At 34.8% G+C, this 144179-nt stretch overlaps 1 pseudogene; it reads left to right on the plus strand.

Moving 5' to 3' along the window:
• The first annotated feature begins 48170 nt into the window (after positions 1-48170).
• On the plus strand, positions 48171-113150 carry LOC149572426 (putative disease resistance protein At1g61190; annotated as a pseudogene).
• Positions 113151-144179: the final 31029 nt, after the last annotated feature.

The following is a 144179-nucleotide window of genomic DNA, read 5'->3' on the forward strand; positions in this document are numbered from 1 at the left end:
AAAGAAGTAAAGGAACATGGAAATTTATATAATAAATCCAAAAACAATAATCTAATATCATTAACATGTAATACCTAGATTTTTCACTTTGAGTAACTTGAAAGAACAATAATATGATATCATTAATCATGAATTTAGTAATCATAAGATGTTTCACTTTTCATCAAATCACAAGGCCACGAAAAGTGCACTCATATGAGACAAAAAGCTATGTAGGAACAATGTGGTGATCTCTTTTCAAACTAAGTATGTTAGCAAAATTTGTAAAACTGTAGCAAACACCAGAATTAAAAAGATCACACAACCAAAACAACGCAATAAAATAATTGTCTCAATTACACTTCATGAACATAAATCCACAAAATATAATGCACCTAGGCAAGAATCACTACACTCCAAGTGCGAGCACCAATAACATATATTATTGCATCAAAATAATGGTGGCACTTGAGGATCATCTTGAGCTTGTGTAGCTTCCACATTCTCTAGCCCTTGTACATTTTCTTATCCTTGTTGTTGAGGTGCTTGAGTCACTTCTTCTTTTGGCTCAGCCCATTGAGGAGAAGTTCTCTTCCTCTTTCCTTTTTTTTTTGAGCCTGGTAATACCCAACTGATCTATCAAGTTGGTGTACTATCTCCGACCTAACTAGTGACTGGGCTGTAAATATAGGCATTGTGACCTTAGCTACTCAACCTTTAGCTGGGTAGGCTTGAGCATGGAAAACCACTATTTGAGGAATTGGATCAAGTTTTAAAGGTCTCTTAATCCAATCCTTTGTCAATTCGATGATGTGTCTCACATGTGATTAATGTCTAAGTTTTCTTCTTTTTCAATCTCAACATTCATGATGGATCTATCACCAATCTTATCCCTATTGAATAATGGATCGAGAAGATCCTCCACATGTTATTGTACAATCTTCAATGGAATCTTTATCTTCAAGGCACTCTCTACTAGATATAGAGTCATTCTACAATAATCCCTTATATTGACATTTTATTTGTTTGTTGTGTTCATCTAGTGATCCTTAACTACATCCTCATGTTGAAATGTCTTGCCAGCTAGATGTTGCACTCTTCCAATGCTATCAAAATAGGGCAGAAGAGAATTATATTCTTCAAAGGGATATTGATCCCATTCACATTCAAAAGATGTCCAATGTCTTTTCTTTGCACCACACTAAAAGGTCTTAGAGTAACAGGCCATATCCAACCTATTTTGTGGTACTTCTTGACTTTGTCATATGTAGACGAGAGTTATTGAGTGACCTCTAGTAGAATGAGTCTATCACTGGGATACCTAGGGAGATTCCTAGGGTTGATAGTCATACCTGCTACCCTCAAATATGTAAATGTTTAGAATTGGATGTAGTAGGCTCCATCTTCTTATATCTTAGTAGCTGCCTCTTTTGACATCCTTTTCACATAATCCCCTTCAATGAATCAGATTATTATGAATATAAAAGCATCATTCATTAACAATCTTCTTTCTTGCTCTTCTTGTAAGTCACTTTATCCATATTTCTCATCTTCTCTAGGTGTTTCCTACTTAACTCTACTTCCTCTATCCAGTGTTTGGTCTCCTCTCTATATGACTCAGATCCTGTAGCCTGATGCTTAAAAGAGCTTTATTACTGATGGTCGGTAGTGTTAGTTTTTTAATGCTCTAAAATCTATTTCTCAAGTTGAGGTAGGGTACCAAGTTCTCTTTAATAGATGTGTATAAAGTTTATATAATCTCTAGGTTCCTTCTTACATTCTTCTTCACTCTTTTATGAAAATTCATCAACTCTAACATTTGCACAGTCCACAATTTGTTAGTCTTAGAATTCAAATACTTCTATGCCTTTCTTTTAGTAGAATATCCTAAGAATATACATTCATCACTCTTTGCATAAAGTTTTCCTTTCCTTTCACCTTTCAATATGTAACACTTGCTTCCAAATAATTTGAAATATTTGACATTGGGTACATAGTCATATGACAGTTCAAAAGGAGTTTTATTTGTTTCTTGATTTGAACACAGTTCAATGTATAGGCAATGGTACTTACACCTTCTCTCCAATACTTTTATGAAGCATTATTTTCATCATTAGTGTTCTTGCACAATCCATGATTGATCTATTTCTTCTTTTAACTATCCTATTTTGTAGTTGTATCCTTGGTACATATTTTTTTCTTCTAATTCCTTTGTCATTGGAGAATGTATTGAACTCCTCAGATATGAATTCTCCTCCTCTATCTAATGTCAATTTTTTGAGAATTTCACAAGTTTATTTTTAAAATCAAGTCAAATACATCTTAAACATTTGAAAAGAATCAGATTTTTCTTTAAGGAATATCACAATAATCATTCTAGCAAAATCATCAACAAAAAGAATAAAGTACTAGTCACCATAATAACTTTGCACACCAATAGGACCACATAAATCAATATGAACTAACTAAAAAATATTATCAAAAGAATAAGTCCTTCTTTTGGAACTAGACTTTTTCATATTTCTAATTCAACATTGTTTTTACATCACTTTGTTAGGTTTTCTGAATCTTGGCAATCCTCTTACTCTTTCCTTCTTACGAATTCTTACCAAATTATGAAATTTCACATGACATAGCCTCTTATGCCACAACCAAACATCTTATAATTGTGCAAATAGACATGTATCTTTAGATAGGTCTATATAGAGCACATTGCTTCTTATTTTCTCTCAACTTTTAATTAGTTCACTAGTAACATCATTGATTTTTGCCTTCTTGTTTTGGAATTCAACTTATAGCCTGAACTATTCAACTTTTTGATATTGAACATATTATATTTCAATACATCAACCCAATATATATTTTCACATATTCCTTATCATTCAATATAACTTATCCTTGAATTTTCACATAACATGGTGCATCATTTCAAACTTAACAAAAACTTCCATTATAATGTTCTATATTTTCAAACTTACTTGTATCACCAATCATATGATGTTAGCAACCACTAATAGTTATCCATCTATCATTCTTACTTATATGTGAAATAAGAGTTATTTTCTCAAATATTTCATCTTCATTAAATTCATGTTCCATTCCAACATAAAAAACTTCTTTGACATGTTCATCAAAATTCCTATCAAAACCATCTTCTTTAGAAATGTAAGAAGACTTCTTACCTTGGTTGGCTATGTTGTCTCTGTTGAAATCAGATTAGTTTTGATAATTGAGTGTCAACACACTTAAACAATTTACTTAGTTCATGCTGAACTACTAATACATGTCAAGCACAACATGTAAATATTAGACCATGCCGAGTTACAATGAGTGTCGAGTCACTCATGTGCTGAGTCACTCAAGTATCGAGTAGATAGACCATGCCGAGTGATTGAGGAAATGAGTAAACAATGGATTATGAGTAGCATATGTGTTGAGTTAGAAATAGAAATATAGTGCATGTCAAGCATAAATGACTTCATATGTTGAGTAACATAGTTTTTGACATTTTTTTTGTAATGGTACAAACAACTATATAAACCATTTTATGCCAACTTAAGAATAGATTACGATCTTTTGGAGATAAGGATGAATCTATATGAAGATTTCCTATGTAATTAAATGCAACCGATCAAAATGTGGGAAGGTTTAAGCATAAAAATGGATGAATCTCAACCATAGATTCATACCTAACTCTAAGCCACTAGAGTCTTCTTAAGAAGGACAAATTTCTAAATTAGTGTGAGCTAAGAAGAGAAGTCAAAGAGAAAATTGGAGAAGCAAACAAGATAGTTTGTAGAGGATTCAAAGTGAATTAGAAGTAAGTGTAAATTGTGTAATCAATTATAGAAGAACAGAGGATAGAGAAGGATACAACATTGATACATCAGATCACGAAGGATCAATTGGACATTGTGTAGAGGTGATTTATTATCAAGAAAGCAAGTGCTAATCATAGGATCTATACTAAGACATTATAACATGTGATTTCAGTTAAATCTCTTAAAAAAGTAGTCCTCATAGGTTGTATGATATCTTTTAACAAGGTGCTTACTTAATTTTAAGTTGAAGTCCTCTAACCAAGCACACTTCTAACAGAGTGTTGAAATCCTCTAACAAGGTGAGACCTAATAGCCTTTATAAGCCTTTAATAAGGTAGGCCTTTCCCAAGGAAGATCATAATTCATGGTCAAACAATTGTAACCTTAATTGGATACACTTTATTGCTGCAGTAGTGAACATTTGTGGGTGTCATTCCCCCCTAGTTTTACCTTCTCACTTGGAGGGTTTCTAGGTAATCATATCTAGTTTTATGTGTGTGAATGCTTACATGTTTTAGATGCATGTTATTTAAACTTACTTGTTAATGTATATGATGAATGAATGGTGAAATTTTTATAAGTTTGAAATATTGATTCACCCCCCCCTCCCCCCCAAGAAGTTCACCTTCCCTATTTGTAATTCCAACAATTGTTATCAGAGCTAATTTCTCAAAAGGAAAAGCTTTGAGGGTAAGAACTTGAAATGGAAGTCTACAAATTGGGAAAGATTATTGAGAATCAAGGAATTAAGATACATCTCATTCTACATCAACTGGATAAGGCCAGAGAGGAATTAAGGAAATCCTCAAATAGAAGGAAAGAAATTTCTATCGTAGAGAATGACAGACAATACAGATAGATTGACACTACCAAGCTATTTTCCAATGGTGACTCAAATGAATTTAATGCAAAAATTGTAGATCTGATGGAAAATAATAGAGTACAAACTTAGGAAATCAAAAATCTCAAGCTAGAGCAAGACTCTCAAGCCATGATGCTATGTGAAGTAACTAAACAAAAGAAGAAAGCTATGAAAGACAAGGACATGATTGAACAAGACAAAAGAATTCTGACCAATAGACTAGAAGAAAAGTCAATAGAGCTAACCAAAATCTCAAACATTCAATTGGATAATCTAAGCCAAATGATGAATGCTCATCATGAGTTGAATGTCAAGACATTGAGATAACTACATTGAAGTTGTAGAATGAACAATTGCAAGGTGACTTGAAAAGAGAAAAAGAAATTGTTAAAAGCTTCAACAAGACAAATGAAGCCATCAAGTACTTTGAGAAATTACTGAGATCCCCTAGATCCAACAATGATACATCAAGATTGGGCTACACAAACACTTAAGAAGGAGAATCATCAAAAGTTGGAGAAGAAAAGAACATCAAAGGTAAGAGCTCCAAACCTATTTGTCATAACTATGGTAAGAAAAGACATACTACTAATGTGTGCACGAGCAAGTTTACAAACCAAAATGCCAAACCTAAGAACATGACTCATTATCATAAGTGCAAGAAGCAAGGACATCAAACACATGAATGTAGAATGAGGACCATGCATAAAAAAGATTTGAAGGATATTGCTACAATTGTCAGAAGTATCAACATAGAGCTTTTGAATGTAGATCCAAAACTACGTGGTCATCAAACAAACCAAAGGTAAGAAACTATGGAAACTCCTACAATTGAGATTATAATACAAGATATAACTATCATTATTGCCAATAATATGAACATGTTCCTAAGAATTATATTAGGATACACTTTAGTGGTAACTACAAAAGGTTGTTGAGTCAAACTACATGTTTTAGCTATTTGAAGATTGGTCACATTAGTAGGCATTATCCAATAAAGTCAAAGGTACCAAATTGTGAAGTAGACAAAGGAAAAGGAAAAATGAATGTTAAACACATCAGAGATGAGATGAACAAGACATGGAAAAATAAAGATATTTGCAACACATCAAATGGAGTAGGGATCACTTCACCTAATAGGTCAAGTGATCACACCTCATCAAACTATGCAAATAAAAGGTCTATGGGACTAATATTCAAGTGTTATATCATGCATTAGTTCCAAAAGAAGATAGTACTAAAAGGATTTCATTAGCATGTTTAAAGATGCAAGATGTTGTTATAATGTAAAGAAAAATCTTCAAGTTTTTCATGTTGTTGCTGAGTATGAAATGTTTCTTGTATGTATCAAGTGGAAAACTAGTTGATGTCAAGTTGTCAAGACTATCTAATGGATGCTAAACTCATAGTAGCTACTGAGTGATGGAAATATCAATGTATGCCAAGTGATTCTAAAAATGGTTGATGCCAAGCTTATAGCTATGTAAGGACTAAGCATTAAATGCAAGGTTTTTGAAGGGTATATGATCGATATCTACTCATTATTCATCATTTCAAATTTGAGAAAGAGAGAGTAGAGAAAAAGGTGATTCAGAAACCTATTCAAATCATTTGCAAAGATTTTGATAGTGATATCACATCAGTTCTTTGGATTCCACAAGGTATTTATTGCAAGCCAAGCTATGCAGCTTTACTTTACATAAACCCTAGTTTGAAAAATGGTATCTAGTTCAAAAAATGTTGAAGGGAATGAAGTTTTGAACATATAGCTTGTCAGTAATGAAGTAAAGAAACACATATTTAAGGTCATTCTTGGAATAGCTGATAAACAAGATCCTTGTGGCACATTATCCATGATCCCACCAAATGTAATAATGATGCCAGATGTAAGGAGATGTTATAATTTTAAAAGTGGCAGCATTGGGGAATTATAAATTAGACAAGGATATGATACATTATGTGAAAATGGTGTTTTGAAGGAGGAACACAAAATCATTGAGAAAAAGGGTTTAACATGTGCCCTAGATTTTCCTAGTGTATTTAAAATTGAATGGATTATAATTGTTCTTAGCTGAATACATGATGGATCTTTATGGCTAGAGGGTGGACTTATTAAGATCACCAAGAGAATAATTCATAGAGTAATTAGTTATCCAACCCTTGATCAGCCAAAGACAGTTAGAAGTGACTCCAAGGAAGTGATAGAGAAGAACACTGGAGAAGTGTGGAATAAAAGAGGTATGACTATAGATACCATCACTGATCCACTACTTAAATTTGTTGTAAGGGTAATTTCTCATAAATTCTATCAATATAGTAGATTTAATAGTGTACCCCATACTAATGTGGATGTTGGCTATAAGATTGTGAAGAAAGATCATAATTATGATCTAGCAGAGCTATAGTTACAACAACTAATGGAAAATCTTGGAGCTACTAGAAAGACCAAAAGTGCACAATGAAAATTTGGTTCAATTATAGTTTACATATTATTTTATGTGTAGAATAGATTTACCTCTTTTGGTACTATAGGATGGAAGAAAAATAGGTCAATTGTAGTGCAAATAAATGTGGTTATTGAACAGATGGGAAAAAATGTTGAGACATTGATGACAAGCTATTTTAAATATTTTAAGAAATCAATGAAGGAAAGAAAGAGGATACTCACTTCCTTAGTTTAGAAACATTATAATGACATATGTTTCCTTGTCGATGCTAATTACAAATATGTGTAGGCTACCATACCAAGGGTAAGATGGTTAAGGCCACTTGGATATGAGATTAATGTTGATGAAGCTTTAACAACCATCACTGCACTTCTAGTAGAGGAAATTGATAAAACTGCTAAAATCTTTGGAAACTATAAAGTAATGAAATTGAAGATTACCATAGAGTTGAAAACTACCTTCACACTCGAGAAGAAGGATAAGTTTTTTAAGAAGCTTAAGGCTAAATTTGGCGAAGATGTAGATGAGGAAGAGGAAGAAGATGGAAAGGATGAAGAAAAAGAACAAGAACAAACTCAAGCACCTCTTGCATTAACCCAAGGCATTGGAGAAGACAAGGAAGAGGAGGAAACTAAAGGCATCAAGGTAGAAGAAGTCAAGGAAGAACCTAATCCTACTAAGCCAAAGAAGAGAAAGGGTAAGTCACAACTAGTGGCAAGGGCAAAGAAGACTATCAAGTCAAGCCAAGCCAAGCCAAGCGCACCTAACACTAGAGGCACCACACAAGAAACCACACAAAAGGCTAAGGAAAAGACAAACCAAATAGAACAAGGTGGACAATAGCCAAAAAGATAAAGAAGAAAATATGTGGCACAAATAGGTTTAGATTAAGAAACGACAAAATCAGATGAGAATAATCAATTCAAAGTGGTAAGTCACAATCCACTATCTTATCTTGAAATGTATGTAAAAATATTAAAAGTAATGTAGATTTATCTAGTTTGAAAAGTATTGATTTTAATAAACTTGGAAGACAAGAGAAAAATCAAGTGGAAGAGGCTTTATATGCCATGATGTCCAAATTTAAAAACACTCCACTAGAATTTTCCATCACAATACCAAAAAGTTTATATGATATTGTTGAGAAAAAATGACATTAATGTTTAAATTTTGAAAAAAAAATAAGGGAATCAACATTAGCCCAAGTGATGCCTAAATTAACAAAGGGACAAATTGCTAAGGCTGTGAAGAAGTATGTAGCCAAATTTAGACCAAAACATAAGCATTTAGCATTCTTTAGAACAATATTGAAGATGTGGTCAAGAAATCAACCCAAATATGGAAACTTATTTATGGGTTAACCACTATGAAAAAAGGAGAAGTTGACCCCCTAGAAGGTAAGGATGATGATAAGGATGAAGATGACAAAGAAGATGATACAAAGGAAGAAAACATAGTTGGGGAAAGGGATAGAAAAATAAGATGATGACATGAAAACAAATGAGCAACAGCAAGATGAATTGAGTGTGCAAAACACACAAGTGTTGAGTGTCAGTCCTCTCCATGACACAATCAAGTCTACTAAAACTATTCTTGTTAAGGATGTATCTAATCGTTCAGCTCAGAACATCAATCCCTTAACTACAGAAGACTTGAAAATGATATTGGACGAACCCACACTACAAGCTAAGCTATGTGATAATCCAATTTTTTTCAATATAGATGAACTCCAAAAGGTAGTAACTCGTGTTACAAGGGACAAGGTGAATCCAAAAGAACCATCTTTTGTCATCCGTTCAATTACTCAAGTGCAACCTTTGACTCAAAAAACATTATATACAACTACTAAGGTTGACACAAGTATCAAAATTGACACAGTTGAGTAGAAGTAGACTATAGAAGAAGAAACATGGATGACAACAAAGTAAATAGGATAGATAGATTCATTTTTACCTAAAGCACAAGGACAAGGTGCTAGTAATGTCATTGTGATAGACAAGATAAATCTAAAGAGAGTGAGGAAACACCAACAGTGAAGGAACAAGAGGCCATCCAAGCACTAGTAACCCTACCAACATTTGGCACTCCTACATAGACTCTTCAGAAGTTGAGCATAGAAGCTATACCATTGCAAATCTCAGTGCTAGGCTCTCAAGTACTCTTTAAAAGTTGCAAAGGTAATTCATTATGGAGATATCACTCTTGATGAAGAGATTTTTATACCAAAATTTGATTATGATACAATAAAAATAGACAAAATAGGCATATTATAGTAAGCCTTATAGAAGAAAAGGCACCAAGAAATGCTTAGGAGAGAACATAGGTAGAAACAAGCACTCCAAGACATAAAAGACATCTTTTTAGATGTATTCAGCCTGCCAACTCCTGAAGAGACCAAGCCACTACTAGAACAACTCTCAGATATAGTGCAAAAGATCAATAATGAATACATTGATACTAATGCTAAACTCTTAGAGTGGTCTGAAAAGAAGTTCCAAAGTAAGGTAAATGATAAAATATCTAGTGATATAGCACTCACTCAAGTTGCATTGGAAACAAAGGTTGAGGATGTGATGAAGGTACTTGAGAATATATTCTCATTGTACACCAAATTGTGTGACCCTACGCTCTTCACCCAAGAGATCAGACATCATATTTTGAGCCTAGAGAGAAACCTAAACCAATCAAGTACTCAGCTACCTTAGAACCTAGCTCAAAGTGAGAAGCATTTTAATACATTGCTTCAGTCACAAAGTTAATTAGCTATACTAATAGTAGAAGAGCCTAGCATAAGAGCCAAATTGACATGTATACAGGCATCGCTCACCCCCTATATGGAGATACTACATAAGGAGCTAGGTTATGCTGAGACTTTACTGGACAAAGACACCAATATTTCTACTTTAGATGGCCTAGTGCACCTTGTAGCCAAGTTTGCAATCCAAATCAAGTCATTAGATGTTGTATGTGACAATTGGGATACATCTCTCAAAATAATACTAGGAGTCCACAAATCATTTTGGACAAACACACTATACCTGTATAGCCCATTTGACATAAATGTCAAAAAAGGGGGATAATAAACAAAGAGAGAGAGAGAGAGAGAGAGAGAGAGAGAGAGAGAGAGAGAGAGAGAGAGAGAGAGAGAGAGAGAGAGAGAGAGAGAGAGAGAGAGAGAGAGAGATGAGTAAAAGGGGGAGAGATAAACAAAGGGGGAGAAATGAAAAGGGAAAAAAAAAGAAAAAAGAGAGTTATTGATACACCAGTAACTTAGCCAAAACGAAGCATATTAGATGAACGTGTATCAAATATGGTGCATTTGAAGTTAAAGAGTATTAGCAGAGACACACTTACTCAAAAAGGAGCATAGATTTTGGATACATAATAGATATATTAACTCAAGAGAAGTTATCAATTTTGAGGTATATAGGTTATTGCAAAATTTTGAAATTTTGAAGTTTTGTATATAAGCCAAGTCATGGATGTGTTATGCTCAAGAAGATTAAGAGTAATAATGATAGTCAAGTTTTTTCAACACTCATGTCAAATGGCAAAATTGTTTATCTTAGATTGGTTTTCACAATTGAGTGTCAACACACTTAAACCATTTACTTAGTTCATGTCAAACTAGTAATACATGTTGAGAACAACATGTAAATATTTGACCATGCCAAGTTAAAATGAGTGTTGAGTCACTCATGTGCAAATTCACTCAAGTGTTGAGTAGATAGACCATATTGAGTGATTTAGGAATCATGTAAATAATGAATGTCGAGTAGTGCTGGTGTTGAGTCAGAAATAGAAATATAGTGCATGTCGAGCACCAGTGACTTCATATGTCGAGTAACACAATTTTTGACATATTTGTTTGTAATGGCAAAAACAACTATGTAAACCATTTTATGTCAACTTAAGGATAGATTATGATCTTTTGGAGATAAGGAAAAATCTATATGCAAATTTCCTATGTAATTACATGCAGCCAAGTGGATGAATCTTAGCCATAGATTCATACCTAACCTTAAGCCACCAAATTATTCTTAAGGAGGATGAATTCCTAAATTAGAATGAGCTAAGAAGAGAATTTAGAGAGTGAAATGTAGATGTGAACAAGATAGTTTGTAGAGCATTCAAGGTGACTTAGAAGTAAGAGTGAATTGCAAAATGAGTTAGAGAAGAACAAAAGATAGAGAAGGATACAACATTGGTACATCAAATCATGAAGGATCAATTGGACATTGTGTAGAGGTGATCTATTATTAGGCAAACAAGTGCCAATTGTAGGATCTATGCTGAGACATTCTTACAAGTGATTTTAGTTAAATCTCTTAATAGAGTAGTCTTAAGAGGCTGTATGAAATCCTTTAATATGGTGCTTACTTAATTGTAAGTTGAAGTCCTCTAACCAAGCACACTTCTAATAGGGTGTTGAAATCCTCTAACAAGGTGAGATCTAATAGACTTTGTAAGCCTTTAATAGGACATACCTTTCATAGGGTAGACCATGATTCATGGTCAAACCACTATAACCTTAATTGGATACACTTTATCGCTGTAGTAGTGAAGATTTTTGGGTGTCATTCCTACCCCATTTGTACCTTCTCACTTGGAGGGTTTCTAGGTAATCATATCTAGTGTTACGTGTGTGAATGCTTACATATTTTAGATGCATGTTATTTTAGTTTACTTGTTAATTCATGTGATGAATGAATGGTGAAAGTTTCATAAGTTTGAACTATTGATTCACCCCTACCCTCTTAGAAGTTCACCTTTCCTATTTGTAAGTCCAATAGTCTATCCTTCCTTAGTACTTCTTGTCATTTTGTTCCTCCTTTTCATCTCTATCAAGACATCTTGCAATAATATAACCAACTTTGTTATATGTAAAACAAATTATGGAAGTTTACCTTTGTATTTACCTTTTCTTCTTGGTAGCCTTCTTCCCAACTAATGCTTCTAGATCATCAATCTCATCATCTGATTCACTATCAATATTCATAGGCTTACTTCTTGAACTTGTCTTTCTTTTGGATTGATCAAGCGTTAGTGGAGACTTGAAAGAAAATTCAACACTGGATGGCATGTCTACCAATCAAAATATACAAGATCAAGTCATTACAAGGTGCAAACCTTAGTTCAAATTCAGTGAGTCTACCAATTAGACTATCCAAGGTTAGATCATTACGAGGTGTACACCTCAATTATTGTATTAAAAACACTCTAATGGAATAGATAGAAATTGAAATTATTTAGACATTTCTTATCACAATCACTTCAGATATGTCTACTCCAACACCTCTAATTACATTAACAATCTCTTTGATTTAGCTTCAATACTATTGCACAATAATTTACCGCATCATTCTCATGTCATGAAACTTGCCTCTCAAACTCTTAGCTTTACCCCTTAACACATTTTTTACTCCTCCATGAATTTGTGCCAACTTATCCCACATTTTCTTTGTAGTAGTGCAATCCTTCACATCATCAAATTCAAAATAACTTAGGGAAGATTTCAGATCTATCACCATTTCATTGTGCTCCTACTTCTCTTTTATTTTGTTAGTTTTCATGTGTCTAGGAACTTCAATGTATCCATTTCTCAAGTAGTATAGTGTAGAATCCTCAAATTTAAATAGGTGTGATTTCATCAAATCTTGTCACACTAGAAAGTTAATTTTATTTAGCTTGGGTACCCCTCTCTTGTACATCTTGACCTTTAGCTTTAAGTACCTTCAAACTTTCCTTACAAACACCAAAGCTCTTATACCAATAATTGGAATTATTAGAATAATTATTGCGAGTATGGGGGTTGGAGGGGTGGGGATCTTCATGTCTAGATGTACCAATTCAACTTTCAACAACTTCAAACAACTTATTCAAACTAATAAATCCACTCAGCCAATATAACAATTCATTATTAATCAAACTTATTCGTCCAAAACTTAGCTTTATTTTTAGTATATATTGAATAATAAAAACATATAATACTAAATAGTATGAAACATGAAAGCAATGTTCAAACATTTATAACACCAAGATTTAACATGGAAACCCAATTTGGGAAAAACTATCAAGTAAGATGCTACCACTTTTCACTCTTCTTAAGTGAGCTTTGGTAAGAGCCGACCCTGTTAAATGTTACAAAACACATTGTTAGGAGTGACCCTATTAAATGATTTAATCACCTTGTAAAGAATGGACATGTTAAAGGACTTTAGAATATTCCATAAGAATCTCAACTCTATTAAAAGAATTATAATATGACTATTAGGTCAACCTTGATTAAAGGATTAAATTGCCATAATGGTTGGAGTAACAACTAGGTTTATGTGATAAAATACAACTCACTTTGTAAATTCAAATCTCCATTCAACTCATTCCTAGTTCATTGACTGGCCTTCATCACATTCTCTATCTCTGATCTTCTTCAAAACTCTTCAAACAATCACTCTACCATGAACCTCTCACTTTTCCTTAGTAATTTCTTTTCTTTTCTTATTCTCAAGAAATTCTCTAGTCCAAGCTTGAACCAACTCATAAAAAAATTCTCAAGCCTACTTAAATAGGTATTATTGATCCTCTACCAACCAAACATAACTATAGATCTTAGGATTTGATTAGATTTGTTGAATTTGTCTATCATTTTGTCCTTCTTCTTCTTTCTTGAAATCTTCATCATAGATTGCTTAAAAAACTCAATTCATGCACATTAAATATTCTAGCTCATAAATCCTTATATTTTACTCATTTTGATCAATTCAAAAATTCAACTCTATTAGCCTCAAATCTTAACTCTTTTACAAATTGTTAATTTGCTAACACTTAGTCATCGCTTTATTCTTTAGCTCGATCATCACTAGGTAGCTTGGTCTCTATTGATCATTCTCACTTGGCTTACACTAACTCACTTGGCTTTCTCTTAGCTTAGTTGCTACATTATTTTTCTTCTCACTTTTCTTAGCCATTACCCTCACTTGACTAATAATGTTATGCTAGGCCATAATTTAAGTTCCTTAATCTTCTGCTCCAATTATTTCAATATGCACTATAAGATCTATTTTCTTTGATATTTTCCTTCGAGTATGTTATTTCAAGAAAATGGAGATTTAGAGGGAGTTTGACACTTCTTAAAAGGAAATATTGGATGATTAGATGGGAAGATTGATATTTAGAGGGAGATTGAAAATCCATTTTGGTTGCTGCATGATTTTAATGAACCTAACCCTTGTGTACATGATGAAGGAGTGATGACTTTAAAGTTATTATCACTTGCATCTCTAGATGTTATTGGAAGGTGACAATCATCCAATAGCTTAATCTTCTATTGTGATAAACATCTTATGATGTCATAAATAGATCATATTAGAATATAAATTACATGGTGGATTAAGTTCCTTAAATAGACAATGACCTTCTATTGTTATAGACATTTTATGATGTCTAAAATATATCACAATAGATAATATATTCTATGGTAGATTAAGTTCCTTAAATAGAGCATGAGTATTCATATGATAAACATTATTGATAATGTGTGGCACATATCTTATGGAAATTTTGAGTACTTGGTGAATAACTTACAAATTGACACTCAGGAGGCCACTACTCCAAGAGTACTTGGTGAATATCATGTGACTTGAAATTCAAAAGGCCATTACTCTAGATATCATAAATGATATCAAAATGGTTAATATCTTATAATCTTGAAGATATTCTTATATTACATTGAGGTAATATTTAGGCATATGTTTATCCTCCCTAGCTAAGATGGAGTGTTCATGTTTGATATCTTTAGTGGGATAACCTATGAGACTAAACTATTGAAAAGTATGTGTGTGTGTGTGTGTGTGTGTGCGTGTGCGCGCACGCGTGTGTGCATGCATAGGTGTGCATTCATATAACTATTGTTGGAAATATAGAAGGAGTAATTAAGAGGGGGGGTGAATCAGTTACCACTAAAATAATTTCTAGATCCCTTAGGTGTCAACAATAAAAGTTAGACTGATTAAATTGATTATTGTTGTAGCTCAGTAAATCAACAAAAATTGTTGTAACTTGGTAAATGCAAAATGTGTGTTACTTTAGCAGATCTAATACTATCAATAATTATCTTGCAAACATGAGAAAAAAGAAATGAACACATGAGAAACTAGATTTTAACGTGGAAACCCAATATGGGAAAAACTACCAATCTAACTAGTTACTATTTTTCACTCTTCTGAAGTGAGCCCTATGAAGAGCCAACCTAGTTAAAGGTTACAAAACACATTGTTACATGTGACCTTGTTAGAGGATTTAATCACCCTATTAGGAGTGGCCTTGTGAGAGGTCTTAAAAAAAATTCAATGGAATTGCCACCTTAGAGGATTTACAACTAGTTATTAAACCAACTCTATTAAGAGATTTTAGATCACTACTATAATGGTTAGAGAGTAACAATGAAATAACCTGATTGTGATGCAACTAAATTTCTGAATCCAGATCTTTGTTCTACTTAAACTTGATTCTTCTTGATCAAATATTACTTTTTTGCTCCACAAGGATATCTACTTATCTTTCAAGTTTGCTTCCACTCTTTTCCTTTTCAATTCAATCAACACACTTGCGTACACACTTAAAAATCACAACTTCACCTTATATTTATATCATCTAGATTGTCAAATTAGCTTAAGACAAATTAGAATGACCAATAATCATTACCATAGTTGGCTAAAAACAATACTTAAAGTAGTTAATCTTCATATGTCAAAATAAAAAAATCCTTCATTGGCTGACCTAGGTTAGTAAACATTGGTTCTGAGATGATTTCTTATGTTAACCAATAGAGGCTTGGTTAACATTGTGAACTTGCTAAAATCCTTTTGTAACTGAGTGAACTTAGTTAACACTAACTTTATCCAACTTTCCTTCATTAACCAAGTGAACTCAGTTAACACTCTTTTCTGCCAACATTTCCTTCAATGCTTGAGTGAGCTTGATAGACACTATTTTTGTAAAATAAACTTCAGGAACACTCAATAGACAAGGAAAATTGACTTGCTAACCAAGTGAGCTTGGTAAGCACTAACTGTCAATTGATATTCCATTTTTGTAACATCAAAAACAACACATAATTAAATAGTTGTATCCAACAATCTCCCTCTTTGGCATTGATGGCAACACAACATGTCATAGCACAATGAAATTTGGGATTAAGACTTTTTCTAATAGAAAGTTTCTCCCACTTAGATTTTACACTAAAAAATTCTCCTTCATGTAGTAATCTCCCTCTATGAAGGAATTACATAACTTCTCCCTCTTGAAATGACAAAATAAATTTCAAAAAGGTATGACAATATACTTCTCCCTCTTTGAAAACACATGGCAAAGACAACACATACTAAACTAGTAGCAATGTACCTTGAATACTGATTCATATGCAATATTCCCTTGACTATGTTGCATCAACTGATTGATCTTCAACTTGCTTCTTATTGATGCATCACTAAAACTTCATTTAGTGAGCTTTAGATAGGGGAATGATCCCTAACTTACCTCGTAGATATAAGAATGGCTCCTTAGGTAAATATGTCTACAATTTTTTCTTTTGTATGGACATATTCCAATCTAATTTCTTTTTCCTGCACCAATTCTCTGACAAAGTGATATTTTATGGCAATGTGCTTTGTTTTGGAATGCATCACTAGGTTCTTTGATATGTTAATTGTGTTGGTGTTATCACAATACATGACAACTAGTTCTTTGATTTCAACCTTTATACCTTCTAGTAATTGTTTGAACCAAAAACATATTCTACTTCTGTTGTGGATTAGGATGTGCATTTTTGCTTCTTGCTTGTCCAAGATACCAATCTTTTACCAAGAAAGAAAGCTACACCACTAGTACCTTTTCTGTCATCAAGATTTCCTACCCAATCAACATTGGTAAACACTTTTAGATCAAGATTTCCTCCAAGTTTGTACCATAACCCATAGTCTTCAATACCTTTCAGATATCTTAGGATTCTTTTGATTGCCATCATGTGGTTTTCTTTAGGTTTTTCCAAGACTCTTGCCACTATTCCAACCGCTAAGGCAATATCATTTCTTGTATGAACAACATATTGTAATTTCCCAATCATTGATTTGTATAAGGTCTGATCTACCTCTTTGGAGTCATCATCTTTGGTGAGCTTTAGTCTAGTATAGATGGGGGTTCCTACTGGTTTTGAATCTTCCATTCCAAACTTCTTGAGTATCTCTTTGATATACTTAGATTGAGTAATATAGCTAATATTTTTGTTCTATTCTATTTGCAATCCAACAAAGAATTTCATCTCACAAAACATGGACATTTCAAACTCTTCTTTCATTTTTTCTAAAAATTCTTTGAATAGGTCATCATTCCCTATAAATAAAGTATCATCCACAAATATCTCTACCAACACAATCTTGTTATCTCATCCTTCCTTGATGTATAGACTATTGTTATCATTTGTTCTCTGAAAACCAATTTGTATTAGGTCATTATGTAACCTTTCATACCATGCTCTAGGATTTTTTTTGAGACCATACAAAGCTTTGTGTAATTTACAAACTACGTCCCTTTTCTCTAGATCAACAAAACCTTTTGGTTGTTCAATGTAGACTTCTTCATCAAGAATTCCATTTAGGAATGTAGATTTAACATCCATTTGATATACTTTGAATCCTTTGTGTGCTGCATATGCAAGTAAGGTACTAACACTTTTCAATCTTGCAATAGGGGAATTTTTTTTACCATAATCAATACCTTCTTCTTGAGAGTAGCCTTTACATACTAGTCTTGCTTTGTTTCTTGATACTTTACCATCTTTGTTTAACTTATTCTTGAATACCCATTTTGTTCCAATCACATTTTTATCTTTAGGCCTAGGTACAAAGGTCCAAGTTTTGTTCTTTTCTATTTTTTCTATTTCTTCATTCATAGCCTCAATCCAACTTTCATTTTCCAATGTATCTTTAACACTTATAGGTTCAAATTCAACAAGTAGACATGTACCTTTTAACTTAATTCTTGTATTGCCTTCTGATTTATCTCGAATAATCTGATTAGGTGTATGATGCCTTCTGACATACTTGGACAATACAGGTCCTTTTCCTTTTGAATGATTTACATTGTCTTCCTTTTGAATTTCAACTTGAGACTTGGGTGGTCCAGTCTATGGCTTGGGTCCTTTAGACTTGGTAGATGTTAACTTAGTAGCTTCAAAATGTAACTTGGGTCCCTGTGGCTCGGTTTGCACTTCTTGCAACTTGGTAAATGTAGTAGGCTCAGGAGATGAAGTCTCCTTATTATCACATATGCTTGGGAATGTATCATATTCAAAGTAGACAAATCTTCTATAGTCTTATAGTTCTTTCTTGCTTTTCTCTTTTGCCTTTTCTACAAACTCATCAATTCTCACGTGTGAACTTTCTATGATTTTGTGAGTAGACAAATTCAAACATTTATATGCTTTGCTTTTGCAGGTGCATCCTTGAAATATACCTTCATCACCTTTTACATCAAACTTTCCTTTTCTATATCCTTTCAAGATATAACATTTACTTCCAAATACTTTTAGGTAACTTACATTGGGTTTGTAACCATACTATAGCTCATAAGGAGTCTTGTTTGAATCCTTCTTCAACTAAACTCGGTTCAAAGTATGAACTACAATGCTAATAGCTTCCTTCTAGTATTTGATAGTAACATTCTTCTCAATCATTAGAGTCCTTGCACAATCCATGATGGATCTATTTCTCCTTTTAGCTATCCCATTTTTCTCAGGAGTACCAAGGGCTAATACTTGTCTTTTGATTCTTGTTTCAATGTAGAAATTATTGAATTCATTGGAGATGAATTCACCACCTCTGTCTAATCCTAAGAATTTCAATATTTTCTCTATCTCCTTCTCTACTATTTCTAGATACCACTTGAATTTCTCAAATTCTTCTAACTTTTCTCTTAGATACATAACAATAATCATTCTAGAGTAGTCATCAACAAAAAGAATAAAGAATTTTTCTCCACTATAATTTTGTATACCAATTGGTCCACATAGATTAGTATGCACAATCTCCAAGATATCTTCAAATTGATAGTTTTTTCTTTTAAAACTATTCTTCCCCATTTTGCCAATTCTACAGTTCTTGCATAAACCAACATCTGGTTTCTTCAAACTAGGAACACCTCTTACTTTTTTGAATTTCTTATTTTGACCATATTCTCAAAGTTCACATGACATAGCCTTCTATGCCATAACCAACTTTCTTCTACTTGAGCAATAAGACATGAGCAATCACCAAGATCAAGATAAAATAAGTTACCTTTTGTTTGTTTGCTTGATCCAATTAGATTCCCTTTGCTATCTAGCAGTCTTGCCTTGCCATGCATGAATTCTACCTTGAATCCAATGTTGATTAGCTATACCACACTCAACAGATTATGTTTTAGTCCTTCAACCCAATAAGCATTGTCACATACAAGTTCATTGGTTAATGAGATATGGCTTTTTCCTTTGATGCAACAAGGTTCATTGTTTCTAAATCTTACACTAACTCCATCATAATTGTTGGTGTAAATAAGTATTTACTTATTACACTTACTTAAGTTTACTTAGGTTAATGCATTATTTAATTATTTTTCATTATTTTATTATTTTTATTTGTGAGACACTTAGGAGTTTGCACACCTTTTGTGTTGTCATGTTGACAACACAGGAGTACCAAATCTATTTTAGCACATGGTGTCTACAATATTGTTTTTCATGTCACACTCTTGTAGGCTTATCCTCTCATCACCGCACTTACTTCCATGCTTAATGGAGGATAACCCATATCTAGTGGACATGTGCTTGGTTGTATGACACATCATGATGCTAACTTCTATGCATTCTAGAAGCTCGCCTGAGGCCTTTATATTCAGGCACTCCTACTGTACTCTAATAAACCAATTATTGAATACATTGTTATTCTTATCATACTCTCTCTCTTTGGTCTACTGTGTGCCTGTGTTTGAGTTCTTAGTTCCTAGGTGAATTTTTCCCTTAGAAAAATTCTTACATGGTATCAGAGCAACTTGGAGAGTTTCTCATCACAAGCCATTTGAGTACTCTTGCTTGCTTCATCACCTCAGCTTGAATCTAGAGTGCTGCAAAAATTGGGAGTCTCTAGCATCAGATTTGACCTTTCCATTGTGTTCGGAACACTGAACTGGTGAAAATTGACTATAAGCACGCTTACCTTGGCCCAAAGTCGACCGCAAGGCAATTTTTTTTGCAAATAAGAACCCAGAGGCCCCAATTTGCAGTATGGGTATGATCTTTTTTGCAGATCTAATTAATTAATTTTGGATCAAAAAATTTTCATATCTCTGCATTTATTTTCCCTTAGTTATTTGCAAAAATTCAAAGAAATTTGTTTTTAGGAGACTCGGGCTGTGACATCTCAGATTTACCAATTTGGAGAGTATATTGTGTTGCAAGATATTTTATTGTTTCATAGGGTATACATTTTATACTGCGGGCAACATCTTGAATAATCTACGAGCATCCTCAAAAAATCTCGCCACACTAAGTTAAGCCAAATTTCTGCCAAATTTGGCGACAACATTTCGCAACTGACATTGCCCAGCCCTGCCTCGACCCCAGCGGGCCCTCTCATTTTTAAAACACTACGACATATTTGTTTTAAAGAGCACAAAGCGCTAACCCACTGTCAATGTGGGATAATTTCCACTCTATTTTTGCATCGCAGGCAGTGCAGTCCTACAACGCCCAGTCCTTTCGGCACCTCCTCTTTTTTGGCATCATTTGTGAAGATTCTAGGCTATTGAAAATTTTTTTCAGCCACGTTGGAACTCCCACCCAACAAAAGAGAAACCCTCCACGCGGCCACGTTTGCACAGTGCAACGGACTAGTAATATCTTGACACATGTCCATAATAGACACGCAAGACTTTGCCATGTCCAATCTAAAATTGCCACATCCTGTGGATAGCCAAACTATTCTACCATGTCAGCAGCGTACAGAGTTGCCACGTATCTTCTGACCATATAGTACAAACATTTGTGTCATCCACTACGTCATCAAAGGGTAGAATTTTTTGCTGACATCACATTTTCACTAAGTGAAAATTGACGGCCATTTGACCGTCATTTCCAGGCAATTTAGAACTATGTTGATAGTCGTTTGACTGTCAAATTTAGACTTGCAGTTTCTCCTCCAGACCCCTCTCTAGATTACATTTCATTTCAGCAGCCTGACTTTGCGAGCCCATATCTTGCACATCCGAACTCTGATTCTAGTGCAATTTTTTTTGAAATTAGGTAAAATTTTCTAAATTTTCTAGTGGTTGTGTTGTTTTCTAGTTTTGGTGCACAAATTTCATAGAAATTGCATTTTTTAGCAACTGTACTTACATAATCCTGCATTTTACAAGTTCAGAAGCTCTGTATGGGCACATCTAGTCACTTTTTCAAGTTCTATTTTTTTTGGAAGTATGTATTTTTTGTCTACTTTTTAGATCTAGAGTCAAATTATGGGTTGTGTGGACCAATTTATCACTTTTAGAATTAGGCCTTCTTTGGCATTATAAACCTTTGATTCTTTTTATAAATGTTGTAAATCTAAGCTACAGTGCTTAAGTGATAGATTTCAGCTTCATAAGGCAGTTGTAAAATCAAAATTAGCAAGTCCACTTTGTTCATTTTGACAAGTGGCCATTGTAAACGCACTACTTATAAAGTGCCAAAAGCATCTTTTTTTGGGGGGGTCTTTTGATTGAGTGAAAAGGGAGGTGTGTATTGTGTTTCTTGTGTCTCTCTATTGTGCTCTTTTCATTTATGCATCATGGGTTTTAAATGTCCTCCTCTAACTTCACGCAACTATTCTACATGGAAAGATATTGCATGGAGTAGATTAATGGAAAAAGGATATAGTCTATATGTTGATGGTACAATTACCAAACCTACTAATGCTAAAGAACTCATTGATTGGCAAAGACAAGACCGACAATCTTTAGGTGTGATTAGGAGTAGTGTACATGGGGATCTTCTCTTTCACATTAAAAATTGTTCAGAATCTAAGGAATCTTGGGATAAACTTGAACAATTGTATGGTAAAGTGGATGAAGAAAATGGATTTCAGATTGAGGACAATCTACTTCTCTTGGATCCTAAGAATTATGACACAATTCAGGATTATATCATCAAATTCAATGAGTATAGGGCACTTCTCAAAGATTATGGAAATCCCATAAAAGATGACAGGTTGATTCATCACATCCTGAAGAGGCTACCTTCTGAGTACGCCAACTTTGTTTCAAGTTTTAATACTCACAAGTTAACCATGGGATCTGCTTACCAGAAGCCTTCTTTTGATGGATTTGCAGACATGTTGATTGTTGAACAATCTCACTTGGTGGATTTTGGACTTCTCAAGTCATCTAAGACCAAAGTCTTAGTGGCTAGTGATGATCACAAATCTAGACAAGGGGAAAAAAGCAATAGCAAGAAGAAGCAGTGGAAGCAGAAAACACAATCCTCCTCTCAACAAGGCAATTCTTCTTCAAACAATAAAGGAAGTAATGAAAAGAAGGACAAACTCTTTTGTGCATACTACAAAAAGCCAAATCATGATGAACATCATTGCAAGACAAAAAGAATCGATGAGTTAGAAAATCTACTCAAGAAGAACAAGATTCAAGTGCCAGGTACTTCTAAGGATTCAACTCCAACCTCTTTGAAGGGTAAAGGTCAAGCACTTATGGCAAACACAAGTTCTTCTTTGAAATGGATAATTAACTCCGATGCCTCTTACCACATGGGTTCTTCAAGGCAAGACTTTTCTTCATTGAAGCAATCAAAGGTACCACACATCTTTGTGAGAGATGATGCTAAGATGGAAGTTGAAGGGAAAGGACATGTAGAAATGGAAGATGGGGAATTCAAATATGTTCTCTACATTCCAATTCTAAGTTCCAATCTACTATTAGTTTACCAAATCACTCACCTTGGAAATGGTCATAAGGTTGAGTTCCTTCCCGATTCAGTGATGGTGCAAAGTCTCAAAGATGATTCATTGGTAGTAGTGGGGAAAGTCAATGATGACAAGAGGCTTTATTCTTTCTCCCACTTTGTGCCTAAGAGTCCTTCCCAAGCCTTGTTAACTCAGTCTACTTCAAACAACTTATGGCATGAGTGGTTTGGTCACCTTGACTTCCACTCTCTTCAACAACTTTGCTCAAAATGCATGGTCAAAGGTCTACCTAATATCAACTTTTCTAAGGGAGAGTGTTCATCTTGTTTAGTGGACATGAATCTCAAGGAGAAATATGATAAAGGGAAGTCTTCTCGAGCTCCAGTTATTCTTCAAATAGTTCACATGGTATTAGTAGGACCCTTTGCAGTGACTTCAATCAGCCAAGGCCGCTACATACTCACATTTGTTGATGACTTTTCAAGATTCACTTGGGTCTTCTTCCTTCATCATAATAATGAAGTAGTTCATAAGCTTCAATAATTCAAGGCTCATGTTGAACACAACTCAAGGAAAGCCATAAAAGTATTAAGGGTGGAAAATGAGAATAGACATGTTGATAGAAGACTTAAGAACTTTTGCAGAATTGAGGGAATTGATCTTCAGAACTCACCAACATTCAGTCCACACAAGATAGATGTTACAGCTATGGGGATTAGGACTCTCAATACCATGGCAAGTTGCATGATAAAGGCCAAGTCTCTTGATCCTACACTTGAAGTTGAAGCCAGTAGTAGTGCTACTGACATACTTAACAGGTCTCCTCATCCAGCCTTAGATGGCAAGACTCCTTTTGAGGCATGTTGCGGCAAAAAACCAGTTGTGAGTCACCTTAGAGTCTTTGGTTGTCTAGCATGGGCAAACCTTTCTTCCAAGAGTTGCAAGGCACCAACACTTAGGCCTTGTACCTTTATCGGTTATGAAGACAATGCAAAGGCTTATAGACTTATGGATCTAGAGACTCATGAGATTTTTGTGGAGAAGGATGTTCACTTTGAGGAAAGTTCACCAAGCTTATGCTCTACTCCTCTCCACACTTCATACACAGTGGAAACTGATAGTGACGCCAGCGATAGTGCTTCAACAAGTTCAAACATGTGGGGTTCTATCGATAGTTGCAGTGAGAGGTCACATCAATCCGGTCCACATGCTTACATTGCCATAGTGAAAGGTCCATCTCAGTATAGTACATCTCATCTTCTAGCTCCAGCTTCACTTGACTTGGGAAATAGACTTAAGGACTTACATCTTCTCATTGATGATGATTCTTCTATAGTTGTTGTGAGGGCTCACTCTGACCCTCATGTCCATTCTCTACATGATCAATCTTCACAAGTTGGCATGATTATGGATCCTTATGAACAACAATTAGTGGAGGTCTCTTTGTTAGTTGATGAGATAGATGGTTCAGTGGAACAGGTTCAACAGACATCCTTGCCAAATCTGCATTCATTCTTTTCAACATAGTTGGAAGGGGTGAACTTCAGCATCAGTCCAGGGATACTTGAGCAGGTTTCAAGGCCACCATACATCTTCAAGACTATACCTTTGTAATTGTTTCTTCCTAAGAGGAGGAACACCTTTGCACATTCTTGGACCATCTTCTTCATTGGAGTAGCTTTCACTTGTTGGCATTCTTCTTTTGGGGGGGAACCTATTCTGTCTCTCTTCCTTCTCTCATTCTCTTATGTATATACTAGATGTATGTCATAATGGGGGGGTCTTGATTACTCCATCCATCAATGCATCCTTATTTATCTCTCTTTTTGGGGGAGGGTTTTTCCCATGAGGTTTTCCCTCTTTCCCCGTTTTATGGGAGATTGCATTTTCACTATGTACATGGGTACCTAATATGGCCTAGTAGCTGAGACCCATTATGCATCTTCATCCTAGTTTGTAAGCTTAAGGGCATTCCCCTAAGTTGCACTTAAGGGGGGGTGTTGGTGTAAATAAGTATTTAGTTATTACACTTACTTAACTTTACCTAGGTTAATGCATTATTTTATTATTTTTATTTGTGAGACACTTAGGAGATTGCACACCTTTGTGTTGTCATGTTGACAACACAGGAGTATGCAACTCTATTTTAGCACATGGTGTCTACAACACTATTTTGCATGTCACACCCTTGTAGGCTTATCCTCTCATCATTGCACTTACTTTCATGCTTAATGGAGGATAACCCATATCTGGTGGACATGTACTTGGTTGTATGACACATCATAATGCTAACTTCTATGCATTCTAGAAGCTCTCCTGAGGCCTTTATATTCAAGCACTCCTAGTGTACTCTAATGAACCAGTTATTGAATACATTGTAATTCTAATCATACTCTCTTTCTTTGGTCTACTGTGTGCTTGTGTTTGAGTTCTTCATTCTTGGGTGAATTTTTCCCTTAGGAAAATTCTTACAATAATGTTCAAAATGTTCAAACTTTGTTTTGTCTCCAATCATATGATGTGAACATCTACTATCTATGATATATGTATCATTTTTACTAATATGAGAGATAAGTGCCATCTTATATCTTTCATCATTAGACTCATCTTTTATAGTAATGTACACTATTTCATCCTCACTGTTATTAGAATCCTTAGCCATAAAACAAGTTTTCTTACTTTTGTCTTTCTATGATTTGTGACTTTTGAAATTTGTTTTGCCTTTGTACTTGTGGCTCTTCTTCTCATCCTTACTATCTTTTTTTTGGCACTTGGCAGCAATATGACCAATTTCTTCACATGAAAAATAGATTAAGGAAACTTTAACTTTGTATTTTCCTCTGCTTCTAGAATATTTCTTTGGAAGTATAGCTTCAACAACTTCAAGATCACTATCTGAGATTTCCTCAATTTTTTCTTCATTGTCTAACTAATTGTCCTTTATCTTCTTTTCTTTTTCTTCGAGTGAAAGTTTGACCTCAAATGCAAACTCAATATTTTGAGAAGATGGAATATAATTTTCAAAGTTGTCTAGCTCAAAAGTTTTCAATCTTCCTACTAGGGCATCCAAACCTAACTTGCTATTTGAATCAAATCTCACTTCTTGAATAGCAGATACTCTGGTTGCATAGATGGGAAGCAAAGTTTTAAGAATTTTACTTACAATAGTTTCTTCCTTGATCTCTCCTCTAGATGCTCTAATTTCACTGACACTAGCTTTGATTATTTCCACATATTTGGCAGCATTTTCATCTTCTTTCATCCTCATCTAATCAAATTGTCCTCTAAGGCTTTCTGCTTTGGCTCTCCTTACATTGTGATCACCACCATAGATATCCTTGAGTTTTTTCCACATTTCAAAAGTATTTTTATAGTCTTTGACCTCATCAAATTATTCATAGCTGAGAGTAGATGCAATGTCAATCATCATGATGTTATGATTCTTTTTCTCAACAAGATCTTCATCAAATAATGTACCAATAGGAGTTTTGTATTCTGCGTTAAGGTATTTGCAACCTAAATCACTGATGGTAGATAGATTAAGCCTCATGAATCCTTTCCATGCTAAAAGTTATCTCTATTTAGCTTAGGGATTTCTCTCTTGTAAGACATCCTAATCTTTTGCTTAGGTCCTAGAAACCTTCCTACAAGCACCAAAAGCTCTGATACCAATTGTTGGAAATATAGGAGTAACTAAGAGGGGGGGGGGTGAATCAGTTACCACTAAAATAATTCTCAGATCCCTTAGATGTCAACAATAAAAGTTAGACTGATAAAACTAATTACTACTATAGCTCAGTAAACAAACATAAATTTTTGTAACTACGTAAATGTAAAATGTGTGTTACTTTAGCAAATCTAATACTATTAGTAATTATCTTGCAAATATGAGAGAAAAGAAATGAACACATGAGATGCTAGATTTTAACATGGAAACCCAATATGAGAAAAACCACCAATGTAACTAGTTACTAGTTTTCACTCTTCTGAAGTGAGCCCTGTTAAGAACCAACTTGGTTAAAGGTTACAAAACACACTATTAGGTGTGACCTTGTTAGAGGATTTAATCAGGATTTAATCACCCTATTAGGAGTGGCTTTGTGAGAGGTCTTAAAAATAATTCAATGGAATTGCCACCTTGTTAGAGGATTTACAACTAGTTGTTAAACCAACTTTATTAAGAGATTTTAGATCACTGCTACAATGGTTAGAGAGTAACAATGAAATGACCTGATTGTGATGCAACTAAATTTTTGAATCTAGATCTCTGTTCTACTTAAACCTGATCCTTCCTGATTGAATGTTACTTTTTTAGCTCCACAAGGATATCTGGTTATCCTTCAAGTTCACTTCCACTTTTCTCCTTTTCAATTCAATCAACACATTTGCATACACACTTGAAAATCACAACTTGACCTTATATTTATATCATCCAGATTGTTAACACTGGCTAAAATCCTTTGGTAACTGAGTGAACTCGGTTAGCACTAACTCTGCCCAACTTTCCTTTGTTAACCAAGTGAACTCAGATAACACTCTCTTCTACCAACATTTCCTTCGATGCCCAAGTGAGCTTGATAGACATTGTTTTTGTAAAGTAAACTTCGAGAATGCTCGGTAGACAAGGAAAACTGACTTGCTGACCAAGTGATCTTGGTAAGCACTAATTGTCAACTAATATGACAATTGTGTAACATCAAAGATAACATGTAATTAAACAATTTTATCCAAAAATGATGATTAAACTTTTTATTATATTAATGAATAGGTATGCCCTACTAGGACTCAACATTGAAGCCCTAATTTTAAGTATCATTCTAAAAGTTTAGTCTTATTAGCTCATTTAATACACATGTACCCAATTGTCCTTATGAGAACTAAGAGGTGTTTAATATTTATAACACTTTTCATTCAATATATCCATGTATCTTATGAAGATAAATTTCCATTTCCAGTCAATCTTTGAAGTTTTATTTTGAGCAATGTTCAATTCTACATTTTTGCTAAAGTGTCAAATAGTGATAGGAAGCCTAGTTTGCAATTGAATATCATGCACCCAATTATTTTTCATGGAATGTCACATTGGGAGTGTTTACTACATATATCAAAGAACCTATGTTTCAGATTTCAAGTCATTTCAACACGTTTTGACTACATTTTGGATCCCTTAAAGTCTTTTGTTTATTGTTGTCATGCTAATGTAAATTGTTTAGAATTCTAGGAGGTCTTGTTTGACTAGTTGTAACTTTGAATCAATTGATCAAAATGAGAAAATTAATTTTAAATTACATTATAGGGGTTAGAGACTTGTTATATTTTAGATTTGAGCTTACGATGAATCTATTTATTCAGTTTTCAAACACAATTCCAAATGCAATTTCTAAAGTTTTATTGGTGTCTTAAAGTACATATTGATTGGTACACCTATTAAAGATGTTATAATTTTGAATCCATTATAGTGAGATCTAATGGATTATACCATTATGTTCTACTCTAAAAATTCTTTAAGTGTGCCAGTTTGCATGTCTTCATGAATTTGTTTGCACACTTTCCCAGGTACATTCCATTTGCAAAAATTGATATTCTACTAGTATTCCCAGTCCTACAAATCTAAGTAACCCACTTTGACCACTTACCAAATGTGCCTAGTTATTCATCATGAGCCTAAATCACAGATTTATACACTCCTCATAACAATGAACTAGTGCCCCAATTTTTGTGGCTCCAAGTGTTAGTTTGGCCTACTTTCAAAGCCAAAACTAAATGTGATTTATGGTTTTCTAACATGTTTTCTTGCAAGCAGTTCCAAGAGGGCAACCTTGACGATCAATATATTTTGACCCAATTGTCATCATGGAACAAGATCTAATAGGATAATTAAATGAAGAACAAAGAACAAGTATGCAAGGTTTTAGAACTCAGTTAGGTGTTTTAGTCAATTTTTAAAGCTGGTTAGAGGATCTCTTGGCAAGAAAATCATGGTGTGCATGAGCATCTAGTAAATTGATTTTTAATTGATCAATTGACAATGAATTTTAATCCAATTCAAATCCAATCATTTCATAAGATTGGTTGATTAGTTAGAGGGATCAGATGTTTCAATTCAAGTTTTTTCTAGCTAGATTCATTTTGGGATCTTACTGAATTCAACAAACTGATAGGACATTGGGGATTTGAAATGTCCAAAAGATGCTATAAACTTTTCAAATTGTTAGAGTTCATGATCAAAAAATGAGAACAAATGGGTGTGTTAATGTGTCCATATGATGAACATTATAATGGGGTTTTGAATATATGTTTTCTTAGAAGATTTGTAATGAAAATGCATTGAAATTTGAGAGTCCAAACAAGAAATTTTAAAGATGGAACCTTTTCTCAAAGTATGGAATCTAGAGTCCAAGATGTTAAATATCTTGTAAAGTTTTTTTTAATGCTTGGTGAGTGAATATATATGAAAGATATGGAGACTTCAATGAGCCACACGTAGCTTTTGAAGTTGATTATTACACAAATTTTTGTAATCCTCAATACATTTGATGGATTTCATAAAGCTTAACAACCACAATAGTTATATAGAGTTTGAGATTTGAGGTATCGAGAGGGGTTGTGTCAATGCCATAGATATCTTGCACAAGCAAGAAGGCTGGTTCCAAGAGACAATAAGGGAGATAAATTTCATAAAGCCCATTGTGAAAGGATTCGTACTTCATAACTTGCGCATACAGTGACATTTAGATGTGATGAATGAGCCAAGGGTTAGTTGGAGGAATAAAGACATTTCAAAAAAAATGTTTAAATGCTTCTTTTGTCATCAAATTTCTCCCATCCATTAAAAATATATGAGTATGGTGGATGACTCATATTTCTACTAAGAGTTTCAAATGGAGAGTGGCAAGCAGGTTCATGTTTGGCATTTTTTACTAACCACACCCAAAAACTTCATCACGTGTTATGCAGTGGAGGCAAAGAGTTTCTTTTTTATGATGATGATATAATGCAATCTTCTTACCTTAATTTCATGGTGTCAGTTTTCTTTTGTGCTATATTATTATTCAACCTAAAATTGATGAAGATGGAATGTTGGTTGAAAAAGGAGTAGAGCACCAAGCATGATGATTGTTATAACAACCACAAAGAAAGAGAGTTAGTCAAAATGAAATGGTAGAGGAAGATGGAAGTCATGTTGGGCATATGGTGTAGGAAAATTTATGTTTTTAGTCCCACATTAGGAAATGGTATGTATTTCCTTTGTTTAAATATAATTCCACACTACTACATATTGTCTTAAATGACACCCATTTTAAAAGGCAAGACTTGGATGCATGATGGAACCCATTGACCAATCTAGGTTGGAGGGAAATTTTGAATGACAATGAAAACCAAGGGTGATCACATGGATCCAAGTGGCCTAGTTTGATAGTGACATGTGGCAGAGATTTTTGGGCTTGGTACGCAAAATGAAGTAGTGACATGGTGGTCCTAGAATTGACGCTCTAGATTGCACCATGTGGCATAATCCAACAACAGGTGTTTCCTTGCATTATGAAGATGCATGAAAGTTAGGTGTTTCCCTACATTATGAAGATACATGAAAGTTAAAGAATACAGGAAAGTGCCTTACTACCACGTGGCAGTGGGCTGAGTCAATGGTGACATGGCACAATGACCATGCATAGGAGAGCCAATAAAATAGTGATGCATGGCAATGTCTAGATAATAGGTGGTAAATTAGTAGGGGTGTCACATGGCACCTAGGTATCAAATGACACTACAAAACCCAACCAATGGTGAGGTGACACATGGCACAAAAAGTCAAATAGGGTTGACTCAGATAGATAATTGAAGAAAAAAATTTAAAATGTAGAAAACGTAATTTTAAAAAAAAATCTTTAAAATTCATGTATAGGGAATTTTTAAATTCAAAGAAGTTATAGCCTAAAGTTTTAACTTTAGTAACAATTGTTAAAGTTTTGAAAAAGCTAAAATGTAGACCTATGAGTTATACCAAGGACCTAATCTTCAAATAAAGATTCTCAACATCTCTGATCTACAAATATATGACTATCATATTTTGTTGGAATGGGAGAGAGTGAACATTCCATACTTGAGGTTTGTTTCTACATAGGAAGCCATGCATTCAAGTTATTCAAGGTTTTGTACCAGGTACTTATTTTTCAACCACATTCAATTAAGGTAATTCAAATCTGATTTTTGGCAAAATGATGAATGGGATGAAAGCCATAGGCAGTAAGGATGCAGTTAGGGATGATATTCACCTTCAAACTAGTTTAGTGAATGATTCATCAATATTTTAAATGCATATGTAATATTTTTATCAGAGCAAGGGTTTCTCATCATTAGGAAGGGATATTTCAAAGTTTATTACACACCATGATAAGATTCTTATTAGATTTTAGTTGTAGGGAGAAAATATAAGCTTTGCAAGAATAGGAAATGAAGATCCCAGTGGACATGTGTCACTTCTAGATCATATTTGATTTTTTCTTTCTTCCTATATCTTTCTCTTTCTCTCTTATTGTAAAGGTTCCAATTTATTGGATATTCTTCACTACTATGATACCAAGGGGATGGTTCCAATTTTAGAGAAATTTTCTCATTGTTTTGATACCAATTTGTTTGTGATACCACAAGGTTAGATCTAGAACTGTATTTCCACCATTCTTTAGCTTTCTCTCTTGTATGAACAGTAGTAATGCAACTAATATAGATAGTTCTGATCTATTTAGTTGTTCTATGGGTCATATTTGAATGTATAATTTCAAAGAAATGAATATAATAGGCAAAAAACTTCTTAGTTTTATTTTGATTCTTGTTTCCTATCTCTATAATTTGCAATGTTTTGTGGTTGAGGGAAAAAGAACCTAAACCCTTTTGCATCCCCTTAAGGTTGTATGTCTAGTATGTTTTGTTGTTGGAACAAAGAGCCTAGTAATTGCTTGATTTATTTGATAGGGTTGCTGATTATTTGGGAAGGATATTTCATGAGAATGAGGTCTTTATGAACATTAATGTCTGATTCACAAAGTGATAGAATAGATTTGATATCTTGATGTATAGAATATGTCACTAATATCATAGATGTATGTGTGTGATTTATGGAATTGCCCATTAGATAAGGCACTCATCAGATACAGGATCAACATGTTTCTTATTGTTGCATATTTGGGATCTATTGAAGTCAAATTTATAATTATCCATTTCCCTTTCTATTTAAGAGCTGAAAGGATGCCCTTAATCAGCTCATGGATTCCATAGAATTGCAATTTTGTACTACACATCATTATTATTGCATAAGTTTAGGAGAAATAAGGGTTTTACCTACTTTGTTTAGATTTAGTTATATGCTTTTAATATTGGTACCATTTGAATAATCTATAGGTCCACCTACCTAGGTTTTGTAGAGCCTAAAGTAGAAGAAGGCTCTAGTCTTATAGTTGGCTCAGTGTCTAAAAGGATATAGTGTAGATGAGAAGTATTCTATTCTCATTGGGATAATTTGAAATGTGACATTTTGGAACACCAACATGCCCCATGAAGGGAAATATCAATTCTTTGTTTATTTTCAATATAAATGGAAGAGATCACTCCCTTTGGAACACACATACTGAACATGTAGCACTAATACATATGTAGCAATTATCATGATCTAACAAAATTAACCATAATTAAGATTTAACTATACTTTCCCACCACATTTAAACATTTTGCACATCTATTTAATACATAGCTATCGCCAAAGTGAATGGTAGTATCAACTAAATATTAAATAGATTACAATTTTGTTAATCTCTTAATTAAATTATTTAATGAATTAGTGAAGCATCATTAAAAAATTAAACAATATATTATATTATCTCTAAAACATTGAAGGTAAATACATCAATATGTGGTTTATCATAAAATCTAATATTCATGCATACATGTTTATCCAAATATGCATACTTGAGTTTCCAAAATATATTTCTTTCTTTCCACAGATAGTAACCAACCACTACAAAGAAAAATATTATATCATAAACCATTCTATGTATCTAAAAGATAAAGTGAAAAACAAAAAAATTTAGAAATGCTATAGTTATAACTTGTTTTTACATGTCACATATATGCCCTTACATTCTTATTGTGATAAGCTTAACACTGATTAAGAAATGTTCCTCTTAAGTGTCTTACCTTAGCAAACAATTACAATAGTCTATTAAGATAATTTTACATATAAAATATTTCTGATTCTATATTTCATTTCAATTTTAACATTTCCATTAAAAAAATCCCCATTTTATTCAAAATTTGTTTACTTGACCACCTTAAATGTCATAATGAGTGACAACATTTCTAATATTTTAAACATTCTCACACAATTTATGTAAGATGTATTAAACATCACACACTAAAATTTGATTTCTACATTAAAAATATTAAATACTAAAAATATTAAATAGTCAAAGATGACTTAATCTTTTGAATTTTAATTTTTTCCTCAATGTATAATATTTAAAATAAACAAATTATATGTTATATTATAGAATATAACTATGTAAATCACCTGATACACTAATAAAGATAGCAAAAGGGATCAATCACACAATTTTGAATGTGTTTCTCTAAAATACATTTATAAATTCATTCACTAGGTTTCATTAGTGACAAAGTTATCTTGAAGTCCACTCTGTCATGACAAACGTCCAAAGCTACTATGACATAATCATGTCTAAGTATCAAACTATTATTCACATATAGAGGGAAAGCATAGACCATAGTATTAGGGAGAAGAATTAAAATGAGAAATGAGAAAAATCTTTGAATGGTAGAGGTTTTAAGAAAAAAATTAGTTTCTCTAACTAACTCTAGTAGAATTAAGGGTATTAAACCTACCTCCTAGTCCCCCACAAATCATCTAGCAATTTGTGGATGATACATTCTTATTTGGTTTATCCCCTATCCATGAAACTAGAGAATGGAAAGACACCTTGAATTAGTATGTGTTGGTCTCTGGTCAATGCATAAATTACCAGAAAAATAAAGTATGTTTCTTTAACACTGTGACTTTTTTAGAGAAAAGGTGATCAGTATTCTTGGTTGCCAAGAGGAGTCTCTCCTAGACACTTATCTTTCTCTCCCACTCACCATAAAGGAAGTCCCCAATTGATATTGGAATGGCCTAGTTGAATTCTTCTAGAGAAAGTTGGTGGGCTAGAAAGGTAAAATTTTGAGCAATGCCAGGAAACTCAAACTTCTCTCTACCTCCTTGCAAGGCATCTTGGTGTATTTCCTCTCCATCTTCAAAATCCTGGGAAAATTTAGAGACATTCTTGAGAAAATCCAACCTAATTTTTTATTTTTTGGCATTGAAGAGAAGTCTACAATGAGTTTGGTAAGCTAGGAGAAAGTTTGTTGTCCTAAAGAACTTGGAAGATTAAATATAAGAAGAATAAGACACTTGAATAAAGTCCTCCTAACCAAAATCAGTTGGAAATTGGTGAACTCTCAGGGTAGTTGGTGTAAAATTGTGATGGCTAAATACCTTGGAGGGTATTCTTTCCATCAATTCTCTTAGGCACATACTCTCTCCCTGGGTTCCAAGATCGAAACAATGTGATTAACACCCAAAAAATCTTGAACATGGATTGTCACTGGATCATGGGGAGTGGAAACTGTACTAGCTTCTAGGAGATCAATGGCTCTAAGAAAACCCCCTAATGCACAATAAGTTCCTTCCTCTACATGAGATGTGTACTAGATTGTATGGCTCTCTAACTTGAAGCTTTATCACCCCTCATAAACAATGGATTAAACTTTAGAACTAGAAGCCTATAGAATTGGGCCTTGCTTAGGAGCTACAAGACCACCTCCAAAATTATAGGATTCCCTTCACCCTAGTGGAGGACTCATTAGTTTAGAAACTTACCTTGTCAGGTGAGTTCATAGTGATGTCAACTTACATTAGTTAACTTGGGGGGAGGTGGCCCAGACTGATTGGAGTAAGGTCTAGAACCCTTGGATCCTACCAAAGATAAACTTCTTTTTTTGGATGACATTGCATGGGTCTATCCTCACTATGGATAACCTCCAAAAAAGATTGGGTCAACTTGATAATTGTTGCATTTAATATCTCTAGGATGCTAAATCTATTCTACACCTTCTTATCCACTTCCCTTTTGCCATGGATGTTTGAAGGGAAGTCATTTCCTTATGGGAGGTCTAGTGGTGTACGGATGGTAAGTTGGAGCAATTTTTTCACTAGGATAGTCTATCTGCCCACCCTTACGTCAAAAACTTATGGTCTATTTTTTCTCCATATGTTTCATGGAAAATTTGGAAGGAATGGAACAATAGAATATTCAAGAAATAAGCCACTACTATCTTGGGGGTGGCCTACTAGGTTATCAGAATCCTAAAAGAATGCAGTGGGATTTGGCAATGGAAGCCCCCCTCTCCAACCCCACAAGAAGACTTGATATGAAATGGACTTCTACTTGGGATATTAGCTCAACAATGGTATAGTTCAACAATTCTAAAGTCATGGCTAGAAAGATGATGGTGTCACATTCTCCCCTAAGTCCTAGATCAAACTCAATTTTGATGGTTTGGCCATGATGGGTGTTAGAGTAAATAATTAATTATTAATTATTTATTCTATTTACTTAAGCTTATTTAGGTAAATGTATTTCATTTATTAGTTGTAGTCTAGGAGTTTGTTATAAGTTGTTGACAATATGAGAGTTTGTTCTCTCCTAAGTCATACTTATTCTCTCACCTTGTTCGAGGACTTTCCACCTCATGTGGATGTATGCTTAGTTGTCACACTTATCCCCTAGCATCTTCTAGCTTGTTCTAGGATATTCCTTGAGATCTTTATATTCAAGCTCCCTCATTGTATTTCACATCACTTCTAGCATATTCTAAATACATATTTTCTTGTGTTTGCATATTTTCTCTATCATGTCCCTTTAGGGTTTTTCCCTAGCTCCATGCTCCTCCTTCCTTGGCTTCCCTTTGATAGGTTATCTGCATGCAGGTGATCCTAGGCATCTTCAAAGATGGATTTCATCAACTCCAACATGTTATTAGAGCTTTCCTACTACTGCTTGGTTGAAGGATTTTTGAAGCCGTGATTTGAAGTCACAAACCCTTGTTTGCTTATGCATTTTTTTTCAAATTGGGGGAACAGTGAATTTTTGGAGAATTTTGGACCCAAACGGACGCTACCATTAGATTTAGAAGGCCTTTTTTAGCTAGGATCCATATAAAACTTGTCAATTTTGGAGACAGAGCTCTGGGAGGCAAAAAAATTTTTGCTTGTAGGCCCTGTCGTATGGACTGTACGGACGATTTGCGCATTTAAAAAAAAAAAAAAAAAAATTGGGCCACACCATCATGGCACCACCCAGCCTACATGCAACCTACACTCTACCCCAATCTAGTAGTGCCTCTCTCTCTCCTCTCGGCCACCGCCTTAGTCTGCCCAATGGTGTCTTTGTGTTCTCCACCGACGACATTCCTCTAATCTGTGCTTCGTTGGTGTTATTAACTGGCACGCCACCTAGATTCCTCTACCTCGCCCTAGGTTCCACTGCTCGCACATACTTAGCCACCCTTGGCCACATCAGTTCCTATTCAGTGCTTTGTCAGTAGGTTGCATAGTGACGCGTGGATTTTGTAGCCCTGTCAGCAAACACTTGCAGTAATCTGGGTGTGACACGTGGTAGGTTTGCCACATGGCCCCTACCATGTCAACCCTCTACCATGTCATCATTGCCACGTGGACCTACCACATGGTATTCCATGTGGCCTCTTTTTTTGCTGTGATAGCTTTTAGGTTGTCAATTTTAAACCAGTGATTTTTTGATGTTAGCATGACATCACCTGCATCATCCCCTTGCACTTCTCTAAGTCATTTTGGACCTACTCTTGGTTTTTTGGCCATAACCTGAGCATACAGAGGTATTTTTCTAATTCAAAACAAGCACTGAAAAGTTAGTTCCGAGATGAAGAAATTAGTGAAGTATTTTTAGGTTTTGATTTAGTTTTGTTGCCTATTTTTTCAATTGAATTCCAAAGTTGTGTTTTTGACTCTGGCATGCATTTCTTTTGCGTCCCATGTTAGTTTTTTGAAAATGTTATATTTTTGGAAAGCTGGTTCTGTCATCTTTTCAAAAACGTAGTCTTTTTGCTTAGATTTTGGCCCATGCTCTTTCTATCATTTTTTTGGCATTTTTTCTCTATGGTGGATATATTGGGTGTTTTAGGTCCAATGATCATTTTCCTGGCATGGTTTCTTTTGTTTTGGGATGTCCTATCTTTTGTGTTAGCTTTTTTCCTATTTTGATCATTGTAGACATCATTTGTAAGAACTTTTGTATACGCACTGAGATAAAGTGTCACTTTTGCATTTCAGGTTCATGAACATTATTTTTGAGTTAGTTGTACTTACACTATTTTTATAAAGCACCATGGGGGGGATAGTTGTTTGCTATTTTAGGCCTTCTTCCTTTGTCAAGTGAGTGTCTCTTCCATGACATTAGCCCCATGCAATGTCATTGTGACCGTGTCTTTATAGGTTTTTGTACCTCTTCCTCTCTCGTCATTCTCGGTTCATCTACAGGAGATTTTTGACCCACCTTGTTAGTTGCCTATCATCTCACCCCATCTGCATTAAGGGGGGGTTATTCTATTGTTCTAATGCATCCATGGTTTGATGGTTCAATAGTGTGAACTATGTATTCAGTGGTTGATCTTATATACAAGGCGATTGCAGTGGCTAGCTACCTATGCATTTCGGTGAGATGGACCATCTAGCATATAGAAATGGTCAGTTTGTGCCTTCTTCTTCCATGGAGTTTGTTTAAATCAACACTTGTTTCTGATGGCAAATTTGTGGCTTCTTCATGCTTCAGTGATGCTTTGTATGATCACTCTTTGTTCCTATTTTAGGGGACGTTTCCCTAGTTGGAGGCTTCTTCAGTTCTTCACTAGGTTCTTACCTCTTTTGGGGGGAGGGTTTTTCCCAAGGGGTCTTCTCTCTTTCCTCATTTTTCGAGGTTGCATCTCTTTAAATTGTACATGGGTACCTAACATGGCCTCGTTGCTAGGACCCATTATGCATTCATCTTAGTTTTGTGAGCTTAAGGCATTTCCCTAAGTTGCACTTAAGGGGGGGTGTTAGAGTAAATTATTAATTATTAATTATTTATTCTATTTACTTAAGCTTAGTTAGGTAAAAGCATTTCATTTATTAGTTGTAGTCTAGGAGTTTGTTATAAGTTGTTGACAATACATGAGTTTGTTCTCTCCTAAGTCATACTTATCCTCTCACCTTGTTCGAGGAATTTCCACCTCATGTGGATGTATGCTTCGTTGTCACACTCATCTCCTAGCATCTTCTAGCTTGTTCTAGGAGATTCCTTGAGCTCTTTATATTCGAGCTCCCTCATTGTATTTCACATCACTTCTAGCATATTCTAAATACATATTTTCTTGTGTTTGCATATTTTCCCTCTCATGTCCCTTTAGCATTTTTCCCTAGCTCCACGATCTTCCTTCCTTGGCTTCCTTTTGACAAGTTATTTACATGCAAGTGATCTTGGGTGTCTTCAGAGTTGGATTTCATCAACTCCAACAATGGGCAACGCTGTGGTTGGATGTATTTTTTGCAACAATATGGGAAATCTAGAGGTTTCCTATATTGGAAACTATAGAGGCAACTCAGAAAATGAAGCAAAAGCCTTGGCATTCCTATGGGGTTTGAGAATTTTGAGAGCATGTGGATTTAACAAGCTTTCTATTGAGGGGGACTCAATGTTAATCATTAATGCTACTAAGGGGGATGGTCAAAGTAGCTAGTCAGTCAAAGTAATAATTGATGAAATCCAAATGTTGATGGAAGAATGTCATGAAATCCACATGGATCACATATGTCACAAAGGAAATGGCATAGTAGATGAGTTGTTAGAATTTGTCCATAATGTCTTATGGTTAATAGAATGGGAAGACATTAGACAATTTCCATCATCAACTCAAGTTATGATGGAAAGGGAGCATACTTACAATAATGCCATATGAATCATAACAATAGGTGGTAGGCCTTAAATTATTTGTGTGGGTTGGAGGACAAGGCTCTTCATAAAGGGATTGGCTAGCAAGATCATATGATGATTCACATTAATGATTTTATTTTCATGAGCTTTAAATATTACCAAAAAAGGATGAAGAGGGTGGATTTGTTAAGATGTAAAAAACTATCAAGTAATGATAAAAAAGATAAGTAGTTAAATTCTTGCTCCAACTATAGCTAGTGATGACTATTTACAAATGGAAAGGGACTACTAACATGTGTCATTAAGGGTGTGTCACTGAGGGTAGATTTTCAATTTTAGGGAAACCTTGCAGACTTATGATGGTTATGCACTACCTTTTTTCTTTTAATCTTTAGTGCTTTTTATTTAATATTCAGTAACTACCAAACCTACAACAAGGCTATGTCAGAAAATTATGAAGAGCTGGTGGTTGATCTGGGTGATAGCCTAGGCACTAGTGATTGTATTAAAACTATGGGAGTGGAGGCTTGCATCTGTAATAGTGAAGTAGTGATGGTTTATTTGTAGGAGGGTAGCCTTTTACCATTAATGGAAGGAATGACAAAACATGATGAGAATATCTCTATTCAGTTCTTTAATTCATGGAAATATAGGAAAGTGACTATTAATGGGATGGGTTTTAAAATCTAGGAGTAAATCATTACAAAGGTTGGAGAGCTTGTCATGGATGGCAAGAACTAGTGCAGGCAAGCCAATGTTAATGAGAAAACTAGTCTATATAAATTCTTCAAATTCAAGGAGGAACTAATGCGAATGCGTGGTGGGTTTTCAAGGGAATCCCTTCCTAAACCTTAGGATGTCATCTGCTATGCTATTATGAGGTAAATTATCCTTGAGGATTGGTTCCAAGTAATATATTATTACCATTTCCCCATTCTTAATCACTTCAAAAACCTAGACCATATTTCCTTCTCGTTCCTTCTGTTACATTCTATGGAAGATTGTATCTATAAGGCTAGGAGGAAACTGAGGAAGATAAAACCTTCTACCTCATCCATCAAGAGCTCATGGATAAAGTATATATCCACCATCTTTCACAAAACTCACTGCTCCTAGTCAACCCTATAGCTTATGTCACCCCCTAAGTCTCTTTGTACCCTACCCTAGTCCTAGCCATAGAAAGATCAAGAAAACCCCCAACCCTAAGGTTAAAATTAGCCTCATTGAGTTAGATACATACAATAGGAAAAGTAAATAGACTACTAGGAGAACCAAAAAACACTTGTAGTTGGAAAAATTTAAATCCTCCCCTAAGGATGATTCCATCTCTGAATCTACTAAAATTGATGTTAAACCTACCAAAAAGAAGAGACTCCCTTAGGATACAAAACCTGTCCCAAGCCCCCATGGCCCCTCTCCTATTTTTGACACCCTTGAAGCTACCTTGGCTAGAAGCAGGGGGAAGACATCACCTCCTCAAGGAAAGATACTCCTAAAGGTGGGGGGAAAAAAGGCAAGCATAACTATGGACAGAGCCATGACAAGGCTAGACTAGATAGGCTTGAGTAGTGCATGAGGGATTTGGCAGACAATCACATTGGTATATGCTAGAGATTTGACACTTGGTGGAATTCTCCTCCAAAGACATACATTCTATGCCCGCCACCCTTTACTATTTGCAAGTGAATAAATATGAGAAGGACCTAGGCAAGGAGAGTGTGTGAACCCACAATAATGGGTTACACTTTTTTGCCTAAATTGATACTGAACTATGAATTTTCAAGAAAACTTTCACTTTCAGATCCAAATTGCTATTTAATAGTTAGGAATTTGAGGATGAAGTGAATTCAAGTCTTTTAGGATTTTCTATGTAGAATCCAAATATTTTTTAATTTTTTTTTGAATTGGTTTGATTGAATTATTTTTGCTCCCATGAAAATTGGTATGTTATCAAAAACCTAATTTTTAAAAAGTGACATTGTTTTTGACACACATAACTTTTATTCTACAAAAGATATCAGTGCAATTCTTTTGAATTTACTTTGGTTAACAAGTATACCAAAATTGTAGAGGTGATATGATGTATTTATCCTTAATATTTCATATTTTATTAGAGTTTAAAGTTGACTTAACATGATTTTGGATATACATGGCTTTTGACACATGTAACTTATTATATATTTACGAAGTAACAAAGGGAAGAAGTAAAAAAAGTGGGATGGGCAATTTTAAATTTGTTGGTTTGCAGGTAGGTAGGAAACTAGTCGGGGAGAATTTGGCAAGAGGTACAGACCCAGGAGGAATGGTAGTGGGTGCTAAGAGGAAGGGTGAGTTAGAACCTCTAGTCAATGTGGATGATGGGAAGCTTTTGTGTGCATCTGCTGGAAAATCTTTGTGCAAATCTAATCCTTTGAGTCAAAACCATTGGATTCCTTTACTTTTCAAGTGTCAGGATAGGATCTCGAGAAGGAGAAATATATTGTTGAACCCAACAAGGAAAAGTCCTAAGAAGGGTTGAAAGAAGGGTTCTTAGAATGTAGGACTTGGTCTTCTCTGTTTGGCAAGAAACCTACTGGTAAATCTCTTTTCCCACCGGTGACTGCTAAGTCTTGCTTGGAGAAAGGTGAGTTTCAAGTTTTTATCCCAAATCCTTTAGTTGATTATTTTGTGTCTTCCATGGATTTCACTTTAGTAGCTAAATTTCTAGGGGCAAGACCAGATCTAGAATCTCTAAGAAAAATGGTTATGAGGAAATGGGTTATTCGAGGAGAGGTAGATATTGCACCTATGTAAAATGGTTTCTTCTCATTTTTCTTCAACTGCAAGGAAGACCTAAATACGATTCTTTGTGGTGGATCGGGGTCTTTTGGTAAAAGTTCTCTAACTATTTAAAAAATGGGAGCCTAACATGGATCTCTCTGATTCTTTTTTCTTAACCGCTCCCATTTGGGCTAGACTTCCTGGTCTACCTCTTGAATTCTAGCATGAGGATATTTTTAAAGGTATTGCCAGTTCCTTTGGTGAACTTGTGGCATTGGATAGTGCTATGGCTTCTAGAACCAAACTTCATTGTGCCAGAATCTTTGGTAAAGTGGCATACCTGAATCATCTTCTTGATAAGGTGGAACTTATATACAAGCTTGGTGAAAAATCTCAAGAGATTCTTTTTGAAGATCTGCCCAACTCTTGTTATGCTTGCAAGAAATAGGGGCATCTAGTTAGAAATTGTCTCTCCAAGAGTAAAAAGCTTCCAAGCAGTGTTTCAAAAGGGAAAAAGCCCAAGGTTCACCAAAAGAAAGTTTGGATACCCAAAGTTGTTCATAGGAAAGTTCAAAAGAATAATTAAGATTCCATTGATCCTAATGTTGAGGTGGGAAAAGAACCTTCAGTCAAAGATTCTAATGCTCCACAGGTTGAGTTGGGGAATGTTCCCTCTTCTAAGATTGTTATCTTAGAGATAGTAGCATATGGTTTGAATACTAATTCCTCAGAACCTGTACAAAGACCAAAGGATTTGAGAGATCTATCTAAACAAATCGTTATCTATCAAAGGATAAAAGATCGATGGAGAAATATGGAGGATAAAATCGAGCTAGAGGAAGGTGAATTCTTGGTTGATGATGAAAATATTCCTGAGAAGGGAGATCTTCTTTCTTGTCAAACTAGGGAGATCCAGGTGTCTTCTCAGGCTAATGTTGACTTTCTTTTGGATGAGTCTCTTTCCCTAGAATTTGTGAAAGACTTTGGAGAAAACTCAAAGCTTATATTAAATCAAAGAAAAAGGACTGAAAAAAAGATTAACACAAAGGGAGTAGAAACTAGAAGTAGCAAAATTGAATAGCAATCTAAGAAGAATCCTCTTGCTTCTACTTTGAACAAATCTTGAAAAAGAGAAGAATAGCTTTCTAAGGTGAAACCAGATGTTGGTTCCCTGGACAAACGAGGAAGAAAACCTAATAAGAAAACTAGTGAATTAGAAAGTATGTAGAATATTGCTGATGATAGGCTAGCAACTATTCTGGATTTCACCCCTAAAAAATACGATATGAAAATCAGAACTTGGAATATTATGGGGATGAATAGCATTCACAAATTGGATATTGTTAGGAATTTTGTTAGAGAACAAAAGACTAATTTTCTCTTGTTACAAGAAAATAAGATGAGTAAAGAGTAGGCAGAATAGATTAAAGCTTTTAAAAATTATTCTATAAATGCCAGTAGTTTAGAAGGTGCATTAGGGGGAACTCTAATGTTATGGAAGAAGAATTACTCTGGATCTATCCTGATTGTAAGAAAACATCTTATGATAGCCAAAATTACTAATGTTGACTAGAAGGATGGATGGTATATAGCAAATATCTATGCTCCCAACACTAAGCAACTAGAGAAAAAGGTTTGGGAGACTATTTCCAATTTTAAAAGTAAGTACTATTTTGGAAGATGGATTATAATGGGAGACTTCAATGTGCCTCTCTATGATCATGAAAAAATGGGAGGTAATGCTACCCAGCTAGAAGGGAGATTGGATTTAATGGAATTTATAGATAAAGAGGGCTTAATGGATATGGATCTCCATGGAATTCAATTTACCTGGAGTAATAAGAGAGTAGGTAATGAATGTATTTAGGCCAGGCTCGACGTGCTCTTATTTCTCCAGATTCGACTAAAGATTTTAGATGCAAGCTAGAAGCTAGTCAAAAAATTGGATCAAATCATTTCCCCCTCATATTTTCTGCTGCTAAGATTAATCTCAAGAAGAATTTTCCTTTTAGATTTGAGAAGATGTGGCTGCAACACCCTCAGTTTGAAAGTAAATTGGAAGAATGGTGGATTATTGATATTGAAGGGACGTCCCTTTATAGAGTTGCTTCTAAGAATTTTAAAAGGGAAGTTAAAACTTGGAACAAGAATAGTTTTGGGAACATCTTTGAGAACAAAACTGTAATGAAGGAGGAAATTCTTATAACCCAGGAAAAAAATTAGAAGGTTGGTTATACTCCTGATCTCCTCATTGAAGAAAATGAAAAGTTGGCTCAATATCATGACATCATCACTAAAGAAGAAATCTACTGGAGACAAAGGTCAAAGCTATTATGGTTGAGTGAAGGTGATAAAAACACTAAATTTTTCCATCTCTCTACTCTTAAACATAGGGCTAAAATTCACATTTCACACCTTAAAAAGGGAGATTTGAAGATTATAGAGGACAATGCCATCATGGAAGAAATGGTGACTTTTTTCTCTTCTCTTATGACAATTGATCATAACATAAATCTAGAGAGTCTGGCTGAAATCCTTAGAGTGATTCCACCTCTGGTTTCAAAGGAACATAATAAAATGTTAAGATCTATACCTAAGGATGATGAAACTTTCAAAGCTATCAGCTCCCTAGGAGGAGATAAAGCTCTTGGGCCTGATGGTTTTCCCATGTTTTTCTTCCAAAAACTTTGGAAATTCATGGGCAAAGATGTTTGTGATGCTGTGAAGGAATTCTATGGAGCTAAATAGATGCTTAAGGAAGTCAACTCCACCTTTCTATGCCTGATCCCAAAGAAAATTGGTGCTAATTCTCTTGATCTTTTCAGACTGATCAGCCTTTGTAATTCTTTCTATAAAATTATTTCCAAAGTTCTTACCTCCAAACTTATCCAAGTGATCCCTATGATCCTTAACTCTATCATCTCCACTCATGAGAATATTCATTCCTTATCTTGTTCTAACAATCAGGGGTTCATTATGAAAGTGGATATTGCTAAGGCCTATGATAGAGTTGATTGGTCTTTCCTCCTAAAAATTCTTTCTACTTTCGGTTTTGATCACAAGGTAGTTGGTCTTATTCATCAATTGATCTCTACCTCTTCTATTGCTATTCTGGTTAATGGAAACTCATCTTAGTTCTTTTATCCCTCTTGATGTTTGAGACAAGGTGATCCTTTATCTCCTATCCTTTTTGTGATCATGGCTAATTGCTTGGGGAGGCATATTGGGGATTTGGTCCATAGAGGTTTCATTAAGGGTTTACAACCTTCCTCCCATCCTCTTGTTTTCTCTCATGGACAATTTTTTGATGATACCATCTTCTTGGGTAAGGTTGAAGTTAAGGAAGCTAGAAATTTGAAGTAAGCTATTAACTTATATTCCTCTACCTCTGGTCAGTTGCTTGATTGGAATAAAAGTGTTGTGTACTTTATAAATACCCCTATCTAGAGAAAAAATAAAATTACTAAAATCCTTGGATGTTCTATAGGATCCCTCCCCTCTTCTTACCTAGGCCTCCCTCTAGGTCTAAAGATCTCTTATACCTTCTGGGAAGATCTAATTAACAAATTCAGTAAGAAACTTGTGGGATGGGAAGGGAATCTTTTAAGCTAGGCAAGTAATTTAACTCTTCTCAAAGCTTGTTTTCAAAGCATACCAACTTATGCTTTAAGTCTCTTTAGAATCCCTACTAAATTTGCTGAGTCTATTGAAAAAATTCAAAGAAATTTCCTTTGGAATAGTTCTGAGGAGAAAAGGAGAATGCCTTTAATTGCTTGGGATAATGTTTGCAAACTATTAAGAGAAGGTGGTTTGGAAATCAAGAAAATCAAATGCATGAATGATGCTCTTTTAGCAAAACAAGGTTGGAGAGTCTATCATGAAAAAAAAATGTGGAGTAGCATATGGAAAAAAAAGTACCTCTTCAATGCTAAATCCCTTCCTAATTTCTTCTCTACTCCTGATGTTTTTCATCCTTTCTCTATATGGGGGTTGTTCAGGGGACCAAGAAAACTCTAGGAAAAGGATGTTCATGGAAAATTGGTAATGGGAAACAAGTGAAATTTTGGGAAGATGTTTGGTTAATGGATCATCCCTTGTTTGAAGATTTCCTTGACAGTGATCTTGTTGACTGATGCAAGCAAAGATTTGGCATATTAGTTAGTCATTATTGGTAGAATGATTCTTGGGTGAATTTAACTAATGTTCATCAAGGCTTCAGCAATATCCAATTATCTCTCAATGTTGTTTCTCTTAATCCTAATCTTGAGGATGACGTTATTTAGCATGCTGACCCTAGTGGCCATTTTAAAGTCTCTTCTATATTCGCCTCAAAGGATAAGGGAAGTCAACCTCTTTGGTCTCATGCCTGGATAAAGGGTCTCATTCCCAAAATTAATATCTTCTTTTGGATTCTGCTTCAAAATAAAATTCTAACCCTAGATAATTTGCAAAAAAGAGGTATTAATGTGGTTAACAGGTGTATTTTATGCAAAAATGGTTTTTAAGATAGAGACCATATGTTTTTGAATTGCTCCTACACCCAGCAAGTCTAGACTGAGATTCTTAACTTCTAGGGTATAACATGGGTCCATCAAAACAATGTGGAGCTCTCTTTTAGAAGCTGGCTTTTCCCCTCTAAGGATCTTGATGCTCTTTTTCTTTGGAAACTTACTCTCCCTCACCTCTGCTGGGGAATCTAGAAAGAAAGAAATAATCAAATTTTTATGAGTAAAAATATTTTGGGATGGGTGCTTGGTCAGAATATCATTAGAGCCATCAAGAAGAACTTTAAATCCCAGAGAATTTTTGGGAAAACTTTCCATTTTGAGAACCCTTTATGATCTGAAAGGTCCAATCTGAAAATTGATAATCCAAGATTGAGTATAAAATGGAAGGTGCCTCCTTTTGGATGGATACTTTGATGGGGTTGCTAAGGGAAACCCGAGAAGAGTGTGATGTGGAGGGGTCCTGAGAGATGAGGTGGGTAATGTTATTGATGCTATTGCTATCCCTATTGATAAATCTAATAGCCACATTGTGAAGCTAGTACTGCCCTCTATACTATTAAGCTAGCTGTCGAGTTGGGGTATTCCAAATTATGGTTGGAAGGTGATTCTTTGAACATTATAAATACCCTAAATAATAAAAATGCAATCTCATGGTCTATTGAAGCTATGGTTATGGAAATCAAAACCTTAATTCAAAAATTTGAAAAGGTGGTCATTTCCCATACATACCACAAGGCCAATGGTGTTGCCGACTGGATAGCCAATTGTGTTGTTCAAACGGGGCATAAGGTGAGGTGGCATGAGGAATTAAAAAAGCATGCTGATCTTAAAATGATTATTAATTATGAAACCATTCGTTCCAAATTGGGAAATATTTGTTTGGATTAGCAATTTAATGATTTGGTGGAGTGGCCCTATGGCTATCAGATTACCTTCCCCGAGGAGGTACATTCATGTGAATGTAATGTGGTCTCAGTATGTATCTTCTAAAAGGCAACCTCCAAATCATGCAACTAAAAACTGGTTTCCTTTCAACATCTCTGTGTTCTATATCTAGGTGTTTCTGGTTTTATGTTTGCTTGGAAGAATGGGGGGTGAGCCGTGGAAACAAGAACCCAAAAAATGTGATGACTGGAAGGCTCGTTAGGATGTTTGGAAGATTCTTCAAAAATGGAAGGTGGTTAGTTATCTAGAGCATTTGCATGGCTTCAAACCCCATATCACTATCGCTTTCTTTAAAAATTGGGCTAATGACAGAGTCATTCTCCATGGAGTCACTATGAACCTCACTAAGGACTTCATTTTTGAGGTCACGAGGCTCCCCACAAGTGGCATAAAGTTCTCAAAACAAACCAGTATCTCCAATGTGGCCTATAAAATTTTTTTGAAGATGGATGATGAAGAGAAGCAACTAGAAATGAGTGGAGACTTCTTTGATGTGGAGCAGATTAAAGGTATCTAGCATGATGTGGTTTGCTTCATTTGTGAGTACTTTATTCGGGATGGTAGGAACAAAAGAGTTCACAAATTTCATTTTATTTTCCTCAACCACTTTAGATACAAGGATAAAATTTCTTTCCCTTTCTATCTGCATTTTTCATTGCTTCAAAGTTTATTTTCCCATAGGAAGAAGGAGTCTTGACCTATTTTACGTGAAGGTCTGATACTTCTTATTAAGGGCTTTTATAAAAATAAGTCCATTGCTTCGACTTCTTCTTCTAACAATCAAAAGGTTCTTAGTCCAAGAAGTGTAAGATGGATGAGAATGTTAAAGGGAAAGAAAAAGTAAAACCTAAACCCTCTAGTTCTCTGAAACATATTCTTGAAACTGAGTCTGAGTCAAAGAGTTTAGAGGGCTCTGAGAAGGATATCTCAAAGGAAGAGGAATGGACGGATGTTGGGAAATTCAACTCAAATTTGAAGGGATATATGAAAACAAAAGGAAATTTTGATAAAGAAAAAGAGGAGGATACTTTAGAGGGTAACTCAAAACAGAGCATCTCTAGCAATGAAGGTAATCAAACTATGTTTGGGGTGGTTGTTAAAGACAAAGATAACTTAATTGATGACCCAATTACTATGAAGGATGTGGATCATATGGTTCTAGATTCTACTCCTACTACGGAGATTGGGGAACAACAAAAGGAGGATCTAGTTAAGCAAGAAGGCCTTGTTGAGAATAGAGAGGAGGTCCAGATGGATAGGTAGGAACAAATGGAAAAGGTTGGTTCCCCTTTACATGAGACTACTGATGACATTTGTGACTCACCGTGTAGAGGGACAACAAGATTTCCTTCTTACATTCTACAAAGCTCAAAGCAGAATCTATTCTCCAAGTTGATTCTTGGATCTATAATGAAATTATGGGGCTGAAAAAGAAAGTGGAAATAATGCAACACAACCAAGATGTTGATCGGGTCATAATTAATCATTTGGAGGTGCAAATGGGAGATATCCGTCAAAAACTTAAAGATCATGAGTTAAATATTAGAATTCTCATCAAGGAAAGTGGTACAAAAATGGAACTGGTAACATCAAGAATTTGTGCCGCTATAGCTAGTGGGTATGTGCAAGATCATGGTGTACCAAAGTATGGCCTTAAGTGGCAGTGAAAAATCAGCAAATCAGGTTTATGTCAACTTGACACATAATTTTGAAGTGGTTATGGACTTTATATCAAAAAGTTGTAAGAAAATAATTTGTAGAAAATTGAATGTAGTTTCTAAACTACTAGGCCTTATCAGGAGAAAAAAATAATTGATTGGTCAAAAGTTTGAATTTTAATGCAGTACTAAGAAAATTTCAGGGCGAAAATAAAAAGTAGGTGTATGTCTGACCACCTTAATCAAAATCAAATCATAATATTTTTTTAATATAATTATAGATATGAAAACTAGACTCATGCCCAGATGTGACGCATATTTTTTGATATTTTTATTCCAAATAAATAATTAAATATGAATTTTCTACCAAAACCTTTTCGGATTAAAAAAAGTCCCGTGTCTGACCACCCTAATTAATAGAAAATTTGATCAAATTTTTTTTTTTTTTTTCTTATACTAGGCAAAGTATAGAATGTGACGCAACTTTTAGATTTAAAAAATGTTATACCGTTTGAAAGTTATAGCTATTTTTCATTCAGTATGTCAATCAGCACTTTACAATAATCTTCATTGATAATTAACTAATAAATACTTATCGAACTCAGAATTTGACAGAAATTATATTGATGGAATCTAGAGAGCGATATTAAAAAACCCATTTCGTTTCATTCAATTTTGATCAAAATAACATTGTCAGATGGCTACCCGAAGTCTGAGTATCACTAAAACTCTCTATAAACACGTCTTTGGGGTTGACCGGGCAGGCTTGGTAAATACCAAGCCTGATCGGATATTCGATTTGACATCGGATATCCGATATGGCTCGGTAGTCAAATTCCAAAAATCTTCAAATTTTGAAGGGAAATTCGATTTAAACATTCTAGTTTTTTATTTTTAAATTATTTCACTTATATTAATATGTAAAGACATATTTTAATATTATATATATATATAATAACGTAATGTAAACATACAAGATATAATCTAGTAATATATAATAATATCTTATGTTAATCTTATTACAATCTATAAATATAATATATATTATTATTATTTTTACTAAATATAATAACGTAATTTATATATCTATATATATAAAATACGTATTATATATTATTATATTAATATGTATGTTATTAATATATACAATAACGTAATATTTTCATTAAATGTAATATGTATTATATATTATTATATTAATATGTATAACAATATAATATTTATATAACAATGTAATATTTTTATTAAATATAATATATATTATAAATATTATTATATTAATATGTATGTTATTAATATATTTATATAATAACGTAATATTTTCATTAAATATAATAATGTAATATGTATATGTATATATATATATATATTATTATATTGATATGTATATTATTAATATATATATATATATTATTAATATGTATATTATTAATATATAAGACTCAAAGGGGGTCATAGGGTGACCTATAACCCTCTTTGACCCATTAAATGATGATATATGTCTCTAGGGGTCCTAGAACCCCTAGGGACATAGTCGAATTGTTCATATCGGTCAAAGGGGGTCATAGGGTGACCTATGACCCCCTTTGACCCATTAAACGACGACATATGTCTCTACGAGTTCTAGGACCCCTAGGGACATATTCGAATGGATATTATGGGTCAAAGGGGGTCATAGGGTGAACTATGACCCTCTTTTACCAATTAAATGATGACATATGTCCCTAGGGGTCCTCTAGGAACATAGTCGAATCGTTCATATGGGTCAAAGGGGGTCATAGGGTGACCTATGACCCCATTTGACCCATCTGGACCCCCTTTGACCCATTAAATGATGACATATGTCCCTAGGACCCCCAGGGACATAGCCGAATCATTAATATGGGTCAAAGGGGGTCATAGGTCACCCTATGACCCCCTTTGACCCATTAAACGACAACATATGTCCCTAAGGGTCCTAGGACCTCTAGGGACATATTCGAATGGGTAATATGGGTCAAAGGGGGTCATTGGGTGACCTATGACCCTCTTTGACCCATTAAACGATGACATATGTCCCTAGGGACATATTCCAATCGTTCATATGGGTCAAAGGGGGTCATAGGGTGACCTATGACCCTCTTTGACCCATTAAACGATGATATATGTCTCTAGGGGTCCTAGGACCCCTAAGGACATATTCGAATGGGTAATATGGGTCAAAAGGGGTCATAGGGTGACCTATGACCCTCTCTGACTCATTAAACGATGACATATTTCTCTAGGGGTCCTTGGACCCTTAGGGACATATTCAAATTGTTCATATGAGTCAAAGGGGTTCATAGGGTGACCTATGACCACCTTTGAACCATTAAACGATGACATATGTCCCTAGGGGTCCTAGGACCCCTAGGGACATATTCAAATGGGTAATATGGGTCAAATGGGATCATAGGGTAACCTATGACCCTCTTTGACCCATTAAATGACGACATATGTCCCTAGGGGTCCTCGGACCCCTAGGGACATATTCGAATCATTCATATGGGTCAAAGAGGGTCATAGGGTGACCTATGAACCTCTTTAACCCATTAAACGATGACATATGTCCCTAGGGGTCCTCAGACCCCTAGGGACATATTCGAATCGTTCATATGGGTCAAAGGGGGTCATAGGGTGACCTATGACCCTCTTTGACCCATTAAATGACGACATATGTCCCTAGGGGTCCTAGGACCCCTAAGGACATATTCGAATCGTACATATGGGTCAAAAGGGGTCATAAGGTGACCTATGACCCTCTTAACCCATTAAACGACGATATATATCTCTAGGGGTCCTAGGACACCTAGGGACATATTCGAATGGGTAATATGGGACAAAAGGGGTCATAGGGTGACCTATGACCCTCTTTGACCCATTAAACAATGACAAATGTCCCTAGGGGTCCTTGGAACCCAAGAGACATATTCGAATGGGTAATATGGGTCAAAGGGGGTCATAGGGTGACGTATGACCCTCTTTGACCCATTAAAGGATGACATATGTCCCTAGGGGTCCAAGGACCCTAGGGACATATTTGAATTGTTCTTATGGGTCAAAGGGGGTCATAGGGTGACTTATGACCCCCTTTGACCCATTAAATGATGACATATGTCCCTAGGGGTCCTAGGACCCCTAGGGACATATTCGAATGGATAATATGGGTCAAATTGGGTCATAGGGTAACCTATGAACCTCTTTGACCCATTAAATGACGACATATGTCTCTAGGGGTCCTAGGACCCCTAGGGACATATTCGAATCGTTCATATGAGTCAAAGGGGGTCATAGGGTGACCTATGACCCTCTTTGACCCATTAAATGATGACATATGTCCCTAGGGGTCCTTGGACCCCAAGAGACATATTCGAATGGGTAATATGGGTCAAAGGGGGTCATAGGGTGATCTATGACCCTCTTTGATCCATTAAAGGACGACATATGTCCCTAGGGGTCCTAGGACCCTAGGGACATATTCGAATTGTTCATATGGGTCAAACAGGGTCATAGGGTGACCTGTGACCCCCTTTGACCCATTAAACGATGACATATGTCCCTAGGGGTCCTAGGACCCCTAGGGACATATTCGAATGGGTAATATGGGTCAAATGGGGTCATAGGGTAATTTATGAACCTCTTTGACCCATTAAATGACGACATATGTTTCTAGGAGTCCTAGGACCTCTATGGACATATTCGAATCGTTCATATGGGTCAAAGGGGGTCATAGGGTGACCTATGACCCTCTTGACCCATTAAACAGCGATATATTTCTCTAGGGGTCCTAGGATCCCTAGGGACATATTCGAATGGGTAATATGGGTCAAAGCGGGTCATAGGTCACTCTATGACTCTCTTTGACCCATTAAACGATGACATATGTCCCTAGGGATCCTCGGACCCCAAGGGACATATTCGACCGGGTAATATGGGTCAAAGGGGGTCATAGGGTGACCTATGACCCTCTTTGACCCATTAAACGACGACATATGTCCCTAGGGGTCCTAGGACCCTAGGGACATATTCGAATCGTTCATATGGGTCAAAGGGGGTCATAGGGTGACCTATGACTCCCTTTGACTCATTAAACGACGACATGTCCCTAGGGGTCCTAGGACACCTAGGGTCATATTTGAATCATTCATATGAGTCAAAGGGGGTCGTAGGGTGACCTATGACCCCCTTTGACCCATTAAACGACGACATATGTCCCTAAGGGTCTTAGGACCCCTAGGGACATATTCGAATGGGTAATATGGGTCAAATGGGGTCATAGGGTAACCTATGACCCTCTTTGACCTATTAAATGACAACATATGTCTCTAGGGGTCCTAGGACCCCTAGGGACATATTCGAATCATTCATATGGGTCAAAGGGGGTCACAGGGTGACCTATGACCCTCTTGACTCATTAAACAACGATATATGTCTCTAGGGGTCCTAGGACCCCTAGGGACATATTCGAATGGGTAATATGGGTCAAAGGGGGTCATAGGGTGACCTATGACCCTCTTTGACCCATTAAATGATGACATATGTCCTTAGGGTTCCTAGAACCCCTAAGGACATATTCGAATGGGTAATATGGGTCAAAGGGGGTCATAGGGTGACCTATGACTCTCTTTGACCCATTAAACGAAGACATATGTCCCTAGGGGTCCTAGGACCCTAGAGACATATTCGAATAGTTCATATGGGTCAAAGGGGGTCATAGGGTGACCTATTAACCTCTTTGACCCATTAAACGACGACATATGTCCCTAGGGGTCCTAGGACCCCTAGGGACATATTTGAATCGTTCATATGAGTCAAAGGGGGTCATAGGTCACCCTATGACCCCTTTTGACCCATTAAATGACGACATATGTCCCTAGGGGTCTTAGGACCTCTAGGGACATATTCGAAAGGGTAATATGGGTCAAATGGGGTCATAGGGTAACCTATGACCCTCTTTGACCCATTAAACGATGACATATGTCTCTAGGGGTCCTAGGACCCCTAGGGACATATTCGAATCGTTCATATGGGTCAAAGGGGGTCATAGGGTGACTTATGACCCCCTTTGACTCATTAAATGACAACATATGTCCCTAGGGGTCCTAGGACCCCTAGGGACATATTTGAATCGTTCATATGAGTCAAAGGGGGTCGTAGGGTGACCTATGACCCCCTTTGACCCATTAAACGATAACATATGTCCCTAGGGGTCCTAGGACCCCTAGTAATATATTCGAATGGGTTATATGGGTCAAATGGGGTCATAGGGTAACCTATAACACTCTTTGATCCATTAAATAACGACATATGTTTCTAGGGGTCCTAGGACCCCTAGGGACATATTCAAATCATTCATATGGGTCAAAGTGGGTCATAGGGTGACTTATGACCCTCTTGACCCATTAAACGACGATATATGTCTCTAGGGGTCCTATGACCCCTAGGGACATATTCAAATGGGTAATATGGGTGAAAGGGGGTCATAGGGTGACCTATGACACCTTTTGACCCATTAAATGATGACATATGTCCCTAGGGGTCCTAGGACCCCTAGGGACATAGTCGAGTCGTTCATATGGGTCAAAGGGGGTCATAGGGTGACCTATGACCCCCTTTGACACATTAAACGAAGAAATATGTCTCTAGGGGTCCTACGACACTAGGGACATATTCGAATGGTTCATATGGGTCAAAGGGGGTCATAGGGTGACCTATGACCCCCTTTGACCCATTAAACGACGACATATGTCCCTAGGGGTCCTAGGACCCCTAGGGACATATTTGAATCGTTCATATGAGTCAAAGGGGGTCATAGTGTGACCTATGACCCCCTTTGACCCATTAAACGATGACATATGTCCCTAGGGGTCCTAGGACACCTAGGGACATATTTGAATGGGTAATATGGGTCAAAGAGGGTCATAGGGTGACCTATGACCCTCTCTAACCCATTAAACGACGACATATGTCCCTAGGGGTCCTCGGAACCCAAGGGACATATTCGAATGAGTAATATGGGTCAAATGGGGTCATAGGGTGACCTATGATCCTCTTTGACCCATTAAACGACGACATATGTCCCTAGGAGTCCTAGGACCCTAAGGACATATTCCAATTGTTCATATGGGTCAAAGGGGGTCATAGGGTGACCTATGGCCTCCTTTGACCCATTAAACGACAACATATGTCCCTAGGGGTCCTAAGACCCCTAGAGACATATTTGAATCGATCATATGAGTCAAAGGGGGTCATAGGGTGACCTATGACCCCCTTTGATGCATTAAACGATGACATATGTTCCTAAAGGTCCTAGGACACCTAGGGACATATTCGAATGGGTAATATGGATCAAATGGGGTCATAGGTTACCCTATGACCCTCTTTGACCCTTTAAAAGATGACATATGTCTCTAGGGGTCCTAGGACCCCTAGGGACATATTCGAATTATACATATGGGTCAAAGGGGTCAGAGGGTGACCTATGAGCCTCTTGACCCATTAAACAACGATATATGTCTGTAGGGGTCCTAGGACCCCTAGGGACATATTCGAATGGGTAATATGGGTCAAAGGGGGTCATAGGGTGACCTATGACCCTCTTTGACCCATTAAACGATGATATATGTCTCTAGGGGTCCTAGGACCCCTGGGGACATATTCGAATAGGTAATATGGGTCAAAGGGGGTCATAAGGTGACCTATGACCCTTTCTGACCTATTAAATGATGAGATATGTTGCTAGGGGTCCTAGGACCCCTAGGGACATATTCGAATGGGTAATATGGGTCAAAGGGGGTCATAGGGTGACCTATGACCCTTTTTGACCCATTAAATGACAACATACGTCCCTAGGGGTCCTAGGACCCTAGATACATATTCCAATCATTCATATGGGTCAAAGGGGGTCATAGGGTGACCTATGACCCCCTTTGACCCATGAAATGATGACATATGTCCCTAGGGGTCCTAGGACCCCTAGGGACATATTTGAATCGTTCATATGAGTCAAAGGGGGTCATAGGGTGACCTATGACCCCCTTTGACCCATTAAACGATGACATATGTCGCTAGGGGTCCTAGGACCCCTAGGGACATATTCGAATGGGTAATATGGGTCAAAGGGGGTCATAGGGTGACCTATGACCCCCTTTGATCCATTAAATGACGACATATGTCCCTAGGGGTCCTAGGACCCCTAGGGACATATTTGAATCGTTCATATAAGTCAAAGGGGGTGATAGGGTGACCTCTGACCCCCTTTGACCCATTAAACGATGACATATGTCCCTAGGGGTCCTAGGACCCCTAGGGACATATTCGAATGGGTAATATGGGTCAAATGGGGTCATAGGGTAACCTATCACCCTCTTTGACCCATTAAACAATGACATATGTCTCTAGGGGTCCTAGGACCCCTAGGGACATATTCGAATCGTTCATATGGGTCAAAGGGGGTCGTAGGGCGACCTATGACCCTCTTTGACCCATTAAATTATGACATATGTCCCTAGGGGTTCTAGGACCCCTAGAGACATGTTCGAATGGGTAATATGGGTCAAATGGGGTCATAGGGTAACCTATGACCCTCGTTGACCCACTAAATGATGACATATGTCTCTAGGGGTCCTAGTACCCCTAGGGACATATTCGAATCGTTCATATGGGTCAAAGGGGGTCATTGGGTGACCTATGACCCTCTTGACCCATTAAACGACGATAGATGTCTTTAGGGGTCCTAGGACCCCTAGGGACATATTCGAATGGGTAATATGGGTCAAAGGGGGTCATAGGGTGACCTATGGGGTTGTAGGACCCTAGGGACATATTCGAATGGTTCATATGGGTCAAAGGGGGTCATAGGGTGACCTATGATCCTCTTTGACTCATTAAACGATGACATATGTCCCTAGGGGTCCTAGGACCCTAGGGACATATTCCAATCGTTCATATGGGTCAAAGGGGGTCATAGGGTGACCTATGACCCCCTTTGACCCATTAAACGACAACATATGTCCCTAGGGGTCCTAGGACCCCTAGGGGCATATTTGAATCGTTCATATGAGTCAAAGGGGGTCATAGGGTGACCTATGACCCCCTTTGATCCATTAAACGACGACGTATGTCCCTAGGGGTCCTAGGACCCCTAAGGACATAGTCGAGTTGTTCATATGGGTCAAAGGGGGTCATAGGGTGACCTATGACCCCCTTTGACCCATTAAATGACGACCCTCTTTGTATTATATATTATTATATTAATATGTATAATAATATAATATATATATAACAATGTAATATTGTTATGAAATATAATATATATTATAAATATTATTATATTAATATATATGTTATTAATATATCTATATAATAACGTAATATTTTAGTATATATAACGTAATATTTTAGTATATACTATTTATACTATTTTAGGATAATAATTATAATATAAATAAACACTAAATATTAATATTATTATATGTATAGTAATAATAATAATACTATTATAGCTATAATAATAATATATATTAATACTATATATTGTAGCTTAATATAAATAAACACTATATATTTACACTATTATATCTATATTAATAATATTAATACTATTATAGGTATAATAATAATATTGATACTATAGGTATATTAATACTATTTTATATTAATATTATTGAAATTTTATACTAATACTAATATACTATTAACTTAGTTATAAATTAAAGTCGTTTGCCTCCAAATATTTTCATAATATTAATATTATTGTGTCAAAGGAGGGAAACCTTAGCAAGTTTTCTCCCCAAAAGTCCTCTTCCTATATCGGATAACCGATTATACTAGCATCAATATCAAATATTTGACTGTCCCTACAGACCCGACAACATTACTTTTTTACCTCTTTTTTCACAGGATTTGTTAAAAGTCATGTTTTGGGGCCGAACCAATCGAAAAGAATTCAAAAATATAACCTTAGGTGTTCAAATTTGTCATCTGAATGGGGAGCAGCAGTCGTCGAAAGAATAAACGTAAAAGGAAGATATCCAATGAAGATATTGCAGCATATAGGGAAAAGGACAAAATGAAACACCAAAAAAAAAGACAAGGTATGCTAAATATCAATCAAGTTGACGATGAATTAATAGAAGGTGAAATCATAGAGTCAGATAATGAAAATGTACAGTTGGGGAATGAATATGTACCTATTGAAAATGATAATGCGAAAATTGAAAATGTAGAGATTGAAAATTTTGAAGAAGAAATGCCACCAATTCATAATCCAAATTGCATAATTGACCATGTCGAAGATGAAAATGCACAGGAACTTAATGCACAAGAACCTTACATATCTCCTAATTATAATCGACATGAAGGTTCTAAAACACCAAAATGGATAATTGAAATTGATGAAACAATTATGACTAGTTTGGATGGAAAAAAATCAGAAAGAACCATTCGGTTATGGGCTTCAAGACTATATCAGATGTTTTTCGGCAACAAGACAGTGGTAGAGCAATGTCAGCTTTTCATGCACTTATTAAAGATGCAAAAGATGAGACCTATGCTTTCCAAATTGAAAATTCGTGTCAATAAAAAGTTGGAAGGAAATGCCAATATTGTGAAAAATCTTTTTAGTGCTCTTAATAGCGTTGGGAAAAATAGCAGAGAGAAGGATAATAGAGCTACTCGAAGGGTTATTACAACCTCTTTGGTAAGTCATCATTTGAGAAAGGGTAGATATATGAGACAAACTTGTATTGATTTGAATCTAAATCGTACTACTTTGAGAAGAGCACTTAGTTGATGAGAGAAAATTGATGATCCTCTTCAAAATGAAACATGGGCATTTGGTGGGAGACTTTCATGTTTTGATAAGAAGCTATCCGATGATGTGAAGGAAGAAATTATACAATTTTGGCACTCTAACTCACGAGTATCACCCAATGCTAAAGATGTCTTAAAGTTGAGAATTGGCATCAGAGACCGCACGCCACATCCTAAACACTATTTGGAGGTAAGTCAAACTATGTTGTTCAAACAATTTAGAGAGAGTCATCCAAGTGTTCATATATCACAAAGGGCTTTTGAATCTTTGAAGCCATTTTATTGTGTGCCACTCAAAATTCGAAATACATGTTGTTGCAAATATCATGTTGAGTTTTCTATGCACCATGAACTATTATGCTCCATCCGTTCTACTTTGCATAGTAAAGAAATGTTGGAGGATTGTGGGGCTAGTGGGCTTCCAAAATCATCAAGAGACTTGTTAGATCAACTCTTATGTCGTAGAGTTGATGGTTGTTCCTTTTATAAAAATGCTTGCTTAAATGAGAAGTGTTCAGAATGTGGTGGCTTATCCAAGTTTGACACACGTTTCCATGAGGGGTGTGAACAAGATCTTGGAAAGAAAATAGTGAAAAAAAGGGTCTATGAAATGGTGAAATACACATTGAAGAGTGGGAGTGAGAGCTCTAGATGTGAATTGGTTGGAAAAGATATCAATGTGGCTAATTTTATTTCAGATTTCAAGGTAAATATTTTTTACAAGTATGCAAGACATAGTCACAGGTCTCAGTGGTTGGATCAACAATTTAGAACGTGTAAGGAGACTTTTCCCATTGGCACTATTATATCAGTTGTTGATTTTGCTGAGAACTACACATTGTAACCTCAAAATGAGACACAATCTCAGTATTACAACTCTATTCAGATTGCAATTTTTGTTCACATAACATATAGACATGCCCTTGATAGTGCGGAAGATAATCGAAAGATTATTAGAGAGTATCATTTTTATATGAGTGATGATAGATCTCACTCTCACGAGTTTGTGCAACATTGTTTCGAGAATTTTTTTTATTTCTTACACGAGCATGCAATTGCTATGGATAGACATATCATTTGGTCAGATAACTGTACAGGTCAATTCAAGAATGCTCGCATGTTTTATTGGTTGTGTAGGATGCACGTAGAGAGAGGGATGCCTCATATTTGGAGTTTTTTTGAGTCCGGCCATGGAAAAGGGGAACATGATGGAGCAGGGGCATGTGTGAAGAGAGCTCTAGTTAAGGAGCAACTGAAGATTTCAACAACAGAGCTTCTTGATGCTCGTAGCATTATTGATTGGTGTAGTTTAGCATTATCACAGGGGGGGACTCTTAATTCAGTGGTACACAGGTTCTTTTGGTTGGTTGAGGAAGGGTCCATAGGTGATAGATCAGATTGTGCTACAGTGACAAACTCATCAAAAATGCATTCATTTCAGAGCTCTAATTCTAGTACATGGACCATTTGGACATGACAACTAGCTTGTTTTTGTTGTACTTGTTTTCAGTGTGATTGGGATCACTGTGAGTCAAGTGAGTGGGTGGACACATGGGCTCCACATTATCTTACTCCATTTTCTATCATACCCTCTATCAAAAATGATGACATGGAAAGTTCACTTGAGCATAATCATCTATCAGATCTACTTTAGCCAGGACATGTCTTTGCATTGGTTGCACCACAGGGGAATGATGAGAAATTTGATTATTGGTTAGCACGTTGTGTAAGAGGAAAACAAAAACTTGCACAATCGATCACAGATGATGATGGATTCACGTATCCTACTGGTTCAGTGGTTGTTGTTGGAACATGGCTGCGGACATACATGCTTAGAAGGAACGGAATTCCTGCATTCGAAGACTATCAGAAGCACAAAGTAATTCTCATATATTCGCATCTTATTATAGCAACAAATGTAAAGTTATTGAAGCATCAAGGAAGACCAAAAGTAAAAGAACTTTTTACTATTGCTAATGCTGATCATGAAGCCTTGTTGGAGACCCTAAAACAGAGAGAGGACCCTATTGGAATACTTGACTAGGTATATATACTTCTTATGTTATTTTCTTCATAATGATTTAATGAATTGATGATTATCTTGTTTAATACAATAAGTTACTAATTTTTGTATGATATTGGAATGTAGGTACATCATGAAGAGTTGGAGGGGGGTGGTATTGGGGAGAATTTCTAAAATTTATGATGTATTATGATGTAAAATGTGTAGTTTTTTGTATATGGTTTTTGTATTTTGGTAGGTTATTTGTAAGGAATTATAAGAGGAAGATATTGAACAAGTTCTTCCAAATCATATTTGCATGTGATACAAGGCTATAACGACAATTTTAAGAGCATTTATAACTATATGAAAGATAATTTCATGCGGATATCTTATTAAAAATTTGGTTTTTTCCTTATTTGACATAAAGCTGACATTATGATTATTAAAACTATTTTTATCAAACTAATCAAATAAGAAAAATCCATAAAGTACGGATGAACAATTAGAATACTTGATTTCTTCCATTTTACAACCAATCATAGCATTTGAAAGCATAAAGAGTCATAATATTGTATAATGTTTTGAAAGACTTTCATATTGAAAAGTTGTATGAAGCACATTTGGGATAAGCCATAAAATCCATGAAAGAAGATAGCATGTAGGATAAGCAATTAAAGCCAATAAGCAAGATAGCACATGCATACTGACATGATATGAAGTTGGATATGAAGGCTATGAGTGGATGAGTCATTAGAGGTATAAACAATCCCATCATAAATGAGATCTTGGATTTTATGTTTCAACACTATGGAATCTTTAGTTTTATGAAATTTTCTTCCATGGAGATTAATTTAAGAATGCCCCGTGTGTATGTAAAGGTCTTAAGGGAGATTAATTTAAGAATGAAATATTCTCCTCTAACCTTTTCTCAAGTTTAGAATTGATTTCTATCATGTGCTTAGAGAGATGAAGGTAAGAAAGATTATTTGTCTCTTCTAGCTCTTTGTATTGAACATATAGAAAGAGAGATGACAAGTGAACAAATTTAAGTGTAGTCAATAGATCAAGGAAACCATTTAGTGAAAGAAATTCTTAGTATGCATATCATAGACCATGAAGTTAGAAAATACCAATAGCTCTAAGACCAAAGAGCCATTTTAAGTATGTTCAAGCACTAGAGACATAGAAAATCAAAGTCAATTTATGAAACTCCCCTTAGCAAAAAATGCAAACAAATATTTGCATTTGACATTTTGACTTGGTTGAAAAAGTTTGACAATAATTGATAATATTGCAAGCTTGATGTTCAAAATAATTTTTTTTTCCAAGAAAGATAGTGACACATGGAGTAGTCTTCAAACAATCATCCATCATTTGCGGCCACCCCGTACCAAGGAGTCTCCAAGGTGCTCTAAGTGCATTTGGAGGTCGATCTTTCGAGGGTCATAACTCAGAGCTCGTGAGGGCTATTGATGAACTATTAAATGCTACAGGATGATGATACTGAGGCCTAAAATAACCTATCTCATTTTCGAGAGATCACATTCCGTTTGGATTCAGCACAGCGATCTCGCTCGATGCCAAAACTCGTAGTGTGCCTCAATTCATAGGTGCACCACAGCGTAACTTTGAAACCACTGATCTTGGCATCGAATCATCAGTTCCATTAGCTCTAGATGGGCGGGTGAACCCTAGTCACACCCTTGTTCTGGCCACGAAGACCATCCATCATTTGCGGCCACCCCGTACCGAGGAGTCTCCAAGGTGCTCTAAGTGCATTTTGAGGTCGATCTTTTGAAGGTCATAACTCAGAGTTCGTGAGGGCTATCGATGAACTATCAAATGCTACAAGATGGTGATCCTGAGGCCTAAAATAACTTATCTCATTTTTGAGAGATCACATTCCGTTTGGATTCAGCACAGCGATCTCGCTCGATGCCAAAACTTGTAGTGTGCCTCAGTTCATAGGTGCACCACAGCGTAACTTTGAAACCGCTGATCTTGGCATCGAATCATCAGTGCCATTAGCTCCGGATGGGCGGGTGAACCCTAGTCACACCCTTGTTCTGGCCACGAAGACCATCCATCATTTGCGGCCACCCCGTACCGAGGAGTCTCCAAGGTGCTCTAAGTGCATTTTGAGGTCGATCTTTCGAGGGTCATAACTCAGAGCTCGTGAGGGCTATCGATGAACTGTCAAATGCTACAGGACGATGATCCTAAGGCCTAAAATAACCTATCTCATTTTTGAGAGATCACATTCCGTTTGGATTCAGCACAGCGATCTCGCTCGATGCCAAAACTCGCAGTGTGCCTTAGTTCATAGGTGCACCACAATGTAACTTTGAAACCGCTAATCTTAGCATCAAATCGTCAGTGCCATTAGCTCCGGATGGGTAAGTGAACCCTAGTCACACCCTTTTTCTAGCCACGAAGACCATCTATCATTTGCGGCCACCCCGTACCGAGGAGTCTCCAAGGTGCTCTAAGTGCATTTGGAGGTCGATCTTTCGAGGGTCATAACTCAGAGCTCGTGAGGGCTATCGATGAACTGTCAAATGCTACAGGACAGTGATCCTGAGGCCTAAAATAACTTATCTCATTTTTGAGAGATCACATTCTGTTTGGATTCAGCACAGCGATCTCGCTCGATGCCAAAACTCGCAGTGTGCCTCAGTTCATAGGTGCACCACAGCGTAACTTTGAAACCACTGATCTTGGCATCAAATCGTTAGTGCCATTAGCTTCGGATGGGCGGGTGAACCCTAGTCACACCCTTATTCTGGCCATGAAGACCATCCATCATTTGCGGCCACCCCGTACCGAGGAGTCTCCAAGGTGCTCTAAGTGCATTTTGAGGTCAATCTTTCGAGGGTCATAACTCAGAGCTCGTGAGGGCTATCGATGAACTATCAAATGCTATAGGACAATGATCTTGAGGCCTAAAATAACCTATCTCATTTTTGAGAGATCACATTCCGTTTGGATTCAGCACAACGATCTCGCTCGATGCCAAAACTCGCAGTGTGCCTCAGTTCATAGGTGCACCACAGCGTAACTTTGAAACCACTGATCTTGGCATCGAATAGTTAGTGCCATTAGCTCCGTATGGGTGGTTGAATCCTAGTTACACCCTTGTTCTATCCACGAAGACCATCCATCATTTGCGGCCACCCCGTACCGAGGAGTCTTCAAGGTGCTCTAAGTGCATTTTGAGGTCGATCCTTCGAGGGTCATAACTCAGAGCTCATGAGGGCTATTGATGAACTGTCAAATGCTATAGGACGATGATCTTGAGGCCTAAAATAACCTATCTCATTTTTGAGAGATCACATTCTATTTGGATTCAGCACAATGATCTCGCTCGATGCCAAAACTCGTAGTGTGCCTCAGTTCATAGGTGCACCACAGCATAACTTTGAAACTGCTGATCTTGGCATCGAATCGTCAGTCCCATTAGCTCTAGATGAGCGGGTGAACCCTAGTCACACCTTTGTTCTGGACACGAAGACCATCCATCATTTGCGGCCACCCCGTACCGAGGAGTCTTCAAGGTGCTCTAAGTGCATTTTGAGGTCGATCCTTCGATGGTCATAACTCAGAGCTCGTGAGGGCTATCGATGAATCGTTAGAGGAGAAAAGTTCGTAAGGATGGAGTGGCTTAGTGTTTTTGCTAAAATAAGTTAGTGGGAAGGCTTTATTAGAGGGTCTGGGCCAAACTAGTGGGGTGTTTGCCAAAATTTCTTGTTTTATTTCTACTTGGTTTTGTTTTCTTGTTTTGTGCTTGAGTATTGTTATGGGATTGGGACTTACACTCACCCTTGTGGGAAGGGAAGAGAATTCTAGGGTGAAGGGCTTAAGTTGGGTTCGAAAAATGTATTGAGAACCTTGGAGTATGGGCTCCATTGTATGCCATAACATTTCATATCTTGCTGGGGGTGATAAGGAAAGTATGGTGTAGAAAGGAAGTTTGAGGAGTTACAGCTGATGGTAGTGGGTTTGGAGGAGGAAATGTGGAGGCCCCAAGAGGGCATTAAATGGTTCATTTATGATAGCCCCGAGAGGGCATGAAATTTGGTGAATTATGATAGCCCCGAGAGGGCATGAAAATTATTTATTGCAAATATGGTTTGGTATGGTAAGTCTCCATTTTAGAACACACCTTCACCCTATGTTTATGGTTCCATCTGTGAAGCCATTTTGAAATAGTAACGTTTATGCATTGAAAGATTGTATGTGTATCCCAGTTTGAGCCTTGTTCCCTAGCGTAGGGGTGGTCTCTTTGAGGCCTATGGTTGGGTGGAAAGAACCCATGGTCCTTGTTATTTTGTTGTGTTGCATATGCAGATTTGTGTCCAAGGGAGCAATGGAAATGGCTTGGAATGATCATCTTGCAGATTGATGTTGGATGAGAAAACTTGACATTGTGCCCTCATTTGTGAAGGAGGATTCACCAGCTTGTTCATGTTCTCAACAATCATGTTGGACAATGTTCATGCTACTCATTGTCCATATCTTTCAATGTCCATGTTCCTTATGATTTTGAAAAGTCCCTTATGTTGCCCCATTGTGATGGAAGGAGATTGTATCATTGTTACCTAATGTACGTGTAGAAGAAAATATTGATAAGGTTGTATATGCATGTTTCATTTGGAGTTTATATTGTTATGAAAGCATTGGTACGAGTCAGAGATTTGCTTTGACATCATTGTTATCATTTGAAAATGTGAAAGAAAGTTTTCTCCTTGTGGTATTGTAAATGACTAGTTGATAATAACAATCCATAGATGTTATGTGATACCATTGATTGTATAAATTTAAAACTTAGTAGATTGCTTACAATCTTGTTGTGCACTCAATAATTTGGTGAGGAAGCAATGTTGATATAGTAATATACTAATTGTCACATTAATATATATTGTAATAATTAATGAATGTGTGTACATTGGTAATGAGGATAATAAGTAATTCTGATCCCCTTCCCTTACATGCTAGAATCACGACCTAGTCCATATGATACAACTGACAGACCCTAATAGAATATTAGTATTAGAGGCTTGCTAGGATAAAAAATGGTTCGTACTTCTAGAATTTGATTGTGTTTTAAGTTTTTTGCATCAACGTTTCGGATCACACACAGTGATCCATCATCAGGATGAAGAGCAAGAGAAAAATAATAATAAGCAGCAGACTGGAGGAAACACAAAGATATAACAAGAGGAAGGAGAGGAGGTGGGGGGGGGGGGGAACACGCGGCTTGTTAGGATATGAATTACCTCACTAATTTATGAGTGTTGTATCTTGAACTTTCTCGTTTGACTCGTGATGCTAACTTGAACTAGACTGTCATCCAATCTATTTGAAAACCACCTGTGACTAAAATGTTAACACCTTCACACTATTCACATGAGTCTTGAACTCCTATTCAATGATAACCTTGTTTTACAATATGTAATTTCTTATGCGACTTCATAAGCTAAAAAAAAAAAAAAAATTGTTGTGTTTTTACTAGTAAAATTTAGGGCATGACACATGATCCACGATAAATTGAACAATACTAGATACTAAATTAATATGTATATCATTGTGCACGTAAATGATAAAAACATATATCAAAATACATGTATCCATAGACAAAATTATACACAAATATCTATCAAAGATCATGTATCCATAGACAAAGTACTCAAATATATATATATCAAAATACATAGATCCATATACAAAATGTGGCTGATCCTTCCATCAGAATGTGTATAATATCAATGTTTCTATATACAATGTGGCATATGCCATCTCAAAATGTCTCATGATGCATCCTACAAAAACTATACTATCCTAGGGTGCTGGTGGATGATCAAAATGCAGCCTCTTCGTTGCACTAGGTGGATCAGATGCCTCCTACATAAACAAAAAAGGAAGACCCAAAGTTAGACTACTAAATTTATATGATTCTACGTATCTAACATTGAATTACTCAAATTCATAATGATCTTTTCCGTATTGGAGATTAATACTATCAAAATTTCATAATAAATACCTCTCTCGTCGACCTCCTACGTCGGTCAGGAGTCCTCTCGTATGCCCTCGGCAATGCTGGTACTTCTGTGATTGTGGGCTGTATATATTCAAATACCTTTGTCAGATGAATCTACAATTTAAACTATAACATTATAATTCATAGCATGCTAAATTTATAAGATATTTAATCATGAATTCAAACTACAACTTACTATTGTAGGCTCCTCCTCAGGAGTGAGTGGCCACATCATCAAATCTACATAACTGTCCCGTCGAACCTCATGTGCACTAGGAGTCTCCTATGAGATACAAAATAGTAGTTGTTAATATCACAGAAATTAGTTTTGAATTTATTTATGAAGATAAGTGATGCAAGAGCATCCCATGCTCATCAGGGGAACATTGAAGATCCAAGGCATTACAGAGGTCATGGAACATCTCTTGAAGTCAATTGGGCAATCCTTGCACCAATTATGGCTCATGGAAGCATACAAAGTTATAATGTTGGACTCATATGTGGAAGAAATTTGTAATTGGGCATGAGATAGGATTTTAGGATTTCATATGGTAGACGTGTCATTTGATAGGTTCATGTAGGTTGTCATGATCATATCTTGTCATTAGACAAGTCAAAATGTTCTAGAATTGAGTTTTGGGGTTTGAACAATCAGGCCCTGGTTTTTAAGCCATTTTAAGGAGGGTTTTGAAGTTTGGGTGTTTAGGAGTGTGACCAAGACCTATAATCTTGAAAATCCTTAGTGTGTTGGTCCCTTTGTTGAAGCCTTGGTGTGTCTAATTCCTCCTTGTGTGTCCCAGAGTTGAAAGGTACATAAGTGGTGTCCAGAGATTTCTTGGTGAGGAAAGAAAGAGAATCAGTGAGTTGGCCCTTGGGAAGGAAGAAAACTTGTTGTGAAAATGGCTCCTAAAAATCAAATGGCTAGAGAACTTGAAGAATTGAGAGAAGAGTTGGCAAAAGAGAAAAGAGAGAGGAGAAAACTTGAAGCATCTAGAGTGAGGGAAGAAAGACAAATGAGAAGAGAGAGGCTGAAGCTTATTGCAAGGATAGAATCCTTAGAAAAGGAAAGGCAAGAACCTAGAGGAGAAGAGGTTAGAGGAAGAAATCATGGAGAGAACCATGAAGAAGAAGAGGTTGGTAATGCAAGGCAAGAGCATGAGACAATAGATGATCCTGAAGAAAGGAGATTTATGAGAATCATTAAGGCAGTACAAGGTAATGGTGGGAAGAACCATATTGATTTTCCAATGTACCAGGGTAAAATGGATAGTGAAGAAGTGCTAGGGTGGATAGAGGCCCTTGAGAACTACTTTGATCTTGAAGACATAGAGGCAGATAAGAAGGTAAAAGTAGCAACAACAAGACTGAGAGGAACATCACTCACTTGGTGGACTAGTGTTCAGAATGAGAGAGAGGAAAGGTGGTGCAGGGCACCTAACCTATGTGGCAGGGGGGAACAAGTATCTCTGTTGCCGGACACCTTGCCACTCCATGAAAGTGAGGATTCAAGTAGATTAGGAAGTTGGAATAAAGGTTTGGTCCATATTTTACAAGTTGGTCTATGCTTTGTAATAAAGGCACATGTAAGGCCCACAAGCATTTTGGTGTGGTTATAAACCAAGTGACTCCATGGGACCAAAAGGCCTTAGAATAGGGTATTTAGAGTCTAAACAGTATTAGCAAAAAGTGGTTGTTTGTTTGTTTTATGGTTGGGAATGCCTATATGGTTGTTCCAACGGTCATGTAGACCTTTATATATGTCATATGTGATCTCAGTTGAAAGGGGGAGATCAGAGTGTATGGTGGTTTGGAGAAAAAATAATAAAAACTTCAATTTTCTGGAAATTTACTTAGTTGCATTTAATAAATCCATATGACCAATTTTGAGTCAATGGAATAGTTTAGAAAGTTAGGGAATGCATAAAAACTATAGTTTGAAATTTGAATTTCAAATTCAAACGGTCATATTAGTTTTGGATGAAAAGTAGTAATTTGGTATTTGTTTGATTAAATAAACCTTTGTAACCAACTTGGTCGGTTGGATAGGTGCATATAAGCCTATTTAAGTTGTAATGAACATATGCAAGACATGAATCATTATTGGTACGGAAAAAATCATAGAAATTGTATAGAACAAAAATCATACTTTCCTCTGCATCAATTAAAAAAAATAAAAATAAATGATACTTATACATACAATGGGGCTCTCTGTGCGAATGAAAATCCCTAATGATCTAGGACACCGAATCTGTACAGGCTCATCGCCAGTAGCCACACCCTATATACAATTAATAATGTAATTAAATGAGCTTACCACAAAAATTTTACAAGAATGCATCAATATTTAATCAATTAGAAAACATCTAATTACCTTTCCTTTGTCAATGCATGCTGGCTCACCCCCCGCACTTTGTCCCCTTGGGGTAGGTGGTATCTGCAAGATAAAAGAAAGATTAGCAACCATATATGCTACAAAATCAAATAGAAAAAAGAAATTCAAACACAACATAATATACCGTAGATGTCTCAAGGCCAAATGAAATGGCTGAGAGTGTAGCATCATCTATCTATCTGAGCTCCTCCTCGGTCATCAACTAAACATGAATGAAGATAACATACATGTAAAAGTTAGTATGGCTTAAAAATTAAAATTACTCTATTATAAAAATTAACTTTAAATCACATATGTCATAACAAAAAAATGTATACACGTACCGACACCGAAGGAGTCCATGCCTCTACATTCCCCTCCTCTCTTGCATCAGGGTCTGTAGCCTCTGCACGTGCGTCTGGTGTGTTCTCGTCTAATACAAAATGATACTCAGGAAGATCACCTATGGGACCCAGGAAAATATTCTTACATGTAATGCAAGTGTGAGGCACACAAACGTGTGATGAGCTAGCCGATGGATGAACTGGCACCAACATCATCAACACGAGGAGGCAAGACTGACCTAGCCTGAGATATCATTAGGCTAGTCAGCCTATGAATGGCTCTGATGGTCTGAGAGCTACCCTCTGCCATAATATCTGGATGCTGCACTCGAGGAGGGGGGGAGATATCAGGGGGGGGGGGGGGACAAAAGTGCCAAGTTTCTTCTGCTGGGAAGAGGGTCTATCCTGAGGAGCTCCTAGTCCTAAGCCCATGTTGGGCTTCATGCTGCAATAGTTCACTTTAAGTTTCAACACAAATTCTGCATATAATTTTTTAAGGAAATAAAATGGTATGTCTAAATTTCCATATGGAGGGATATCAAAGACCATCCACCAACGGACCCAAAAATTTGCACATATGGCGTCATTTGTGCACCATTTAATCGATAGTTTGGTTTTTTTTGGGTTAGCAAAAAGGCTTGCCAAATCGTCTTTGATTATGTTGAGGCTCGCGACCTCATCATAATCCAAACCATCATCAAACATCTGGTGCATTTCATCACGCCAACAAAGAGCGGCATTTTGTTGGTTTGTAAGAGTTTCAATGTTATCCACTATGGTGTTTAACGTGGATAACATAGGAGCCAGTGCAGGTAAATTATTGTATGTTCTATGCAAACCTCTCAACTCAGTGAGATTTTCATTTATCAAATCCTCGATTCGAGGAGGGTTTTGAGGAGGTAGAGGATCATTTGGTGGATGGTTTTGTGGGGATACTGGATCGTTTGGTGGTGGGTTGCGAGGAATATTATTCCCTGCCTCAGTGTCATCATTTTGATAAGCCATTCCTATTGAATTGCAAAACGTAATATACATTAAAAAAAAATCTAAATTTTAACCATTTTTGTCAAAAAAACCCTAGATTCAACTAAAACAAACAAAATCTTGTTAAAATCTATTAAATTTAGGTTAAAAATGAGTCAAGGGGGGGGGGGGGGGGGGGGGGAACATACCTGATATTTGATATCCGATTTGCTATCTGATATCCGATTTATTATCTGATATCCGATCTGACTAGCCCAAATTTGCGTGAAAATAAGGGCCGCGGGTCTGTGATTTTGTGTTTAATCCATGCACAGGTATAGGATATCCGATATTATAATATATATAATATAACATATATATTACATTTTATATATTTTTATATTATATTTTATATTTATTATATTAATTTACTATATATTATAATATAAAATATTATTACTATACTATATTATTATAATTTATAATATATTATACTTTTTTATTATATATTATATTATAAGATATTACTTTTTATTATTATATTATATTATATATATATTATATTAGATTACTATATATTATAATATATGAAATATTATATTATATTATTATAATATAATATGTTATTATAATATTATTATTATAGTATAATATTATACGATTATAATATAATAATAATAATATTATTATATTATAGTATAATAATTATTATAATAATAATATTAAATAATAATAATATTATTATAATATAATAGTATGATATATTATTTAATAATATTATTATTATTTTATATCAATAATAATAATATTAAATAATATATCATATTATTATATGATTTTAATTATTAGTCGGATATCCGATATAAAATCGGATATCCGATATGATATCGGATATCCGATATGATATCGGATATCTGATAAGGCTCGACTTAACCTTCTAGGTTTGGTTCCTGGATAGGTAAAAAAAAGTCAGAGCGGATTTTGAAGCACTTTTAGGCGTCTTCAAAGTCTTTTTTTTTTCACATCGCCACTTTTTGGCACACCATGATCCTGCACATACCCTAGTCTTGGAAAAAGAGTAAATGTGGAGTTCGAGGAAGAAAGCCTTGCAAGCTGCTACGACTTTGGCTGCCAACTCCATTCAAAACACTATTACAATCGAGAAGGAGGCTGTCAAGATGATTATGGAACTGCAATAGAAGCTTTGGGTCTTCTGTGTTGTTTCTATTTATTTATAGGTCTTTTTTTTGGTCTATGATTTTAGTTCTGGTTTTTGGTTTTGGTTCTATTTTTTGGTAAAACTTTATTTCAGGTTCTAGGTCCTTGTAAAACCTAGATACTTGTATTGAATTTTTCTAATGGTTTTAGGTCCCTATAAAACCTGATTTTCATTCTTCTTTTTAGTAGGCTTCAGGACTGTTCTTGGTGGTCTTAATTGCCTATCTTTCTTGTTTTTGTTAAAGGGTTTTGGGACCCCTTCAAAACCTGCTTTTACCGTAATCTAAAACTTATTATATATTTACCTGATTACAAAATTTCTTTTTCTAATTGAAAGAGGACTAGAATATAGAGACTATAGTTATTTCTCAAAATTTTTTTTTTTTCTCTTAGTTAGTATTTTTTTATGAGCATCGAATATATAGGTTTATTTTTTATAACAAACCTTTGTTCAATTCACGTGCAAAAACATATACCTAAAAAATTCAAAATGTAAAAAATTCATATTCATTAGAAAGCTTTTTTAGAGCACTCCTATCATGCAAAATGACATGACTATAGTGCTCCATTTGAACCTAGTAAGTAAGCCTAGAATCTATAAAAAAACATAGTAAATCTTCTTAGACTTAGTAAAAACCTATATTTACCTAGTTTGAATAGAAACTAAGATTCTATGGAAACTAAAAACACTAGTTTCAATACAAGCAAAAGTGTCTAGTTTCTATCAAAACTAAAAAAACTAACCCATGATGTTAAATGGGTCATCCATACTTTTGATCAAGACTACATTAGGTATTTTCGATTGAAAGTGTAGTGATGCTTATGTTGATATGTGGGATTGATAGTAGCAATTTGCTTAAGTGTTGCTGGTATATTTTTTAATTTTTTCTTGTTGCTAGTTTTAGCACTAATTGTAATATTATTTTGGTGATAGACATTATTTATTTTTTAAAGTTTAAAGTTGGTATCGGTTAGATGACTAGGAGGTAAACTACGGCTAACTTCTCAACCTTTTGTACCTTGGGGTTAGCCCCCTATCTTTTGGATTGCTATCTAATACTTCAAAAACCTTTGAATGGGATAAAATATCTCCTCATGAATTAGCAAGACATTTGAATGGCATAATATATCTCTTTGTGAATTAGTAAGGTTTGAAAGCACTTTGTATGCTTCTACACTTCTGTAATGTTAAAGCTCTTGATCCGCATGTTTTGAAAGAAAAATTATTTAAAACAAAATGTTTTGAGGCTTGGGACTCTTTAATAGAATAAGAATTACCTAGGTAGAGTGAAAGGCCACCCTTAAACATTATAGTGTTGGCTAATCTCCAGACAAAATGCACTAAAGACAAAAAAAAGTCACATTTTAATTTTCAGATTCATGAAAACAAAATGATTTTTTCTTGATGTTTTTACGTTTTTGGTTACAAAATATGTAGATCATGAAGATCAAATGCTTAAAATTTCAAAAGAATTCACTATGTTTTCAATTTATTTAAATTTGGTCAAAGGTGCATTTTGTAGGGAGGGTAGTCAAGTCAAGAATTAAGCTTAGTGTGTGATGTTTAAGTCATTCCAAAAGAAAGTGATAATGTTCCAAATATTCTCTAGCACCAAGGGAATTTATGTTAGCTTGGGATAATGGTAAAGGTTTTGTTCCATTCTTATTAATTTTGTCTCGAAATTGTTGTTTTATAAAATTATGATTTTGGGCAAAATATTATATTATATATGTATTTATTTATAATTATTTTTAAAAATAAAATATATCTTACTATTTGAATGACAATTTAAAATAATTAATTTAATAATAAATTATACATTCTAATTATCATAATTAAAAGGATATATGAAACTAAAGAATACATGCTTTATTTTATTTTTATGATAATTGTAGAAATTTTTAAATTTTTATATAACTTTATTTCAAATTTTATTTTCAAATTATCTATCTCTCAAGTACTATCATTGCTTTTGGAAAAATTAAATTCAAATCATCTTTCTCTCTAATATTAAAGTTTCTATTTATAATTATAAATATTATGTTCTTATCACTTAATGTAGGAGGGTTGAAGAGACTAATCTTTCAATGTGAATATAATGTGCAATAACTTTATAAATGAAAGAATATATAATCTTATAAAATTACATTTTTTTTTAAATTAAATGAATCACACATATAAATTTTAAATTTAATTATTTACTAGATAAGTAATATTGATCTTGTTCCTTATATATAGTTTAGACTTAATGCCATGCTAATCATATTTTTTTATACTTATCTTGAAAAATAATTCACTATTTTTATGATACAATATGTAGGTATATATTTATTCTCATTTTTAAGTTTTTAATTTAATTGTTTGTTGGACAAGCAATAAAAATCATGCTCCTCATATAAAGTTTAGGCTTAATGCCATGTTGATCATATTCTTATTTATACTTATCCTAAAAAATAACTCAAGTTACTTTTATGTTGAGATATTCATGCCTATATTGTAGTACCTACCCTCGTTCACATCTTTTCTAAACTTATTGTTGCTATTATTATTAGACTATGTAGACTAGTTTTATGTTGATGGTTTAGTGGTGTTGTTTTGACATTATCAGATATTATGATAGGGATTCAGTTGATATATGATGAAATCATTTACACTTTACATTTCATGTATGTATGATGATCATTACATTGTTTTCAGTTATTAATGATGATTAGTTAGATGGTTTATTATCTCATGTGTTTTATTATGGTTACTTACCCCATACTTGCATGTCTATGGTGTGCGTGTTTTCTTATTGTATGGCATTTCTGATATGGTTACGGAAGGGAGTCGTAGTCACCTTCTTAGTCGGGATCTACACGATGCACCACTTCCTGCCATTGCCTGTTTAGCTTAGCATTATATATTGTATGTACATGCATGGTTTTTCTGCAGGTTGCAGGTGCCGGGTATCGACTTCCCTAAATTGCCAAGATGAGTTTTACCCTATTATACTATCTCAATGATAAGAGAAGGGAGATAAATTCTCAAGTCCAAATCCCAAACCTAAAAAAAAGCCATTTGTCCTAGTGAGTTAGGACAAGTATCAGAGTTGAATACCCACCGAATGTGTTGGATGACATATTTCGTGCTTTTTAACCCTTTAGATTGATTTTGTATGATTTGTTCTATGATGGGTTTTCATATTTTATCTTGGAGGTCTATGGTGAATTTTCCATTAATTAAATCTTAAATAGATTTAATTAATAAATTATTTATTTGAAAAAATTAATAAAATATCATGATCTTTGATATTTTGATTGTGATTAATTCAATGTGAATTATTGAGGAAAGGAATTAAATAAAAGAAAACTAGAAATTAAAATTAATAATAATTATAAAATAATAATAAAGTAATAAATAAAATAATAATAATAAAAGTTATAAAAATTAAAATGAAAATTATAAAATTTAAATAAAAATTATTGGAGTTATAAGCTTGCATGGGAATTAACATGTGTCTACAACACGGGGGTTAGCGCATCAATTAAGCACAAGGTGTCTACAACTCTATGACTCATAAAAAAGGTTGGAAAAGACCCATGCTTAGTTGGTGACACCTTCCATCTGTTTCAAGAAGCATTCCAAAGGTTTCTTGAGAGCTCTTTATATTCAGGCATTCCTAGAAGCTTAGGGATGGCGTTTGGAGTGCAATTGGAGCATTCGAGGACTCGAGAACTCTGAAGAAGGGAGGAGCTTGCTCTGCGGGTTTTCTGAGGAAGAGCGATTTAGCATCAGAATCCGGGTAGATTCTTGTGATTTTACTTATGCTATTTTTGCATCATGCATTCCCTATCTTCTTCGTGTCTTCCATATGTCTTCTGAGAAATTTCATATTTTCTTTTTTTATGCATATGGGTAGTTTAGTTTATTTGAAAATTTTATATGCATGAATCATTGGCCAATCAAATTTTCCGCTATAGGGGCTTATGTTCCGAAGCATCCTCCTTTTAAGTTCCAGTTGATGTGGCTTCGTGACTCCTCTCTTCATGATTTTGTTTTTTGTTGGTGGAAAGATGGTGCCCCTACATATGGTACTGCAATGTTCTCATTTTCTAAAAGGCTTCAATATGTTAAAAGGCAGCTCAAGATATGGAATAGGGAATGCTTTGGGAATCTTCACTTTATGAAGAGGCTTGCTCAAGAAAATCTTGATGTCATCACAAGAGAGATTAGAGATCGAGGTTTCTCGGAGGATCTTGGCCAGGCTGAATCCCTTGCTTCTAGAGCTCTAGAAGAATGGGAACTTCGAGAGGAAATTTTTTGGAAGCAAAAGGCTCGAGTTGATTGGCTCCAGGAAGGTGATCGAAACACTGCCTTTTTCCATAAAACAGTGCAATCTCGCTGGAATCAGAGCACTATCTCATCTTTGGTTAATTCTCAAGGTATCCAACTGAATTCCTTGCCAGCTTTGTTCTAGGAGGCTATTTCGTACTTCTCTACCCTCTTCTCTGAGGACTCTCCTCCTGCTGATAATGAAGAAAATATTATTTTGTCCTGTATTCCTTCCCTTATCACTCAGGAAATGAATGATTATCTCATGCGTCCTATCTCTTTGGAAGAGCTGGAGGAGGTGGTCTTTGGCATGCCTAAGGGGAAGGCTCCTGGTCCTGATGGTTTTCCAGTTGAATTCTTTCAGGAATTTTGGGACATCATTAATCATGATTTGTTGGAGGTGGTTAAAGAATCCTATGCTAGCAAGTAGATACTTCGAGCTTTGAACTCTACATTCTTGACTCTTATTCCTAAGAGAGAGGGTGCTAATCAATTGGAGTTTTTTAGACCAATTGCCTTATGTAATGTGGTCTACAAAGTTATTACTAAGTTGATTGCTGAGAGACTGAAAAGGTGGCTTCCCATTATTATCTCAGAAGAACAAGGTGGTTTTGTTGCTGGAAGACAAATTTTGGATGGGGTGGTTATTGCTACTGAGGCTATTCACTTTATGGCTACTTCAAGGGAGAGAGCCATGTTTGTTAAGCTGGATATGGCTAAGGCCTACGATAGAGTTAAATGGAGCTTCCTAAGGAGTATTCTTCTTTCTTTTGGATTTAGCTCTGACTGGGTGAGTTGGATTATGAGTTGCGTTACTTCTGCCTCTTTTTCTATTCTTATTAATGGTCAACCTTCACAACTATTTGGTGCTTCTAGAGGCCTCCGCTAGGGTGACCCTCTCTCCCCATATCTATTCATCATCATGGCTGAAGGCTTGGGCAAATTCATTAAGCATTAGGTGTCCTAGAATTCTATTCAAGGCTGGCGGTGGGGTAATGGCTTACCTTCTCTTTCCCATCTTCAATTTGTTGATGATTCTGCTCTTGCTGGTCTTGCTAGGATCAAGGAAGCTGAAGCCTTTCGACATGCTTTGGACATTTATTTGGCAGCTTCAGGCTAGAAAGTTAATGAGCACAAATCTTTCATTTACTTTTTTAACACTCCTGATTCTATTTAGCACAGGATTGTTGGTATCCTACGGTTTCAGATAGGTTCACTTCCTCTGACTTATCTTGGCATTCCTATTGCTGTTTCCAGGCAGCCATGTCTCTTCTGGCAAAATTTGATTACCAAGCTTCAGGATAAGGTAAATCATTGGACTCATAGATGGCTTTCTACTATTGCCCGAGTTACTCTTCTTCAAGATGTTATCCAAGCTCTTCCTACTTATAGAAGCATGGTTCATTCTGCACCTATTTACTTTCTCAAGGAGTTTGATGCTCTTTCTCGACAATTCCTTCGGAGTGGTAATTTGCGTAGTACTAAATGGAGCTTGGTTAATTGGGCAACTGTTTGTAGACCTAAAAAGGAGGGTGGTCTTGGTCTTTGTTCTGCTCTATTGAGTAGACAAGCTTTGGCTGCTAAACTTTATTGGCGATGGTGCTCTGGACAGCATCAACTTTGGGCTCATATTATCACTCATAAATATTTTCATGGTGCTGATCCTTGCTCTGTTTATGCACTTCCTCTTGAAGGTCGTGGCTCAATGGTTTGGCATACATTGAAGACAGGTGCGATGTTGGTGAAGAGGGGTCTGTTCTGGATATGTAAAGGAGGTTCTTAGGCTTTGTTTTGGTCTGATGCTTGGGATGGATTCCCTTCCATTTTATCCATATACCCTCATCTTCAGCCTCTTTGTGACTCTTTTCTTGCCGTTGGATGGGATAAAGTGGCTCATTACAAGACTCCTTATCAATTGGGACCTGTTGTTGGTTATAGATGGAAACATTCCTCTGATTGGCCTCCTGGAGGTACAAACATGGATTGTCAGGAGCGTTCTCAAATTCTGGCCTGTAGAGAGTGTTCCTCTTTGCTTGGTCCAGATGTATTGGCTTGGGGCGGTACCTTGTCTGGTAAATATCTTGTCTCTGCTGGGTATCAGGAGATAACTAGACAATTATTTGGGGATGCTGAGGTCCCTTGGTGGAAGCAAGTCTGGAATAAGGTTTCTTGGTCCAAGTGCAATTTTTTCATGTGGCTAGTGGCTCACAATCGTTGTCTTACCTGGGATAATCTTTGTAAACGTGGATTTCAGGGCCCCTCTTATTGTGTTTTGTGTGGTAATGGAGAGGAGTCTGTCTCCCATCTGTTCTTCCATTTCTCCTATTCTACTTAGATATGGCACCTTTGGTGGAGTGCTTGGGGTTGCTCTTGTCGGCATGCTTCCTCTTTGCCTGAGTTTTGGGCTCACTTGGGTAGTGCTCCCTCCAAGTCTTCTTCTCTCCATGCTGCTTGGATTGCTGGCCCATCTTTCATGCTTTGGCATATCTGGTTGGAGAGGAATCGTCGCATATTCCAAGATGTTCATCTTGGTGTTTTGCATCTTTGGTGGAAAATATCACATTCTCTCCAGGAAACTATTCTTGTGAAGTGTGAGCTTGATGGGGGTATGGATCCGGTTGATCTTGCTATCTATAATCGCCTCAATTTTCATCTGCAGGATGGGGTTGTGGCTCATAGGTTTCCTTCTATGTCCAAGCAGCTTCACCATCAGAGGAAGGGTCAGGTTAACCGGGATGGGCACTGGACTCCTCCTCCCTGTGGAGTTCTGAAAATTAACACTGATGGTTCTTCTCGTGGGAATCCTGGCCCGACTGGTATTGGTGGAGTGGCTCGTTGTAGTTCTGGGAATGTTAAATTTTTCTTCTCAATTCATAAGGGTGATTATACTAACAATCTCAAGGAAGCTCAGGCTATTTTATATGCTGTGGAATAGTGTTGCTTGTGGGGATGGAGTAAGATTATTTGTGAGTTTGATTCCCAGGTGGTGGTGAACATGCTTTCTTTGCAAGAGCTTGAGGATGTTAGTTGGCAGCTGGCCACTATTTTTAAGCAGATTCTTTTCTTCTCCTCCTCTTTTTAGTTCATTAGGTTCAAGTATATTCTGCGAGAATGGAATAGACCTGCTGATTGTTTAGCCAAATGGGCTTCTAGTCATGATCCGGGTTGGAATATTAGGGATAGGGGGCAACTCTCCTTTGAGATGGTGCAAGAATTTGATGATCTTGTTGCTCAGGATCGAGCTCCTTGTTGAGCTCTCCTTGTTGTATTCCTTTCTGTCTTAATAAATTTTTACCCCTCTTTTTGCAAAAAAAAAAAATATTAATTGTTATATGCATTAGTAAATATTGTTATATGTTATTTATTATATGTATATACGTAAATATATGTGTATATATATATAATATTAATATATATATGTATATATATGTAATAATAATGAAATTTTAATATTCAAAGTTATTTAGAGTTTTTAAATAAATAATATGGGTTTTAATTAATCAAAATTACTTAATTAGAATTTAGTCTAATTAAGGTAAATTTAAAAGTTATAACATTTAAATTATCAAATATTTTAGCCCTTTTCAATATTATAAATTGAGTTATGGTAACTCAATACTAGAATAACGTATAACGTATATTCTTAAAAACATTTAGATAATTGAGTTCTAAGAGTTAGAGGGAAAAAATTTTATCTATCAACAATTACGTGGGCTAGGAAAAACATACAAAATGTTTCTCCATTCATTAACCAACTTGGAACGTAAACTGAGACTTTTGCATTTAAGTTGTAAACTTAGCAAAACATGTGTATTCTTTATACTATTGTTTTGGGTTTTGGGTTGACTAGTGTTGACCAATTATAGGATGTCTACCAGAGGCTTGGGAGTTATGTGATTGTGATGTCATGATGATGTTTTAATCTCAATCTTTATGAACCCAACCATGGTTATGTGATGGAATGCTCTATGTATTGGTTGTAATATTGATTGTTATAGTTGAGGTTCTTATTTATGAGACACTTGACTTAACCATTATTTTTGGTCATCGATCAATTATCCTTGGTTATTTTCTAGTCACCATGATGGGACTGAAATGTGGATTTATTCTTGATGATGTCATGTTGTGACATGTTTGACTCAACCATTTTTGGAGTCTTCGATTAGTGTGTTTGAGATATATTGTTGGTAATTGAGAACCGTTGGATACTTTTGATTATCAGTAATGCTTCAGTTGCCAATAGAGAGCTGTTGTGGTCATGATTTTCTATGGATGCTTGCTTATGGAGATTTGACGCTTTTATGCATATTTGATGATTTTATGGATTATCTTTTGTAATTTTGAGATTTATGAGTCCATGAGCATTAGGGTAGGATATCTGCATGTAGTGTCGGGAAGTGGCTTGCAATGGGGGCCGGGGCCCTAAGAGGCTACCAGGGTAACTCATTGTAAGTTGGATTAATAAGTGATAACATTCACACCTAATACTAACTGCATGAACCTAAAAAGATAAGTGTTTTGTTCTCACCCATGCCTTGAGTGCTTGTATAGGCTAGGATGGGAGTAGTGAGAATGCATGGTTGCGACCTTGCATTCCATAGTATGCCTTGTCAGTATGAGAGGATACTAGTGGCCACATGAGATCAGTATGGACCCGTGGAGTTTAGCTAACTGCCAGGGTAACTTTTATGTGATAAATGCGATGACACTTTCCTGCTTGCATAGTAGGTTCCTACATGTCATTGTGTGCCTCTGGGAAGTAGATGTCAGTTTCATTGGAACCTTTGAGTTAGTATACTTTTAGGATTCCTGGACTATAGAGATTTGTGCTATGTGATTTTGATAACCTGTTTGGGACTTGAGATTATCTCCTCAGCACGGTGGGAGTGGACCACTTAGGTACCACGTGGTCGGGTGGTAGTGTATTTTCCACTCTTATCATTTGAGATTCATTGAGACATCGTGGCTGATGAGTCCTTTGTGATGGTGGTTATGTATCCTTTAATTGATGATTAGCATATGTTAGATGATGTTATCTTATGCTATATTTTGCATGTTAGATTACTTTCTACATATGATGTTGTATATGTTAGGAGTGACATTCCTACTATGTTAATACCGATGATCTCTTTGGTGATTTGGGATGTTACGCACAGAGGGATGGCTAGGGCCCACGATGGTCTAATGATGCTATTAATGGTTGGGAGGAACCGTGCACTTAGTTTATTTTGTTTAATCTTTATGATGGATGTATACGTCTTCTATGATGATGTATCATGTGATTATCTCTACTTTGATGTATCATGGATTGGAATAGGATGATGTACCTTATTCTACATATGTATAATCTTTGAGCTTGTCATACCCTGTGACATGTACAGAGGATGATTGAACATTTGGAAATGTAATGTTTAAACATTGGACTTATCATTATTATTTCATGTGGTTGTTGTACTAGATGGATTCATGTATGTAATTCAATGTTAAGGGATCTTAAAGAATGTAATCTGTTATGTATGTTATGTTTACTTTTCAGATGGACATTGCTATTGCTTCCGTTATTGTGAATAAGTTATGTATGGTATTTACTTTCATGTAAAAAAAATAATTTTTTTTTACCAAACTTATTGAAATTCTAGGTTAATTCTTTGGATCCCTTGGCGGGGCATTATATATATATTTTGAAAATTTTAATTTTAACTTTTTAGCTCTACATTTTCTTAAATCTTGATAATTCTCTTATCACAACATGAACTTTCTTAACAAGTAAGAAAATGAATTAAGAAGATGTGTCATTTTCCCTACCAATCCAAAAGATTCAAATTAATTATTAATGATACTTTTAATATACTCACATACAAGGTTCACAAATCTTATCTTATCAACTTAGTCTGACTATTATTTTATGAATTTAATCAAGTTAGTCTATTTTATCACACACAATTTTTCCTTTAATGCAAGCCAAATATTTTCTATATATTTTGAATGCTTATATGAAATGAAATGAAAAGAAAAGAAAATAAAGACTAAGATGAACCCAAAATCAAGTAGAGAAACTTTATAGTATATCACTTCGAGAATAGTCTTCCATTTCATAAGAAAACACACCTTGTTAAATAAATCCATTTACAACAAAAATAAATACAATTCCCTTTAATCAAAAATAGAAAATCTCATACAAAAATTTTGGCATATTTTCTCATAGTCTAAAATTTACTATTAATGATATCACTAGTCATAATTTTTGTCATGAGATTTTCTTATTGTATGTAATAAAATCTACTACCTCATAAATATGATGTTGAAAAATTTACACTTTGTCAAGTATACATAATCAGAGTTACTCAAAGATGTATTATTCTATATATAGTTTTGAAATACTTAAAACACTATTCAATCAATTATTAAAAAATACTTAAATTATATAATTTTTCAAAGATATAAATGAAAGATTTCAATGAAAAAGGAATCACATAACTAAAATAAAATAAAACCAATTGTTTATTTATTTTGTGTCATTACACATAGAAAGCTATATAATGTAAGCCTAGGAGAAATTTATAAAACATATTACAAAATAAAATGACATCATTGAACCTATTATGAAATGACAAAAACTACTATTGTACAAATTAGAAATACTTAAAACACTATTAAAAAATATTATATATCTATATGTTATTATCATAAAATAAGGTTAGTGTCTTTTATGAGGTAAGCTAATATTTTGAAAGGGCTTTGGATCCTTGTATAATTAGAAAATGAAGCATTAAGCTCAACAAAACAATGACCAACTAACATAAAAAAATAACTGAATACCTTTAAAAAGATAAAAGAAAAATAGATAAACTCCCACAAAGTAAAGAAGAGCTAGTTCCTTAAATTTGTATGTCTTAAAATATTTGTCCAAAGCTCCTTGATTAAGAACAATGAAATGATCTTTCTGTCCATTAAATCACCTTTTTCTTATGACAAGGAGGCATACAATCTTTAGCACAACCTTTGTTAGGTTACAATGTATCCATGTATCCAATTTGAAACTTTCTTTATAAGGATTAGCATCTTAAGCCTCTTGAAGAATAGAGAGATTTGCATCCTTATTTTTGTCATTTTTGCTAGAATATGTATTTTAACCCTCTTAAAAGTTAGAGGAAGTCGCATCGATATTAGTCTCCTTTTTCCAAATAAACTACCATTTCTTACTTTTGAAGTGAGGACTATTTTCATGACCCACTTGGTTAAAAGCATGCCAAATAATTTAGGGGTCCTCAAATTGAAATGTTGCACCTACTTCCTGAATTTAGATGATAGAATGATCTTGGTTGGGAGGACTTGATTCTTCTCCACAAGAGCACAAAATTTGAAAATAGTAAGTGCTTAAGGATCTTAGTGATCTTGTCCATAGCACAAAAATTGTCAAAAGAAACGACAATTTTCTTGAAAATATTTTCATTTAAAACTCTATTAGATCAACCAAACCTTTTGAAGTAGCTCTCACACCATCTCCATCTAGATTTTCACTCTCAACAACTACCTCACATAAAGCCCTAACAAAAACACTTTCCTCAAAAGCTCTACCATTATCTCAAAAATAATTCCTATTTCAAATCTTATCCCCCAAGCCAATAACTCTCAACCTCATAACTGCAAAGGAAAGGAAAATAAAGAGTAAGATGAACCCAAAATTAAGTAGAGAAAGGTTATAGTATAACACTTCTAGAATCTTCTTCCACCTCATAAAAAAACACATCTTGTTAAAAAAATCATCTACAACAAAAATAAATACAATTCTCTTTCATTAAAACTAGAAAATTGCATACAAAAGTCTTGGCAATTGTTCTTATAGTTTAAAATCAACTATTAATGATATCTCTAGGCTTATATTTTGTCATAAGAATTTATTGTCCTATGTAATACTACTACCTCATAAATATGATGTTTTAACATCTTATACTTTTAAGTATACATTTACAAAGCTACTCAAAGATGTATTATCATTTATGTAGTTTTGAGATACTTAAAATATTAAACTATAAAATATTTAAAAATTGGTGAATTAATATAATTTATACACACATGTATATGTATATATATGAACATGTACATGTACAAGTAAATATATGTACATGTACATGTATGTATATGTATATGTGTGTGTATATAGATACATACATACATACATACATATAGATGTATATATGTATGTATGTATGTATATGTACACACACAAACACACACACATATAAGATTTCAATGAAAAATGAATCATCTAACTAAAATAAAATAAAATAAAGTGTTTTTTTAAAAAAATTTGTCTCATTATACAGATAAAAATATAAAATGTAAGTCTAGGAAGAAAATTATAAAATGTTGCAAACTAACATGACATTGTTGAACCTTTTATGAAATGACCAAAACTACTATGACACAAATTAGAAGTACTTAACAAAATTAAAATTTATTATATATCTATAAAATAATTATAGTGCCTTTTGTTAGGTAAGTAAATATTTTGAAAGGGCTTTCATTCCCTGTACAATTAGAAAATGAAGCATTAAGCCCAAGAAAATAACAACTAGCTAAAATAGAAAAATAATAAAACAAATTTATAAAAAAAAGGTGAACTCTCACAAAGTAAAGAATACCTAGTTCCTTAAATTGGGGTGGCTTAAAATATTGTTCTTAAGCACAATGGAATGATCTTTCTATCCAAATCATGTTTTCTTCTGACAAGGAGGAAGCATACAATCTTTAGCACAACCTTTGTTAGGCTCCAATGTATGCATGAATCCAACTAGGAACTTACTTTGTAATGATTGTTATGTTAAGCCTCTTTAAGAATAGGGGGAGTCTCATCCTTATTTTTGACAGTTTTGCTAGAATGTGTATTTTGACCCTCTTAAAAGTTAGAGAAAGTCTCATCCTTATTAGCCGCCTTTTTTTTTGAAATAAAGTGTCATTTCTTATTTTCTAAGAAAGGATTATATCCATGACCCACTTGGTTACATGCATGAAAAATAATTGGGGAGTCATCATAGTCAAGTGTTGCACCCACTTCCTAAATTTAGATGATAGTATGATCTTGATTGGGAGAACTTGATTTTTCTCCAAGACAACACAAAATCTTACAAATAGTAAATTCTTCATAAACTTGGTGATCTTGTCTATAACACAAAAATTGTCAAAAGAATTGACAATTTTCTTAAAAATACTTTCATTTGTAAACTCCATTGGATTAGCCAAATCTAAATCAACCAAAACTTTTGAAGTAGCTGTCATGCCATCTCCATCTAGGTTATCACTCAACATCTATCTCTCATAAGCCCAACACAAAAAATTGCAAAAAAATCTCTCCATTACCTTGAAAACAATTCCTATTTTGAATCTTATCCCCCAACCCAATAACTATCAACCCCCTAATCATAAAGCCTCTGCAAAATCCATGCATAAATCTTTACAAACACTCTTTACACTACAAAAACAAAATGAGTGTTATTATAAAATATTAATTGATTAGAAATAAAATAAAATTTTTAAAAGTAAAACTTAACAAATAACTTACTTTTTACTTTCTAGCTTTCATCAAACCCATGGAACTACAATGGTTGTAAATGTTGTTTGGCAGTTTAAAAATTGAGTTATAACTCACTAATGGCTTGTCTAGTTACTGGAATGTGATTTGAGAATTAGCATTAAAAGTCTCTAATTTGGGATTTTGGAACTTGAAATCAAGATTATAGTTTTGAGGATTTGATTTAGGACCATTTTGTTCATCAACATTTTATAATCATAATACACATTTCGTCTTTTTGGTTATATTTTTAGAATTTGAATACAAACCAAAATAAGCATAAATGAAATGCATTTTTAGTATATTGTTACAATCATTGAACATTTTACAAATTTTAGACATGTGTAGTAACTTAAAAAATTATAGTTACAACCTTCCACTCTTTGTTTAAACATAAAGCAAAAGAAAAATAAAAAAATGATCTTTTCCCATTTCATTTGTTGTCCCTTGCAAACAACACAAATTAAAGCTAGTCACAATAGCCTTCGCTATCAAATTTCCCCCCCAAGAAAACAAAGAAGAATGCAATCCATAATTATGCTCAAATTTAAGTGAAAGAAAAATTTCTAAGAGAGAAATATATGGAGCTTCCTAGATAATGCTTTATTTGCTTCAAGATAAACATTCATCATCTCACTTTATGATATGCTCTTTATACACTAGATATATTCAAAATCTATCATGTCACTTTTTCGTTTTAAATTTTGGTATGTCTAATATAATTTCAATTTTTTGTGTATGTCGTTCATACTTTTGACATCATTGTGGAAGGAGAAGAAACCACGTTGTCTCTTCCTTTACATATGAGCCATGGACAAATTTTTAATGAACGGTTGAAGAGAAAACCATGTAGACTTTGTGTAAATTGTACTTGCAAATTATTTCATATTATACAATATATTATCAAATGTTTTCTTATACATAGCTCAAAGTTTAACAATGTAAATGATAATTATGGTAACCTATTTTATCAAAGCTTGATGGGATTCATACAAAATCAGGTTATAAACACTTCAACCTAGTTAGTCACTATGTTCTTTACTGACGAATCTTTTGTAAACACGTGCTAAATTATGCCCGATCTATAATTATAAACCCCACCATTGTATAAAAAAAATTGGAATCTCGTCAAATCAATTTTTTCTTTAATTTGGTGTACCTACAAAGCTGAAAATTGCATCAAATTTGCCGCTCCTTTGCAAGTCCTCTTCCATAGCTATAGCTTGCTCCTACAATTTACTGGAGACCTACTCCCTTGACACCATTCTTCTATCCCCTCACTTCATTACTTCTAATAATAATAATTATGATTACAACTAACATTATCATAACTCTAAGAATTCACGTGGGTGTCGATTGTTAAAAATATTGAACAAACTTCCTTAGTTATTATATCATATTAAAATGGAAGAACTTCCATGTTAAGAGTGTTTAGCCCTTAGAGTAAGTATTTTGGGGTCATGTCAAGTGCCTTGAATGTGTTTTTGCATGGATATGGTTGTTTTCCCCCTATTCTGCTTCTCTCTTTCCATTTCTAGCCTATTTCTAACAACTTTCTTTATGAAACTAAGGATTTTGACTTTCTGGGTCAAGGATGACCTTTTAGGTCGAGGTCAATCTTGACCCTAACCTAGGTCACAAAAAATCTCAACCCTAACATAGAGCAGTGTCTACCTCATCCCTGACCCCATGTTCATTTTTAAAGTTCCAAAAGTTTTGGGATCTCAGGCTTCAGATTGTTTTTTTTCCCACTTCCGGGTCAGCTATTTTGAGTTTTGAAATGGTAGACTTAAATTAAATTTAATCTAGGTCCACTTATATGGGTTAAGGTAAAATGGGATTTAATGCTCCCATGTTGGCCTTCTCTAGGAGTTAGTGCCTTATATCTATATATAAGGAAGCCTTCTTCCCTCATTTTAACATCCAATTATTATGCGATCATTCACCTACATGAAGTGAAGATCTACTATCCACTAAGAATTCAAGTGTTGAAGTATTCAAACATTCAAGATTCATTAAAGATATACATTGTTAGCTATTGAAGGATTCAATCTCTATGGAGCCCTCTTGTTTAAGATTTCTCCATCCATACTCATCCAAGCCTTTTCCTATGCAAAGATACATTCAAGATTGGTGTTGAAGATATAATTCCATTGATTTAAGACATCCTACATACATTTCTACATTCATTGGGAGCATCCATATTGTGGATTCAAGGATTCAAATCGTCAACAAGGATCTCAACATAAGAAAAGTGAATAGTTCAATTTACTTTGTTTATACATATTACAATTTGAATTCAATTTCAAGGTTAATTCCAAACTGGGGATTGACCAAGGAAAACTGCTCATACAAAAAATCAAACTATTTTTCATGCAGATACAAGTGTTAGATAGTCGATTGAAGGGTGGATTTGGATACCCTTTTTGTCAAACGTGCAAGATCCAAAAATATAAATTTCATCAAAATAGTGCAGGTCAAGGTCAACTTTTTGGAGTACAATTGTGCCTTGGGGTAAGATTGTGCCCCACTATCAAGGTCAAGGTTAGCCTCCCTTCAAAAGGACAAAAGATTTTTGGATTTTTTCTATCTTGACATTTCCAATTTAGAATAGGTTGCAAAATTACCCAAAACTATGCATAAACATCATAAAATGAAACTTTCCAAATTCAAGGTTACTATTTATCTTTTATCTATTTTAGGATTTAAGCACATACTCTTCAAAATAGAAAGACCATAGGACTCTTGTCTCCCTATTCTCCATTACATGATACATTTCTACATTGATCACTTTCTTGTGCTTAATCAATTTGGATCATTCCTTTTGGAAATTAGGGTTGAGAAGAGAACCTATTTTCTTTCTATTAAGTTACTTTCTGGCTTGTTGATGGACTAATGATGTAAAGTGGATCTCAAAAAAATTCTATTTCAATTCATATGTAATTCAATTTTTTGGAAATCAGAATTAAAATGGTAATTGAAGCATTTCCACCTATTTAGATGCAATTCTAAATCCTATATTTGAAGCTAAATGGGGATACTATATTCTATTTATTTACAATTCCAATTCTATTATATGCATCAAAAAATAGATTGAAATTTTTTAAGAATTAGAAATACCAATTCCTTCTCAAATCCATGAACCAAAAAACCCTAAGCTAAATAGATACTTTTCATCATAGCGAGAGGCAAATCAACTTTGGCTAAAATCCTACTTATATGGAAACATAGTGGCACAAAATGGCTCAACCTTGGGAAGACTCTTACATAATATCCCTATGCACTTGAGAATGTATCAATAAAATTGGATATTGTGCCATAAAGCCTAAAAATGCCAAGCATTTGTGGAAACAATGTAAAATGGAGTAACATCTACTCCATCCTTAGACCACCACAACATGCTATGCTTGTTGAGATAAACTAAAATATATGGAAAATAAACTAAAATAGATAACTAAAAGTGAATCAAAAGATGCAAGAACACACAAAGAATTTATAGTGGCTCATCCAGCTAGTTTGGATTACATCCACTCTTTAAGCAAGGGAATTTCTCTTATTTAGATAAATGAGAAGTTACATTAATCAATAGCATCAACTATGTTTTCTATTCTATATCAATCATATTCAATGGAAGATGAAAGAGCTAAGAAGAGGAAGAGTTGTAATGATTGGACTACACAGTCAGAGTGGTTATCAAAACCATAACAATGCTCAAGATATCATCACCAATACAAGAGAGAGAGAGAGAAATCCTCTCTATTCACTTGTAAAAATATGTGTATTTATCAATTTCTTTCATGAGTACACTATCTTTAGAGTGCTATTTCCTTTTTGTAGGGTTATGTTTGAGTTTGACAAATGGAAATCGTTAGTGAATAGTGAGTGAGTGTATATAGAGTTTCTTGAAAACATTGGTGAATGAGATTAATTACCTAACTAGTTTTCCTAAGGATGCCAAAAACCTCACCAAGGAGATACATCATGTGAAGCGTGTAGCTGATCATATTAATAATTAGATAAGTGGGAAAGGTTGATGACCTAAGCCATTCATGAAGAATTGGCTTGACAGACAACAAAAAATTGTCAAATCTACTGAAGATGTGCTTCTCTACTATGAACAAAGAAAGGAGTGTCACTTGTGTTGATGTTGCTCTCACTATCTCCATTTCTCCATAAAAAATCAAAAAATATGGAGATGGATAAGCTTCTAAAAAGGAAAGAATTAGATTTTCCTCAAAATGGAGAGTTGGAAGAAATTTTGGGGGCGCTCATACAATGCATGGAGAATGAGCTAGTTGGCAAACCTATTCACAAGAAGTTGTCTGAGCTATAGAGATGGCTTCTACAAGAGGACTATGTTTGTGTCATTGATGTCCATGGAATGCCTAACATGGGGAATATTTTTGTGCTCAAACAGACCAACAATAATGAAAAGGTAGTTGATTTCTTTAAGCTTGCCATTTGGATTAGTGTGTCAAGGGACTTCAAAATATCTATTTTATAGAGTTGCATTTTTGAGAGAATTAAGTTGCCTTGGTGATCCAATTTGAGCATTGATGAGGCCGCAGAGATTTTGCATTTAGTTTTCAAGAAGAGGGGACTGTTGACCATTTTGGACAATATGTGGAAAAGGGTAGATGTTTTCAATTTGGAAATTTCTATTTTTAAGAATAAATTGAAAGTTATACTGAGTTCTAGGGATCAAAATGTGTGCAAAGCCATGAAAGTAGATAGGGTAATTGAAATGAAGCATTTGTGAGAGGAATAAGTTTGGGAGCTTTTTGGTAGAGGAGCCTTCATAGTAGATGAGGTTCAACACATGGACACTGAGATTGAGTCCTTGGAAAAAGAAATTGCAAAGGAGTGTAAAAGGCATCCCCTCACCATTAAGACCCTTGCTCAAATAGTGTTGCACCTTCATAGTTGTTCCCCTTCTGATTGGGAATATGTTATGAAGGTACTCAAGGTGATTGATCCCCACTTTTATCACATTCATAAGGAGATCCTAAGGGACTTATTCAAGCCTTTGAAGCACAGCTATGATGCTCTAGAAATAGATCAATTCAAGCATTGTTTCCTGTACTTGGACACCTATAGAGAAGTAGAGGAAATCAATGCAGATGAATTGATATAATTGTGGTTGGCAAAGGGCCTAGTGGAAAAGTGGCAGGAGGGCTGCCATGGGTTTCTCAAGCTTTTAGAGAGCCAGTGTTTGGTTGAGGTTGAAGTTAAAGAAGAAAATGGTCTTGAAATTTGTATTGAGAATTGTGTCTCAACCTTGCAAGCTCTTTTTCTAAAAAATTCTAAAATATTTCAGCTGGAAAATTCTAATTTTTATTTAGAAAATTCTAGAGTTTTTTTGTGGTAGTTTTTCAAATGTTTTTGAGTTGGAAAAAGGTGTATGAGTTGTTAAAAATGTGTCTAGTCTCTAGAACAATGTAGAAGGGCTATTTTTAGAATGTAAACAACTCATTATATGACTTTTATGGGAGTCTAAACTAGAGGAAATAATTATGGACGAAAATGGTATTCATGGAGTTACAAATTACATGTGGATAACATTTGGCATGGTTATTTTGCCCATGGTTTTGGCCCATGGTTTGTAAAACCACAAATGGTTTCCAAGTGGAAAATCAATATAAAAAGAGGGCTTGGGGAAGTGTTCAAATCATCAAGTTCAATTTGCAAGATTGGTGCTAGAAGGAGTCTCTCTGAGTTTGAGTTTGAGTTTGAGTTGTGGTGATGTGCTCCTGTAAGAACTTACATTGCAAGTATATTGTAATCTTCCAAATTTGAGATTGCATTGTGTGTGTTTCGAAGGGTGGGGTTTTTCTCCCAGAAGGGTTTCCCCACATTAATCATTATGTTATTTGTTCATTGGTTTTTTTATTATATTGCTATGCATTTCATGAGATCTTTGTAATAGTTAGTCAAATTTTCATAATCATCCTCTCAAGGATTAGTGTAGGAAGTGACTCCATGCACCTTCTCTTCCTTACAAGTGGTATCAGAGCTTGGCCAGTTTTGGTACTATTTGTTGGGTTTAGGGTTTTTTGAGCTAATCAAGGTTTGAGTGGGTAGAGGTTTTTTATTTTTGTGTTATAGGATTGCAAAGATGGCAAGCACATCAAGGAGGATTGATGTAGAGAAGTTTCCTGGCACAAACTTTGAAATGTGGAAGATGAAGAAGGAAGATCTATTGATGGATCAAGATCTATGGGATACAGTTGATAAAAAGAAGTTGAGGCCCACATATCCAACTTTAGCCATAGAGCATGATGTGAGAGATAGAAAAGCTAAAAGTCTCATTAAATTGTGTCTTGCAGACTCTATACTAATTAATGTCCATGGAGAACCTGCCACAAAGAAGCTTTGGAAGAAGCTAAGTGAGATCTATCAAGAAAAATCACTTGCAAAAAATATTTCTTTGAGGAAGAAGTTGAATTCCTTGAGAATGGAAGAAGATGGATAGATTTCTAAGCATCTTGAAAGTTTTAATATGTTGGCATCTCAGTTGACCTCAATTGGCATGTGGATGGATGAAGAAGAAAGATGTCAAATAGTGCTATGTTCATTTCTAGACTCATGGGACATCCTTCTCATGGCCATAGGGAGCATTTTATTTGTCTTGAAGATGGAGGACATTGTTGGTTCTCTACTTTCTGAAGAGATGAGAAGGAAGGTCTCTCTGAATGCCAAAGAGGCTTTTAGTGTTCAAGGAAGACCAAAGGAAAGAGGCAAGAACAAGAAGCAACATAGTCATTCTAAGTCCAAGAATAAGGGGAGATCAAAATCTCATGGTAAGTCCAAGGTGATTTGTTAGAATTATAGTGAACCTGGACACTTCTGAAAGGACTGCAAAGAGAAAAAGAAAAAGAAGGAGCAAGATTCTAATTCTAAGTCCAAGAAGGAAGATGGAGATACTTTCATCCCAGCCTTGGCCACTCATGTAGGTGGCAATGCATGGTTGATAGACTTAGGTGCATCTTTTCACATGACTCCTAATAGAAATTAGTTTAGTAAATATGAAAAAATTGATAGTAATAAGGTGTATTTGGGTGATAACTTCGTTCTTGATATTTTTGGTCATGGAAGCATTTATGTGAAATTTTCTGATGGCAAAATTATAAGATTTGATGGTGTCTTGCATATACTAAGACTAGCAAGGAATTTGTTATCTATTAGCAGACTAATATATGCGGGTGTGCATGTAGATTTTTCTAAAATAGGTGTGAAAATGGTGAGAGGTGCTATGGTAATAGAAAGAGGAAGTAGATTGGGTACATTGTACCATCTTGATGCATGCACAATTGAGTGCAATAGTACTTCTAATAAAACTACGAAGAGGACTGCTTTGTTGGACAAGGATAGGGTTTTTCTTTCAACAAATGGTCATGGTTTCTGGGTACCCAAGGGTGCTCTATCTACTGAATCAAAGTTACCTATAGAAAAGACTATGTTATGGGACCAGAGACTCAGCCACATAGGTGAGAAAGGTCTATGAACCTTGAAGAATAAAAACATTGTTGATGGTTGAATGACTACAATCTTGATTTTTATTTTTTTGAGTATTGTATCTATGGTAAACAAAACTGCATTCATTTTTACTCAAGTTCTTAGAAGTCCTCATGTATTTTAGATCTAATCTATTTAGATGTATTTGGTCCAGTTGATGTTCCTTCTATTGGTAGATCAATTTATTATATTTCTTTGATTGATGATTTTAGTAGAAGAACATGGGTTTATTTTCTTAGAAGTAAAGCTGAAGTTTACAATCATTTCAAATAATTTAAAGCAATGGTTGAGTTGCATACTGGAAAGAAGATAAAGCATTTGAGTATTGAATAATGGTGGTGAATATTGCTATAATAATTTGACACATTTTGTAAACATTGTTGCATTAAAAAAGAGAAGACAACTCCGTAGTCTCCACAATAGAATGAAGCTTTAGAAAGAATGAATGGGACCTTGATGGAGAAGACTAGAAGCATGTTGAGTGGAGCTGGATAGGAACAAAAGTTTTAGGCCAAAGCTATAACCACTACTTGCTACCTATAAAATAGGTCTCCTACATCAAAATTTTTGTATAAGATACCAATGGAAGCATGGTCAAGCCACAAGCCTTCACTTAGATATCTAAGAGTTTTTGGTTCTGAAGGATATGCTCTATTGACATAATAGTCAATTTTTTTATTAGTAACATACACATATTTAGATTGTAAGTATCTTTTGAGCTTATTGTATAGTGAACAATGTTAACCAAGCATTTTAGTCATTATCGAGTTCTATAGTTGCAATTGAGTCCTTTGGATAGATTTTAGTTTGTGTTGAGCAGTTACCACTATGATAAAGATTAGTACTATAGACTGATCATCTTAGCATATCCCAAGTTTATCATTGCAAACCAAGTTGTGTATTACTCACTGAGTTCATAGTTGATGTGATGTGAATCCAATGTTGACTAGGCCACTCAATGTTAACCAAGTGATTCAATTTATATTGAACTCATAGTGAAAGCATTGACTGAGTTATATAGTGTGAATTAAGTGATTTAGTTTATATGTTGAGTTTCACAATATCCACTGAGTCACCAGTGTAGACCAAGTTTAAGACTACTTGGAAGTGATTAGTATGGACCGAGCTTCTACATCTACCGAGTGCATGATGACATTGAGCATTGAAAGTGGATGTTGAGTATCAAAACCTCATCGAGTTAGTCTTCAGAACATGAGTGTCTATATTTGAGCCAACTTTGTAATATTTGTGTAGTTGAAGTTCAAATTTTTATCTATTACTAATTCACCCCTCCCCTCTTAATAACTTAGCCTTCCATAATATTTCCAATAATTAGTATTAGAGATTTTATGGTTCTCGAAGAAAATTTTAATAGCTTGAGCAAAGATCAAAGGTCATGGAGATATTCAAACTTGACAAGGCTATTAAAAATGATAAGCTAGATTTGGAAATGCTATTGTCCAACTCAAGAAAGAAAAGGGGAAACTCTCTCAACCCCTAAAAAGAAGAAAAGATCATTCAATTCAAATGAATGATCATCTCTACATTGAAGAAAGAATTGAAGAACTTCATTCAACAAGCAGCTCAGATGAAGCCAATCAAGCAATCAAAGAACTCTTAGAAAAGAATGGTTCATTAAAAGAAGAAGTGAGAAAACTAAGAAGAGAGCAAGAAATTTAGTCAGTAAGGCTATGTGAAGTTATGGAAGAGAAAAAAAAATTAAAGAAGAATTAGAAGGAAAAGATAATGAGATTCAACATCTATCTCTTTAGGAGTTTGACTTCATTAATCAGCTCAGCAATGCAAATGAAGAAATCCTAAATCTAAGATCACAAAATGAAAGACTATAGAATGATCTAAAATTTGAAAGGAAAACCAATGAAATAATGATGAAATCCCAAGAATACATGAATCAATTGAATGAGTAAAGTCATCATAGACAAAAAGGAAAAGCAAGAATTGGATATACAGAAGAATATGAATCATCCAAACAAGGAGCTCAAGAGAATCAAATACCTACTTGCAATCACTATGGTAAGATAGGTCATACATCAAATAAATGTTGGAGCAATGGAAAAGGAAAATTCAATAGAAAGTGCTACAATTTCAATCAGCATGGTCATAAAGCTAGTGAATCCAAAGAGAAACCTAAGTTTGAAGGTAAATGTCACAAATCCAACAAACATGGGTAGAAGTCATCAGAATGTAAAACAAAGATGTTGAATCTAGTAGAATAGATTATGGAAGATATATTTGGTTGGGATTACAACACCTATTGTAGATTTCATTACTATGGAGAATTTGGAAGCATTGGAATAAATTGTGTAAAGCATCATATGAGGAAAACAGATACTACTAGAAGATGTTTTATTTGTACTGAACTTGGCCATCTTGCCAAGACTTGAATGAATATTGGAAGAATTGAAGATGAAAAGAAGGAAAAAGTTGATAGCATCAAAAAATAGATGAGAAACAAATGGGTTCCAAAATCTTTTGAGTATGCAAGTCTGAGCTATGATGAACAAGTCACCCAAGAATTAGGTGAATCCATCTTTTCCACTTGATCTCTCAAAGGAGAACTGGAATTGGGATACTAAAGAAGACATCATATATCAATTCTAGTTAAAAGAATGGAAGATCCAAATAAGCATTCAAGATTCAAAGGGGATCACTGAGCAAAAGATGAAAATTACTACTAAGTAAGGTTGGATTACTATCTTATCAAGAAAGGTTAGGTTGTAGACTCTACTAAGCAAGGTTAGAATTAACTAAAGTATGTGTGGTTACTGAGTCATGAAGACTTCACCGAGTGTTCAATGAAAATGAAGTGGATGATAGTCTATCAACTTGAACAACATTTGTACCAAGAATTTATGGTGAATTTTGATTAAAAAGGTGAAATCAAAATCATTTCTCACCGTCAATTTTTGAGAGCTATTTATGTGAAGTGATCTTCAGAGCATTCAAGTGAGTTGAGTGAATTATTATCGAATTTTTTTTTATATTCTCAAACCCTATAGAATGAAGACGACATCAAATAGCAGCAAAGAAAAAAGAAATTCAGACGTGTTGGTTCATGGAGTGGAATGGAAGGCACAAGATTCCAAGTTGATTCCTGAAGTTGCAAAAACCCTAGATCTAAGTGGGGCGTAGTGTCAAATCATTCCCAAGATACTATTAGTTAATGATAACCATTCACATTTCAAATGTGCTATACAAGATATTAGTACACTAGAGATGGATGAATGTTTGAAGGAGTTATGCATTGATGGCATGTTGAAACCTAAATATCAACATCTTGAGACAAAAGTTTTAACTCATATTCCTCACATGCCACGAGATTTCCATGTAAAATGGATAAGGTTTATCCTTTTTCCTATGCACAATGGTCAGTTGTGGTTGGAACAACTAGTTTTGATAACCAAGAAGATAATCCACAGGATCACTGGTCTTCTAATGTTGGCAAAGGTGAAAATGACTAAAACCCTGGACTAGGTTGAACTAGAGAAGAAAACCGTTGTCAAGTGGGATGGTGTCATGACCCCTCCTAAGAGAATCCTATAATCAGATACAATAATAATTCATATACTATTATTGATTATTCACAAAAGGAATAATATTGATAAACTATATAGATAAATACTTATGATTTATCTATTTAATCATATTATTCATAATAATAATTCTATTTAATTATTTATATTATTCATAACTTATTATTTAAATATAAACATATTCGGTTAATATGTAAATATGCATATTTAGATCTTGAAACTAATATCATTTAATATTTATATAATTAAATTTAAATTGATTATGAATTGATTAATTGAATATCGATCAATTCTCCCTTATAATTATATATATCAAATATTTTATAAAATATTATGAAATGAACATATTCAAGAATAATATTATAATGGTAATATAAATATGAATAATATATTACTTAAAAATATGATAAATAAATATTATTATAAATAATATATAGAATAAATATACTATGTAATAATATAACAAATAATATAATACTAATATATCATTTATGAATATTAAGTATTGCTACCATGAACACATACTTGTCATTGATAAAGGAACCCCGATTATAATAATGAATAAGCCATGGGAAAAAGACTTGACATGACTTACACATCAGCAAATAGTTGTCTGAATATATTTTAAATTCAATTGTAAATACCATGACAAAGGTGCAAGCATCAATCATTGTTAAAGATCAATATTAATGGTTAAGATTGCAACTGTGCACAATCAGCTAATGTCTCATCTGTTAATATTGATTAAGGGTGAAGGTTGATAATGAAGTAATTAAACAATGGTCAGAGATACTAAGTCGAGTGGATTGCATAATAATCGATGAGTATGATCAAACATATTATATTGGGTAGGAGATCAAATTGTTTTGTTGGTAATCCATATCTTAGTAACAGTTGGTAAGACTATAAGAGGACAGATTAAGGGAGATAACAAATTGATATTTATATTGAAAGGATATTAATAGAACCGGATGTGATTGTGTGATTAGTAATTATCATGAAAGGACCTAACTTTTACTCTGAACAGTTGCAACAATATGATGGGTGACTAGCAACATAATATATAGTGCAATGGAGGCTCCTACAGGGGGATTGGCACCACGACAAGAACATAAGAAGAAAAGAATAGAGGAAGGCCAGCGGATAATTACATTTAAGGTAGAGGATAATATTAAGAAGAAGCATATGTAAACAATGTAATACAGGACCTGGATAACCAATCAAATTAAATAGTCCACAAAGAGTGAAAACAATGTAAGCAGCCAGGATGGATGCTAGCATACAATTCATGAATTTCAGGGAGTATTAAAAGATATAGAAGTATCTACCAGAATGGTGAATAAAAGATTAAGACAAGCTAATGTATAATGGACACAAGCAAGTAGACTTCCAGCATTGCACATTCATATCAATAAATCTGACATCACAGCATATTCATAGTTGCATAATCAATATTGACATATCAGAAATAGTAGTGGATTCGTAACTGCATAGTTATATCGATATAACAGACATGGCATCCCATAGCTTTATTGATGCTTACAGAAAGAGGTTCATTGCACAGTTGATATTGATACATTAGGAAAAAATATTGCAAAAGGATACAAATAAGGAAAAAATGGTGAATAAACTAATGACCTCTAAATGGGTTCATTACAATTGGTATCAAAGTCTTGGAAATAAATAAATAAATAAAAATTCAGATTAAATTTGAGATATGAAACTTTCGCACTTGACTATAGCCAGTATTTGCAATCCACATATAAATATATTCCTCCAGCCAGCATACATATAAATGAAGTATGAACCATCACTGTCAACCAGAAGAGTAATATGGATTCGTTGACAGAGGAAGAATCCGTAACAAGGATTCTGTAAAAATGATTAGGCGCTGGAAGTTTATCGAATAGAAATAAGAAAGTTTTCACCAATACAATACTCCAACGATTAGAGACGATCAGGTCAACAGTTAATGCAGTGGTTAAGGAGGAATGAAGCATCGAATACCAATAAGGAAACGTCCACAATAGTCATTCGATAAAAGACTCCATACATGCAGTCACTGATATCATTGTTTGCACAGTGAAGTGCACCCTATATTAGGAAGTTTATATATTGAGCCGACAAATATAGAAAAAAACAACAAATTGACGTAGAATCCTTATCAAATAGAATATACACAAGTTGGCACATCAATCCAGCTCTTAATGTGATAACAACATTTGATATGAGTAGTTTTTGCATAGAGACATTTCAGTAACCTTTTCAGCTGCAAGAAAACTAAAGTTGTGTTTAAATTTAAGCCTTCTACTCATAACTGGTCAGAAGCAACAGAGAAAAATAGAGGCATTTATTCATCGACAAAATACTCGGGATCACATCGAATCACCATTAGAGACATTTCTGGACAACATGGCATTTACATTTCAAGAATCCATTCTCAAGGCATTTCCATGAATTAAGGAAGTCCGTGGGCTCACAGAATATGAGTTTCAAACAATTTCTATAGAGATTTATCAAAACGTTGATGCATCAAACGAGTATGAAAATAAAAGGCAATTACACAAATATCATAAAGAACATTGCAAACAGTAACAATGTTTGTAACAAAACTGGGTGAAGACCAATATTCAGAAGTCTGAAAAATCATAAATCACCCAAGGGAAATAGAAGAATTAAAGAATCAAAATACATTTTGAAAGATTCCTGTGAATAAGTAACTTTCTTTAAATATAAATTATGATATACAAAGCTGGATTCGGATCAACCCAGTTCTATTTATAATAAATAAATGCACTAAATAGCCCCTAAAGATTAAATCCTATCTCATTGAGATTCATAATAAATATGGCCACAACTACAGTTCTTCAGAGTCCTACCAGCTTTCAAAATGGAAAAAGATCATAAGCAGTCCACGTAGAGAAGACGGTAAACATGCATTGGAAATAACTAAAAACGTGAAAAGATATCAGATGCACATATTATTGAAAGCACACAACCACTTGCAAATACAAGTGTGAGAAAAATTCGGTATCAGGAGAGATAATTAAATGTTGCTCTTGAAATGACGCCTTAAATGAATTATCATTAACGTCAATGGAAAATGATGATAAACATTTAATACTTACTTAACAACCCAATCAGATTGCGCGCCATCATCTCTGCAAATGAATGGATTTTTGGACAGAGATTAAGCGAATAAGGTTTGAACAAAAAATGAAGAAGATATATTTACTACATATATAAATTGAGTAAAAACTGAAACAATAATAGTATAATGGGATAGATTAATTGTGGAGATTATGAGGAAGGTGTTGGCAACCGATAAAGCATATGAACATATTTTTTATCTAGGCAAAGACTCAAAGCAAATACAGTAACTGCTTCCACTAAAGGAATGGATAATATAAATGATTACTGGCTTTGCAAAGGCATTTGAATCAAATAAAAAGGACCCCTTCATAGAAGGTAAGTAAGTATGTTATATTAATATCATCATGTTTATAATGATCTAATAACATATTTTATATTACAAATGGTGAACATTCAAATACCTATGATTCATGGTTATATTGGAGAGTTATGTAGAATGTTAATTAGTTATCATAATGGAATTAATTAATAAAAAATTGTTTTCAATTACAATATTAATGTTGAAAGAAATGAAAGATTAAATAAAAGTTTATTGATGTGAAAATGAGTATATATTATCCTTTGAGTATTATCTATTCATTATAGTCTCTCTCCTATTCTTTACTTTCTATTAGAACTATGTGCCTTGATCTTTTCTTTGAGAATGTTCTTGTAGGAAAAGAGGGAGAGTAAGATTCAGAAAAAGAATACTGAGGGTGTTAACCTTCAATGAACCTAATCATATTGTAAGAGGGAGTAAACCATGTTGAGATGGTTGCTCTAAAAAGTTGTCACAGTCAAAGAAGAGTATGATCATGTGACTTTATATGGGCCTATCCCCTGTGTAAGTGATTATGTCCAAATGATTATCATGTGTATTTGTAGAAGTTATTAAAATGTGATGATCTTTCAATAACTTATCTATTATGATGGATATCATATGATGTCTATGCAGATCATGATAGATTATAGTTTGCATGATAGATGTGAATATATAAACATGAAAATTAGATAAGTATCAAATTAATGGACACATGTATATATGTTAAGATACATTCCTAAGGAATCATGATGACATTAGGAACATAGGGCTCTATTTCTCATCCACATTAAGATCTCTTAAGATAGGGAGTTGGTGGAGGGAGAGGTAGAGTAAATTCAAACATTTGACGGATATCCTCCAGGGAGCTGCTTGTAGCTTGTTTCACGGACCCTTTGCACCATCAATCTACCATCTCAAGACAATCATAATAAGGAGAGAGAAAGATTCTTATGCCAAATAATTATGTTCATTTGATTAATATTCCCGTCCACATTATGATCTCTTAAGATAGGGAGTTAGTAGAGGGAGAGGCAGAGTAAATTCGAGCACCTGATGGATATCCTCTAGGGAACTTCTTGTAGCTTGTTTCACGCGCCCTCTACACCATCAATCTACTATTTCAAGATTATCATAATAATGAGAGAGAAATTTTTCTGTGTATTATAAGAAGAAATCTTTCAAATGAGCTAAGTAAATTAAATTTAACACTCATCTTCTTGTCCATATTATGGTATCCTAAGGTAGAGAGTTGGTGGAGGGAGAGGCAGAGTAAATTCGAGCACATGACAGATATCCTCCAAGGAACCGCTTGTAGCTTGTTTCATGCGCCCTCTGCACCGTAAATCTACCATCTTATGATGATCGTAATAAGGAGGGAAGGAATCACCATGAGACTCATTTTTCTTTGGAGCTATTATGTATTAATAATTATTTGTGTTGTAGGATCCATGATCAAAAGGCATATTGGGGAAGTATATTTCTCATTTCTTTTACTCTACTTCATTGTGAAAATCAACAACGAATGTATGATGTGTCTACATCATGTATGCTTTGTGCCTTCATGCATCATGTGTCTGTACCGTGTATACTTCATGTCTTCATGCGTTAATGTGTCTTCTTCGTGTATGCTTCATGTTTTCAAGTACTCAAATATTTACTTCATGCATTATGACATTAACTACATGCATACCTTATGTATTCTTTCATTCCAGTATATAACTTGTATATTGAGTTCACAATAAAGGTTTAGTGTAAACAATCATTGCTTGAGGACAAGCAATTTTGAGAAGGGGAGACTGTCATGACCCCTCCTAAGAGAATCCTATTATCAGATATAATAACAATTCATATACTATTATTGATTATTCACAAAAGGAATAATATTGATAAACTATATAGATAAATACTTATGATTTATCTATTTAATTATATTATCCGTAATAATATAATTTGTAATTATTCATTATAATAATTTTATTTAATTATTTATAGTATTCATAACTTATTATTTAAATATAAACATATTTGGTTAATATGTAAATATACATATTTAGATCTTGAAACTAATATCATTTAATATTTATATAATTAAATGTAAATTGATTATGAATTGATTAATTTAATATTGATCAATTCTCCCTTATAACTATATATATCAAATATTTTATAAAATATTATGAAATGAACATATTCAAGAATAATATTATAATGGTAATATAAATATGAATAATATATTACTTAAAAATATGAGAAATAAATATTATTATAAATAATATATAGAGTAAATATACTATGTAATAATATAACAAATAATATAATACTAATATATCATTTATGAATATTAAGTATTGCTACCATGAACATTGACTTGTCATTGATAAAGGAACCCCGATTATAATAATAAATAAGCCATGGGAAAAAGACTTGACATGACTTACACATCAGCAAATAGTTGTCTGAATATATTTTAAATTCAATTGTAAATACCATGACAAAGGTGCAAGCATCAATCATTATTAAAGACCAATATTAATGGTTAAGACTACAACTGTACACAATCAGCTACTGTCTCATCTATTAATATTGATTAAGGGTGAAGGTTGATAAAGAAGTAATTAAATAATGGTCAGAGATACTATGTCGAGTGGATCGCATAATAATCGATGAATATGATCAAACATATTATATTGGGTAGGAGACCAAATTGCTTTTTTGGTAATCCATATCTTAGTAACAGTCGGTAAGACTATAAGAGGACAAATTAAGGGAGATAACAAATTGATATTTATATTGAAAGGATATTAATAGAACTGGACTTGATTGTGTGATTAGTAATGATCATGAAAGGGCCTAACTTTTACTCTAAAGAGTTGCAACAATATGATGGGTGACTGGCAACATAATATATAGTGCAATGGAGGCTCCTACAGGGGGATTGGCACCACGACAAGAACATAAGAAGAAAAGAATAGAGGAAGGCTAGCGGATAATTACATTTAAGCTAGAGGATAACATTAAGAAGAACCATATGTAAACAATGTAATATTGGCACCACAGTAATAAATATCCACTGTGAATAGTGACAGGACCTGGATAACCAATCAGATTGAATATTCCACAAAGAGTGAAAACAATGTAAGCAACTAGGATGGATGCCAGCATACCATTCATGAATTTCAGGGAGTATAGGAAGATATAGAAGTATGTACTAGAATGGTGAATAAAAGATTAAGACAAGCTAATGTATAATGGAGACAAGCAAGTAGACTTCCAGCATTGCACATTCATATCAATAAATCTGACATCACAACATATTCATAGTTGCATAATCAATAATGACATATTAGAAATAGCAGTGAATTTGTAACTGCATAGTTATAACGATATAACAGAAATGGCACCCCATAACTTTATTGATGCTTACAGAAGGAGGTTCATTGCACAGTTTATATTGATAAATCAAGAAAAAATATTGCAAAAGGATACAAATAAGGAAAAAATGGTGAATAAACTAATGACCCCCAAATGGGTTCATTGCAGATGGAAAGGGTATGAAAATAAGCAATGTGATTGACATGGAGTTAAATTTTGGCATTCACATCATTGCCCACAAGATCTACAATTTGAGCAGGTTCAACAATGTATCTTGCAAGATGTTGACTTAGTATATAAGGTGGTCAAGAATAACCTCTCTCTTGATCTCATCGAGTTATTGTTGAACCAATTCAACAAAAAAGAACTTCCAAAAATAATCCGTGTAAGTTCAGTTCACTCTTGACATGTTTATTTTTTTATGTTCAAAAATTCTTGTGCGAGTCCTTTATCAAATTAATGAGTACATTGTTGAAATGGGAGAGAATTATGAAAGTATTATGGATAATTATTTTGATGCATTCAAGGAGAAAATGAATAACAGATACCTGATTCTAAGAAAACTAGTTGAGGATTATAAAGATGATATTTGTTTCACGGTAGATAGTGATAAAGTGTACATTCAGATAGTTAGGCCTAGAATTGCATAGGTAAAACCTCTTGAATATGAGGTCAATATTGATGGAACAAAGGATATAATTGAAGCATTAATTAATGAATCATTTGATCCAAAGGCATCCTATTTTGACACATATGATGAAGCTAAGGCTAGGACAGAACTAGAGATTAAGCTCCCTGAGGTAGTTAACATAGGCAAGAAGAGGATTGCCAAGTTGAAAACAAGTTCTACTCTTTTGTTGACCGAGGGAAAAGGTTAAGATGAAGAAGCAGAGGATGAAGAAAAGTTAGAGGAAGAAGAGCCATTGAAGAAGAAGGGTAAGGTAATCATTACCAAACCTACCAAGCGATCCACTATAGTATTCACTAGAAGGGCTTCAAGGAAGAAATCAGACAAGGAAGGAGGAGACATAATTTTTCAAGAAACCTCCATCCACCTTCCAAGACAGATTGACAGATTTGGAGTCAGGGCTGGCATAACCAATTTTAGAGTACTAAAATATGAAACCAAGACTGAAGAAGAGCAAAAGCAGATTGAAGACTTAGTGATAGACAAAATGGGTAAGTGAAAATACTCACCTGACTAGCTTGTACTTCAAATTTTGAGTGTTTTAATGGATAAGATTAAGCCAAGATGGGAATTTGCTAAGAAAATTACTAAAAATATCTATGAGAAAACCCTGAGGAAACTTATGCCAAGCTTAATTGATAAGGAGGTGAAAAAATATTTGAAGAAAAATGAAGAAAAATTAACTTTGAGATTCAACACATGTCTTGTATTGTTAAACGACGTTGAGCATGTTGTGAAGAATGCTACAAACACATGGAAGAATGTATATATTCTTTACAAATTGAGAAATTTTGTTGTAAGTGTAAGTGATAAGTATGATGATGATGATGATCAAGAAGAGAAAGATGAAGAAAAAGATGATGAAGAGGTAACGTATTTTGATAATATAGATGATGAAAAGAAACAGGGGCAAGAGGCTACCAAGGAAGATACTTAGGATGCATAAGAGACCAACCTAGTAAAGATTGTTGCAGCGGTCATAGCCTCACTTCCTCACTCTCCCAAAAAAATATTGATAACATCAAGCCCAAAGATAGCCTCAATAGGATTGATTGCGACCACCATAAAAAGCCCAAGCACTCAATCAATCTTTACACTAGTCTAGTTCAACACTACATTGATTGAAGTATCAACCACTTCATCTACCAAGCTAAAGACTCTTCCCTCTACATAAGTTTTGAATACATCTATTTTAGATACATCAATTTTGGATACAACAACTATTTTTACTACTAGTATTTCAATGAGTACAATATCAATTTTTGCAGCAAGTCCTACTATTTCTTCTATTGCTTCCATTCCTAGTAAACAAGAAAAAAGTGCAAAGACAATTGAGACCAAGCCTCAACTGAGCACAAACTTTTTGGGTAAAGATAAAGAAAAGGAGGAGGATGTAGATCTTGATGAGGAAATTATGATTCCTAATTGTGATATTTCCAAACTTAATCTTGATCAAATGCAGACCTTTAGAGAATTACTCCAAAAGAAAGCCACATAGCAAAGGCTTAGAGACGAAAGACATAAGGAATTTAAGATTATTGAGGATGCCAAGAATATTTTGGTAGAGGCTTTAGGCATAGAGGTTCACACTTCTCAACCAATTTTGTATCAATCAGAAGAGGCAGTCCATAAGTATAATGAATATTTAGATGGACAAGATAAGTTATTCTAGAAACTAGAGAAAAGGTTTAAGAATAAAGTTTTGGAACTTATTGCTCAACAAATTGTTGTTCACCAAGTGGAATTATCTACTATTTTGGGCTCTCTAGAAACCTCATGCACAAGTGTATCTTTACTTTTTGGTAAGTTATGTGATATTTCAAATTTTACAAAGGAAATAAAAGAAAAATTATCTAAGATTGATGAGGATCTTAAGGTGAGTGCATAGCAGTTGTAGCTTGACCCGACTTCAAGCTCTTCCCATTTCAATAAGATCAAATTTATGATAGATATTCAAGTAGAATTACTCAAAGAAGAGGCAAGAATCAAATCTACATTGATAGACATTCAAAATATGATTCTCCCTAACATGGATGCACTACAAAAGCATATTGCACTCTCAAAAATGCTCATCCAAGACAATAACTTCTCCATTGTAGACCACATGATTGAATTGTTAATAGAAGTGCAGTTTGCATTGCACACATGCAAGGTCTTGCATGAGAATTGGACAAGACTTTAGCAATTATCCTTAAGGTACATTCAAATTTCTTATCTTATTTTGGCATTACTCCTTAAATATATAGAATAAATCTTTGGCATTAATGTGAAAAAGGGGGAGAAGATGTATAAAATGTTGTAAAGGTAATGGCGGAGAAAGATGTAAGAAGATAGGGGGAGAAGATTGAAAGAAGAGTGTATAGAAAATGTATATTGTATATGAAGACAAGATGTATTTAGTTGCACATATCAAATGTATAGTATATTTTATCTTATACAATGGAGGAGCATTTCCATGTACACAAATATATCTCTTACAAAACCAATTTTGAGAAATCTGAAAAATAGTATACTCTACTGAGTTGAAATCACAAGGTGATGGATAAAGGTATTCAGGAACTTTTTGAATTTATTTTTGACTGATAAGTTTTTTTTGTCACTAATGCCAAAGGGGGAGATTTTTGGCATAAAAGTCTTGAGATTTTTATTAGTGACATACACTTATTCATATTGTACGTATCTACTGAGCTTATTGTATAGTTAATAGTGTTAACCAAGCATTTGAGTTGTTATCAAGTTCTACAGTTGCTACCAAGTCCTTTAGATAGATTTCAACTTGTGTTGAACAATTACCACTATGATAAAGATCAATAGTGTAAACCGATCATCTTAGTATATGTTGAGTTTACTAGTGCAAACCAAGTTGTGCAGTGCTTACCGAGTTCATAGTTGATGTGATGTGAATCCAGTGTTGATCGAGCCACTTAGTGTTAACCAAGTGATTCAGTTTATATCGAGCTCATAGTGAAAGCATTGATTGAGTTATATAGTGTGAATTAAGTGATTCAGTTTATATGTCGAGTTTCACAATATTCACTAAGTCACTAGTGTAGACTAAGTTTAAGACTACTTGGAAGTGATTAGTATGGATCGAGCTTCTACATCTACCGAGTGCATGATGATGTTAAGCATTGACAATGGATGTCAAGTACCATAACCTCTCTGAGTTAGTCTTTAGAACCTGAGTGTCAACATTTAAGTTGACTTTGTAATATTTGTGTAAACTTGTATTGTGGCTAACTTTGTAACTTTGTAATTGGATTGATATATATGTAATATATTGTATCACATCCAAAGTGTGAACTGAATAGATGTGAATAATGTGAAATGTAATTAGAGAAAAGCAGAAGAGTGATAAAGGCTATAGAAATATAAGGAGCAGCATAGATTCATCTATCATAGTACAATCTCATTTAGAAAACCTAGTTGTAGATCAGAGATTAGCTACTACTACATCCTAATAGGTGGATTAGTCAAATTATTTAACAAGGTAGACCTAATAGTCTTGTGTAAATCTCTTTACCAAGTGCATACTTCATTGTATGTTTGTAAATCCTTTAACAAAGTGGACCTAGTAGTCCTTATTGCTCCTAATAGGGTAGATCATCAAAAGTGATCAATGTAAGCCTTAACTAGCCAAATTTACACTATAGTACTAAATCTTGTGGGTATCATCCCCACCCTAGTTTTACTTTATATTTGGAAGGTTTCTTGGTCACCAATCTTGTGTATTAAAGTGTTGTCTATGCTTTCATGTTTTCAGTTTCTCATGCATACAGGTAGATCAAAATTCTTATAAAGGATTAATTGGTAATTGAAGTTCAAATTTTTATCTATTATTGATTCACCCCTCCCCTCTCAATAACATAGCCTTGCATAATATTTCCAACAATGACCATGTGCCAAAGGAGAAGTAGACAAAATTGGACAACAAAGTTGTTAAATGTATCTTCATCGGATATAGTTATGGTGTGAAAGGATGCAAGCTTTGGGATCCTATTGCATAAAAGGTATTTTACTCCAGAAGTGTTTTTTTTAGAGAAACTAAGCTTTCCTCTATTACAATGCAACCAGAATAGATAAATGAAAAGAAAGATGTGATTCAACTTCCTACTACACCTAAGAAAGTTGAATTGAGGCCAGTAGAAAGACAAGATGTTGAAGAGAGCTTGATGAGTTTTGAATCATTAGATGAAGAGGGAGAACTTGATCATGAACCTGAACCTGAACCTAAACCAAATCTTGTTTGAAGGTCTAATAGATAGAGGAAAGTACTAGAAAGGTATGGATATTCTCCTAATGATTGGAGGTGTATATTTGCTTTGAATGCTAATATTGATGGACCAAAATCTATAAAAGAGGCTCTTGGTATGAATGATTCAAAGTCCTGGAAGATAGCCATGGAAGAAGAGATAGAAGCTCTTAAGAGTAATGACACATGGGAGCTTGTACCATTGCCTGAAGGATGGAAGCCTATTCATTGTAAAAGGGTGTTCAAAAGGAATATGGGTTTGGATAGAAGCAATGAGAACTATAAAGCACAATTGGTTGCAAAAGGTTACTCCTAGGTTGTAGGAATTGATTATGGTGAAATTTTTCTCCTATAGAAAAAATGACATCCATTCAATTTTTACTTTCTATCATAGCAGTTCATGATCTAGAAGTTGAGTAAATGGATGTGAAAAAAACTTTCCTTCATGGAGATTTGGAGGAAGAAATTTATCTGACACAGCTAGAGCACTTTGTGGTGAAAGGTAAAAGTCATTTGGTCTGTAAATTGAAGAAATCCTTGTATGATCTAAAACAAAGTCCTAGGATGTGGTACCAAAATTTTGATACATATGTATTGATTTTGGCATTTGTGAGATCAAAATTTGATCACTATATATACTACAAGTCAGATGGTGATTATTTCCTAGTTATTTCCTTATATGTTGATGAAATGTTTTTTATTAGCAAAGGAAAAGGTTTGATTGCAGAATTAAAATCTCAACTCTCAAAAAAGTTTGAAATGCAAGATCTTGGTGCAACAAGGTACATTCTGGGAATGAAGATTATAAGAGATATAAAAAACATAAAGCTTTGGCTAGGTCAGAGTAAGTATGTTGGTACTATTATGAGAAGATCCAATATGCAAGATTCTAGACCATTGAGTATTCCTATTACTATGACAACAAAGCTTTCTAGCTTACAGTGTCCTACATCCCCATTGGAGATGGAAGAGATGAGTCAAGTACCATATCAGAGTCTTGTTGGAAGTTTGATCTATGCTATGGTTTGTACAAGACCAGACATTGTTGAAGTAGTGGGATTACTTTCCCATTTTATGTCTAATCTAGGAAGAGAAAATTGGAATGCAGTGAAAAGAGTTTTCAGATACTTGTGGGGTACCTCTGTTGGTTTAAAGAATAATTTTGATAGCTGAGTTTCAATACACTTAACCATTTTTCACTATACATGCCGAGTGATATCAAGTGCCAAGTGATATCAAGTGTCGAGTGATATCAAGTGCCGAGTTATTCAAGTGCCGAGTGATATCAAGTGCCGAGTTACTCAAGTGCCGAGTAACTTAAGGTGCTGAGTAATAAAATTTTTTAGATGCCGAGCTATCCAGGAAACAACATGTGCTGAGCATCAATAATGCTTCAAGTGCCAAGTAACTCAGGATATCACCATAAGAGTTTGTAATTGCACAAACTATGATGTAAACCATTTTTGTAGCCGACATAAGGTAAATCTCAAAAGATCTAGAGATAAGAACGAATCTTTTACATTTCCTATGCAATCTACATGTAGCCAATTGGAAAATTGGAAAGGCATGCAACTAATCAGCAAAAAGGGAAGTATTGAGTAGGAAATTGAGATTCAATGTGGATCATAGATCCATATCTAACCCTAAGTCTTCGAAGTCTTTTTAAGGAAGACAAAAGATTCACTGTAATGATGATGAGAGAAGGAGAATAGAGTTAAGGGAAAAACATAATGGAATTTAGTGAAAGAAGACATAGAGAGTAAGAGCAGCAATTCAATATTCAGATGATCAGAACAAAACAAAGGAGACAAATAGAAATTAGATCTCAAAGGATCGAAATCAGAGAGAGAACCAGAACAAATGCCTACATCTAGCAATCAAGGATTGCAAACTATTAGGTTTATAATACCTAGTACTCTCTTACCATTGTATTAGAAAGGAAATCCTATGTAGATAGGTTGGCTTAATAGCTATTTGTAGATCCTTATCAAAAAGTGAAAATCCTTTAACAGGGCGACACTTCATGTTAAGTGTTTAAATCCTTTAACCAGGTCACTATTGACATAGTGTAAAGCCTTTAGCAGGGCAGGCCTTTAACAGGGCAGACCATCAGAAGTGGTTGAACAATATTACTGCAGTGAATTTTTGTGGGTATTATCCCCACCCCACTTTTACCTTCTTATTTCTGGAGGGTTTCTAGGTTACCAAATTCTAGTGTTATGTGTTGTTGATGCATGTCTTAGTTTCATATTTTCATGATATATTTACATGCATGCAATTTACTTTCAGATAAAAAATTTATTGGATAAAGTGTAATACTTCTTATTCACCCCACCCCCTCTCATCAGTATTCTTTCCATATTTGAATATTCCAACAACCTCAAAGTACTCTATATATTTTCATGGAACAAGAAATGAGCTTTCCTTGGATATTCAAGGCTATGTGGATTTAGACTAGGTTGGTGATGTTGATAGTAGAATATCCACTAGTGCATATGTATTTACATTATTTGGTGGTGCAATGAGTTGGATGAGCAAGTGATAAGATGTAGTCACTTTGTCCACTAAAGACGCAAATTATATGGCAACTACTCATACCTATAAGGAAGCTATCTAGCTAAAGAGATGATGTTTAGATATAGAATTCAAATAGGCTATAGTGTCAATTTATAGTGACAATCAAAATGCAATCTTCCTAGCAAAGAACCTGACATTTCATACCAGGACTAAGAACATTGATGTACAATATCATTTTGTGAGAGATATAGTCAAGGATGGCAAGATGAAGCTAGAAAAGGTGGATATTGTGGTGAATGTTGCTAATGCATTAACTAAGCCTATGAGCACAAAGAAGTTCAGATGGTGTTTGGATTTTATCAGCCTCTTAGCCCCTAGAAATTAAGTCCATGACCCTTTGGATCCCCTAAATCTTGTAAGGTGTTTGACAAGTGGGAGAATGTTGAGAATTGTGTCTTAACCTTGCAAGCTCTTTTTCATGGAAAACTCTAGAAAGTTTTAGCTGGAAAACTCTAGAATTTTTTTAGAAAATTCTAGAATTTGTTTGTGGTAGTTTTCCACATGTTTATGAATTGGAAAAAGGTGTATAAGTTGTTAAAAATGTGTCTAGTCTATAGAAAAATGTAGAAGGGCTATTTTTAGAGTGTAAACAACTCATTATATGTCTTTTATGGGGGTCTAAACTAGAGGAAAAAATTATGGACAAAAATGGTATTCTTGGTGTTACAAATTACAAGTGGATAACATGTGGCATGGTTATTTTGCCCATGGTTTTGTAAAACCACAAATGGTTTGCAAGTAGAAAATCACTATAAAAGGATGGCTTTGGAAGGTTTTTAAATCATCGAGTTCAATTTGCAAGACTAGTGCTAGAAGGAATCTCTCTGAGTCCAAGTCTGAGTTTGAGTTGTGGTGATGCACTCCTATAAGAACTTGCATTGTAGTGTATTGTAATCTTCTAGATTTGAGAATACATTATGCGAATTTTGGAGGGTGGGGTTTTTCTCCTAGAAGGGTTTCCTCATGTTAGTTGTTGTGTTATGTGTTCATTGTTATTTTGATTATATTGATATGCATTTGTTGAGATCTTCACAATAGTTATTTGAATTTGCATAATCATCCTCTCAAATATTAGTGTAGGAAGTGATTCCATGCACCTTTGCTTCCTTACAATTTAGAAATTGAGAATACACAATGTTTTGAGAGATATGGCAGTACACATCAGTGAGGTGGAGCAGAGTTAGATTTTTCAAAGAATGTCAATGCAGTAATGGTGAGGATATCACTCATGCATAACTACATCATATCTCTCCTTGATACATTTGATTATGAGAAGTTAGTACCTCTATTATTAAGGTGGAACACATTTTGAGGTGGTTCTAGAGGGGTTTCTAGAGAAGCTGAATATGCTGAAGCTGCTTAATCTTAGCCACTTACCCATCAATTTCTTGCCAAAGACCATTGATAGAATGAAGAATCTCATATATCCCCAGCTATCAAATATGGAGATCAAGGTAATCCCTCATCGAATATATGAGTTGAGTTTAGTGCAATTTTTAGACCTATCATTCTCCCCTCTCAAGACTATTTTGTCCATGATAAACAAGTTGAAAAGTCTCCAAATACTCAAGTTAGCCCACTATAATAATTTGGATTATATCAAAGCTCACTGGTTTTGAAGAGCTTGACATGTGGAAGTCAACAATGTTTGCATATTCAAAAGGGGGAATTGAGGGAGGCTTCCTTTCAAGAAATATGCAAACTCCATCATCTGTAGTGGCTACATGTATTTCTCAAATCTCTTATTGGGGTAAGAACAATGGGGAATCTAGTGGAGTTTCAACAACTTTGGATGCTTTGGATGCCTGAAGTCTGTCAAACAAATCTGCCCACTGAATGCAAGCCATGGACAAATTGGAGACACTCTACCTATTTGATTGTTAGGTCAAGGAAACCTTTGATTCCTAAATTAAAAAATCTGATGTTTTCTCAAATGCCACTCACTCTTTCCATATTAGGGTTGGGTAGGTTGCCCAAGTTGAAGGAAATAGAGATGAAGGAATGTCTTATGCTGAAGGAGTTGGGTGAATAGTTTGGGAGCAAAAGCTGCCAACATACAGTGTGAAAGTTGTTGGAATTACAAATGGGAAACATATGCTTTTGAGAGGGGGGTGAATCAAAAGTGCAAACTTCAAAAATTAAAACTTTAACCAGTCATTAGAGGCATTCAATAAATAAATTGAAATGGCATGTAAATAAAATGCATCTAAAACATCTAATCACACATACACAATTGACACTTGATATGATTATCAAAAAACCCTCCAAATGAGAAGGTAAAACTAGGGTGGGGATGACACCCAAAAATCTTTACTTCTATAGCAATAAAGTGTACCCAATTAAGGTTACAATAGGGTGGCCATGTGACATGATCTACCCTATGAAAGGCCTACCCTATTAAAGGCTTACAAAGACTATTAAATCCCACCTTGTTAGAGGGTTTTAACACCCTATTAGAAGTGTGCCTAATTAAAGGACTTTAGAACATTCACTTAGAATGTCACCTTGTTAAAAGATTTTCTAATGACTATTAAGTCAACCTTAGTTAAAAGGATTTTACCCTAATTGATACAATTGTTAAAGAGTAATAGTAGACCTTTGATTTGATACAAATTACAACTTTATCTTGTAGATTTCAGATACAATTCTATCCTTCTTGATCCTCTCTGATATGATATAACAATGTTGTGTCCTTGATCCACTATTCTACACTTAACTAATTTTGCAATTTTTTCACACTACTAAGTCACCTTGAATGCTCTCTAAACAATTTGATCATTCACCCCATGATATCTTCCTTCTATTATTGCTCTCTTAATAGATAATGTTTGGGGCTTTGTGTTCCTTATAAAGAATTTGGTGGCTTAGGGTTAGGTATGAATCCATGGCTAAGATTCATCCATTTTGCCACTTAACTCTTCCTATTTTTTGATTGCTTGCATGTAATTGCATAGGGAATTCAAATACATTCATCCTTATCTTTGAAAAATTGAGATCTATCTGTAAGTTAGCATAAAGATGGTTTACATAGTTGTTTGCACTATCACAAACAAATATGTCCAATCTATGTTACTCGCCACTTGAAGTTACCGATGCTTGGCACATACTATAATTTTGCTTCTGGCTCGACACCTGAACTACTTAGCATCAACTATCTTACTTGGCACCTGAATCACTCAGCATGGTCTATCTACTTGGCACTTAAGTGACTTCGCACATGAATGACTCGACACTTATTGCAACTTGGCATGGTCTACATACACATGTTGTACTCAACATGTATTATTGGTTTGACATGAACTAAGTAAATGATTTATGTGTGTTGACACTCAATTGTCAAAACCAATCTGAGATCGAGAATCTCCCCCTTTGACATGAGTGTCAAAAATACTTAACTACATAATCATCCTAATCTTCTTGAGCGTAACATATTCACAACTTGGCTTATATAAAAAACTTCAAAATTTCAAAATTTTGTAATAACCTATACACCCCAAAATTTGTGACTCCCCTTGAGTTAATATGCCTAATTTGTATCCAAAATCTATTCTCCATTCTGAGTAGGTTTGCATGTATTGATATTCTTTGAATTCAATGTGCTTATACTCCTTTTTTTTTATCTCTCTTTGTTTTTTCTCCCAATATTATTTTCCCTCTAAATCTACTTTGTCTCTTTACCTCCACCTTTGCTGTATATATTTGTATCTCATCATTATCTCCCCTATTCCTTTATATCTCCCCCCTTTTGAAAATTATGTCAAATGGGCTATACAATGATTTTCTATTTCTACAAAAAAGTTTTGTGGACTTCCATTATTATTTTTAGAGTTGCATCCCAGTTGTCACATGACACTTCCAATAATGTGATTTGGATTGCCAGTTCAGCTGCTTGGTGAACTAGTCCATCTAATGTAGAAAGATTAGGATCTCTCTTCAACAAAGTTTCTGCATATCCTCGTTCTTTATGGATTATTTCCATATGGGGGTAAGGGAGGCTTGGATATTGGTCAACTTAGCTCTTATATTAGCGTCTGCTACTATTAACACAACTAGTTGACTCTATGATTGAAGAAATGTGTGAAAATGCTTCTCACTCTTAGCTAGGTTTAGAGGTAGTTACATACTTGATACATTGAGATTTCTTTCTAGACTCATAATTTTATGTCTTGTGTCTTGAGTGAAGAGTGTGGGATCACACAGTTTAGTGTACAATGAGAATATGTTCTCAAGTACCTTCTTCATTTCTTCAACCCTAGTTGTCAGTGCAACTTGTGTAAGTGCTATCTCACTAGAAATTTTCTCATTGACTTTTTCTTGTGTTGATGTAAATAAGTATTTACTATTTACACTTACTTAAGTTTACTTAGGTTAATACATATTTTTATTATTTATTTATTAATGACCTAGGAGTATGAGTACTCTTGTGAGTTTTCATGTTGACAACATAGGAGTTTGCACCTCTTTTATGCACATGGTGTCTACAACATATCTACTTGAGATACACCTCATCATTCTTATCCTATCATCTAGAATGATGGATAAGATTTATGCTTAGTTGTCATGCTTATCTTATCTCTTGGCTTTTTCTAGAGACATTCTAGGTGCTTCCTAAGAGGCCTTTATATATAGGAACTCCTAGTGTGTTTGTACAAACAATATAGAGCAATGTATGAGGATAAACTCTAATATATTGATCATATCCCTTTTTGGTCTAGAATTGTGCTTGTGTTTGAGTTCTATGATCTTGGGTGAATCTTGCCCTAAGGAAAATTCTTACATGGTATCAGAGCTCTTGGAGAATCTCTCTTCACATAGCCATTCGAGACCATCTTCTTTCTTTGTCACCTCGGCCTAAATCTGGAGTATTGTAGTCATTGGGAGTGTCTAGAGCCAAATCTAACCTCGCCATTTCTTTTAGAATTTTGATTCGATAAAAATTGGCTATAAAGTTTTGTACCCTAGTCCAAAGTCGATTGTGAGGCAAAAAAGTTTTCAAAACCTACACCTAAAGGCCCAATTTGCAAAATTGGTACAATCATTTCAGATCTATACATTTAATTTTTAGATTTGCATTTTTTGCATTTGCATATTTGCTATTTTTTAGATCTACATTACTTTTTGGAAAAAATTTGGCCATCGGCCCATATAAGAAATTTTTGCAGGTGATGATTGCTCTTTGCTAGTGCAAATCAGATATTTTTGCATCACATTTAGAAGGTCAAAAAACACCCAAATTAGATTTCGTTTCATCCAAATTGGACATCTGAGGTAAAATCTAGAGCCATTTGATTTTTGGAGGTGTAGTAGTGATTTAGGAAAAATAATAATAGTGGTGATTTTCGAACAGTGATATCTCCCTCATACAAACTCATTTTTTTGTTCAATTTTTTTGTTTTAGGGTAGAATTTTGTGATCTACACATTGGTGTAGGTAGTTTGAGATCTCTATTCCAAATTTTTTCAACAAATCACAAATCTAATTTTTTTTGACTTCAAATCCTTTGTACGGGCTCATCTAGACACATAATCAAGTTTTATTTTTTTGAAAGTGCATTTTTTTTGTCTACCTTCTAGATTTGCAATCAGATTATAGGTTTTGTGGAAAGAAATATTACTTTTAGAATTAGGCCCTAAATTGGTAAGTGGCTATAAAGTTCCTAAATCATACATGAAGAGGCATTGATTGATCTCTTTTGCATTTTGGGGGGTTCATTGATTGATCTCATGGAGTCTTGTCACACATGTTAGTTTGGTCTTAGACCATAGTTGACAACAAGAAACTATCACAAATGGAGTGGGGTAAAAGCACAGATCTGTGTTATTGTTTATGACACCAAAACCTATTTTGATCAAATCTCATTTCTCTATCAAAACTCAATTTTTTTTAAAAACTAAAAATACCCTTTTATAGATCTCAAATTCAATATCATCATTATATAAATTTTTGAGTGTTTTGATTAGTTATAATATGTTATAATATCAAAATATTATAAGTCAATATTTTAACATTTTAGAAGATGCTCCCTCAAAAAAGGGAAAAAAATAGTAAATCATATCAAAAAAATTAAAAAATTATATTTATCGTTAGAGGAGAGAAACCTCTTCATGAATATGTAATTTTTTCTCCAGAAAGTATAGATTTGATAGGGAAGTTTTGACAGGAGGAAAAAATTGTTGGATTCTGATAAGGTCGAACTTGAGTACTTATAAAAAAGAAAATATACATAAAAAATAATTATTTCTTTTTTTGTTCACTAGCTATACATGTCATCTATGAGATATTTTCAAATTAGAACAAAAAAAGATGATTTGCATATACTTGTTTGACAGGAACTACATTTTATATTTTTTACAATTAAAAAATGGACTTCAAAATAAAATAAAATGAATAAATTCTTACTGAAAAAATTATAAAAATCATAGGCATTAAATTCATCCAATTCTACACATTTCATCAGTTTACATCATCTTTATATTTTAAGCACAAATATGATTTTTTTTGTCATTAATGTTGAACTGTCGCATTGTGATATCACATTTCTTTATAAAAGGTGACATAGGTTTGTGCTTTTACCCAGTGCTTTGATACTTGATCATCTAAGAAACCATCAAGAATTGCTTCCTTATCTCTATTCATTGCCACCACATTTTAATTGGACATATCTTTTGCAACTTTTTCACTTGTTGTATCACAGTATGGGTAAGGAATCTTTTGCTCCTCTTAGAATGGAAAGAATGACAAGTTTTCCTCATGATCTTTAAATGGCTCTTTGTGAAGCATATAGAGATCCATGTGGTCCTCCATTTCTAGAGGAAATTCTACATCTAGTCACTCTAGCTATGGTACCTTCAACTCAAGATGAGATCTTGCCTCCTGATTCTCCTATTGATTCTACTGATCTAGTTCTAGCCACAGATGCTTCAAATTTAGTGCAATAGGAAAAATCATGTTTTTTGACTTCAACTTCATGGGATGAATTCTTTCCAAATATGGTCGAGCTGTTCATGAACTCTCACATTGAAGATGTGGGAGACATCATTGATTCCATTTGTCTTCTCTTTATTGAGGAGACTATATCATGTTGTATGGAAACTAATAGTGACACCAACAATAGAGCTTTAATAGTGATGCAGGAGCATCCAAAGGTATAAGGACAATCTTGTGTCACCCAAAAAAAATATACTTAGACTTAGTTTTTGTTTCATGTGTTTTCATTTTTGGAGACCCATTTGGGTCAAATAAAGGTTCCAATTCTCACAGTTCCACTATCAGTGTTCGTGTAAATCTTGAAAAAATAGGAGTATGTAATTGGGTCATCATTTTGGTGAATTAGGAGGTGTAAATTGGCTAGATGAATGCAATTGTAATCTAGAGCATTCTAGAAAAAGAATCAAGTCAAAAGGAGCCACGGTTTGAAAGTTATTGCATTTTTTTGGGTTGTGGAGACCTCCTACGAATGCTTCAAAGTCAGGTTAGGGGCATTAAATGACCTCAAAAAGGGCCAAAAAATGGGGGAGGAGCGAAGCTTTTCCATAGGGCTATAGAGCACTTCCAAAGCTTTCCAAAAAATGTAAACGGTTCATCAATCGGAGCTATGGTTCAAAAGTTATGCCTCCCAGAAGTTCGATTACCATTTTTGGATTCTTCTAGATTTGTGTCAACTTCTAACGCAGCTTCTGGAACCTTCTATTTGGTTGGTGGATGCCTACTAGAACTTTCTAGAATGTACTCCTAGTCCTTAACCCTTTGGGGTCTATTTAAGGAGATTTTTGGCATTGTAAAAGGCAGTTCGAAGTGGAATTTGAGAGGAGGTACTGAAAGGAGAAATTATCTCCACATTTATTCTATTGTAAGCCCTTAGGGCATGTTTTTAAGTTTATTTTCTCTGTATTAAATGTACTAGCTTATTTTTCAGTTAAATACAATTTCTCTTTCTATTGTGTCCATTCTGTTCGTGGGTTGTGTCCCCATCAAGTGGTATCAGAGTTGGTTTTCCTGAGTGTGTAGACAAAGCCTCGACTGTGAGACAGTTTGCACTAGGACTGTGTGGTTGTGGGTTTGAGTTAGAAGATGCCTCCATGAAGAGAGCATGGGAGAAGGGCCAGAGCTATTAATCCTGAGGAGGTTAGAGCCCTCCAAAAGCAGGTATAGGCATTGCAAGAGGAGCTTCGTAGAGGAGCAAATGTTGCCGCAGGTGATGACAGTGAGGATGATAATGAAGAAGAAGTAATGGGACTAGAAGGGGAATTTGATGGGGAAGTTCTGAATCATGCAGAAGAAAGGCTTTTTAGGGCCATTAATAAGTTTGGGAAAAGACCTACAATTGAAGTGGGTGTATTTTCAGGAAATTTGAAACTAGATGAGTTGATCGATTGGATCAATGAACTGGAAGAATACTTTGAGTATGAGGATATCAGGGACTTAGATAGGGTTAAGTTTGCAAAGGCCAAAATGAAAGGCCATGCCAAAATCTGGTGGCAAGAGGTCCAATTAGAAAGAAACAGAAGAGGAAAGGAGAAGATCACAAGATGGGATCACATGGTGGACAAATTGAAGAAGAAGTTCATTCCTGTGGACTATGATCTTGATTTGTTTAAGAAGATGCATGGGTTAAAGCAAGCAGGAAGATCAGTTCAAGAATATACAGAGGAATTTTATCGACTCTTGATTAGAGTGGGGCATGCAGAAGAAAATAAGGAGAAGGTTGCTCATTATATCAGTGGGTTGCGACCTAGCACCCAGGAGGAATTAAGTCTGGTAAGAATGACCAACATTGAAGAGGCATACCAGTTTGCCCTACGAGTTGAAGAGAAGCTGAATAAAAGGTTTGAAGGAAGACAAAGAGGGCGTGGTCAAGGAGGAAGGGGAAGTGGTAGATCATCTGGAGGCCGCAATGAAACCGAAAAGAAAAATGAATATGTGGGTACTAGCAGGAACTAGAGGAATGAGGGTTTCAACCGCTCCCATGATCAAGACTTTGGAAATCAGAGAGGAAGAGGTAGAGGACGTGGACAAGGAAGAGGAGGTTTCTATGGTACCTATTTCCATTGTAAAGAAGAAGCTCATTATGCCTTTGAATGCCCTCAATGACACGGACAGGACAAATAGGAGAGCTGAGAGCCAAGCTAGGGTTGCTCATGTGGATGAGAATGCACAATCATCACATTCAGAGGCTGCAGAAAGAGGAGAGACCTTGGTAAATGAAAGAGTCCTACTAAGTGGTGAGATTGAACCAGGACAACGAAGGAGTTTGTTCTGTACCAGATGCAAGTGTGAGGATAAATGTTATGACGTGATCATTGATGGTGGTAGCACTGATAACTTGGTATCAGAAGAGATGATCTCTAAGCTGAAGCTCAAGAGGGAGAAACATAAAAGATGATCATAAGGTCCTGGTAAGTGAACAATGTTTAGTGAAATTCAAAATTGGGAGTTACCATGATGAAGTTCTCTGTGATGTTATTTCGATGGATGTTTGTCATCTATTGTTGGGTAGACCATGGTAGTTTGATAGACATCTAGTACATGATGGACATGCCAACACATACTCTCTGACAAAGGATGGAGTTCGCCACCAATTGCAGCCCATGAAAAAGGAAGGTGAAAAGGTATGTAGCAGTGCTAGGATTTTTCTTGTTGATGAAAGGAAGTTTTTAGATGGCATGAAACATAAGCATATGTGCTATGCTTTGATTCCTAGGAAAGATAAAGAAGGTAGTAGTGAAATACCACTTGAAGTTCCAGATTTACTAGGGGAATTTGGAGATATTATCTCTGATAATGTTCTAGATGGATTGCCACCAGTAAGGCAAATCAATCATCAGATAGATCTGATTCCAGGAGCTCGTTTGCCTAACAAGGCTGCTCACAGGATGACTCCTACTGAAACAAAGGAGCTAAATAGACAGGTTCAGGAGCTATTGAGGAAGGGCTTGATTCGAGAGAGCCTATGTCCATGTGCAGTACGTGCAGTACTCACACCAAAGAAGGATGGAGAGTGGAGGATGTGTACAAATTCTCAAGCTATAAATAGGATAACCATCAAGTACCGATTTCCTTTGCCAAGGATGGATGATCTTATGGACTACTTGAGTGGAGATCAGTACTTCACAAAGATAGATATGAAGAGTGGTTATCACCAGATATGGATTCAAGAAGGAGATGAGTGGAAAACAACCTTCAAGACCAAGGAGGGTCTTTATGAGTGGTTAGTCATGCCCTTTGGATTGACGAACGCCCCGAGCACCTTCATGCGGCTCATGAATGAGGTACTTAAGAAGTTCTTGGGAAAATTTGTTATTGTTTATTTGGATGATATTTTAATATTCAACAAGACTTTGGAAGAACATTTGTTGCATATTCGTAGTGTCCTTGAAAGGCTAAGGGAAGAGAAACTGTTAATTAATCTGAAGAAGTGTATCTTTGCAAAAAGGGAGTTAGTCTATTTGGGGTTTGTTATATCACCTGAAGGTCTCAAAATGGATCCAGAGAAGGTAAAAGCCATCTTGGAATGGCCTACTCCAAGGTCTGATACTGAGGTAAGATCATTTCATGGTCTGGTTAGTTTTTACAGGAAGTTTATTAAGAATTTCAGTAGCATATGTGCACCCCTAACTGATACAATAAGAGGCGATAGAAAAGAGTTCAAATGGACTACTGCAACTATGAGAAGTTTTTAATTGTTGAAGAAGAAGGTAATAGAACAGGCTGTGTTGGCACTTCCAGATTTTAGAAAGGTTTTCCAAGTGGATTGTGATGCCATGGGCAGCACTATTGGGGCTTTATTAAGCCAAGAAGGTAAGCCTATTGCATATTTTAGTGAAAAATTGAATGATGCAAAGAAGAAGTATTCTGTTTATGATCAAGAGTTCTATGCAATAGTTCAAGCCTTAAAGAAATGGAGGCATTATTTATTGCCAAAGGAATTTGTTTTGCATACTGATCATCGGGCATTACAGTACCTAAATAGCCAAGGTAAATTGAATCAGAGGCATATGAAGTGGGTAGAGTTCTTGCAGAGTTATACATTTGTGTTTAAGCATAGAAGTAGAAAATCTAATAGGGTTGCAGATGCACTAAGTAGGAGACAGTTGTTGCTTACAGTAATGCAAGTTGAAGTAGTTGGGTTTGATGAACTCAAAAATTTGTACCCTGAGGATCCTGATTTTGCTGAAGCATGGAAAGCTTGTAAAGAACCTGTTGCTATGGATAGAACCAAGTGGTTAGACTATTTGATTTAGGATGGCATGTTGTTCAAAGGTAGTCAATTGTGCATTCCAAGGAGTTCCATGAGGGAAAATTTGATTAAAGAGAAACACAGTGGAGGGATGGCAGGACATTCTTTTCGAGATAAGACCATTGCCATTCTTAGAGAACATTATTTTTGGCCTCAAATTTCACAGGATGTGAAGAAGTTTGTACAGAGTTGCCAGGTTTGTCAAGTTACCAAGGGGTTTAGTCACAATACTAGCCTATATCAGCCATTTCCTATTCCATCAAGGCCATGGGAGGACATAAGTATGGATTTTGTTCTTGGATTGCCAAGGACACAAAGGGGTAATGACTCAGTATTTGTGGTGGTTGATAGATTGTCCAAAATGGCACATTTCATTCCATGCCACAAAACTCATGATGTTGTCCATATTGCAGACTTATTTTTCAAAGAGGTGGTAAGACTACATGGACTTCCAAGGAGTATAGTTTTTGACAGAGATACTAAATTTGTGGGGTATTTCTGGAGGACATTGTGGAAGAAGTTGAGAATAGACCTAAAATTCAGTTCCATGCATCACCCACAGACTGACGGCTAAAAAAAAGTGGTAAATAGAAGTCTCGGCAATTTGCTGAGATGTTTAGTTGGGGATAAGCCCAAGGGATGGGATTTGATTCTACAACAAGAAGAGTTTTCTTACAATAACTCTATAAATAGGAGTACTGGAAAATCACCATTCCAAATTGTATATGGGAATAGCCCAAGGACTGCACCAGAATTGAGGAAGATAGAGCAAGGGGAGAGGACAAGTGCTGAAGTGAAAGAATTTACTGAACATATCAAGCGTCTACATGAGGAGGTTCAGGCACACATTACCAAGATGAATCAAGAGTATAAAGCTAGGGCTGATCGAAAGAGAAGACATAAGGAATTTTAAGTAGGAGATCTAGTCATGGTGCACTTATGAAAAGAAAGATTTCCAGACGGTACTTACAACAAGCTAAAGATGAGGAAATTTGGCCCTTGCAAAATTTTGAATAAACATGATTCAGAAAATGCATATGAAGTGGAGCTACCAGATGGTATTCACATTTCTCCCATTTTCAACATTGCAGATTTAATAGAGTATCATGATGATGGTGCAGATGAAGAGCTGGTGTTAGAGCCATGTCCGATTCCTACTTCTAAGAAGGAGGAGGTAGAAGACATTCTAGATCATCATGTGGGTAGGAGTACTAAAAACAGGCAGTATGAAGAGTATTTGGTCAAATGGAAAGGATGACCGATCGAGGACTCAACTTCGATTTCAGTAGCTGAGGTTTCCCATTTGGAATTTCCTCTACCATTCATAAAGTGACAGGGTCACTTTTCAATCTACCCTTGGTGTCTGATGCAGGAGCATCCAGAGGTATAAGGGCAATCCTGTGTCACCCAAAAAAAATATACTTAGACTTAGTTTTTGTTTAATGTGTTTTCATTTTTTGGATACCCATTTGGGTCAAATAAAGGTTCCAACTCTCACAGTTCCACTATCAATGTTCATGCAAATCCCAAAAAAATAGGAGTATGTAATTGGGCCATCATTTTGGTGAATTAGGAGGTGTAAATTGGCTAGATGAATGTAATTGTAATTTAGAGCATTCCAGAAAAAGAATCAAGTCAAAAGGCCCCACGGTTTGAAAGTTATTGCAGTTTTTTAGGTTGTGGAGACCTCCTAAGAATGCTTCTAAAGTTAGGTTAGGGGCATTAAATGACTGCAAAAAGGGCTGAAAATGGGGGATGAGAAAAGCAGGTGCATAGGGCTATAGAGCACTTCAAGAGCTTTCTGAAAATGTAAACAGTTCGTCAATCGGAGCTACAGTTCAAAAGTTATGCCTCTCGGAAGTTCAGTTACCATTTCTAGATTCTTCTAAATTTGCATCAACTTCTAACGCAGCTTCTGGAACCTTCTATTTGGTTGGTGGATGCCTACTAGCACTTTCTAGAATGTACTCCTAGTCCTTAACCCTTCGGGGTCTATTTAAGGAGATTTCTGGCATTGTAAAAGGCAGTTCAGAGTGGAGTTTGAGAGGAGGTACTGAAAGGAGAAATTATCTCCACATTTATGCTATTGTAAGCCCTTAGGGCATGTTTTGAAGTTTATTTTCTCTATACTAAATGTACTAGCTTATTTTTTAGTTAAATACAATTTCCCTTTCTGTTTTGTCCATTTTGTTCATCGGTTGTGTCCCCATCAAGTGGTATCAGAGCTGGTTTTCCTGAGTGTGTAGACAGAGCGCCGACTGTGAGGCAGTTTGCACCAGGACTGTGTGGTTGTGGGTTAAAGTTAGAAGATGCCTCCATGAAGAGAGCATGGTAGAAGGGCTAGAGCTATTAATCTTGAGGATGTTAGAGTCCTCCAAAGGCAGGTACAAGAATTGCAAGAGTAGCTTCGTAGAGGAGCAAATGTTGCCGCAGGTAATGACAGTGAGGATGACAATGAAGAAGAAGTAATGGGACTAGAAGGGGAATTTGATGGGGAAGTTCTGATCATGCAGAAGAAAGGCTTTTTATGGCCATTAATAAGTTTGGGAAAAGACCTACAATTGAAGTGGGTGTATTTTCAGGAAATTTGAAACCAGATGAGTTGATCGGTTGGATTAATGAACTGGAAGAATACTTTGAGTATGAAGATATCAGGGACCTAGATAGGGTTAAGTTTGCAAAGGCCAAAATGAAAGGCCATGCCAAAATCTGGTGGCAAGAGGTCCAATTGAAAAGAAACAGAAGAGGAAAGGAGAAGATCACAAGATGGGATCGCATGGTGGACAAATTGAAGAAGCATTTCATTCCTGTGGACTATGAGCTTGATTTGTTTAAGAAGATGCATGGGTTAAAGCAAGTAGGAAGATCAGTCGAGGAATATATAGAGGAATTTTATCGACTCTTGATTAGAGCAAGGCATGCAAAAGAAAATAAGGAGAAGGTTGCACGTTATATTAGTGGGTTGCAACCTAGCATCCAGGAGGAATTAAGTCTTGTAAGAATGACCAGCATTGAAGGGGCATACCAGTTTTCCTTATGAGTTGAAGAGAAGCTGAATAAAAGGTTTGAAGGAAGACAAAGAGGGCGCGGTCAAGGAGGAAGGGGAAGTGGTAGATCATCTTGGGGCCACAATGAAACCCAAAAGAAAAATGAAGATGTGGGTATTAGCAGGAACCAGAGGAATGAGGGTTTCAACTGCTCCCATGATCAAGAGTTTGGAAATCAGAGAGGAAGAGGTAGAGGACATGGACAAGGAAGAGGAGGCTTCTGTGGTACCTATTTCCATTGCAATGAAGAACATCATCGTGCCTTTGAATGCCCTCAACAAAAAGGAAGGATAGATAGGATAGTTGAGGGCCAAGCTAGGGTTGCTTATGTGGATGAGGATGCACAATCATCACATTCAGAGGATGCAAAAAGAGGAGAGACCTTGGTAAATGAAAGAGTCCTACTAAGTGGTGAGATTGAACCAGGACAATGGAGGAGTTTGTTCCGTACCAGATGCAAGTGTGAGGATAAATGTTGTGACATGATCATTGATGGTGGTAGCACTGATAACTTGGTATCAGAAGAGATGGTCTCTAAGCTAAAGCTCAAGAGGGAGAAACATCCCCAACCCTATTGGATTGCTTGGGTAAAAGATGATCATAAGGTCCTGGTAAGTGAACAATGTTTAGTGAAATTCAAAATTGGGAGTTACCATGATGAAGTTCTCTGTGATGTTATTTCGATGGATGTTTGCGATCTATTGTTGGGTAGACCATGGTAGTTTGATAGACATGTAGTACATGATGGACATTCCAACACATACTCTCTGACAAAGGATGGAGTTTGCCACAAATTGAAGCCCATGAAAAAGGAAGGTGAAAAGGTATGTAGCAGTGCTAGGATTTGTCTTGTTGATGAAAGGAAGTTTTTAGATGGCATGAAACATCAGCATATGTGCTATGCTTTGATTCCTAGGAAAGATAAAGAAGGTAGTAGTGAAATACCACTTGAAGTTCCAGATTGACTAGGGGAATTTGGAGATATTATCTCTGATAATGTTCTAGATGGATTGCCACCAGTAAGGCAAATCAGTCATCAAATAGATCTGATTCCAGGAGCTAGTTTGCCTAACAAGGCTTCTCACAGGAGGACTCCTACTGAAACAGAGGAGCTAAATAGACAGGTTCAGGAGCTATTGAGGAAGGGCTTGATTCGAGAGAGCCTGAGTCCATGTGCAGTACCTGCAGTACTCACACCAAAGAAAGATGGAGAGTGGAGGATGTGTATAGATTCTCGAGCTATAAATAGGATAACCATCAAGTATCGATTTCCTTTGAAAAGGATGGATGATCTTATGGACTGCTTGAGTGGAGCTCAGTACTTCACAAAGATAGATCTGAAGAGTGGTTATCACCAGATATGGATTTGAGAAGGAGATGAGTGCAATATAGCCTTCAAGACCAAGGAGGGTCTTTATGAGTGGTTATTCATGCCCTTTGGATTAACGAATGCCCCAAGCACCTTCATGCGGCTCATGAATGAGGTACTTAAGAAGTTCTTGGGAAAATTTGTTATTGTTTATTTGGATGATATTTTAATTTTCACCAAGACTTTGGAAGAACATTTGCTGCATATTCATAGTGTCCTTGAAAGGCTAAGGGAAGAGAAACTGTTAATTAATCTGAAGAAGTGTATCTTAGCAAAAAGGGAGTTAGTCTATTTGGGGTTTTTTATATAACCTAAAGGTCTCAAAATGGATCCAGAGAAGGTAAAAGCCATCTTGGAATGGCCTACTCCGAGGTTTGCTACTGAGGTAAGATCATTTCATGCTCTGGTTAGTTTTTAAAGGAAGTTTATTAAGAATTTTAGTGGCATATGTGCACCCCTAACTGATACAATAAGAGGGGATACAAAAGAGTTCAAATGGAGTACAACAGCTATGAGAAGTTTTGAATTGTTGAAGAAGAAGGTAACAGAACAGCCTGTGTTGGCACTTCCAGATTTTAGAAAGGTTTTCCAGGTGGATTGTGATGCCAGTGGCAGCGCTATTGGGGCTTTATTAAGCCAAGAAGGTAAGCCTATTGCATATTTTAGTGAAAAATTGAATGATGCAAAGAAGAAGTATACTGTTTATGATCAAGAGTTCTATGCAATAGTTCAGGCCTTAAAGAAATGGAGGCATTATTTATTGCCAAAGGAATTTGTTTTGTATACTGATCATCAGGAATTAAAGTACCTAAATAGCCAAGGTAAATTGAATCAGAGGCATATGAAGTGGGTAGAGTTCTTGCAGAGTTATACATTTTTGTTGAAGCATAGAAGTGGAAAATCTAATAGGGTTGCAGATGCACTAAGTAGGAGATAGTTGTTGCTTATAGTAATGCAGGTTGAAGTAGTTGGGTTTGATGAACTCAAAAATTTGTACCTCGAGGATCCTGATTTTGCTCAAGCATGGAAAGCTTGTAAAGAACCTGTTGCTACAGATAGAACCAAGTGGTTAGACTATTTGATTCAGGATGGCATGTTGTTCAAAGGTAGTCAATTGTGCATTCCAAGGAGTTCCATGAGGTAAAATCTGATTAAATAGAAACACAGTGGAGGGATGGTAGGACATTTTGGTCGAGATAAGACCATTTCCATTCTTAGAGAACATTATTTTTGGCCTCAAATTTCACAGGATGTGAAGAAGTTTGTACAGAGTTGCCAGGTTTGTCAAGTTGCCAAGGGGTTTAGTCACAATACTGGCCTATATTAGCCATTTCCTTTTCCATCAAGGCCATGGGAGGACATAAGTATGGATTTTGTTCTTGGATTTCCAAGGACAAAAAGGGGTAATGACTCAGTATTCGTGGTGGTTGATAGGTTCTCCAAAATGGCACATTTCATTCCATGCCACAAAACTCATGATGCTGTCCATATTGCAGACTTGTTTTTCAAAGTGGTGGTAAGACTGCATGGACTTCCAAGGAGTATAGTTTCTGACAGAGAGACTAAATTTGTGGGGTATTTCTGAAGGACATTGTGGAAGAAGTTGAGAATAGACTTAAAATTCAGTTCCATGCATCACCCGTAGACTGACGACCAAATAGAATTGGTAAATAGAAGTCTGGGCAATTTGCTGAGATGTTTAGTTGGGGATAAGACCAAGGGATGGGATTTGATTCTACAACAAGTAGAGTTTGCTTATAATAACTCTATAAATAGGAGTACTGGAAAATCACCATTCCAAATTGTATATGGGAATAGCCCTAGGACTGCACCAGAATTGAGGAAGATAGAGCAAGGGGAGAGGACAAGTGCTGAAGTGAAAGAATTTTCTGAACATATCAAGCGTCTATATGAGGAGGTTCAGGCACACATTACCAAGATGAATCAAGAGTATAAATCTAGGGCTGATCAAAGGAGAAGACATAAGGAATTTCAAGTAGGGGATCTCGTCATGGTGCACTTATGAAAAGAAAGATTTCTAGCTGGTACCTACAACAAGCTAAAGATGAAGAAATTTGGCCCCTGCAAAATTTTGAAGAAACATGACTCAGGAAATGCATATGAAGTGGAGCTGCTAGATGGTATTCACATTTCTCCCATTTTCAACATTGCAGATTTAACAAAGTATCATGATGATGGTGCAGATGAAGAGCTGGTGTTAGAGCCATGTCTGATTCCTGCTTCTAAGAAGGAGGAGATAGAAGGCATTCTAGATCATCATGTGGGTAGGAGTACCAGAAACATGCATTATGAAGAGTATTTGGTCAAATGGAAAGGATGACCAATCGAGGACTCAACTTGGATTTCAGTAGCTGAGGTTTCCCATTTGGAATTTCCTCTACCATTCATAAAGTGACAAGGTCACTTTTCAATCTACCCTTGGTGTCTGATGCAGGAGCATCAAGAGGTATAAGGGCAATCCTGTGTCACCCAAAAAAAAATACTTAGACTTAGTTTTTGTTTCATGTGTTTTCATTTTTGGATACCCATTTGGGTCAAATAAAGGTTCCAACTCTCACAGTTCCACTATCAATGTTTGTGTAAATCTTGAAAAAATAGGAGTATGTAATTGGGCCATCATTTTGGTGAATTAGGAGGTGTAAATTGGCTAGATGAACGTAATTGTAATTTAGAGCATTCCAGAAAAAGAATCAAGTCAAAAGGCCCCACGGTTTGAAAGTTATTGTAGTTTTTCGGGTTGTGGAGACCTCCTAAGAATGCTTCAAAGTCATGTTAGGGGCATTAAATGACCTCAAAAGGGGCCATAAAATGGGGGACATGTGAAGCTGGTCCATAGGGCTATAAAGTGCTTCGAGAGCTTTCCAAAAATGTAAACGGTTCGTTAATCAGAGCTACAGTTCAAAAGTTATGTGTCCCAAAAGTTTGGTTACCATTTTTGGATTCTTCTAGATTTGCGTCGACTTCTAACACAGCTTCTGGAACCTTCTATTTGGTCGGTGGATGCCTACTAGCACTTTCTAGAATGTAATCCTAGTCCTTAACCCTCTGAGGTCTATTTAAGGAGATTTCTAGCATTGTAAAAGGTAGTTCGGAGTGGAGTTTGAGAGGAGGTACTGAAAGGAGAAATTATCTCCACATTTATGCTATTGTAAGCCCTTAGGGCATGTTTTGAAGTGTATTTTCTCTATACTAAATGTATGAGCTTATTTTTTAGTTAAATACAATTTCCCTTTTTGTTGTGTCCATTCTGTTCGTGGGTTGTGTCCCCATCAAATAGATTCAAACACATGGGGTTCTATTGATAGTTATAGCGAGAGGTCATGACATCATCATTCTCCACATGCTTATATTTCCATAGTGATAGCTCCAACACAACAAGGTACACCTAGTCTTCCAGCTCTAGCATTAGGTGATGACTTCTTGGCAGACATTTCAGGTTTATTTGTAGAGTCACACATAGAAAGTTTGGAGGACTTCTTTGATGATGTACAACTTCTCTTTATTGAGGATGATCCTTCTACTTTTGTTGTGAGGGCCCACTCTGACCCTCATATCCATTCTCTACATGATCAATTTTTACAGGTTGGTGTGATTGTGGATCCTTATGCACAACAATTGTTAGAGGTCTCTTTATCAGTTGAGAAGACTATTGATTCCTTGAAATAGGTTCTACATCACTCTTTTTTCGATCTGCACTTCTCCTTAGCACTATTGGAGAGAGCCACCATTAGTATTGACATAGGGACACTTGAGCAAGTTTCAAAGGTACCTTACATCATTGAGATTCTTTCTTCATACAGGGGATGCATCAACTTTGTACCCTTGCCATTGTTTCTTCCAAAGGGGAGGAACATCATATAGTGATCATGGATCAACTTCTACATTGGAGCATTTCTCACTAGTCGACAGACTACTTTTAGGGGTGGGGACTACCTTGTCTCCTCCTCCTTTTTGAGGGTGATGTTTTCTTTTTAGGGAGTTTTGTCCTTCTCATTTTTTTCTCTTGTATATACTTGATGTATGTTGTAATGGGGGGGTCTTGATTACTCTATCCATCCATGCATCCATGCTAGGACCCATCTTGCATTTCATCTTAGTTTTCATAAGCTTAAGGGCATTCCCCTAAGTTGCACTTAAGGTGGGGTGTTGGTGTAAATAAGTATTTACTATTTACACTTAATTAAGTTTACTTAGGTTAATGTATATTTTTATTATTTATTTATTAGTCACCTAGGAGTATGTGTACTCTATTGAGTTGTCATGTTGACAACATAGGAGTTCATGCCTCTTTTATGCACATGGTGTCTACAACATCTCCACTTGAGATACACCTTCATCATTCTTATCCTATCATCTAGAATGATGGATACAATGTGTGCTTAGTTGTCATGCTTATCTTATCTCTTGGCTCTTTCTAGAGACATTCTCGATGCTTCCTAAGAGGCCTTTATATACAGGCACTCCTAGTGTGTTTTTACATACAATACATAGCAATGTATGAGGACATACTCTGATATATTGATCATATCCCTTTTTGGTCTATAGTTGTGCTTGTCTTCAAGTTCTACGATCTTGGGTGAATCTTGCCCTAAGGAAAATTCTTACACCTTGAAATTTTCTTTTAGACCATTCTAATAGTTTAGTAGTTGTATCTAGTTCTTCACTATTTACCTTTTCAATAATATCTATCAACTATTCCAATAGTGGCTTTGTTTCTTCTGGTGTTGGCAAGCTGGAAGAATCTAAGAAGATGTTTTAATTTTTTTGCAATGCTTTCCTTTGTCTATACTCTTTCTTGAGTATTTCCTAATTTTTCATCTTCTCCAAGGCTTGTTGCATAATGCCTATCTATTCTAATGTTATGGTTTCATAATCATACTTTGGTATCACTATCTCTTCATCTAAACTGACATCTCCATAGTAGATTACCTTAGCAACCTTGGAAGAGCTTGAGCTTGGTGCTAAGATCTACAAGAGTATAGCTTCAATGCTTAGCTTCTGAAGGATCTTTCTAGGAGTGCCTAATGTTGGTAATGTTACCAATGCTTGAATGGATTCTTTCTCCTTTTCTTTTGGTGTATCCTTGCTCTCTTTAGATCTACTCTTATCAATCACAACTATTTGAGTGTTACCCTGTTCATGTGCTTTAAGTATAGATTCATCTATCTATCATGTTTGCTCTTATGTTGTCTTCTATTCTTTTGTTTTCCTTTGTTCAACTACATCAATTCTAATAGTTGTGTCAACCTTTGTAGATGTGTCTACTAAGTTTTGTATTAAAGGTTGATCGCTAGTAGATGAAGGGATGATAGAAGGTGGTTCTTGTGTATTCACCTTATCCCTTGTGATATTAGCTACTACCTTCTTAAGTTCATCAACACTGACCAATATTGGATTTTCACACAATCTAGCTTGTAGTGTGGAAAGGTCAAGAATCTTCTTTAGATCTTTTGTAGTCAAAGGATTGATGTTCTGAGATGAACTATTAGGAGCATCCTTAGTAGTTATGGTTTTTGTAAGTGCATTGGTGTCATGTGGAGGGGTCATGCTTGACATTTGTGTGTCTTGCACACTCTGCTCTTCATGTTACTCTTTAGTTGTAGCCATGTCATCTATTTTATTTTGTGTCTCCTCCACAATAGTATTATCCTTTTCTTTTTCTTCCTCCTTGTCTTCATCTTCATCTCCATTATTTCTTCCTTCAAATGGATCTTCCTCTCCTTCTTTGATAGTTGTCAATCCATAGATCAATTTCCACATTAGTGTGGATTTCTTAACAACATCTTCAATGTTATTTTGAAGAATGTTGAATGCCCTGTATTTTTGTGCAAATATTCCACCATATTTCTTGTTAGATTTGGTAATCTACCCTTTTGTCAATTTTGGCATTACCTGGGCTAATGTAGATTCTCTGATTTATTTTTCAAGGTTCAAATAATAATGCCATTTTTGTTCAATGATATCATATAAACTTTTGGGCATACTTTTATGTAATTCAAGTGGGGTATTCTTGAATTTTGACATCATAGCATATATTGATTCTTCATATAAATTCATTTCCTATCTACTAAGTTTATCAAAATCAATATTTTTAAGACTAGACAGATCTACATTATTTTTGACATTTTCATAAATGTTCTCAAGATTAGATTGTGGCATATGAGTTACAACTCTAAACTGACTTGTATCTTCAAATTCTTTCTTCTCATCATCTGTGTCTGGTTGTGCAATATATTTCCTTCATTATTTATTCTACACTGGGCATTATTTTCCTATAGCCTTAGCCTTTTCTTTGGCTTGCTCATTGGCCTTATGTGTATTGGCTTATGTGCTTGTTGTGATGGTTGGTGCTATTGGATTTGTTGGGCTTGGCTTGACAACCTTCTTTGCCCTTGTCTTTTCTAAAAGCTATTCCTTGGCCTTTCTCTTCTTTGGTTTTTCTTGTATTGGTACTTCCTTGACTTCTTCTTCCTTGGCACCTTCTACCTCTTATTCATCCCTATCTTCTCCCATACCTTGGGTTAGTGCAAGAGGTTTTTGGGCTTGTTCCTATTCTTCCTCTTCATCCTCTTCATCATCTTCTTTCTCTTCACCAACACCTTCACCAGATTTGGCCTTAAGCTTTTTCACTAGCTTATTCTTCTTCTTCAATGTGAAAGTAGTTATTAGTTCCATCTCAAATTTCGATTTCATTACTCCATAATTTCCAAATATTTGAGCACTTTTATCAAATTCTTCAACTAGAAGTGTTGTTATTATTGTAGATGCTTCATCAACATTGATTTCATAGCATAAAGGTCTTAACCATCTCACCCTATGTGTAGCAACCTCTATGTATGTGTAATCAATATCTACAAGAAAGAATATGTCATTATAATGTTGCTCAACCAAAGAGATAGGTATCCTCATTCTTTGTTTTATACATTTCTTGAAGTCTTCAAAATAATTGGTCATTATAGTTTCAAAGTTCTCTCCCATTTTCTCAATATATTCATTGATCTGTGCAACTATTGATCTGTTTGTCTTCTAATCAATTGTATCAAAGGATGGGAATGTGTTTTGAACATAGAAAAATATGAAAATACGTATTCATCCAAACATACACTGTGCACCCTTGGTTTTTTTGATTGCTCCAAGATTTTCCATCAACTATTGTAATTGAAGCTCGACAAGATCATATGTATGATCTTTCTGTACAATTTTATAGCCCACATCAAATTTAATGTAGGGTACACTATTTAACCAACTAGATTGATAAAATTTATGAGAAATTACCCTAATAGAAAAATCAAGGAATGGGTTTGTAATGGTGTTGATAGTCATTCCTCTTTTGTTCCATTTGGCTCCTGTATTCTTCTCTATAACCTCCTTAGAGTCACTTCATAGAGCCTTTGGCCAATCTAGGGTTGGGTATCTAGTTATGCTATGAACTATTCTTTTTGATATCTTGATTGGTCCTCCTTCTAACCATAAGGATCCATTGTGAATTTTTCTCAACACTATCCTTATCCATTCCATTTTGAACACCATGGGAAATTCTAGGGCATGGGTCAAACCCTTTCTTTCAACATTGTTAAGTTCTTCTTTCAAAATGCCATTCTTGCATAATTTATCATAAGATTTTCTTATTTCCATATCACCTATATCTCTTATCTCATAGTTGTAGCATTTTTTGATGTCTTGGACCATTATGACATTCGGGGGAATCATGGAGACTACACTTGACGGGTCTTGTTTATAAGCTATGTCTGGGATAGCTTTGAAATTTGGTTGTTTAACCTTGTTACTAACTGATTGAACATTTAAAACTTCTTTTCCCTCTATGTTTCCTGGACTAGATGCCATTTTTCAAGCTAGATTTTAACAAATTTCAAACTGTGTAACATAGCTTATGAATAATACCTTAGAAATTTGAAGAACTGGAGTGTAATTGTTGCTATGATCTTTGCAGATGATTTGAACAAGTTTTTGAATCACCTTCTTGCTTTGCTTACTCTCACTTGAATTCACTATGATGAAAAATGAGTAAATTGATCATATACCCTTCAAAACTCTATTTATAATGCTTAATGCTTGTACAACTATAAACTCGGCATCAACATAATTTCTCCTCCACTTGGCAGCTATTGATATTATTCTTACTCAGTAGCTACTACAGACTTGGCAAAAACTTTGACTACCAGATTAGCACTAATTAACATTTCACTTGGCATTTATAGAAGACTTTTCATACTTGGCAACAATATGAAAAATTGAAAATTTAACCTTGAACTTTTCTCATTATCTTGCATCTTGATTCATGCTAATTTATAATATTTAGTGCCATGTCCTTTTGGAACTAATGTATGATATAATACTTTAAGTATCAGTCCTTCATACCTCTTATTTACTTAGTTTGACGAGGTGTGACAACTTGACCTATTAGCTAAAGTGATCCCTCCATTTGATGTATTGCATCCATCTCTCCTTTTTCATGTCTAGTTCATCTCTCCTCTAATGTGTTCAATATTTGTCTTGCCTTTTCCTTTGTCAAACTTAGAGTTGGATGCCTTTGACCTTGTTGGACAATGTTTGCTGATGTGGCTAGTCATTAAATAGCTAAAACATGTAGTTTGACTTAACCATCTATTGTAGTTCTCACTAAAGTGTGTCCTAGTACAATTTTCAAGGATATGTCCATATTTTTGACAATAGTGATAGCTTTGTCTTGTGTTGTAATTGCAATTATAAAAGTGTCCGTGGTTTCTTTCTCTTGCTAACTTATTTGGTGACCACATGGATTTTGATTTGCATTCAAAGTCTCTATGTCCATATTTCTGACAATTGTAGTAGTAACCTTCAAATCTTGGTGCATGCATAATTATGGTTCTGCATTCATGTGCCTAATGACCTTGCTTATTGCACTTATGATAGTGAGTCATATTCTTAGGTTTGACATGTTGATTTTCATTCTTGCTCCCCCACACATTAGTAGTACATCCTTTCTTACCACAATAATGACAAGTAGGTTTAGAGTTCTTACCTTTATTATTCATTTTTTCAACAACTTTGGATGATTCTCCTTCTTCAGTGCTTGTGTATTCTAGTCTTGATGTATCATTGTTGGATCTAGGGGATTTTAGTAATTGATCAAAGTACTTGATGGCTTCATTTGGCTTGTTGAAACTTTCAATAATCTCTCTTTCTCTTCTTAGGTCAGTTTTTAGTTGTTCATTCTGCAACTTCAATTCAGTTTTCTCAATGTCTTTGACATTAAACTCATGATGAGCCTTCATCATCTAGCTTATGGTATCTAATTGTATGTTGGAGATTCTAGTAAGCTCTGTTGACTTCTCTTCTAGTATATTTGTTAGAGTTCTCTTGTCTTCTTCAATCATGGCCTTTTCTTCTATGGATTTCTTCTTTTGTTCAGTTACTTCACATAGAATCATGGCTTGAGATTTTTGATTTCCTTGGCTTCTAGTCTATTCTTTTCCATCAAATTTGCAATTTTTGCATCAAATTCATTGGAGTCTCCATTTGCAAATAGCTTGGTGGTGTTGATCTCTTTGTATTGTGTGTCATTCTCTATAATGGCTATTTCTTTCCTTATCTTTAAGGATTTCCTTAACCCCTCTCTGGCCTCATCTAGTCAATGTGGAATGAGTTGTATCTCAATTCCTTGGTTCTCAATAATCTCTCATAGTTTGTAAACTTCCATTTCAAGATCTTTTCTCTAAGTTGAAAAGCTTCTTCTTCTAAAATCTTAGGTTCTAATATCAATTGTTGGAATTACAAATGGGAAACATATACTTCTAAGAGGGGGAGTGAATTAGAAGTGTAAAATTCAACAATTAAAACTTTCACCATTCATTAGATGCATTCAATAAATAAACTGAAATAACATGTAAATAAAATGCATCTAAAACATGTAATCACACATACACACTTGACAACTAACATGATTACCCAGAAACCCTCCAAATGAAAAAGTAAAACTAGAGTGGGGATGACACCCACAAATCTTTACTCTTACAAAAATAAAGTGTAGCCAATTAAGGTTACAATAGGTTGACCATGAGACATGATCCACCCTATGAAAAGTCTACCTTGTTAAAGGCTTACAAAGACTATTAACTCCCACCAGGGAATTTTAACACCCTGTTAGAAGTGTGCCTAGTTAAAAGAATTTAGAACATTCACTTGGAATGTCACCCTGTTAAAGGATTTTCTAATGATTATTAAGTCAACCTTATTCCAAAGGATGTTCCCTAACTAATAAAATTGTTAAAGAGTACAACTTTATCTTTTAGATTTTAGATCACAGTTCAGTCCTTCTTGATCCTCTATGATTTGATATAACAATGTTGTGCCCTCGATCCTCTATTTTGCACTTAATTGATTTTGCAATTCTTTCATAGTACTAAGTCACCTTGAATGCTCTCTAAACAATTTGGTCATTCACCCCTTGATATCTTCTTTCTATTACTACTTTCTTGATATATAATGTTTGGGGCTTCATCTTCCTTATAAAGACTTTGTTGCCTAGAGTTAGGTATGAATCTATGGCTAAGATTCATCCATTTTTTTTCTTAACTCTTCCTATTTTCTAGTTGATTGCATGTAATTTCATAATGAATTCAAATAGATTCTTCCTTATCTTTAAAAGATTGAGATCTATCCATAAGTTGGCATAAAAATAGTTTACATAGTTGTTTGTGCCTTCACAAACAAAATATGTCCAATCTATGTTACTTAGCACTTGAAGTTACTGATGCTTGGTACATACTATAATTCTACTTCTAGCTTGGCACCTGAATTACTCGACATCAACTATCTTACTTGACACTTGAATCACTCAGCATGATCTATCAAGTTAGCACTTGAGTGACTTGAGACATGAGTGACTTAACACTCATTGCAACTCGGCATGGTCTATATACACATGTTGTACTCAACATGTATTACTAGTTTGACATGAACTAAGTAAATTATTTAAGTGTGTTGACAATCGATTGTCAAAACCAATCTAAGATCAACAATAATGTTTATAGTTAACATAAAAATAGAGTGGACATTTAAATGATTTTTGGATAATAAAATTCATCCAATCAGTCATTTCTTATACACACAATTTCAAATATGAAGTAAGTTTTACTTTTCCAAATTAAATTCATCTAATAGATCCCATGGATAGTTGTAATTACTTTTCTTTAAAATGTAACATTAATTAATTATAAGGTGGTATCTTCATAGACCACTATATGAGAGTCAATTTCTGAATAATGATATGAATTGAGTAAATGGAATGTTAGTAGTCCTAATACCTATATCAATCTCACAATCACTTGAGATATCATATACTTTACACATGGAAAGAGCTTGTTCTGTGTCTATGAGAGTTTCCACCTGTACTTGTAGCAATTTACCTCTAGTTAGCTATTCTTTTTGTTAGCTCTATAAAACTTTCTTTGCCCACAAACCATCTTTGTTTCATACACTATCGTTTTCACCCAATTTTTCCAATTTTATGATTATGAATAATATGTTAGTAATGCACATTCATATGAAAAATAAATCTACATGATCAATTCATATGAATATAATTTTATACAATCAACTTATACATTAAAAAAATGTCAAGAGTTTTTCTTTTGTATACACTTTTACCAAAGAAGAACCTTTTGTATCTAATTTTACTAAAGAAGGAGGAGAATGCTTATTAGATGTAATTGTGTTGGTGATCGGGTGCTTTTCTCTACTTGTAATCTAATGTCTAATTTTCTTGATGTCTTTCTTAATAGCTTGTAGTTCACATAAGAATTTCTCCTAAATAAAACAAGTTGGGCTTTTACCTGCTTCTAACGATTCTCCATTCTGTCAATTATGAAATAATATGATCTATGTTGTCTCCTTTTTTTTTTCTGGCATTACTCCACCATTTATAAGGTTAAAGCATAATAGTGCACATGCGCTAATACATGAACTTATATGCAATACACAAGGTAACCTATACATTTTGAAAATTGATTTTCTTTCGACTTCTCAAAAAAGAATAAAGATACCAAAAAATATATTTTTTCTTTCTATGCTATAAATACTATTGTGTTCTTAGAGGAGTTAAAAGAAAATATGAGTTTTCAAGAATAAACAAAGATTATGAAGTTCCAATACATTGGTTGTAAGAATTGAGAAAGTGATTCGCATGAGATACACAATTGAGTTTGATGAGATATTATCTAACATTAACAAAATAGTTTATTTTGGGAGTAAATATTTTTTTTCCTTCAAAGATTACAACACAAATTGGCACTAATATAATGTAGAGACAAGTGGAAGAAGAAAAGCAAATGCATGTTTTCTATGTGAACTAATAGATATATAGAGAATTTAACAGAGTTCCATATTTCCTATGAATCTTTGGCAATGTTACATCCATATTGCCTAGTTATATAATGGTTGTAGAGAATGGATAAACTAGCCAGTTTGGTGTTTGAAATGAGTCAGAGGTGAAGTGCACATGTAAATAGGACTAATTTTCAAGCTCTACCAAGTTATGGCATCGAGAAGATCTTCCTCCAAGCTATTTCATGTTACAAAAGTAGCTCTAGGGTAGGGTATTTTCTAGCAACACATGCATTTTTCATAATCTAACTAGTATATTTATGATATAATACAATTTTCTTAGTGCACACCAAATAAAAGTTAAAACTTAGTCATTGTAAAAAAAAAATCACTTGACATAATTGGTAGATGATGGAAAAATGAGTATACTAGTTTTCCCTACAACAAAGGAAAAAGTAGGAGCTTCTGGAGTAATTTGAACTTTTTACATACTAAGAAGGGATCTAAACTATGTTACTCAAAATGTGTTGTTGTCTTGGAATATTAGAAATTTGATTCATAGATTAATTTCCTTTTTGAAAGTGGATTAGGCAATTGTAGAACCACCATTAAAATAGCTTGTCTTAGCTTGTTCTTATTTTATTGTTTCCATTTAAACTATGTTCTTGTTTATATAATGTATTTGATGGAAATCCAAAAGCCTTTTACCTCTTCTTCAAGAAAACTTGAAGGGTCATGGATGATAAATTTAGCTATTAACTAAAATGCATTCATGAGAACTTTCCCAACTTCCTCTATCAACAAATGATCCTGTAATGTTTCAAAAGAAAAAAACGTATATTTCTTTCCATTGTAAAAGATAACACTAATGTTAAATAACACCTATGGAAGTCTATTATAGGTACATATCTCTAGTAGAGCTCTGTGAGTTGTACTACCTAACACATCTAAATTCTATTTTATTTGATTATAAATTATTATCAATCTCAAAATGTTTTTCCTTCTGTCTTGAAGAAAGTTAGGGTGTGTCCAAATTAAATTGATTAAAATCTTAATTCATATGAAAAAATCATGACTAATTAAGAAAAAGCAGTGGTCATAGGAGAATATACCCAATTGAAATTATTGACTAGAATTTATGTGATTTTGATCATGGGAGAAGCCAATATTATAATCAAATCCTAACATGAAGAAAAAGATTTTAAATGGTAGCTACTTTTAAAATCTCTTAGAAATCATTGCAAAATATTATCTATCTTGCTTCGAGACCTAATGATGTGCAACTTTTATAATATGGCCATCGTTCAATGCCATTCAATTTTGGGATCTAATTATCTATCTTCTATAATATGGCTCATTGTTGGGAGGAAGAAACAAACTTAAATGAAATGCAAAAATTTGATAGTGTATTAATTGTGATAATATAAATTATAGTTGATCTTCTCACAAAATATATTAGTCTATATCATTTCATTTTATGTAATCTGAAGTGTAATATAAATTATTAACAAATTATAATTATTAATATTTAAATTAATATAAAATTACTACATACTAAATTGTAGCTATAGCTTAAAAACTTCAAAAACATATCTTCTTTATCTACTTTAAGATTAAATCTTATAAATATTTCCAAATGTACATGAATTTATCTTCCTTAATTAAAATTTCAAAGTATTTTAAATTGTAATTTTTTTAAACCACACATTTCTAAGTTTTATAAGGGGATCATCTGAATTTGTTGAGAAAAGTAACTCCACATTTGTAAGAATGGTATTGATATTATCAAGACTAGTGTCCTCTTCCTCCGCAAGTTTTGGAGAACAATATCCTTCCTTGAATCACTCATTCTCAATTATTTCCAGTATGGTTGTTCTCTGTAGTAACCCTAAATTATTTAGATAGTTATGTCTATATATTTCCAATTACACATATGTTGAAAGGATCATCCACACTTATACACTTATATATATCAATAATTCTTTCTTTCAATCTAACTTGCTCACAGTTGGAGAAAGCCAATTCAGACACTTGAAATCTACACAACACATAGTCATGTTATTATAGTGGCCTCCTCAGATATTTCACAAAATATTTACCTTCTAATAAAAAACTATGAGATTTCTATCATCAAACAACAACCATCCTGTCAACATAAAATTTATAATTGCAATCCATGTCGTAGCTTCTATTAGCAATAGCCCACAAGAATCCAACATAACATTTTAGAGAAATCTAGTCACGTTCAACCATTGTACTTATAGCCAGTGGTGGTAAGTCCCCACTGAGCCACATTAATCAGTGACAGAAGGTACTTTGTGTCCATATAACCACTTTTTGGCTACTGCCTCTTACCACCAACTAACTCTGTGTCGCTCTCTGCTATTGCAACCCTATTTACTCCAAGGATCTCAATGTCCATTTACTAAGATGAAATTCACTTAAATGTATGCAACAATCAACTTTTTGAGCATATAGAAAACTTGATTTCTATAAACACACCTAACCCTTATCTACAAACCCATCGTAAGCTAACCATTAGATTTGTGGAAAACATTTTTTTTCAATGGCTCTGTGGGTGCTTCCTCTTCTAACTCACTTATTATCTATCACTATCTGAAGGAAGCCTCACACTGGCCATGCCATTAGAAGCACTTTATTGTCCATCCAAGGCCACTCAAAGAAGCTTTGTGTACTACAAATGGATTTTGAAACAACCACCAAATGGTAAGAAATATGCAAAACTAACAACTATCTTAATAAAAATCCAACTTCCAAGTGCCATCTAAAAACCAATTTTCAAAGAGAGAAAACAAAGCTTTGGGCCCCAACTACCAATCACACCAACTGGAGCTTGGAGTGCAATTACACATGCACAGCTACTTACACTTACTCAGTGGGTTATGCAAATTCATTAAAGTGTGTATTCAATTCTGTTGGGAGCTTACCTAGTTCTACTTTAGAAAGGGTACATCACAAAGTGCAAGACAAAGCCACAAGCAGTGCTACCATCCCGGGTGTTGCAAGATAATATGAAATACCTTACAATTCATTAGAGAATATAAGTTAGCAAATTTATGTTGAAATAATGGTTGATCACAAAACTTAACTACTGCAACAACTCATATTAAACAAATTAACATGAATAAATGAAAATTTCCAAGTACCCAACAAAGATATGCTACTAATCAATGACATTCAAGATGATTGTAGGTCCAAAACTTTCAAATTAGAATTGAACACTTTGAGAGTTCAGTGTAAACTATTGATTAGAAGCATGCCAAAACCACCTAAACTTTTCATCTATAGAAACCATGTTTAAAACAAAAGGAAAGCCTACAAAGAAACATGAAGATATTGATATTGCCTATTCATCATGGAGAAGAACAGAAAGGTACCATTTGTAGCCAAGATAAATCTTTTAGAGGTGTTCACAAGAGTTTTTTAAATTGCATTTTGTTTGAAATGTGTTATTTACAAGCTGGGTGAAAGGGACAACTAGTGTTGTGGGATAACATCTGGGGTAGACCCCTCGTGATATGGATAGCAGTTGGACCACTTGATAACCATCTTTGTGGTAGGTATTTTGGTAGTGTCCAAGAAACACCCCATGCTCATAAAACACCTTTGTGTCTAGAAAAATTTGTTGCACCCCTAGAAGCATGTCGCTCATTGAAGCCCACTAGGGCCAACTGTCATTGAACATATTGATTGTGGAAGAAATGTTTTCAAGTGAAACATTTATATCAGGCATTGAATGCTAATTTTCATAGTATATCTAAAAATTTATCTACATGTGAATGAATTTCCATTAGATGCCATAACCCACAGTGAAAAGCCTATCGGCTTAATTATTTTAACATTTAGGATTAAAGAATATTAGTTTATTAATTACATATATATTTTTTTATAGATCATAATTAATCAAAGTTTTTATTATTTATTATTATTTATTTAGAATAATTATTATTATGTGTTAAGTTCATGTAAATTCGAATTTAAGATCTCCCACATAAAAGACTCATAATTTATCATTTTATTATAGACTCTTGCTTATTTATTAATTATATTTGATAAAATACATTGATTTTAATTAATTTAAATATTTTTAATTCTAATTATTTAATATATATTTAATTACATTTGAGGTAAAAAAAATCTATGAAATTGTTATATTAAAATTTTTATTATTTTTTATTTTAAAAATTTATAATTGTAATATTGAAAAATGTATCACCAACTTAAATGTTAATTAATAGTAATGAATATGTATATTATAAATTATGTACATTTATAAACGATTAAAACATTGTTTTACAAATGTATTAGCTAATTGCACATTTTTTTTTTTATTGAATATAAATAGATGTACGATTCAAATTATAAATTAGATATTTAGAGAGATTTTTTACATTAAATTTAAATTATTATTTTATATTAGTTTATGGTTGCATATTTTATCTCATGTTTACATATGCATTCTTAAATCTATCTTTACAATAGTAATTCATAAGAGCATCTTTACCTTACAAAAAGGGCCAAAATTTCTATTTTGTGAACCATTTTGTGAACAACACCTAAATGTAATGATTGTTAAGTGCACCATTCATTTTTGAGAAGAAATGAGATCTTAGTAGTGGTCGAGCTCACTATGGCTGCCAAGCATAGTGGAAATCATGTATAAATTGAGTGAGTGGAAATCCCATGATAGCTAAGCTTACAATTATATAAGCATTAAGAATTTATTGTCAAATATCAAGGGTTATTTAGTCATTTCTTGACTTATTTGCATTCACCAGGTGACTTATTTGCATTCACCAAGGATCAAAGGGATCACGACAAGCATGAAGGAAAATTGCAATAGGAGATTCTTGCATTTGTGAACTGAATTCAACTATAGCTTGATATATTCATCAAATTGGAAAGGTATTTTACTAGTGTCGAGTTTTGTTGTTTAAATTTTTGTGAAGCCTAAGTATTAAATATGCCAGCTAGCTATTCTACAAGTACTAGGAAAGAGGGAAAGGAAGCACATTTAATGTGCAATTAATTAGTAATGTGTTGCAAATATAAGAGGAGTAACTTAGAGAGGAGGGG

Source organism: Cupressus sempervirens, chromosome 2 (genome assembly GCF_028749045.1).
Source record: "Cupressus sempervirens isolate cs-2001-9-10 chromosome 2, ASM2874904v1, whole genome shotgun sequence".
Taxonomy (NCBI): Eukaryota; Viridiplantae; Streptophyta; class Pinopsida; order Cupressales; family Cupressaceae; genus Cupressus; species Cupressus sempervirens.